This window comes from Hypanus sabinus, chromosome 5 (genome assembly GCF_030144855.1).
Source record: "Hypanus sabinus isolate sHypSab1 chromosome 5, sHypSab1.hap1, whole genome shotgun sequence".
NCBI classification, from domain to species: Eukaryota; Metazoa; Chordata; class Chondrichthyes; order Myliobatiformes; family Dasyatidae; genus Hypanus; species Hypanus sabinus.
This window is the reverse complement of record NC_082710.1, coordinates 64214577-64358755: the sequence shown is the minus strand read 5'-3', so window position 1 is coordinate 64358755 and position 144179 is coordinate 64214577. Positions and strand designations below refer to the sequence as shown.

Here is a 144179-nt window from a genome sequence, read left to right as displayed (position 1 = left end):
CAGTTCAAACAGCGGCTGTCTCCATTGTCGATCTCTCTTACAGCTGCTAGAACATAACCATCTGTTAACTGAGAATAACTTCAAATGGTTTGTGTACAGAGGAAAATAATTGAGCATTGCAGCAATTATACCCAGACAAATGGAAAATTCTGGAAACACGGGAACCTGAAACAAGAGCACAAATTGCTAGAAGCTCAGTTCAGGCTGGTCAGTTCTGACAAGGGTAGAGCGAAGACTAAAGGATGGTTCAGGGGCAGAATTCAGTGAATAATCTAGTCCCAATTTACTAATGATTATTATAAGGTAAGGCAGATTGCATATAAAACTTACTAAGAGGCAGAGAAAAAAGAGAAGAATGATGAATGGTTGTTTTTAACAATGAATAGAAGAATATGTGAGGGTTCTCTAACTGTTGTAGTTGGACGACTTTGATAGATATTAATGGTTGAACCTGGATACGCGGGGTATTGTTTGTAGATGATATCATAACACAAAAGGTGCCCATAAATGTAGAAATTCATCCTCAGTTCCAATTAGTGAATGATATTGAAGCAACTGCATAATGTCACCTTGTAAATAAATGCAATAGACCAAGCAGAGAAATATGATGCCCTAAAGCTTGTTACTGACACAAAACTAAGGATTGCGGTAAACTGAAAAGTGTAACAAAAATAGGAGGGAGAAGGCAGACTGACAAGATATGCAGGGAAGAGGGAGGAGAGGAAACACAAACTCAATTGTGTGGATTCAGTGGGACGTAGGAGCAGCATCTGAATGGCCACAAATCTTAGAGGGTGGCAGGAAAAGGTTGTTTAAATACTGTTGTCTTTGTTCACAGGGGAATAGAGTGTGAAAACAAGCTATTTATTTTAATAATTTATGGATTATTGGATTGGTTAGGCTTCAGCTAGAAAACTGTGATCAGCTCTCCACAGCACACTTTGAGCCTTGGGAAGGTGCGGAGAGAAGAGGGATGAATGTAGTTATGAAATGAGACTAGGCAAGCTGGGCTGTGTCATTTTCTGAAATGCATTGCAGTTACTTGCCCAGGCTGTTCCAATAGCAAATTCCAAACCCAAATCTCTACCACGAGGAAGTGTGCTTGTCAACACCACCATCTGCAGATCTCTTAATGCACTCCCCCACACCAACCACCAAAACACACATCATCCTGACTCGGAGTGAGCCAGTTCTACATTGTTGCTGGATCTAAGTCCAAGATTCCCCTGATCCAAGCTCTCGGAGAGTACCTGCACCAATAGGACTGTACTGATTGAAGAAGGTGGCTCACAACCTGAGCAGCAAGTGCCAACCGTGCCAGTGATGCCCAGATCCCAAATGCTAATGAAAACAAAGCCAACTTTCTTCTCGGAAACATCAGCATTTGTTTTTATAGAGCAAGCGTAAATGGGAGTACTGCAAACAGTGTCGGAAATGTAGAGGTGATGATCCAAATGCAGAGCGGCAGAGACGACTCGGCAGTGAGTGGTAGCTTTAATAATAGACTGCAAAAATAACAAGCCACAAATGGCCACAAGACAAGAGAGAACAGATACTAAACTCCACAGGCCACAGAGTAACTGAAGGCTAGGAGCAACTGACTGAGGCTGGCTGGTTCAATGGATGAACAAGTACTGTGGATGAGAGCTGGGTTTCAATAGGCTGCAGGTGATCATTTGGAAGTGACTAGCAGGTAACGTGACTGGGAGGTACCTGCCTGTGCAGGCCTGACAGGATCACCCACCACCCCCCCCATCCTACGGCTGGCACCCAATGATCCAGGACATTCCGCATGGGTCCAGTAGAATTCCTCTATGACAAATGAAACTGGACAACAATCTCAGGTCATACCCCTCCCAGTCAACCAGATACTGCACACTCCATCCATGATGATGTGAATCAAAGAACTGGTTCTTGGACAATGGGGTTGGGACAGGACACACAGAAGGCAGGTGTGATCCTGAGGGATAGTGGCCTGTGGAGACTGTAAGTGTTGGGATTAATGAGATGGGTAAACTTGAAGCGACCAATGAACCAAGGTGAGAGCTTGCGGGAGTCAGTGCAAAGGGGCAGATCTCAGGAGAACAGCCATGCATGGTCCCCAGGCTGGAGTAGTCTGGCTGAGCACTGTTAGCAACTGGCAGCCATGTTGACTCTTCTTGCCTTCTTCAAAGTGTTCCAGCTGGGGCAAACCAGGGCCGTGCAGGATGGGACCATATGAAGGCTTGGAAAATGGCTGAACTGTAGGAAAGTCCAAAAGGCATCACTTAGTATTTGTAGTGGCCAGTGGGTGTTATGAAGGCCACTCATCCTCCTGGATGATGGGTCAGGTTGTACATACTTGGTAGATCCAGTTGGGTGAAGATCTGGGCTCCACAGAGTGTTTTGAATGCACTATTTATCAAGGGGAGAGGATAGTGTTTTTTAATGGTGATTTTATTGAGTCCATGGTAGTCAATGCAGATCCCCATGTTTCTATTTGCTGAAGAAGAATCCTGTTGTGGCTGGGGACTGGAATAAAGCTGTGTTTCAGTAACTCATTCATTGCTTGGGTCTCAGGAGGGGAGAAGGAGAGCAGATAATGTCAGGGGGAAGTGGTGTCCGGGAGGTAGTCGCCTGGTCTGTGAAGTGGTAGGGTGCTGGCTTCCCTTTTACTGAAGGCAGTGGCGAAGTCATGGTATTCCTGCGGGAGTTTGGTGAGGCTGAGGGTTTCCTCCATCTTCATAGATTTACGGGGTGAAATCAACGGAGATTGCAGGCAGGTGGGTCCCGTCTCTGCAGTGAACCAGATGACCAGGCAAAGTGGGGAGCCAGGGATAATCCAAAAAGAAACGAGTGTCGGCTGAGCTGGTAAGAAGGAATCAGACGGACTCATGGTGCTCTTCGATGCTCATGAATGCATGTGTGCTCTGAACATCCCAGACACCATAGGACATCTGAAATCGACCTTGATGCAGGAAGCATGAGAGACTGGCTCAGCAGGGAGTCCAGGCGGCACACACAGAATTCAGTCTGGAAAGTCGCCTGCACCGGAGCCTCCCGTGCACGTGTGGAGGTGAAGAGAGAGATAGTGAATCAGGCTATGGTTCTGGAACAAAGGACCAGAGAGAGCTGACCAGGTAGAAGGCCTCTTGCCTCTAACTGCTGGTGCCAGTTTGCTGGATGCTTTGGGCACCTGATGTGAGGGTGCTCAACAGTTCAGCAGTAAGCACTCAAGTTGTTCCTCCACCGATGCTCACACCCTTTTTGCTGTTGTGGGAGCTCTTCCTAACTGCAAAGTGGTAATGAGCCGGAAATGGTCTGGGAATGGAACTGGGGTTCTGGCCGATGAGCTGGAGAGTTGTTCTGTAAGATGCTTGTCAATACGGAAGGCCAGAGTGGTGAGGCTTTTAGATCCAAAAAACCATAAAACATAGGGGCAGAAGCAGGCCATTCAGCCCATTGAGTCCACTCTGCCATTTCATCATGGCTGATCCCGGATCCCACTCAACCCCATATACCTGTCTTCTCGCCATATCCTTTGATGCCCTGACTGATCAGGAAACTATCAGCTTTCGCTTTAAGTATGCTCACGGTCTTGGCCTTCACAGCTGTCTATGGCAGAGCATTCCACAGATTCACTACTCTTTGGCTAATTCCTCTTCTAAAGGGTGTCCCTTAATTTTGAGGCCGTTCCCTCTAGTTCTGGATACCCCCACCACAGGAAACATTTTGTCCACATCCAGCTTTATCTAGTCCTTTCAACATTTGGTAGATTTCAATGAGATCCCCACGCATTCTTCTGAATTCTAGTGAGTACAGGCCCAAAGCTGCCAAATGCTCCTCATACGTTAACCCTTCATTCTCGGAATCATCCTCACGAACATCCTCTGGACTCTGTCCAATGACAACACATCCTTTCTGAGTTATGGAGCCCAAAACCATTGACAATACTCCAAGTGCTGCCTGGCTGGTGTCTTATAAAGATTCAGCATTATCTCCTTGCTTTTATATTCTATTCTCTTTGAGATGAATGCTAATATTGCATTTGTCTTCTTTACCACAGACTCAACTGGTAAATTAACCTTCTGGGATTCTTGCACGAAGGCTCCTAAATCCCTCTGCACCACTGATGTTTGAATTTTCTCCCCATTTAGATAATAGTCTGCTCTATTGTTCCTTTTACCAAAATGCATTATTGTAGCGGTGTGCTACACGCAGCGCTAAAATTATGACACGGAGTCGGTAACTGCAGTCGAAGGAAAAAACTTTATTCGAAATCCTCAGCCTCACTTTTAAGCCTCCCTCAACCTGCCCCCCGTGGCGCAGAGGCTCCAAAGCTCTGTGCTCGCAAACCCCCGTAGGCTGACTAATTGTGAGCCGGTTCGGATGTGCCAGGAAATGAGTCGCCACATAACCCGCCCCCCCCCCCCCCCCAGAACCGGCGATACACCCCCCCAATGTCCACAGTCTGGGCCAGAACCTGCTTGGGAGGTCGGCCTCTGCGCCGAGGTGCTGGAAACTCGGCCGGTTGTGCCAGGTCCACATGGGCCGGTTTGAGGCGGTCCACCGTGAAAACCTCCTCTTTCCCCCCAACGTCCAGCACGAACGTGGACCCGTTGTTCCGGAGCACCATAAACGGCCCATTGTATGGCTGCTGCAGCGGTGGCCGATGCCCGCCCCTTCGTACAAACACAAACTTACAGTTCTGCAGGTCTTTGGGTACGCAGGTCGGGTTCCGCCCGTGCCGTGAAGTGGGTGTGGGGGCCAGGTTACCAAGCTTCTCGCGTAGTCTGCCCAGGACTGCTGCGGGATCTTCCTCTTGCCCCCGTGGGGCTGGTAGGAACTCCCCAGGGACAACCAGGGGCGCGCCGTATACCAACTCGGCCGACGAGGCGTGCAGGTTGTCCTTGGGTGCTGTGCGGTTGCCGAGTAGGACCCAGGGAAGCTCGTCCGCCCAGTTGGCTCCTCGCAGGCGGGCCATGAGGGCTGACTTCAAGTGACAGTGGAAACGCTCCACTAGCCCGTTCGACTGTGGGCGGTAGGCAGTTGTGTGGTGCAGCTGAGTCCCCAAAAGGCTGGCCATAGCTGACCACAGGCTGGAGGTGAACTGGGCGCCTCTGTCGGAGGTAATGTGGGCCGGTACACCAAAGCAAGATATCCAGGTGGTGTTCAGGGCTCGGGTGCAAGATTCGGAGGTGGTGTCGGTGAGCGGGACCGCCTCTGGCCATCTTGTGAACCGGTCCACGATAGTCAGGAGGTGCCGCGCTCCGTGAGACACTGGCAGGGGGCCCACGATATCCACATGAATGTGGTCGAAACGCCGGTGGGATGGAACTGCTGCGGTGGGGCTTTGGTGTGCCGCTGCACCTTGGCTGTCTGGCAGTGCATGCACATTTTGGCCCATTCTCTGACCTGTTTGCGGAGACCTTGCCAAACGAACCTGCTGGAAACCATCCGGACAGTTGTCCGGATGGAGGGATGCGCCAAGTTATGAATGGAGTCGAAAACACGGCGCCACCAGGCTGTCGGGACGACGGGACGGGGCTGGCCGGTGGCGACGTCACAGAGTAGGGTCCTCTCACCCGGGCCTACGGGGAGGTCCTGGAGCTGCAGACCAGTGACTGCGGTCCTGTAACTCGGAATCTCCTCATCCGCCTGCTGTGCCTCTGCCAGCGCCTCAAAGTCTACCCCTTGGGAAAGGGCATGAACGGTAGGGCGAGAGAGCGCATCCACCACGACTTTGTCCTTACCCAAGACTTGCTGGATATCCGTCGTGTATTCAGAGATGTAGGACAGGTGGCGTTGCTGGCGGGACGACCAGGGGTCGGATGCTTTCATAAACGCAAAGGTAAACGCGTCCGTGAACGCGGTGAAGGGCCGACCTCCTAGGAAGTACCTGAAATGCCGGATTGCCAGGTAGAGCGCCAACAGTTCCCGGTCGAAAGCACTGTACTTGAGCTCGGGTGGCCGCAGGTGTTTGCTGAAAAATGCCAGGGGTTGCCAGCGACCTGCGATGAGTTGCTCCAGCACCCCACCGACTGCCGTGTTAGATGCATCCACTGTGAGGGCGGTAGGGGCGTCCATTCTGGGATGTACTAGCATTGCGGCGTCCGCCAAAGCTTCCTTCGTTTGAACGAAAGTGGCGGCGGACTCCTCGTCCCAGGTAATGTCCTTGCTCGGACCCGACATCAGGGGGAACAGGGGGCGCATGATCCGGGCAGCTGAAGGGAGGAAGCAGTGGTAGAAATTGACCATACCTACGAATTCCTGAAGACCTTTGATCGTGGTAGGTCGGGGGAAGTGGCAGACCGCATCTACCTTAGCGGGCAGAGGGGTTGCCCCGTCTTTAGTAATCCTGTGGCCCAGGATCAATGGTATCGAGTCCGAACTGGCATTTGGCGGGGTTGATTGTAAGACCGTACTCACTCAGTCGGGCGCAGAGTTGACGGAGGTGGGACAGATGCTCCTGACGACTGCTGCTGGCTATGAGGATGTCGTCCAAATAGATGAACGCGAAGTCCAGGTCCCGTCCCACCGCGTCCATTAACCGCTGGAACATCTGTGCGGCATTCTTCAGGCCAAACGGCATGCGGAGGAACTCGAAAAGGCCAAACGGGGTGATGAGAGCCGTTTTGGGGATGTCGTCAGGATGCATCGGGATTTGACGGTACCCTCAGACGAGGTCTACCTTGGAGAAGATCCGTGCGCTGTGCAGGTTTGCTGCAAAGCCCTGAATGTGCGGCACAGGGTAGCGGTCCGGTGTGGTAGCCTCGTTCAGCCTGCGGTAGTCGCTGCATGGTCTCCAGCCCCCCGTCGCTTTGGGCACCGTGTGCAGGGGGGAGGCCCATGGGCTGTCGGACCGCCGGATGATCCCCAATTCCTCCATCCTCTGGAACTCCTCCTTCGCCAGTCGGAGCTTGTCCAGGGGGAGCCGCCGAGCGCGGGCGTGGAGGGGTGGTCCCTGGGTCGGGATGTGGTGCTGTACGCCGTGTTGGGGCATGGCCGCTGTGAACTGCGGTGCCAGAACCGATGGGAAATCCGCCAGGACCCTGGTGAAGTCGTTGTCGGACAGCGTGATGGAGCCGAGGTGAGGGGCTGGCAACTGGGCTGCACCCAGGGAGAACGTCTGAAAGGTCTCGGCGTGTACCAGTCTCTTCCTGGGCAGGTCGACCAGTAGGCTGTGAGCCCACAAAAAATCCGCACCCAGAAGCGGTTGGGCTACGGCGGCTAGTGTAAAGTCCCACGTGAACTGGCTGGAGCCGAACTGTAGCCGCACCGTACGGGTGCCATAGGTCCTTACTGTGCTGCCGTTCACGGCCCTCAGGGGGGGACCCGGTGCCCTGCTGCGGGTGTCGTAACTTGTCGGAGGTAAAACGCTGATCTTGGCACCAGTATCGACCAAAAACTGGCGTCCCGACCTTCTGTCCCACACATACAGGAGGCTATCCCGATGGCCAGCCGCCATAGCCATCAGCGGCGGCTGACCCTGGCGTTTCCCGGGAACTTGCAGGGCGGGCGACAACGGCGGGCTTCTGCGCCCCACCGCTGGTGGTAGAAGCACCAGTGTTCCTTGGGCCGGGGGTTGGCGGGCTCTGTGGCCGGGCCTTGACTGGTTTGCTGCTGGGAGCGTGGCTGGGAGATCTGTGCGATGGACGCCCTGCTCACCTTTTTGGCGTTCCACAGCAAGTCCGCCCGGGCTGCCACCTTCCAGGGGGTCACTGAAATCCGCGTCAGACAGCAGCAGGCGTATGTCCTCGGGCAGCTGCTCCAGGAATGCCTGCTCAAACATGAGGCAGGGTGTGTGTCCGTCGGCTAGAGACAACATCTCATTCATTAAAGCCGATGGAGGTCTGTCGCCCAAGCCTTCCAGGTGCAGTAAACGGGCAGCCCGCTCGCGCTGTGAGAGTCCGAAAGTCCTGAGGAGCAGGGCTTTGAATTCCGTGTACTTGCTGTCTGCTGGGGACGACTGTACGAACTCCGCGATCTGGGCCGCTGTGTCCTGGTCGAGGGAGCTCGCCATGTAGTAGTAGCGGGTGTCTTCTGAGGTGATCTGGTGAACGTGGAATTGGGCTTCGGCTTGCTGGAACCATGGGTTCAGTCGCTGTGTCCAGAAACCCGGCAGTTTCAATGAAACCGCATGAACAGAGGCGGCATCGGTCATTTCTGGTCCAAAAATCGTTTGGACCGTTGGGGTCACCAATTGTAGCGGTGTGCTACACGCAGCGCTAAAATTACGACACGGAGTCGGTAACTGCAGTCGAAGGAAAAAACTTTATTCGAAATCCTCAGCCTCACTTTTAAGCCTCCCTCAACCTGCCCCCCGTGGCGCAGAGGCTCCAAAGCTCTGTGCTCGCAAACCCCAGTGGGCTATCTAATTGTGAGCCGGTTCGGATGTGCTAGGAAATGGGTCACCACATTATCATACATTTCCCAACATTGTATTCTAGCTACCACTTTTTTGCCCTTTCTCCCAATTTGTCTAAGTCCTGCTGCAATTGCATTGCTTCCTCAGCACTACCTACCAGTCCACCTATCTTCACATCATCTGCAAACTCACAAAGCCATCAATTCCATCATCTAAATCATTGACAAACAATGTGAAAAGAAGTGGACCCAATACTGACCTCTGAGGAATGCCACTTGTCACTGGCAGCCAACCAGAAAAGGCCCCTTTTATTCCCACTCACTGCCTCCTGCCTGTCAGCCATTCCTCTATCCATGCCATTATCTTTCTTGTAATGCAGTAGGATTTTATCTTGTTAAGCAGCCTCATGTGTGGCACCTTATCAAATGCTTTCTAAAAATCCAGTAAGTGACATTCATTGCCTCTCCTTTGTCCACCCTGCTTGTTACTTCCTCAAAGAACTCCACAGATTTGTCAGGCAAGAATTCCCTTTACAGAAACCATGCTGTCTTTAACTTACTTTATTATTGGTCTCCAAGTACCTCAAAACCTCATCCTTAATAATGGACTCCAACACTTGCCCAATCACTGAGGTTAGGCTAACTGGCCTATCATTTCCTTTCTTTTGCCTTCCTCCCTTCTTAATGAATGGAGTGACATTTGCTATTTTCCAGACGTCCAGAACCATTCCAGAATCAAGTGATTCTTGAAAGATCATAACTAATGCATCTGTTTTCTTTTCAGCAACCTCTCCCAGGACTCTGGGATGTAGTCCATCTGGTCCAGATGACTTGTCCACCTTAAGACCTTTGAGTTTGTCTGACACTTTTTCACCTTGAAATAGCACACTGCTAGTGTCTTCCACAATGAAGACTGATGCAAAGTACTTAATAAGTTCATCCACCATTTCTTTGTTCCCCATTACTACATAATCTACCAGTGGTCCAAAATCAACTCTCACCTCCCTTTTATTTTTCATATAACAAAAAAAACCTTGTATCCTGCTTTATATTATTAACTAGTTTGCTCTCATATTTAATCTTTTCCCTTCTTTTTAGTTGCCTTTTGTTGGATTTCAAAAACTTTTCAATCATTCAAATTCCCACTCACTTTTGCTACATTTTATACCCTTTCCTTGACTTTTGTACAGTCCTTAACTTCGCTTGTCAGCCACAGATGCCTACCCCTGGCATTTGAGAACAACTTCTTCTGTGTGGCATGTCTATCCTGTGTCTTGTGAAATGTTCCTAGAAACTTCAGCCACCTCTGCTGTGGCATCATTCCTGCCAGTATTCTCCTCCACTCCACATGGACACGCTCCTCTCTTATGCTTCTGCAATTCCCATTTTTCCATTGTAATACTGATACATGTGATTTACGCTTCTCCCTCTCAAACTGCAGTATCAATTCATTCATATTATGAGCACCCTCTCCTAAGAGTTCCTTTACCTTCAGCTCCCTAATAAAATCTGGATTATGACACAACACCCAGTGTAAGATACCCTTTCCCCAAGTAGACTCGAGCAAAAGCTGCTATAAAAAGCCATCTTATAGGCATTCAACAAATTCCCTCTCTTGCGATCAGATATCAACCTGTTTTTTTCCAATTTCCTTGCATATTGAAGTCCCCCATTACAATTACAACATTACTCTTATTACCCACCCTTTCCAGCTCCCTTTGCAACCTCAACCCCACATCTTGGCTACTATTTGGAGGCCCATATATGTAAGATCCCAATAATTTTTTTTACCCTTACAGTCTCTTAAATCTACCTACAAAGATTTGACATTCTCTGACCCTGTGTCAACTCTTTCAAAAGATGTAATTCCATCTCTTTCCAATGGAGCCACACCACTGCCTTTGCCTTCCTGCCTGTCCTTTTGATATAACGTACATCCTTTGATATGAAGCTCCCAACTATGACCCACCACTCCCTGGCCTTTAACATTATCATGGAAAAGGATAGAATCAGAGAGGATAGGAAAATTTTTAATTGGGGAAGGGCAAATTATGAGGCTATAAGGCTAGAACTTGCGGGTGTAAATTGGGATGATGTTTTTGCAGGGAAATGTACTATGGACACGTGGTCAATGTTTCTGGATCTCTTGCAGGATGTTAGGGATAAATCTGTCCCGGTGAGGAAGATAAAGAATGGTAGGGTGAAGGAACCATGGGTGACAAGTGAGGTGGAGAATCTAGTCAGGTGGAAGAAGGCAGCATGCGTGAGGTTTAGGAAGCAAGGATCAGATGAGTCTATTGAGGAATATAGGGTAGCAAGAAAGCTTAAGAAGGGACTGAGGAGAGCAAGAAGGGGGCATGAGAAGGCCTTGGTGTATAGGGTAAATGAAAACCCCAAGGCATTCTTCAGTTATGTGAAGAACAAAAGGTTGACAGGAATGAAGGTAGGACCAATTAGAGATAAAGGTGGAAAGATGTGCCTGGAGGCTGTGGAAGTGAGCAAGGTCCTCAATGAATACTTCTCTTCGGTATTCACCAATGAGAGGGAACTTGATGATGTGAGGACAATATGAGTGAGGTTGATGTTCTGGAGCATGTTGCTATTAAGGAAGAAGAGGTGTTGGAGTTGTTAAAATTCATTAGGATGGATAAGTCCCTGAGGCCTGATGGAATATTCCCAAGGCTGCTCGATAAGGCGAGGGAAGAAATTGCTGAGCCTCTGGCTAGGATCTTTATGTCCTTGTTGTCCACGGGAATGGTACCGGAGGATTGGAGGGAGGCGAATGTTGTCCCCTTGTTCAAAAAAGGTAGTAGGGATAGTCCAGGTAATTATAGACCAGTGAGCCTTACGTCTGTGGTGGGAAAGCTGTTGGAAAAAATTCTTAAAGATAGGATCTATGGGCATTTAGAGAATCATGGACAGTCAGCATGGCTTTGTGAAGGGCAGATCATGCCTAACAAGCCTGATAGAGTTCTTTGAGGAGGTGACCAGGCATATAGATGAATGTAGTGCACTGGATGTGATCTACATGGATTTTAGTAAGGCATTTGACAAGGTTCCACACGGTAGGCTTATTCAGAAAGTCAGAAGGCAAGGGATCCAGGGAAATTTGGCCAGGTGGATTCAGAATTGGCTTGCTACAGAAAGCAGAGGGTCATGGTGGAGGGAGTACATTCAGATTGGAGGGTTGTGACTAGTGGTGTCCCACAAGGACCGATTCTGGGACCTCTACTTTTTGTGATTTTTATTAACAACCAGGATGTGGGGGTAGAAGGGTGGGTTGACAAGTTTACAGATGACACAAAGGTTGGTGGTGTTGTGGATAGTGTTGAGGATTGTTGAAGATTGCAGAGAGACATTGATAGGATGCAGAAGTGGGCTGAGCAGTGGCAGATGGAGTTTAACCTGGAGAAGTGTGAGGTGGTACACTTTGGAAGGACAAACTCCAAGGCAGAGTACAAGGTAAATGGCAGGATACTTGGTAGTGTGGAGGAGCAGAGGGATCTGGGGGTACATGTCCACAGATCCCTGAAAGTTGCCTCACAGGTAGATAGGGTAGTTAAGAAAGCTTATGGGGTGTTAGCTTTCATAAGTCGAGGGATAGAGTTTAAGAGTTGCTGGATAATGATGCAGCTCTATAAAACTCTGGTTAGGCCACACTTGGAGCGTTGTGTCCAGTTCTGTTCACCTCACTATAGGAAGAATGTGGAAGCATTGGAAAAGGTGCAGAGGAGATTTACCAGGATGCTGCCTGGTTTAGAGAGTATACATTATGATCAGAGATTAAGGGAGCTAGGGCTTTACTCTCTGGAGAGAAGGAGGATGAGAGGAGACATGATAGACGTATACAAGATATTAAGAGGAATAGACAGAGTGGACAGCCAGTGCCTCTTCCCCAGGGCACCACTGCTCAGTACAAGAGGACATGGCTTTAAGGTAAGGGGAGGGAAGTTCAAGGGGGATATTAGAGGAAGGTTTTTTACTCAGAGAGTGGTTGGTGTGTGGAATGCACTGCCTGAGTCAGTGGTGGATGCAGATACACTAGTGAAATTTAAGAGACTGCTGGATAGGTATATAGAGGAATTCAAGGTGATTCTCCCAATGGAATCACATGGAAAACTCAAAGGAAAACCCTTTATCCAGAGAGTGGTGAGAATGTGGAGCTCTATCAATGTGTGACTTGGATGCACTGAGGGGAAGTATGAGGAGCGTTTGATAGTACTGGTAACTTAGGCTGACAGATTTGTATGTGAATGTATGAAACAAAGACAGGCTGGGGCACGATCAGTGGTTAGATAGAATAAGCTCATTCTGCAGTGTTTATTCCTAGTGATTGTAAGTATCTAGATACACCGCCATTCAAATAAATCATAATAAATCTGAGCCTGCCAGATTTCTATTCTATTCTATTCACACTTTCTATTTCCTGCTCTTCTCCTCTGGACAGAGTTGCCAATGGTACTTATCTTTGTATGCAGCAGCCTCTGCTTTCAACTGATCATTCTTTACAATTTCAACCAGTTTCAACAAGATACCACCACCAGACACATCTTCTCTTCCTCTCCTTATATTCTCGATGAAACTACAGGAGAAACAACATCTGCTCTTTCAGTTCTTCTCATCTCACTCATTCTGGGATCTGAACAATCCTCCCAGGTGAAGCAGAGACTCACTTGCACCTCTTCCAATCTATTCTACTGCTTTCAGTGTCGACAATCTGCTTCACTTATATTGGAAAGTATAAGTGAATTTTTGAGGCATGTCTGCAAGAACTTCTTGTTGCTTGTCACTTTAAGCTCACTATCCCTCTCCCACGCTGGCCTGTCTGTTTGTAGTCTCTGGTACTGTTACTGTGGGACTCAGTGGAAGCACCTCACCTTCTGGCGTCCATGTCAAGTCATATATATGTCGGTAACTTACTTTCTCTGATTCTATTAGAACTGTCATTCTTGGTGTCATTCATCCATGTGTGACATGAATCAATGAGTCATAGTCCTAGATTCCACATTCTAGAGAAACATCCTCTCAGCATCATGTGTATCAAACCTTTTAAGCACTTGGTAAATTTGATGAGATCTTCTCTCATTCTTGTAAGCTCCAAGGAAGCACAGTTCCAGTCTGATCATTCTTTCTTCATACAGCATACTTGTCATCCTAGGATTTAGTCTTTCCTCTGTACAAAAAACTGTACAAAATTCCAGGTATGACCATCACTAAGGCTACAAATGTTATCATCTGGTAAAAAGCCATGTGGACAAGTTACAAACTCCACACAGCCGGCAGGATTGAATCTAGGTCTCTGGAACAGCGAGGCAGTGACATTAACTACAACACTACCGCACCGCCTTGCTTAATAAATCGGAGTTCCATGCTTCCTCCTGACATATGCAGAACCATCAAAGGAAAGACATAAGCTGCACTTCTCAATACAAAGTGACAGGCAGAGTAAGGCAATCTAGACTTTCGAACCTTCCTTGTAAAATTGTAGCCAAAACATCATGGTTAAAATATGTGATATATTACCTAGGTGTTGAGTATGAGACAAGTTTCATTGGCAAGGGCTTCGAATCTTTTCTGCAAATCTCGGAGGCTGATGAGAAAATTACTCAGTGATGGAGGCACTTTCCTCTGGAAGGTCCTGCTGAGGGATGCTCCAGATAGTGGGTACATGAATGGAAAACCCAGGTGAGGAACCACTTGATTGGAAGCCCATGCATTCTTTTCTTTAGCCAGTGTATTGCAGATGATTAATTACCATAGCAACAAGAAGATCCAAGCTGACTGAAGGTGATTTAAAATGTTTTTTTCAATATTAGGCAGGAATCAAATTGGGCAGAGACGTAGTTTTTCTGCAGCTGACCTTCGCCTACTGCTCATTACTATCCTTATTGGCAACCTCACTCTTCGAACTTCCTGCCTCAGTCTGTCTTGTAGTAAACTGTCTTCATGGGGAAGTTGTCCTGCAAAACAACAGGGTCCATTGAAAAACATGAAGGCGTGAGGTAGTCTGATTGGGGAGAGAAGTTCAAGTTTGGTACCCGTATGATAAAATCAGCTGCTGCCAACTCCAGCCCTTCTGTTCTACTGTCTTCAGTGGAATTGGAAATGGGGAGTGGAGGACAAATTATAAACCACTGACTGGATAAATGAACCAATGTCCTCATTCTTTCCTAGGTAAATGGTAGGGTATTGAGGAATGCAGTAGAACAGAGTGATTTAGGAATAATAGTGCATAGTTCACTGAAGGTGGAACCTCATGTGGATAGGGTGGTGAAGAAAGCTTTTGGTTTGCTGGCCTTTATAAATCAGAGCATTGAGTATAGGAGTTGGGATGTAATGTTAAAATTGTACAAGGCATTGGTGAGGCCAAATTTGGAGTATTGTGTACAGTTCTGGTCAATGAATTATAGGAAAGATGTCAACAAAATGGAGAGTACAGAGAAGATTTACTAGAATATTACCTGGGTTTCAGCACCTAAGTTACAGAGAAAGGTTGAACAAGTTAGGTCTTTATTCTTTGGAGCGTAGAAGGTTGAGGGGGGACTTGATAGAGGTATTTAAATTATGAGGGGAATAGATCGAGTTGATGTAGATAGGCTTTTTCCATTGAGTGTAGGAGAGATTCAAACAAGAGGACATGAGTTGAGAGTTAAGGGGCAAAAGTTTAGGGGTAACATGAGGGGGAACTTCTTTTCTCAGAGAATGGTAGCTGTGTGGAACGAACTTCCAGTAGAAGTGGTAGAGGTAGGTTCGATTTTGTCATTTAAAAAAAATTTGGATATGGACAGGAAGGGAATGGAGGGTTATGGGCTGAGTGCAGGTCGGTGGGACTAGGTGAGAGTAAGCGTTTGGCACGGACAAGAAGGGCTGAGATGGCCTGTTTCCATGCTGTAATTGTTATATGGTTATATGGTAAACAACCAAACAAAGACTATGACCATACTCAACTAGCTCCAGTGGGCAGGCCACCTTGTCTGCACACCTGATGTGAGAGTCCTGAAGCAAGAACTCTGGGAAGTACTTGAGGGATGCCCTCTAAATCTGCATTGACATATGCACCATCATCATTGACTCAAGGAAATCCCTGGCCTTTGACCACTCAAAGTGACATTGAAGTGTCTTCACATCTTTTCATCAGGAGCAGATGGAGATCAGGCATAAATAGGACCAGGACCATACAATAATTCAGTTAACTTATCAAACTGCTCTTAGTCCGCCTGCATCAGAATCTGTGCACCCTTCATAGGACTCACTCATCTGAGAGTTCTCACATCTGGAGTGGAATCAAGCGATCCTTGACCCCAAGGGACTGCCCAAAAGGAAAACAACCAGCAGCCAATATTCTTGTAGGAGTTTTTAGTGTAAGTAACTATTAACAAGTTTGAGCTCTAAGGTTAATGTAGGTGGATCTTGGAATTAATTCTAGTTTTACATCTTAGAATTCAGAAGCTGGGGTATTGCTATTAAAACAATTCTAATTCATGCATAGTCCAAAAATGCTGTTTAAATTCTAATGGTAATTTTCTAGCATATTAATAATAAATGATATTCTTTTTTATAAAGCAAGGTTGATCTCTGCCTGTCCCCATTAGCAAATTATCCTTTGAATTATTTGAGGGTGTACCTGATGGGCGGACAGTAATGTGGCTGAGTCAATTGAGTTATTCCAGTCTCATTATGTAATGATAGTCTCCATCCATTTTGAGGATAGCAGGAGGTGGTTTTTAAAGATCCAGTTTGCATTTCAGGTAGGGAGAGCAGTAGTTAATTTTCAGACATGCAGTTTATTAACTTGCAAAAAGAGAAGAAGCCACACTTTTGTTGGGAACACAGTGAAATTGACAAAGAAGAAAAATAATATTAGTTGTTAACCAGAAGACTGAGATCATAGCAAAGAATCATTTAGAATTACATAGACTGTACAGTAAAGAATGAGTTCAGTTAGAGAACACATTCAAGTCAGTATCAATGCTCCACGTCTGTCCTCAATTAATTTTATCAATGTAACCCTTTAAAACCTTCTCCCTTACATATTTATCTAGGTTCTCTTTAAACTTATCTGTGGTTTCACTGTTTCATGTGAGAACAAAGTGTACATTATTAGTCCTGGAACAAAGATTTTTTTAATGAATTCCCAAGTTAACTACTTTAGATGACTTGCATTGATGGGTTCATGCTTTGCTGTTTCACATCTCTGTGTAATCAATCAAAACCTTTTACAGTTTGTTATCCTCCACCTCCATATTCTTCTAGAACCTTCTCATTCAACTAGGCTAAATCCAAACCTAACCAACTAACATCTTCCAGCTACATTCTCTCATTTTTATCCCAGCCTTCTCTTTTGAAGAGGAGGTACAGTTTTTGCATCTTCTTCTTATATTAACTTCAGAACATTTTCAAATGTCTTTCTACATCTTTTTTGTAATATGATGATGAAAACAGTCTACAGTAATCCAAATGTGGATGTGCCAAAGATCAATAAACTTGGCATTAGTTCTTAGAATCTATTTCTACTTTTGAAATAACCTGGTGAATTCTGGAAACCTGGAGTAAACATACCAAGGGCTAGAGATTCTCAGCAAGTCAAGGCAGCGTCTATGGAGAACGATGAAGCTGGTATTTGGACCCAGTCTATGTTTCTTTACTTGGATCAATTCACCTTTTGCTGTTTTCACAATTTTTTCATTTAATCTCCTGCAATTTATCTTTTCCCAAGGCTTCAATTTTGTTCTGTCCCTCCTTCCTCATTCTTCTTCTCTCTCTGCAACTTAAAACATGTATATTTTGAGTTCCGGTGACATCATCGTCGAAAATGGCAGCTTAAGTCACAAGCTCCTCCAGAAAAATGCTTATTAAGCCTCGTTAACCCATCAAATATAATATTTTTTGAAAAAATATTTGAACTGAAAAGAGGGGCAAGAATGGGGAGAAGGAATGGAAATAAAAAAAGTGACACTGTAGAGCCGGCATCCGAGAGGAGTGCAGCGAGCGGTTCTCCGACCCGACCATGTGCTAGCGAGGTGGCTGCTGGGCCTCGATCAGACGAAGCGGCGAATATCTTCGAAATCCTGAAAAAAATAATGGAGGTCCAGAAAGATGTAAAGCAGCAGCTCTGTGATATTAAGTCAGAGCTCACCAGCATCAATCAAAAAATAGCGGTGGGAGAGACTTGAATTAAGAAGGTGGAAGATCACGTTCAAAACGTGGAACGGATACTGAGCAAGACAATAAAAATATTATATCACCAAGAAGGTAAACTGCTTGATCTGGAGGGAAGATCACGGTAGAAAAGTATCAGAATCTACAACGTTCCCAAAGGAGCGGAGGGCCCGTCTATGACGGAGTTTGTCGGAAAGTTACTGCGGGATGCGCTGGATCTTTCCTCGGTTGTGGAGCTGAAAGTTGACAGAGCCCACCGCGCGTTCGTTCCGAAACCTACCCAGGATAGAAAGCCACACTCAATTATAATTAAATTCCTGCGGTACAGCACCAAGGCACAGACTCGACAAAGGGCCTAGGGTAAGAAGAGAGTGTTTTACGACGATAAGTTAATATACTTCGACCAAGATTACCCCCCCACCCCACGGTCCTGCAGAAACACAAAGAATTCTCTGAAGTAAAGTGAGTACTAAAGCAAAACAAGATTAGATTTCAAACTCCGTACCCTGCTAAACTTCGAGTGTTTTATGACAATGGGACATGGTTATACCAGACGTTGGAAGAGTCGACTACAGCCAGAGGGTTGCCCATTAGCGTCACCAAAACGAGGGAAAGCCTGACTGAGGAATTATCCTGCTCCGCTTGGGAAATAGTGTGAGAATCGAGAAGGCAGGAGACGGGAGGAGGCCGAGAGAAATATATCAGGAAGAGACCGGGAGTTTCCCAAAAACGGTCCTCACCCCCTTCAGAAGAGTCATAAGGTTTGGCTATCTTTAAAAATGTTGAGAAGCTAAACGGAAGCAAAAGTACACGGTGATATACCTATCTCGAGAAATACTTATTATAATGTGGATTTTATATTACTTAGTTATTCTTTATTCGCTCACTTACTCCTTTTTCTCCACCAAAATGAGATTATATATATGTGTATGTATGTATGTGTGTATGTGTGTGTGTGTGTGTGTGTGTGTGTGTGTGTGTGTGTGTGTGTGTGTGTGTGTGTGTGTGTGTGTGTGTGTGTGTGTGTGTGTGTGTGTATAGGAGGAGTACACAGGGAAATCTTTTCTGTGTAATGGATTTGTTCACTGACTATTATGACTACTGCAATGGGGGCCCTCAACTCACAAGTAGGAGGGGTTATCCCCCACAGCTAGACATTTCCTCTAGCTCAACGCAGGGTCATCTACCAGAGACCTCAGCCTTGGAATCACATGTTTGTTGCCATTTTTGTTATTATTTGTGTTTCTTGGTTCTTATTTGTTCAGAGAGTAGATCGATTAAGTTTTATTCCAATTTCATTGATACATTGACAGATAAATACAGATGGCTAAGGACAAGGTAGAATTCATTTCTTTTAATGTCAATGGGCTATTAAATCCAATCAAACGTAAGAGAATTTTATCCAATTTGGAACAATTTGATTCATACTGGGAAAAATGGCTTAACTCATAGGCCTGATTTTATTCTCACAAATCAATGAATCTGTTGTAAAAAAAAGATCACTCCCAACTTGTACATAGTTCTTTCCTTTTGCTTGTTTTTTCTTTCCACTCTTTTCTAAAAGTGTATACCTCAGGTAAATACTTCGTGGAGATTTGTGATATATATGATTATATGATATAAATGTACAATGTCTGAAATACATCTTATGGAAATGTTTGTTTGATGATGAACTTCAATAAAAAAATAAATTACAAAGAAAAGCATGTATATTTTGAAATGTTTCCGGTCCTGGTGGAAGTTCATTGACCCAGAAATGCTATCTCCATTTTCCTTCATGGTGGAGACGGTGGTGGTAGAGCTTGTCATTGTGGGCCCTCTTCTTTCTTCCACCTTTAGTCAGACAGAATAGAAACACAGGGAATAGGATCAGAATAGGCTCTTCAGTTCCTCCATCCTGTTCCATTATCAACATGATAATGGCTGATCATTTGATATGATTGATAATTTTTAATTCCTAACCTACTGAAATTGGGGTTTAAGATTGGCTTAATTGACTATTATATCATGTTTCAAAGATACTTAATCTTAACAGTGCCAGCGTTTGTGACAAAGTCATGATCTGTTGCTTCTCCTTTCAGCAACCGATAATTTTCTATCATTGCTGCAATAACATTTGCAATTTTTTTCCACAAGTGAGTATCATGAGATTATTGCTTTCACTGTATCAGCACCAGGCTGAGGCAATCTTACTACCACAATGGAATGCAGACCCCAGGTCCCCAGCTCAGACTTCTCTTCTCACCTGTCTAAAGGTTTGTTCACATCCACAACATTTAGGAGAGGGAGGGGAGCAGCCAGATGTCTTGTTACATATTGATACCAATGACATAGGAAGGAAAAGCAATGAGGTCTTGAAAAAAGAATTTAGAGAGCTAGGTAGAAAGCTGAGAAGTAGGTTCTCTCAGGTAGTAATGTCTGGATTGCTGCCTTTGCCACGCGCCAGTGAGGGTAGAAACAGAATGATTTGACAGATGAATGCTTGGCTGAGAAGCTGGCGCAGGGGGCAAGGCTTCAGATTTTTGAATAATTGGGATCACTTCTGGGGGAGTGTTCAAAAGTGACAGGTTGCACCTGAACCCGAGGGGGACCGATATTCTTGTGGGCAGGTTTGTTAGAGCTGTTGAGGAGGGTTTAAACTAATTTGGCAGGGGGGTGGGAACCAGAGTGAAGGGACTCAGGAAAGGACGGATGGTAAAAAGGTGAAGATAGTGTGTAGTCAGACTGTCAGGAAGGACAGGCAGGTGATGGGACTTAGTTGCAGCCAACAGGCTGAGTATCAAAACATTAGGGATGCAGAGTCAGAAAGGACAGCAAATACGGTACTCAAGGTGTTGTACCTAAATGCATGTAATATAAGAAATAATGTGGATGATTTTGTTGCACTATTGCAGATTGCCAGGTATGATGTTGTGGCCATCATTGAATCGTGGCTGAAGGATGTTTGTAGTTGGGAACTGAATGTCCAAGGTTACAGGTTATATCAGAGGGATATGAAGGTAGGCAGAGGGGGTGGTGTGGCTCTATTGGTAAAGAATGGCATCAAATCAGTAGAAAATGTGACATGGGATGGGAAGATTTTGAATCCTTGTGGGTTGAGTTAAGAAACTGCAAGGGTAAAAGGACCCTGATGGCAGTTATAATCAGGCCTCCAAACAGTGGCTGGGAGTTGTACCACAGGTTACAACAGGAAACAAAAAAGGTGAGTCAAAAGGGCAATGTCATGGTAGTCATGGGAGATTTTAACATGCAGGTCGATTGGGAAAATCAGGGTGGTAATTGATCCTAAGAGAGTGAGTTTGTTGAATGCCTAAGACTTGGCTTTTTAGAGCAGTTTGTGGTTGAGCCTCCTAGGGGATCAGCTATACTGGACTGGGTGTTACGTAGTGAACCAGGGGCGATTAGGGAGCTTAAGGTAAAAGAACCCTTAGGAACCCTTAGTGATCACAATATGATTGTGTTCAACTTGAAATTTGATAGGGAGAAAGTAAAGTCTGATGAAGCAGTATTTCAGTGGAGTAAAGGAAATTACAGTGGTATGAGAGAGGAATTGGCCAAAGTAAATTGGAAGGAGCTTCTTGCAGGGAGATCAGCAGAGCAGCAATGAGATATGTTTCTGGGAAAAATGAGGAAGGTGCAGGACATGTGTATTCCAAAAATGAAGAAATACCCAAATGGTAAATTAGTACAACTGTGGCTGACAAGGGAAGTCAAAGCTATTGTAAAAGCAAATGAAAGGGTATACAACAAAGCAAAAATTAGTGGGAAGATAGAGGATTGGGAAACTTTTAAAACCCTACAGAGGACAACTAAAAAAATCATCAGAAGGGAAAAGATGAAATATGAAAGCAAGCTAGTAAATAATATTAAAGTGAATAGTAAAAGTTTTTTCAAGAATGTTAAAAATAAAAGAGAAATGAGAGTGGATATAGGACTGCTAGAAAATGAGGCAGGAGAAATAATAATGGGGACAAGAAGATGGCTGATGAACTAAATTAGTAGCCTGAATCAGTCTTCACTGTGGAAGACACTGATGTTGTAGTGTGTGAAGGAAGAGAAGTGGGTGCTGTTACTGTTACAAGAGACAAGGTGCTCAAAAAGCTGAAAGACCTAAAGGTACATAAGTCACCCGGACCAGATGAACTGCACCCTAGGGTTCTGAAAGAGGCAGTGTTAGAGATTGTGGAGGCATTAGCAATGATCTTTCAAAAATCATTGGATTCTGTCATGGTGCTAGAGGATTGGAAAATTGCAAAAGTTACTCCACTCTTTAAGAAAGGAGGAAGGCAGCAGAAAGGAAATTATAGATTAGTTAGCCTGACCTCAGAGGTTGGGAAGATGTTAGAGTCAATTGTTGGAATGAGGTGATGGAGTACTTGGTGACACACAGGACAAAATGTGTCAGCATGGTTCCCTTCAGAGAAAATCCTGCTTGACGAACCTTTTGGAATTCTTTGAGAAGATTACAAGTAGGATAGATAAAGGGGATCTGGTGAATGTTGTATATTTGGACTTTCAGAAGGCTTTTGACAAGGTGCCACACATGAAGCTGCTTATCAAGTTAATAGCCATGGTATTACAGGGAAGTTACTAACACGGTTAGAGCATCGACTGATTGATAGGAGGCAGTGGGTGGCAACAAAAGGATCCTTTTCTGGTTGGCTGCCAGTGACTGATTGTGTTCCGCAGGGGTCAATGTTGTGATCACTTCTTTTTATGCTGTATATAAATGATTTAGATGATGAAATAGATGGCTTTGTTGCCAAGTTTGCAGATAATATGAAGATTGATGGAGGGGCAGGTGGTGTTGAGGAAACAGGTAGGATGCAAAGAAGGACTTAGACAGATTGGGAGAATGGGCAAGGAAGTGGCAAATGAAATATGCACTTTGGTAGTAGAAAACAAATGCGGACAATTTTCTACATGGAGAGAAAATCCAGGGAGATGCAGAGGGACTTGGGAGTCTTTGTGCAGAACACACTGAAGGTTAATTTGCAGGTTGAGTCGGTGGTGAGTAAGGCAAATGCCATGTTAGTATTCATTTCACGAGGTCTAGAATACAAGAGCAAGGATGTGACGCTGAGGCTTTAAGGCACTGGGGAGGCCTCACCTTGAGTAGTGTAAATAGTTTTGGGCCCCTCCACTTAGGAAAGATATGCTGGCATTGGAGAGGGTCCAGAGGAGGTTCACAAGGATGATTCCAGGAATGAAAGGGTTATCAAATGAGGAACGTTTGATGACTCTGGGTCTGTGATAGCTGGAATTCAGAAGGATGAGTGGGGATCTCACTGAAACCTTTTGAATGTTGAAATGCCAAGGCAGAGTAGATGTGGACAGGATGTTTCCCATGGTGGCAGAGTCTAGGACAAGGAAAAAGTAAGGCCCAACCATGATTGAAAGGTGGAGCAGACTCAGTCCGCCAAATGACCTAAATCTGCTCTTTATCTGGGAAAGAATCTCCAGCTGGCCCTAAATTTCTAACAGTATTATCTGCATGTAATTCATCAACTACATTGAAACAACTCAGCCGCAACCCATACTGCCAATGTTATCTACAACATTGCTGAAACCTTTGGTGACAACTGGATTAACCTGTGATTAACAAACTTTATATTGCCCCTGACTTTACCTGCCTAGTTTGACCCTCCCCTTTCTCAAAAGCACATGTAAGTAAAGAAATTTGAATTACAAATGTTACAGAGGCCAATGATCATGAAACTGGAGATCAATTTATGCTGCAATTTCCAGAAGTAATTTATAGACCATTTCCCTCAAATTAGGAAAGTATTATTGAATAAAAAATCTTCTCTCAGAGGACTCAACATCCCATCTCAACCTCCTTCAATTCATCAGAAGACGCATCTCTATTTTGGATTTGTGTTATAGATTGCCTTCTGTACTCCTGAAGGTGGTTAAATCATCACTGGCCCATGGAAACAGTTGCAATTGGTACTTTCCGATAAAATGTAGGAAAATTATGAATACCGGAGATATTTAGGCAATCATATTCATTTCATTCCAAGGACAGTATGCCACCTCTTTTCAAATACAGAACCAGGATCTCCAAATTTATACAAATGCACCAAGTTTGGGATGTTCAATAACTTATCATTGTTTACTTGTTTACTGAAATAAAGATAAAAATGTCTTTTGTCCGATGCTTTCTATCTTGCCAAACAGAAAATGAAGATGTTGAAGACTATAGCAAGAAGAATTCCTTGTGAATCGGTGAATAACTTTAGATCTAGCTGACATGGTTGGATGCCCTAGTTAGGGCATAGATTATGTTACTGTTATTATTCTATTGATTTGTTGAGCATGGCCACAAGAAAATGAATCTCAAGGTTGTATACGGTGACATATATACTGTATGCACTTTGATTATAAAATTTACTTTGAACTTTGAACATACAGCTTCTGTTGCAGCTTAACAATTTCTATGTTTCATTATTGTGACAGATTCTTCTGCCCTTTCTAAGACTCTATAATAGTTACCAAATGTTATTTCCAAGTGATCTCCCAAAGGTAAGCTCTTAATTATAGATATGCTGGCCATGCATTAACTAGCCAAATAAAACCATTGTTAAAAGATTACAAATTCAGGGATCCTTTGTGACCTCAATTAAAATTATAAGAAATAGAAGCAAACAGAGGTCACCCAGCCCCTTTTGCCGTTCTTTATTAAATCATTGTTAACTCAGGCAGTGAACACCTGCAGGAAGATCATGGTTGAAAGATCAACTTTGTGCCACTTTTCTACATTGACTTCTTATCTTTTGATCTCCTTTATCCAAAAATCAATCAGTTCTGGTCTTGAATATACTCTGAAGCTGTATCTCCACAGATATCTTGAAAAAGGAATTCCAAAGATGCACTGTCTTCGGGGTGAAGAACTTTCTTCCTAACTATGTCCTAAATGATTGATTTCTTATTTTGAGACTGTGACCACTGGTCCTGGACACCTCAGCCAAGAAAAGCACCAATCCCCATTTCCCCAGCCTTTGTCTGATATCATCTTTGTAAACATTTTTGTACCTTCTCTGTTACCTTTTTATTCTTTTTATAATCTGACAACCACTTGAAAATCATACATTTCATATTGCTCTAACAATCCAAACTATCATCAGGCAGACTGAAAAGCACTTTATGTGATGTGAGGCAATATGAATCATTAAGCTTCTTGTCTTTACAAATAGCTTAGATACATGCAACATATCAACTCCAAACAAGCTTCTTTTCTTAATTTCTATCTTTTAAAATGTGCTACTTATTCTGTGCCTTTAGTGTGATTGTTTTTTAGTAACAACATACAACATGCAAAAGCTGATGGTATGGTAAGAAAAACAGAATCATAATTTAATAGCAAAATCCTTTGCTAGTGCATGTAAGATTAAGCCATCTTCCACTTGAGGTTTGTTTGGATTCAGAACCATTATAAGTAATTTAATAAACATAATTTCAGGCAAACTGGGCTAATCTTGGGAATGCTATCTCAGATATTAACCTTAAGAAATACAATAGCTGTCTCCCAGATGAGTGTTGCATCTAAAATTATGTTGTCCATTACACCAGTTATATAAGGGACTGAATTTAATGAATAAACTCTTCATGGGCAACCAGCCAGGTATAGGTATCAACTTTAACAGATGTTTCAATGACAAACTCCTGCCATCTTCATCAGGGATAATGCCTAGGCATGTCTAGTGCAGTGGTATATATACCCCCTGACGTCTATCCCTCCTGATGGTTAGTCCTCAGCACAGTAGTTTTGTGCCATTGAAGTCAATCCCTTGGCCAGTACAAATGCAATGTTCTGCTACTGTCTATTTCCCCAAGTAACCCAAATAGATACACCTCATGTGCTTCTTGATGCAGGTTTCCACCGTGTGCCTCGTCTGGTGATATACGTTGCTCTGCATTCATAGGGAATCCTGTAAATGGAGAAATTGGCAGTAGCAGAACAGTGGCTTTGACTGCACAAAACTAATGTGCCATGCCAAAGGCTTTTGGGACCACCTGGTGAAGGAAACAATTGAAATAAAACTAGAGGGAAGGAATTTTAACGAAGATGAAGGTCTCACTCTAGGTAAGAACAGGAATTTGATTGTAAACAAGGTGGGACAGTGGAGACCTGATTGGTTGAGAACCAACCAATCAGGAGGAACAGACATTGGTGGCACATACACCACTGGACTAGACATGCGTAGGCATCATCCCCGATGAAGATGGCAGAGTTTGTCATTAAAACATCAGTTAAGATTGATACCTGTACCCTGGCTGGTACCCCGAGATGAGTTTATTCGTCATATGTGCCTGGAATGCACTATATCCTTTTTCAGTGTGAATATATGTACCAGTGTAGCATCTGAGTGTGCATCATTTTAATTTGCACATATATAAGAATCTTCTAGACAACACAGCAAGTCCAGTTGCCTTGATTTACTACTACTTGATACACAATGACCTGGATGACTGAGAACCTTCATAGTCATATCAGAATAGAACCTTGGTTAACACTCAGAATTAACAACAATTTGATCTTTTCCTGGATGTATCGGAGACTGATTATCATTCTGCTTTCTCCAATCATAATCGATGGCTGAGCATATTTGATGTGTTTGTGAAAAAGAGCAACAGACTATAAGAGATAGGAGCAGAATTAGGCCATCTGGCCCATTGAGTCTGCTCTGCCATTCAATCATGCCTGACCTTTTTTCTATCTCTTCCTCAATCCCAGTTCCCAGCTTTCTCCCTGTAACCTTTGATGCCATGTCCAATCAAGAACCTATCAATCTCTGCCTTAAATACACACAATGACCTGGCCTCCACAACTGCCTGTGGTAATAAATCCCACAAATTCACCACCCTCTGACTAAAGAAATTTCACTGCATCTCTGTTTTAAATGGGCGCCCCTTTATCCTGAGTCTGTGCCCTCTTGTTCTACACTCCCTCACCATGGGAAACACCCTTTCCATATTTACTCTGTCTCGGCCTTTCAACATTCAAAAGGTTTCAATGAGATCCCCTGGTATCCTTCTAAATTCCAGCAAGTACAGACCCAGAGCTCCAGATAACCCTTTCATTTCTGGAATCATCCTTGCGAGCCTCCTCTGAACCCTCTCCAAAGGCAGCACATCTTTTATTAGTTGAGGTTCCCAGAACTATTCACAATTCTCAAGGTAAGGCCTCACCAGTGCCTTATAAAACCTCGGCATCACGTCCCTGCTCTTATATTCTAGACCTCTTAAAATGAATGCGAGCATTGCATTTCCCTTCCCCACCATCGACTCACCCTGCAAGTTAACCTTTAGGGTGTTCTCCACAAGGACTCCCAAGACCCTCTGCATCTCAGATTTTTGGATTTTGTCCTCATTTAGAAAATAGTCTGCAAATTTATTTCTTCTACCAAAAGCATGACCATGCATTTTCCAACATTGTAGTTCATTTGCCACTTTCTTGTTCATTCACCTACGGTAATCTGTCTACATCCTACCTGTTTCCTCAACACTACATGACCTCCTACCAATCTTCGTATCATCTGCAAATTCGGCACCAAAGCCATCTATTCCATCATCTAAGTTATCGATAGACAGCATAAAAAGAAGTGGTCCCAACACCTGCCCCTGCAGAACACCACTAGTCACTGCCAGCCAACTAGAAAAGGATCCTTTAATTCCTACTCACTGCCTCCTACCAATTAGTCGATGCTCTAACCATGTTAGTAACTTTCCTGTAATACCATGGGCTCTTAACTTGGTAAGCAGCCTCATGTGTGGCACCTGGACAAAGGCCTTCTGAAAGTCCAAATATGCAACATCCGCTGCATCCCCTTTATCTATCCTACTTGTAATTTCCTCAAAGACAGGTTCATCAGGCAAGATCTTCCCTTAAGGAAATCATGAAACCAAAGTTCCCATATTGTATTTGAAATTGCATTCGATCGTTTACAACTCAGGTTTCTGCTAGATCTTATTTGCATTGTCATTGCAAAACCTTCCACAAACCGATTAGCATATGTTTATTTTCCCTTCCATTAAGAAGTATTTCTTTATGAATGGTAACCTGAACTATTTTTATTAGCAAAACTAAAAAGTAAGCATTTTCAAATGAAGTGTCCCTCATGAACATATAAATTCAGCGAAAATATTTTTGAAGTAACAATAAACAATTTAATAATTCTATTAGTGTGGTCATTTTTAGGCATATTAAATTTTTCATATGACAGGTATTTAAAATGTATTGATTAGTTTCTGCTCTTCAAATTAAATTAACCCAATCTGAAGTCTGCCCAAACTGGTGCAATAATGGATCATGACCAGTTTTGAAGGTGGGGACTGACGGAGGTAAATAAAATTCTGAACCGACAAAAAAATGCAATTTCTGAAACTGCAACTTGGCAAGGAATCACAACAGGAAAGAAAAAGCCTTACAGTTTTATTTGGTGCTACAGATAAGCCACCCAGCCTCTCCAGGGGAAGGGAGTGGTGAGGAACGATTGCGTACTCTGAATATTCAGAGGCTGAAGGGTGATTGCTATTTCTGGTTCATAATTTGAAACAAAAATTCAGGGATTTTCTTTTCTCTAACATTTCTTCACCTGCTTCAGGAGTATTTGAACACAAATATCTCAGACATTTTAATGACTAGTTCATCACTGTAAGTAGCATGCTAAAAGCAAAATTAATGGCTATTTCACCTGCAAAGTACTGATGATGTATGGTTATTACTCTCTCTGCAGAGGTTATCCTATTTGATGCAACTGAAAATTTGCACATAGAAATAATTAAGGAATTGAAGCAAGATTTCACCACTTGGCCCTTCATGCCTGCTTTAACATTTAATAACATCATATTTGCCTATACTAATCCCATATTTCTGTACTCCCTTGCTAGTCAAACATCCATTGATCTGTCTTGAATATACTCAACCACTGAGCTTCCACAACCTCCTTGGATAGAGAATTCCAAAGAATCACTACGTTCTGAATATTTTTATTATAGCTCTGAAATATCTGACCCCTCTGAGATAAAAGGAGAAAGTGATAGAAACATTCAGCACCTCAAGCTGTGGAAAGATTAAGAATTTTAGATAACAGATTCAAGAACTTTCATCAGAACCAAATAAAATCATTAATTTCACATGTTCAGCATATTCAGTTTTCATGATTTCAAGCTTTATTTTGAGACCTTGATCCCTGGTTCTACATACCAAGTTAAGCCTTTAATGAATTTTATTTGTGTCCTTGAGATCACCTCTTATTCTTTTAAGCTCGAGGACAAATCCCCTCCCCCATTCCAGGACTCAAAACACTGAAATTTTATTGCATTCTTTTGCAACATATTTTTTCTTGGTGGGTGTGGGGTGGGGAAGGCTTGGGAGGTGACCTGACCTGACTATAATAATTGAACAACTGTCTCACTAGGGCCATGCACTGTATAATCACAGTAAAATTACTTCTACATTTCTCTCAAATCTCATTGTAATTAAGGTCAACATAGCACAACATACCATTTTTATAATTCCTCATTTTACCTTGATGTTTAACCAAGACACACAGGTCTCCCTGAAGACTAATGTCTGACAGTCTCTCACCATTTACTAATATTCTGTCTTGTTATCTACTTCATCAGAATAATTTCACATATTCATATATTTTATTTAATTAAGTACTGCAGGTCCTTTTCCAATCTAGTTGTTTGTCAGTATCCCCCGGAAGCCTCTCTGTGTCCTCCTCATAACCCACTCTGCAATCTGGCTCAGTATCATCATCTACCTTTGAAATATTACCTGGTCCCCTTATCCAGTTCACTGGTATAGACTGAGAACAGCTGGGACCCTGGCACCATTCCCTGTGACAATCCACTAGTCATAGTCCCTCAAACTGAAAATGACCTATTTATTGTAACTCTGTCCATTAATGAATCCTTAATCCATACCAATATATTACTCTAAATACCAGGTGCCCCAATTTCTTTTAATAACCTCTTGTGTGTACTTTCTTGGAGGCCTTCCAAATGCAACATATCTATTTGTTGCCCCCATATATTCTGCAAGTTATAACCTCAAAAAAAAAACTCCATTGGATTGTCAAAAGTGATTTTCCTTTCATTAATTCATGTTGTCTTTATCTGGCATTATTTCCTAAATACCCTGCTAACATTGACAAGTTGCTACACATGATGCTGCCTAACAAGTTAAGAACCATGGTATTACAGAGAAAATACTAGCATGGATAAAGCCATGGCTAATTGGTAGGAGGCAAAGAGGGGGAATAAAGAGAGTATTTTCTGGTTGACTGCCGATGACTAGTGGCGTTCCACAGAGACTACTTCTTTTTACATTATATGTCAATGACTTGGATGTGGCAAAGTTTGCAAATTATATGAAGATAGGTGAAGGGGCAGGTACCTTTGAGGAAGTAGAGAGGCTTCAGAAGGACTTAGATTAGGAAACTGGGGGAAGAAATGGCAGATGGAACACAGTGTCGGGAAGTATATGGTCATGCACTTTGGTAGAAGAACTAAAAGGGTAGACTATTTTCTAAATGGAGAAAAAATTCAAAGATCGAAGGTGCAAAGGGACTTGAGAGTTCTTATGCAGGATTCCCTAAAGGTTAATTTGCTGGTTGTCTTGGTGGTGAGGAAGGCAAATGTGATGTTAGCATTTATTTCAAGAGGACTAGAATATTAGAACAAGGATGTAATTTTGAGGCTTTATAAAGCACTGGTGAGGCCTCACTTGGAGCAATGTGAGCAGTTTGGGCCCCTTATCTAAGAAAGGATGTTTTGAAACTGGAGAAAATTCAAAGGAGGTTCACAGAAATTAGTCCAGGTTTGAACAGCTTATCATTTGCTGGCTCTGGGCCTGTATTCACTGGAATTCAGAAGAATGAGGGGTGACCTCATTGAAACGTATTGACTGTTGAAAGTCCTTGATAGGGTGGATGTGGAGATGATGATTCCTATGATGAGGAAGTCTAAGACCAGAAGACACAGCCTCAGAATAGAAAGACGTGCTTTTAGAATGGAGATGAGGAGGAATTTCTTTCACCAGAGAGTGGGAAATCCGTGGAATTGGCTGGAATTCCACAGTTGGCTGTGGAAGTCAAGTCACGGGGTATATTTAAGGCAGAGGTTGATAGATTCCTGATCAGTTAGGGCATGAAGGAATACAGGGAGAAGGCAGGAGACTGGGGCTGAGAGGGAAAACGGATCAGCAATGATGAAATGGCAGAGCAGACATAATAGGCCAAATGACCTAACTCTGCTACTATATCTTATGATTTTATGCTCTTATTTAATACTTGATTCTAAATTTTTGATTTGTATTGATGCAAGACTGATTGTCTCCTGTACCTAACTTTCCCTCTTCCTCATGTTTTTATTTACACAATATGTTTAAGTTTACTACACCTTCAACAACTGTTCTAGATTCTATGGAAATATTGGAAGATAACAACCAGTCCGTTGACTATCTGCATGGTAAGGCTTTAGAACTTAAGGTCCAGGTCAGCAGATCCTGTGGTTTTGTTGGCTTTCTGTCCCGTTAATTTGTTGAATATTTTTAAGTTGATGCTAATTTCTTTCAGCATCTTGTTCACTTTAGACCTGGGCTCCAGCGTTTGTGGGAGGCTTTCTCTATTTTCTTCAATGAATATAGACACATAATATTTGCCACTTCTTTGCCTGTTCTCCTAATTTGTTCAAGTCCTTCTGCAGACTCCCTGCTTCCTCAGCACTACCTACTCCTCCACCTACTTTTGCATCTGTAAGCTTGGCCAGAAAGCCATCAATTCTGCATTCTGGATCATTAACGCTGTATAATATGAAAAGTTTTTATTTCTTAAATAATTCTTGTTGTATACCTATAGAAGGTTTTACTCTGTTTTCATGCTTTGTTTCTAGATTTCTCATGTAATGAACAGGTTCTGATTTTACTGATGTCCATAAGTCAAAAAAAGCACTGAGTATTGTAACTAAAGCTCCACAGTAATGTATTGAAAGACAAAAAACACATAAGATGGATGAGAAAGAACAATTACTAAAAGGAGAGAGAGAGAGAAAAATAGTGACAACATTTGTAGAAATGAATGTATGCATACATACGTCAGACTTCAGAATTTAATAATAATATATAAGATTAATAACATTATCATCAATCCTGCATATAATGATACATAAAATTTTACATATAATTATAAATGGTTGTCCATAAATTGGTCATTCATAAACTGGGGACTGTCTGTATCCTACTTTTTCTCTCCATATTAATTTTATGATTTTCCTGATTTTTTTTAATTTTGCAAGACAGGCTTCCTGCCCTTTTTTTTGATAGCATTATAAACCTTTTCCTTTGACCTCTCTCAGTTAGGTTACTTTTCCTCCTGAAGTTTTTTTTCTGTCTTATAGGGAGATATGTTGCAAACCATGAGTACTGTCCTATTCTTTATTATCAGAACCACCTGTTCCATTCTTTTCTAATGCACCAAAGATTAAATATCATGGAATATATCACATCTAACTCTGGTGATCTGCAACCACACCTCTATAATATTGTATTCAGTTATTTTGATTTGTGCCACTAACGTATTGGCCTTGCTGTTATGTGCACCAATGAAAAGCCTTCAGTATTGCCTTTCTATCATTTTCCCTGCTCTGACTCTGATCAGATATTCATTCACCTGGGTGCATGCACTGTCTCTTCCTGACTGCCTCTACTCAGTTTGGTATCCTAAACCATCACCTTGTTCTTCTGTTCAATTTTCCGCATTTTCCTTCATCAGAACACTTGTCTCCACTGTTCACTTTAAAGCCTTATCTGTAGCCTGGTTATCTGATTCTCCAGGAAATCAGTTCCAATGCAATTCAGGAAATCTTTCCCAACAGAACCTCTTTCCTAGTAGTTGTTCCAGTACTCCAATAAACAAAATCCATTTCTCCCATGTAGTCCTCGAAGCAGGTATTGTACTCTCATTCAATTCTGTCCATGTGTCAGTTTGTATATGGTTCAAATAGTAACCCATAGTTTGTTGCCTTTGTAATTTCAAGCCTTCCTTTAGCAGAAGCTCCATCTGTGTAGAGTTTACTCTCTGGTTTCCACATGGACCTTGACAGCCAACAACAAGTTCCAGTCCAGAGCCGATGTCCTCAGTCTTGCTCTCAGCTGATGGTGATGGCATTTGTTTTGCTAGTGAGTCTGTCCCTTATGACTGCTACATTCTTTCACACTTCCCCAGTTTGAATGCCCTTTTCCCCATCCCATAGTACATGATTGGTTTGCTTGTCCTCCTTGCAGACTATGCTCTCGTTTACATAGGGTACACAAGTGCCATGTCTGTTGGAGGAGTGCAAGGACTGCAGCTGCTCCCGTCATTATCTTTTGGGTTTCCACATCTGCCCCACTGCATCAAATGGATCACACTACTAAACACTCTTGTCCCTATTGTCTGATCAGTTCTGAAGAACTTTATCTAAGATATGTGACTGCCCTCTAAAGCAAAATGTGCAGGTAATTTTCCCTGCATCCTGGTGTTCCAATGTAAGATTTCAGTCCAGCAACTCTAATTCAAATCTTGGAAATACTCAACAGGTCAGGCTGCATATGTGAAAACAGAAACAGAATGAATATTTCAGGCTGAAGATCTGTCACCAGAAATTATTTTCAATTCTGATCCAAGGTTCCTCAAGGCAGACATTTATTGCAGATATGGCTGCTTCAGATCATAATTATTTCCACCTACTACAGTTGTACGTTGTCTTCAGCCTATTATTAGTCGGAATATTAATTTTGGTTATGTAGATAATTTAATTAATTTAATATTTTAATTATTATGCTGCTCCATTGCCTTTGCCTTACCTAAGTGCACATTCCAAAGATTTTGCACTTCACAACTGGTCTTGAGAAAATGCAGATATGCATTATTTAAAATAATTTAAATATTTAAAACAATATTTAAAATAAGAAGTTAGTACACTATACCAGCAAATATCTTGCACTAAGGTAGTACCATTAAAATCAGAAAACACCCAATGACTAGAAAGGTAAATGAGATAGTTTATGGAGACATGAAAACCAAGGCCAAACCCTTGCCAAAAAGATTGATTAAGCAGTGTTATGGAGACATATAGCACAAAAATGGGCCCTTTGCTGCATCATGTCCGTGTCAACCTTTCTGCCTATTCAAATGCCATTTTAAATGTAGTAATTGTGTCCAACTCCAACTCCTTCTCTGGCCCTATGTTCCAGATGTCAACCATTCTCTGTGTAAAACAAAAACATTCCCCTGAGATCCCTTTTAAATCTCACCTTAAACCCATGCAATCTCTATCATGGGAAAATGATTCTGACTACCTACCTTATTTATGTCTTTTATCAGCTGACCGCTCAGCCTTCCTTGCTTCAAGAAAAACAAGCCCAACCTATCTGATCTCTGCCCATAATTAAAGTCCTCCAATCCAGGCAACATCCTAGTGAATCTCCTCTGCACTCCCTCCATCACAACCACATCCTTTATATAGTGTTGCAGTAAACACTTCACTCTAAAATGTGTTTTTTAAAGTTGCTACATGATGTCCCAACACTTATACTTTATAACATGATCTACAAAGGCAAGAATGCCATGTTTTTTCCACCAACCTATCAACCCGTGTTCCCATTTTCAAGGAAGCATGTACTTGGACTCCTAAGTAGTGTCACCGAGTAACGTATGAGAGGCACTGAGAATTTTGTTCTTAGAATGCAGGATGAGGGGGAGCAGTTAGGAAGATGAGGAAGAGTAGCAATTTCTGGGAAATGAAGCAGTAGGGGTAAAGAACTACAATCAAATCGAAACAGAGGCAATTTATATGATCACCTTGTTCCAGGAGAGTGGTTATTCAACAGGCATTTTTAGTACAAAATAAAGGCAGAAATATCTGGGAGCACTCATCAAGTCAGACAGTACCCCTGGAAAGAGAAACAGTTCATGTTCCAAGTCTGGGATTCGATCAACAGAACATGCATGCACCTTCACAAATTCTCACAATCGCCAACGACCCTGTGATTTCAGTACCTGAGGCCAATATAAGAGCATCCTTCAGGAGGGTGAACCCACAGAAAGCATCTGACCAAGATGGTGTACCTGGCTGAGTGCTGAATACCCATGCTGATCAGCTGGTTAGAGTGTTTACTGACATCATTAACCTATTGATTTGGATGTCTTGGATTTTATTAATTGGTTTTGAGAGGATGAAAGTGTTGAATGATGGGGTGTAATCAATGAAAAACATGCCAATATGTGTATTGTCACTGTGCAGGGCTGAGTGAAAAGCCAAAAAAAAGGTATCTGTTGTTGACTTCTTGTGATGATAGGCAATTTGGAGCAGATCCTAAGTCACATAATAGGACTTACATCCACTGTGATGAATTGTTTTGAGACATATCAACTTCAGCCCCGCACAGTGAAGATGCATATATTGGCATTCTTTTCATTGACTACACCCCATCATTCAACACTTTCATCCTCTCAAAATGAATTATTAAAATCCAAGATCTATACTTTGATAGCTCCCTGTGCAACCGGATCCTTGATTTCCTCACTAGCAGAACCCACTCAGTTCAAACTAGCAACAACATCTCCTCCATGGTTACACTACAAGGCTGTGTGCTTTGTCCCCTGCTCTATTCATTTTACACTTATGACTGTGAGGCTAAGTACAACCCCAATGCCATATTTAAATTTGCTAACCTCACCACTGTTGTTGGCCAAATGAAAGGTGATGACGAATTGGCATATAGGAGAGAGATTGAAAACCTAGTTGAACAGTGCCACGACAACCACCTCTCAGCCAGTCCTTATTGGAGGATCAGTAAGTTTAAATTCCTTGGTGTTATCATTTCAGAGGATCTGTCCTAAGACCAGTACAAAAATGCCATTACAAAGAAGACAAGGCAGCACCTCTACTTACTTAGAAGTTTGCAAAGATTTGGTATGTCATTTAAAACTTTGATAAGCTTCTATAGATGCACAGTGGAGAGTATACTGACTGGTTACTTAATGACCTGGTATGGAAACACCAGTGTCCAAGAAGCCTACAAAAAGTGGCAAACACAGTTCAGTCCATCACAGGCAAACCCCCTCCCCCTCCATTAAGCACATCCACAGGGGGCACTGCCACAAGAAAGCAGCATCCATATCCAGATATTACCCTGCTGCCGACAGACTCCTGAACAAGTGTGGATAACTTCACTTACCTCAACATTGAACTGATTCCATAACCTATGGCGTCATTTTCATGGACTCTATAACAGTAGAGTCAGTATTATTTATTTACTATTTATTATTATTATTTTGTATTTGTACACTGTCTTCTTTTGCATTTTGGTTGTTTGTCAGTCTCTGTGCATAGTTTTTTATTGTTTCTATTGTAATCTTTGTTCTATTGTGAATGTCACAAGAAAATGAACCTCAGGGTAGTATATGGTGACACATACATATTTTGACAAGCTTACTTCAAACTTTGAGAGAAAGAAATTTAGCTTTATGTAGTTGAGAAAGTGGAGAAAGAAAGAGTTGGACAAAAGGAATCATGTCAGATAGGGCAAGACCAAATGAATTAATGTGGCTTTTAGAAGTACAGTTTGTTTCTTAGTCTGTTACATTTTCTTGTAGCAAGTATGAGGGACATACCCAGCATGCCAAGATATGTTAACTGAGAGGCAATCAGACGTTATGAGCAGAAATGGCCAGTTCTGATACAGAAAGAATGAAAGAAAGACCTCAAGTCAAATAATTCAAGGTTGAGTCTCGAATGTGTTCAGATGGAAATTAAGGGTGATTCCTAAAGCTTTCATAGGCCTCGAAATAGTGCAAGAGATTATAGACAGAAAGGTCAGAATGGGAGTGATAGGATGAATTAGTGTGATAGGCAGCAGGAAGCTCAGAGTCACTCCACCAGAATGAGGGCAGGTTCTTGGCAATAAGATTGCTCAAAGCATATTTGGTTTCTCCAGCATAGAGAATACACTGAACAGTGAATACAGCATCAATGATGTTACCCCCTTTAGTACAACTGTTTGCCATGTCCTACAGCCCTACTGTTAACAAAACACAAGGCAGGTAAAAAGGCGCAATTTGTTTGACACATTTAACTTATTTGGTCTTGCCTCTCAGAGATATTTGCTTGATTGTATCCATCCTATTTTGACCTTCCCTGCTACTGAATATTCATATGCTTTCTCTTTTTTGCAGTTCAGACGTAGAACTGAAACGACCGAAGCATAATGTACTTCTGTCATATTAACTCTTGGTCTTACCCTATCAGACATATTCCCTTTGAACTACTCATTCCTCCCCCACCTTCTCCATTCATAAAACTTCTCTCATCAACAAACAAGAAAAAATCTGCACATGCTGGAAATCCAAGCAACACATACACAGCATTTTGCATGTGTTACTTGACTTCTTTCATTCCCAGTTTTGATAAAGGGTCCCAGACCTAAAGCATTAACATTTCTCTTTCCCCAGATACTGCCTGTTTCGGCAGTTCTTGTTTTTATTTTCACTCTAGCCTTCTTATTTGACCCTTCATCACAGGAAGTATTTAATTAAATCCTTTCTGGATGCCTTCACATCCTTCCTATCCAGGTCAGGCTAGATCAATGTTTTATAAAGGTTCAGTATGACCTACCTGTTTTTATGCTCTCTGCTTCTACTTATAAAGCTCAGAAATTACTTGTGTTCTCTACAACATTATTATTCTCTATAGCTTCCCTTCATTCTTCCTACCAAAATACAACATCTCACATTTCTGTGAATTCATTTCAACTGCCCAATCTACCTTCGATTGCTATCTTCTTCATAGTTCACAATATTCTCAGGTTTATGCCAGTTACATTCAGGAATTTAGAAACGTTATTTATTCCTCTTTCCTTCCTGAATACTGCAGTTTTTCTGGCAAAGACACTCCCTCAATGATGAGTTCTATGATTTAGGCCCAGCGATGATAAAGGAATGTAATATATTCCCATGTCAGAATGGGGCGCAATACAGAGGAGAAAACTAATGTGAAGTTGTTCAATGTGCTTGCCCCCATTGTCCTTGGTGACTGAGGTCTCAGACTTGTCAGGTACGGTAGGGGTAGCCTAGGAGAGTAAAAAAGTAATTGTTCACATTATGCTGGCAGCAGATGTGATGCCAATAAAGTGAGCTGATTTGTAATGGACAATGTTGAGTTTCATGTATAGTTTTGGAGCTGTACTCAACCAGGTAAAATGAAAACATTCCATGGTTCTTCTTGTGTTCCTTGTAGTTAGTGGAATTACTGGTAAAAGGAAACCTCCAGGAGAATGTTAATAGAGTAAACATTACAATGGGAATGCTATTGAATATCAAGGATAGACAGTTGGATTTTCCCATTGCTTAGTACCTTCAGGGAACAAAATTTACCTCTCACTTACCAGACTATGCCTCAATGCTGTCTGAAATCTGGAAGCAAATGAAATATGTATGCAGCATTTGGAGGCAATGTCATTGATAAAACAGCTGAAAATGCTTGTAATATCTGAATGTTCAGGGAACTTGAGGAACTAAATTGGTAGCAGAGGTGGAATGGTCAATTGCCAATGTCCTTTGTGGTTGACTTCAACCACTAAAGTGCCTTGTTCTTGTTGCCTATTGAAATAAGTTTTAACAGGACTCTTCAAAGCCAGATGATCATATGTTGCTTTGATACAGCCATCCCGACCAAGAATTTTGCAACTTGGGCTATTTTTTTAAAATAATATTATAAGATATACAGCATGGAACAGGCCCTTCCAGACCAACAACCCACCAATTTAACCATAGCCTAATTACAGGACAATTTACAATGACCAATGAAGCTACTAACCAGGATGTCTTGGACTGTGGGAGGAAACTGGAGCATGTGGAAGAAACACACACATTCACAAGGAGAATGTACAAACTCCTTACAGATGGTGCTGGCATTGAACTCCAAGTGCGTAGACATATTGTGGAACTGCTTTGTACCATCGCAACCATTGACAAGATCTGGAATGTATGGTTCAAGAAAACCCAAAATAAATATCAGTGAATGGGTTATTGGTGGGCAAGTGCCATTTATCAGTACTGTGAACAACCTCTGCATTATTTTGCTTATGGCTGAGAATAGTTGAACTGGATAATAATTAGCCAAATTGGATTAGGCCTGCTGTTTATGAATAGAACATATTTGGCAATATTTCATAGTTAGGTGTTCAAAGTGAGTAAAAGCATTAAATTAGGAAATCAAATCACTTATCTTTTGAAGCTGGGCTAGTGAGGGTGATGAGGTCACCAAATTTTACTAAAATGCGTGGAGCTGAATGAAATGTATTGCCTTGGCAGTTGTAAAGCTGAAGTGCTAGACGTGAGCCATAACTAGCCACTTGACTTAGCATTATACAACATGTCTCTGGACTTTGATAATAGCAGGGCTGGGGGGAAAGATTGAGTGTACCAGTACTCATTCTTCAGCATATTCCATACTATAGTATGTAGGTAGAGAAGTCCAGACTGTATTGTCATATGCACTTCAGTCAGCCACCGTACAGAGCCACCACTCAACCAGTACTTCAGTTCAGCCTATCATTTTTCTACAAGATGACACCTTAACATTTTTTCCCTCTGGAGAAGCTGTAATTTCCCAGCGTCTCCCATTTGACTTTGTACTTGGACATGCCAGTACAAGTCAAGGAAGATGTTGAGAATTTACCATTTGGTTTCATATGGGGTGAAGCTTTCTTTTTGGATGATGTTGTTTCTAGACTACTGTCTTCATACACACAACTGGCTACAGAAGGACTCATCTCATCACACTGGTATCAGAAGGGAAGGCTTCACTGATGACTATGGTAAATTAGTACACAGCCGCACTGTTCTGGGCAAATTTAATATTTTTAAAAAGTCACTAACATTCAGATATTACAAAACTATTGAAATTTAGTAAGTGTTCCCTTTTGCTTTTCAACCCAGTGAAGAATCTCCATCAAAATCAATGGGATCACTGATCTTATACCAGGTTTGATCCCATTCCACATGGAATCCAGTGACAGATGCAGTAGTACTTGTGGTCAAGCAGGTCAGGTAACATGCTATCACTTCAGATGAGGTGGCCTGAAATGCTAACTGTTTGACCATCCATAAATGCTGCCTGAACAGCAGAGTATTTTGTTCCTATTGCTTAATTCCAGTATCCATAGAAATGCTCTTTAAGCTTTCTTTTAGCGTGAAAGAAAAGCAGAATAGCAATCTGTGAGAGCAGAATCACAAACAAGAGGAGATCTGTAGATGCTGGAAATCCAAACAACACACACAAAGCTGGAGGAACTCAGCACACCCGGTAGCATCTATGGAAAAAAGTACAGTTGACGTTTCAGGCCGAAACCCTTCAGCCAGACTTCAGGAAAAAAGCTGAGGAGTAGGTTTGAAAGGTGGGGGAGGGGAGAGAAAAACTCCAGGCAATAGGTGAAACTTGGAAGGGGAGGGATGAAGTAAAGAGCTAGGAAGTTGTTTGGTAAAATCACTACCATTCAGGGCCCCAAACAGACATTCCAGGTGAGGTGACACTTCACCTGAGTCTGTTGGGGTCATATACCATGTTTGGTGCACACGGTGGGCCTCTTGTATATTGGTGAGACCTGACACAGATTGGGAGACTGCTTTGCCGAGCATCTACACTCCATCCGCCAGAACAAATGGGAACTCCCAGTGGCCACCCATTTTAATTTCACTTTCCGTTCCCATTCCGATATGTCCATCCATGGCCTCCTTCACTGTCGGGATAAGGCCACACTTAGGTTGGAGGAACAACATCTTGTATTCCATTTGGGGAGCCTCCAACTGATGGCATGAACATCAATTTTTCTAACTTCCAGTAATGACCCCCCCCCACTTCACCACTTCCCATTCCCCTTTCCCTCTCTCATGTTACCCTCCTTGCCCACCCATCGCCTCCCTCTGGTGCTCCTACCCCACCCCCTTTTTTCTTTCTTCCATGGCCTTCTGACTTTTTCACCAATCAACTTCCTAGGTCTTTGCTCCATCCCTCGCTCTCCAAGCTTCACCTATCACCTGGCATTTCTCTCTCCCCTCCCCCCACCTTTCAAATCTGCTTCTCAGCATTTTTTCTTCAGTCCTGCTGAAGGGTTTCAGCCAGAAACATCGACTGTGCTTTCTTCCCCATAGATGCTGCCTGGTCTGCTGAGTTCTTCAAGCACTTGTGTGCAATAAAAGATGACAGATATTTATGGAATCAGAAAGAGGTTTTTTTTTAAAAACAATGTTTATGCCTTTTCATGTTTCCTCTTCAAAAATACAAAAATTACCCAAGGCACACTTCACTATTATCGAAATTTACTGAGAAAGATAAGGAGGTATAAAAATGGAGTCCAAGCACTTGGTTTAAGCAGTGAGTATCCTGAAAGGACAAATCTGATGTAGAAATAGAGTTTTAGGGTCTAAATTTGAGAATAACAAAGAGGCTAGAATCAGAAGAACATACTAGATTGTGGGAGATGAGGGATAAGGAGGGTGAGAATTTCAGAGATGGTACAATTTTTTTTTACAGAAGCAGGAATCATTAAGGTTAATTATATTTATATAAAAAAACACCAAGAAATTAACTAAATGAATATCTCTAATCGGCACACAGAGGTACAATATTGTAAAATGGCATTTAAAATCCCAGTGTATTTTCTTGAATTTTTATTTTAAAACTGTTGCTTTTCTCTACTTGGATGCCCACACATTGATACCAATTGGAACAGAAGTAAAGAAAAGAAACAAAAAAAGTTCAGTTAACAATTCATTTCATAAACAATGGATGCTAATTTCTTAACCAAGGCAGATTCAAAAAGAAAACAGCAGACCAAATTTGGACTGTATCTGTATAGGCAAAATGTGCAATTTTATCCTTGGGGAATGAATGCAAAATGAGGCAATATACTATAACCTCTATGAACTAAATATTCATAGTATCAGATATTCATACAACTGCTGAGAACTGTCAGACATTAAATGGCCTTGCACTACACGTTAAATATGTAAATTGGTATGCTCATTCATCACTTCGTTGATTGTCATAAAAATCAAATTTATCTTAACTTATAGTTCTACGATTAGCTGAAGTGTGGTTGAGCAATGTAAACAGATCTCAATACCGTAAATTTAATCAGACACTTTGATATTCCCTGCAATTGCTCAGAGACCTTTAACCATTAAGAATGGTACTTTTTTTTTGGCTGGTAAGTCAGTCAATTTATTGTATGCTGTTTAATCTAAACAAGCTGAATAATGTAAACCAGCAAAGGGAAACATTTAAGCAGGTAAAAAGGGATCATTGCAAATACTCTACAGGTAAAATGCACTCTCAACATTGTCACAGTACCCTTTAATAGTACTGTCACAAGTCACTGATAAGCTGGAATCAGCTTCCAGAGGCAATTTCCTTGTGTCATGTCAGTCCATTTTAGATCATTAGTTAGTAAATACAAAATTTCATTTAACATTCAGAAAGACAGGCAAGTTATTTAAATCAACTTAATTTTATGCAACATACTGAGTGTATAGTTCAACTGTGGTAACTGCAGCTGTGACTCTTTTAACGATCCCAATAAATCCTCTTTAAATCACAGACAGGAAGAGAATTATGCAAATGATATATTAAGCAATCTTTGACTGAATGCAGTGTTCTGTAAATGCTGGATTTTCAAAAAAATTGGAATAGTCACGACTGAAAATTAGAAAATTAACAATTAAGATTCAAAAATAAGATGGTATATTAAGACCAAATCTAAGAAAATTTACGTTTATTAAGGAATGACAGTATAACCAACTCACACAGATAAAAAATGCACTTTTTACAAATTACACATTACATGATCACAAAAAATAAACAGAAAATAAAATAGAAGTTGAATGTAACACTATTACAAAGCTATGTTGTGCAATTTAATCATGAGTTTCTTTATCTGCATTAATTATGCCTCAATTTTCACCAAGAGAGGTTTAACTTAACATTAGTAAAGCAATTTAAAATTGAATGGACCACTCCATTTCAAACTTCTTTGTTTGACCCTCCCATATATAAATATTTCTATTTCGGCATGCAAATGATTTTTAAAATTCACTCACTCAAGGCTAAATTTAAGTTAGGAAGATCACAATTTTATACAGCTTCTTAGGTTTACATAGCTAGGAACACAAACTTCTCAGTGCCTAGGGTAACATGCCGAGTACATCCATCCTCATCCTCATGTGTTTTAGGAACCTTCTCAGGTGATAGTGTCCTAATGTTGATGTAAAAGATATTAGAATTATTTATAAAAAGAATCACTAAAAAATACCCTCTACATGCACATGTTTCCAAAACTTTTTTTGTTATGGTCAGTGTATATTGATGCAGCTAGGTTACATTAAACTGAGAAATCAGTGAAGGCACAAGTAAAATAGTAAATGGTACACAATGCCACAACAACAAAATACTCCTTTCATTAATCAAAGAACTTAAATTTAATTTCTAATATAAGCACTAATTAGATGTTGGAACTGGATAAAATATCTTCGACTAAACGTTTATAAACCCAGGCATCACCCTTTAGTCGCTGTCTTCTGATACCAATCACTTCAGGCTTGCTGAGCTGACACATCTCCAATTTGAACTGCATGGTGACCTTTCCAAAGTCTGACCTCGTCCAGCATTTTAAAGTATAGCTGATGGAGAACAAGGTGATGATTGCACAGTATGAATATATAATCATAACATAGAATTTCTTCTAAAATTCTGTTATTTCAATGTTGTTCTAACTTGAGCAAATTGGCTTAATGCATCTAATGAATAAAGTATGAAAAAAATAGATTTATAAGCATACTTTAATCACCCATTGAGAGACTATCATTCCTTAAGTGCACACATATATGGAAGATTTTTATGTTAAGACCACAAAATTTAGTCAAAACAGATAGAAGTGAACTATTTAAAAGTTCAATCTCATCAATGTTCACACTGTATTTCAAATGGTACTGTGGCAAGTTTCAGGAGACTTTATTGCATTGCAATTGCTCCCAATTACCAGTTTTGATTTTACAAAATAATTACCAAAGGAAATTCTCCATATCTGTTATGCTAATTACCAAGCCATCAATTGATTTAAAGTAATTTTTAATAATAAAGACAAGATATTCTCTGAATGAAAAATAAAGCAGTGAGAATAATGAAGTAAAATGATATTTCTACTTTGAACAGAATTACTAATTTTGCTGCAAATTACACCCAAAGTTGCTTCCATTTCAAAGGATATATTTTCTTCACTGCCTCCCACCAGAGTTTCCACTCAAACATAAATGAGAACTAGCAAATGCAGTCTTCTATAAATATAGATGGTATTACCATATATAGTTGAAGTAAATGTCATAGAAGCATTTAAGATGAAGGTAAAACAGCATAAGAATAATGTGTTCACATAAAATTCTCAATCAGTGCTCATAAAAACACTATGAAGGAAGAATGACAATGCCTTTTTTTTTGCTAGGGGATTCATTCATCCAGATAGGAATGTTAAATGTTCTTCAAGACTTAACAGTCCTTGATAATATTTGGGAAATTGAAAAGCTTGCCGCACCATGCGATAAAAGTTAATCCAACTCCCAAGCAAAGGTTTATTTTGCAAAAGTATTCTTGGTGTATCAACCATGTCTAAATGTTGGAACATTGAGTAATTAATACAATAGCACCATCCAGAGGAAGCAATATAAACTGATTCTTGAAAACTGTGTATAGAAAGGAATTGTAACATTGACTAACAAAAACAATCACATGTTGGTCTACCAAAAAATGTTTTTCCCAAACAAGAGCAGGATTAACATAAAATAGTCAAATTTGCACTCCTATTGATTACTTTCTGGAATTTAGAATTCTGATATTTTCAGCATTTTCTGGGGTTCTGTCATTTATAGCACTGATTGACCAACAGCTATTTTCAGCAAAAAATTGGTTAAGAATCTAAGAGAGACAATGGCCAAGCTCATATTTCCAATGTAGTATGCTACAATTTAGATACAGATTAAGGAAAACAGATGCATCATGTTTTATCATTTTACAATAAAGAGAATACTAATTATTCTTCTGCCTGCATTTACTGTACATGCAAGAATATGTAGGTAATGTATTTCAATACGTCACAGTGAGTCAGCCTATTTACTCAGTACTTTTATATAAAGCGTTGCAAGTGAAATGCCTCCGAGTTTGGTATAAAAGCAAAAATTGCAGGTCATTAGCATTTGTGGAGTGAGGCGCAGTGAGGTTTCAGATTTATATTTGCATCTAACTGGGTCAATTTAGAAGGCAGGTATGTTTTAAAAGTTGCATAGAAGAGAAACGAATGGGAAGAACAAAGGTGATGTTTGTGACAAAGTGAAGACCAGGAGAAAAAAAGATAACAAATGAGTGTCAACAGAAATGATGTAAGCAGCTTGCTAATGACAACCAATCTATCTGGATAAAGAGAAAAGTCCCAGAAGCAAAAATAAAAAATCTTGCTTGAAATCAGAAATAAAGGAGAATATAGGCGAAGTCCAACCGGCCAGGCACATCAAACTCAGCTAGGGACTGAAAAGAGAAAAAAAACTACAGATAGAAATCTGAAACAAAAACTTAAAACTGGAAACAAGTCAGCATGACAGGTAGCATTTGCAGAGAGAGGGTACGGAGCCAGTGGCTTGTATACAATGACAACCTACTCCACTTCCTTAGAAGTTTGTGAAGATTCTGCATGTCATCTGAAACTTTGACAAATTTCTGCAGATGTGTGGTGGAGAGTATATTGACTGGTTGTATCACACTTGGCATGGAAACATCAATACCCTTGTATAAAAAGCCTAAAATGTAGTGAATACTGTCCAGTCCAACAAGGGTAAATCCCTCCTCACCGTTGAGCACATCTGCAAGGAGTGTTGCCGCAGATAAGCAGTATCCCCACCTCCAGGCCTTGCTCTCTCCTCTGCCATCAGGAAGAGGCTACATGGACCAACACTATCAGATTCAGAACGAACTATTACCTCTCAACCATCAGGCTCTTGAAACAAAGGGGATAACTTCATTCGACCTATTACTGAACTGTTCCTACAACCTAAGGGCTCACTTTCAAGAACTCATCATCTCATGTTTTCAATATTTATTGTTTATTTACTTACTTTCAGTTTGTTGTTTTTTTTTGTCTTGTTGGGTGTAATCTTTCATTGATTCTATTGTGTTTCTTGTATTTACTGTGATTGCCCGCAAGAAAATGAATCTCACGGCTGTATATGGTGACATATGCTGTATGTGCTTTGATATTAAACTTACTTTGAATTTTAAAATGTTTCCAACCACTAATGGGTTAGCAGAATGGAGTTACTTCATCCATTCATTTGCCAATTTTTGCATCCAATCTCCTTTATACAAGGCTAAATTACTTTGCTTCTAGGTTTGCATTTCTTGCTGGAAGCAAAATTATTCCTTGTGCTTTGTGTGATTAACGTCAGTATTGATAGAGTGAACTTCAATGTCAGAGTATCTTACAAGGATATAAAAAATATTGAGTTCATAAAATTAAATGGAGATGGCTTGAGAGGTTTAATGTGGCAAATCCCAGTAGAAGCACATTTTCTGTTTCAACCCCTGGGAATAGATAGCTTTACAAAAAAAGTCAGCTTATTTATTAAGATCTGGTGCAGCTAATATGCTGAGAGTTGTATTGTTTAGGAAACAAAGCCCTGAATGTGAAAAAATAATGTAAAGAAATTTTCAATTAAATTTTAGTCATTCTCCACCCCCCCGCGTAACTAATACTGATCCTTTCTTTAATGCATTTACTGCAAAGTGTCTTGTAATATAAGCAGTGGGATTACTTGCAATGTCAAAGAAAAAGCACTATAGGCTATATTACGGCACTTTCTGGATGAGGAGTATTTGAAGAGCTGCTCTTGCTTTACATTTAAACAGCCTTAGTACGTAAGTGTGACTTGTAGGGGGGGCAGTATTAGCTTGTGAAGGACGTTAATGAACATTTTTTTACCCATCCTGCATCATCTAACAAAATCAATACATTAAGTTTCAGATTTACAGGAAGCTGATGAAGTTGCTGATGGCAATGTTGTTCAACATGCTCCAGGAGGACAACTGATAGGATATCAGAGAGGATATCAGCATTGGGGTCACTGTACTTCCTAATGTTGTATCATTTGAAAGCTCAACTGATCTTTGTTATTTATTCATCCCTATGTAGGCCTACCATCTCCTTTTCCTCCTACATCATCCTGTGAAAGCTACCTACTCCCACCTCTAACTTTAGCGACCCAAAAACTGTACACCATCTCATCCCCACCTTTGCAATATTGCAGTGTAAAGATAGAATATGGAAAACAAAGAAGCAAACTGGCCACAAAGATCTCATGCTTTCCATTGGATGCACTCCCTTTTTCCTTTTGCTGTCCAGTGTTAAGTTAGACTCATTATGGCACAGGAGGCAATCTTGTAACCCAAATTAGCTTTTTGTTGAGTAATCTAATCAGTTCAATTCCCCTACACGCAGCCAGTAATCCTGCAAGTTTAAGGTGTTAATCCAATTTACTTTTGAAAATATTGATGGTCTCCTCCTTGCTTAAGAAAAAAATGTCCTTCCTTGTCCATGTGCATCTCTTCGTCATCATCTGAGATCCATAAGCCATAGCCACTATACCATCAACTAATAGGGACTGCTTTTATTTATCTACCTTTTCTAACCCAATTATCTCATACCTTTCAATCTCCTTTACACTAAGAACAACTCAAGTTTCTCTCTCCTAACAATGTAGTCAAATCTTCCATTACTGGGACTATTCAGATAATATCACTGCATTAGAACCTTCACATCCACCCCCAAATGTTGTGACCAAAACTGAATTCAATTCTCTACATGTGGTCTAATCAGAGTTATATAAAGGTTCGTCATACCTTTATTTTTTATATATTCAGTAGAGTATGTTGAAATTTGGACTTCATAGCCACTTACTTCTCTTTCATTTCTACAGGCAGTCCCCGAATTATGAATGTCCAACTTACGAACAACTCATAATTATGAATGGAGGGAGGAGAACGCCGTCTTCCAGTTTAAGTCAGATCATGACGCCATCCTCCATTTTAAGTCGTTGCTGTTAACACTGCGTTAAGTGTGCAACTTTGTATTTGGCTTAAATATTTGTTAGCAAGATTCACCCTGATCCCCTCCCTTTTTCCAGTCAGCTCTGCCCCCACTTGTCCCATCTAACCTGTGTAAAGGGGGTTTCTTCTTTTTCTTTGTTACTGGGTATGTTAATCAAAATGGCTTCTTTGTTTTGTTAAAAGTGGGAATGCTTCTTTGTTGCGAGAGAGTGCTGGAAGCTTGTTTGGATTAAAATTTACTGATAAAGAGAATTGTATTCCTTTGTTAACCAATTGGGATTAATGTTGTTCTTTCTTCTGTAAGCTATTGTTGGCGGGCTTCTGGGGAGATTGGCGCGAGGGGGTGAGAGAGGGAGGACGCGATGCTGTAAACTGGGCAAGGAACGGACCCCAATCAGGGGTTCTGAGGCCAGGAGGTACCCCGAGGAGAGGAAGATAGATGTGCTTGGCTGACCACTTCGGGTGGTGCCTTTTCCTTCATATATACTGTATCGTTATTAATCACTTATTACTACAACTAAGTGATTAATAACGATACAGTATATATGAAGGAAAAGAAAATAAAGAAAAGGCGCCAAACTTATGAAAGTCCAAACCACTTCGTGCACAACTGTCAGAGCTCAATTACTTAAGTCTTCTGGCCACCATTCGATCCCCTCCGAACTCCTTGACTCGCAGCTCAGGACCACCCAAAGTGGTCAACCAAGCACATCTATCTTTGTCTCCTCTCCTCAGGGTACCTCCTGGCCTTGGACACCCCGCTTGGGGTCTGTTCCTCGCCCAGTTTACAGCATCGCGTCCTCCCTCTCTCACCCCCTCGTGCCAACTCCCCCAAAATGACCGCCAACAATAGCTTACAGACTCAGAAGAAAGAACAACATTAATCCCAATTGGTTAATAAATGAATACATTTCTTGTTATCAGTAAATTTTAACCCAAACAAGCTTCCAGCACTCTCTCGCAACAAAGAAGCATTCCTACTTTTAACAAAACAAAGCAGCCATTTTGATTAACATACGCAGAAGAAACCCCCTTTACACCTGTCTCAGTGCGGGTGGATTTTAGGACCCAGGGGAGCAGAGGACCCGCAGCTGCTGCTGAATCCGCAGTTATCTGTTCCCTTGACGGAAAACGATCACGATTGAAAATGAAATGGAAATAATAAACTGATTGGAAAGCGGTGTAACACCGATCATTGGAAAAGTGTTAGGCTACAGTCGGTCAATGATCGGAACAATTTTAAAGGATAACGGATAAAGTGAGAATAATGCAGCATGTGAAAGGCCCTGCCCTGATGAAAGCTACAATTATTACTAAGCAATATAGTGGTTTAATTATTGAAATATATACATTTAAGTATTTTATATGCATAGAAAGGCAAAATATATACTTTATACAGTCGCCCCTCCTTATCTGCAGATTCAAACAACCGTGGATCACGAAAACGCAGGTTTTCTCTCCTGCACTTGTTGTTTGAGCATGTATAGGCTACATTTTCTTGTCATTATTCCCTAAACAATACAGTATAACAACTATTTACATAGCATTTACATTGTATTAGGCATTATAAGTAATCTAGAGATGATTTAGAAGTACAGGCAGTCCCCAGGTTATGAATGAGTTCTGTTCCTGAGTCCGCCTTTAAGTCAGATTTGAAGTCGGAACAGGTACATCCGGTATTATTTAGCGTCAGTTAGTCAAATGTTTGTCTTTGTATATAGTATATATTTTACCTTTCTATGCAAATAAAACACTTAAGAAACGTATGTATTTCAATAATTAAACCACTGCGTTGCTTAGTAATAATTGTAGCTTTCATTGGGGCAGGGGCTTTCACATGGTCCATTAAAATTGTTCCGATTGTTGACCGACTGTAGCCTAATGCTTTTCCAATGACTAACAGTGTTCCACCTCTTTCCAATCGCTTTATCGCTTCCACCTTCATTTTAATCATGATCATGATTATTTTCATGAACAGAAACACTGTGGATTCAGAGATCCGCTGGGTCCTAAAGACCACCGCACTAAGCCAGTTTAAATAAGGAACCTGAGCATCTGTGTTTTTTGTAACTACGGGGGGTGGGGGTGGGGTCCCGGAACCAATCACCCACGGATAAGGAGGGCCGACTGTACTAACTGACGCGAAATAATACTGTATGTACCTGTTCTGACTTATGTACAAACCAGACAGGAACAGAATTTGTTCGTAACCCGGGGACTGCCCGCATCATCTTCAAAGAATTCTGCACTTAACCCCTCCCCATTCCCCTCTGTTACTGCACATCTCAGAAGTATCTCACCAAACCTGTTGCCTTTTCCCATCCCAAACGCAAGAGGTTCTGCAGATACTGGAAATCCAGAGTAACACCCACAAAGTGCTAGAGGAAATCATGTCCTGATGCCCAAACATCACTTTATTCCTCTCCATAGATGCTGCCTGCCCTGTTGAGTTCCATCATCATTTTATGTTACTCTGTCTTTTCCCGTCCCTTCTGCCAAAATGCAACACTTCAAACTTGAGTATTAAATTCTATTTGCCACTTGCCTGTCTATTCTGCTAACCCATGTCCTATTGTACAGAGATGGCATAATGCCTCTCATTTGCCACCTGCTAAAGTTTAGCATCACTGCAGTTTTTGAAACTTTAGTCTGTTCTAGCACCAACCCTGTGTGCCATCTAAGCAACGCAAGCAACACTGCTGCGTGTCATCTTCCAGCTTGAAAAGAGTGAAAATCAAAAGAACTACAAATGCAAGAAAGCCAAGATAAAAATCAGAAGATACTAGAAGGAATCAGCAGATTAGGCGGCATCTATAGAAAGAAAAACAATGCTTCAGGTTTGAGACTTTTCATCAGAATAAGAAAGGAAGCAACTGTAGGTATCATTGAAGGTGAAGTAGAGCAATTGCTGGAGTAAATCAATTTGTTTCTGATTGGATTAAATAAAATGTCCATTAAGGCATTAAAAACAGCAAGACCTGTGTCTATGCAATATGTTGCTAATATTATAAAGTTTATGTAATGTTATATTGTCTAGTCTATTGGGCATATCCAGCAGATCAGACTGTATAAAGAAAAAGGGAATAAAAGAATGATGCCAGCGATGGCTGGATATGATGAAGACAAAAGTAGCCAGATTGTGACTCATTTTCAGTCCATAATCAAAAATGTTTGGAAATCTTGGTTATCTAGTATAAGGTGTCATCAAGCAGGCCAAGTAACCTAACAAAGTGAATGGTCAAATTCATAAGTCACCAAATTAAAATAAATTGACTGAACAATTTACAGAACTACAATTGGGACATTTTACAGTAGGAATTAAAATAATATTGAAATGTTCTAAACAATTATTTCAGTAAATAATCATCTGTATTCCATTTATATAATGGCTTGTGTGTGTATAAAAGATAACTGCATTTAAAAGAAGTTGTAAATAGAGAACTTTGCACTTATTCACTGCCACAGAAGTAAACACTAAAACAATAAATCTTGTGAGATGAAACTATTGAATGTGTTTTCAATTTTGTTGATGCATAGGTACCTCATTCCCATCAAACCTGCAATACTTTAACACTAATACCCATTACTTTCATTCAAATATTGGACTAATTTTAAAAACTTACCCCTTTTGCACAAAGTCTACACGTTTGGTTGGTAAAATCCGAATAATTTCATCCAAAGCTTGATCTGCATTCACCATGGTGGTTGTTGTCACATTATATTGTGCCTAAAAGAGCAAGCATGATTTTACTGCAGTTTCCATATTACAAATTCAAAGAGTTTTCGCTTGTTTAACCACAAGCATTGAATACAAAAGTGCAATTCCAATTTTGGAATAATTTCCTTTTTGTAATACTAAACAAATTAGAATTTTCTTCAAGGATCTATTTGCATATAATATATTGTCAGAGAAAATAAATATGATGATCCTTTAATGATTCAGTATTTAAAATAAGCCAGGTTGGGTTATTAGACCATCTAAAGTATTCCAAAATAATTTACTTTAAAAGATTTCTCAGGATGGTTTATGTGAATTACTGCATAACAGATGATAGTATCAGGCAAGCATAGCTACATTTCTGTGAGACTGCAGAGAAAGGACAAATACAAGCTGCATGTTAGATCAGCACTTTACTCTCTGGAGTGTAGGAGAATGAGGGGAGATTTGGTAGAGGTTTACAAAATTATAAGGTTTCAGATAGGGGAAATGCAACCGGGCTTTTTCCATTGAGGTTGGGTGAGACTATAACTAGAGGTCATAGGTTAAAAGTGAAAGTAAAATATTTAAGAGAACCTGAGGGGGAATCTTCACTCAGAGGGTGATGAGAGTGTGGAATGACCTGCCGGCACAAATGGTGCATGTGGTTTCGTTTTCAACATTTAAGAGAAATTTGGATTATTACATGGATGGGAAGGGTATGGAGAGCTACAGTATGATCTATACCTTGACTAATGGGACTATGCAGAATAATACATTGGTGCCAATCAAATGGGCCAAAAGGTCAGTTTCTATGCTGTAGTGTTTTGACTCTATTGCTCGAGGTCACACAAAGGCGGCTTTTAGTATGCTTGCCTGCACAGAGCTAGGCATTGGGTATAGGAGCTGAGAAATCAGACGCCATGTTACAGCCATATGAAATGTTGGTATTATTGCATTTGGAGTATTATGTGGTGCTCAGGTTTCTACTCTTCAGGAAGGTCATGGTAAAGAAGAGATTCACCAGGATGTTACTGAGAATGGAGAGCTGTAGTTATACAAGTGTGGATAGAATGAGTTTATTCTCATTGAAATGTTGGAGGCTGAGGGGTAATCTTGTATGGTTTATAAAATTATGAGACTTATAGATAGGGTAGGTAGTTATTCTTCCAGGGTAGGCTAGTTGAGAACTAGACGTCAGTGGTTTAAGGTGACGGAAAGAAATTTAAAGGAGATCCATAGTTATCTGGATATGATTACAACATTTAAAAGCACTTTGGGTAAATACTGAGATAGGAAAAGAGTAGGAAAGATATGGGCCTAATGTAGGTTAATGGGATCAGTGCCAATTATGCTTCATGCATGAGGTGGGCCTAAAAGGGACAGACAGGAATGATGGGCTGATATCCAAATTGGCAGGTTATGATTAGTCATGTTCCTTAAGGTTCACTGTCACTAACTTTAAAGTGTTCAGAAAGTACTGTTTTATCTTTTCTGTAGACAATTTATTAGTGACTTTGATAAGAGTTTCATGTTCCTAGGCTTCACTAATAGAGCTGTTCTGTGAATGGTAGCAGTCAGGTGTTTTGAAGTCAAGGAGGAACTGAAGTTAATGGGAGAGGGGCACCCTCTCCATGGCACACATCAGGTATGAGGTCTCTCAGTACTGATGTACATTGTGCAGGTGTGACTTGTATCTTGACCCTGCACTGAAAGTTAAGAGGTTCTGAAGATTTCATTATGAAAGCTTATTACCTCAAAATGCACCATAATTCAATCTAAAAATCAGTTTAAGAATTTTCTTCTTGCCATATCAAAATAAGAAAATTAGGAAAGTTGAGTTTTAGTAATGAGTCATATCCTTAAAAGCAAAAAGTTCATTCATCTACTCCACCTCTTAGTGTGACAAATTTAGCTGTCACTTTGGCATTTAATTTTCCATAGCTGACATGATTCACAGAATCCCAAAAGTGCTTTTAATGCAGAAAAAATATCCAATGGAAAAAAAATGTTAAGACAAAGATTAGGATGTAATGAAGAGGATAAAAAGAAGGCTTTAAAAATAAAAATAAATACAAATAAAAATTATAGACCAGTGAGCCTAACATCAATAGGCAGAAAGTCACTAAAAGGTATCCTAAGGGACCGGAATATGAGTATTTGGATAGACACGGACTGATTAAAGATAGTCAGTACGGCTTTTTGTGTGGTAGGTTGTATTTAACCAATTTAACCAGGGAGATAGTCACCCCTAGGAGTCAAGAGGCAGGTAGTTGGGTGACTGTCAAGAGAGGGAAGGGGAGTAGACGGGAAGAGCAGAGTACCCCTGTGGCCGTTCCCATCAACGATAAATATACAGTTTTGGATACTGTTGGTGGGGACGACCTAGAAGGGACAAGTTGCAGTGGTTGCGTCTCTGGCACCGAGACTGGACGCTCAGCTCAGAAGGGAAGGAGGGAAAAGAGGAGGGCAATAGTAATAGGGGATTTGATAGTTAGGGGGACAGATAGGAGTTCTGTGGAAGAGATTGAGAATCCCAGATGATCTGTTGCCTCCCTGGTGCCAGGGTCCATGATATCTCGGATTGAGTTCTCAGTATTCTCAAGAGGGAGGGTGAGCAGCCAGACGTCATGGTCCATGTAGGGACCAATGACGTGGGCAGGAAGAGTGAGGTGGTCCTGAAAGGTGAGTTTAGGGAGCTAGGTGCCAAGTTAAAGGACAGGACCTCGATAGCAATCTCAGGATTGCCACCAGTGCCACGTGCAGGTGGGTTTAGAAATAGTAAGATAGTGCAGATCAACATGTGGCTGAAGACATGGTGCAGGAGGGTGGCCTTCAGATTTATAGATAATTGGGCAGTTTTCCTGGGAAGGTGGGACCTGTTCTGGTGGGACATCTGGACTGGAGAGGGGCAAATATTCTTCCAGGTAGGTTTGCTAGAGAGGCTCCAGTGGATTTAAACTAGATATGAGGGGGGGAGGGGAACCAGAGTGTAGAAACAGATGTATGGGAGAAGGAAGAAAAAGAAGACAGTAAAGTTCTTTGTACTGTTAGAGATAAATAGAGAGGAAGAGGTAGAGAATTTCTTAAATGCATTTATTTTAATGCTATGAGCATTGTAAGAAAGGTGGATGAGCTTAGAGCATGGATTGATACCTGGAAATATGATGTTGTAGCTATTAGTGAAACATGGTTGCAGGAGGGGTGTGATTGGCAACTAAATATTCCTGGATTTCGTTGCTTCAGGTGTGATAGAATCAGAGGGACAAGAGGGGGAGGTGTTGCGTTGCTTGTCAGAGAAAATATTACAGCTGTGCTCTGGCAGGATAGATAAGAGGACTCGTCAAGGGAGGCTATTTCGGTGGAATTGAGAAATGGGAAAGGTGTAGTAACACTTACAGGGGTGTATTATATGTCACCTAATGGGGAGCACGAATTGGAGGAGCAAATTTGCAAGGAGATAGCAGATATTTGTAGTAAGCACAGGGTTGTGAATGTGGGAGATCTTAATTTTCCATTCATAGACTGGAAAGCCCATATTGTAAAAGGGATGGATGGTTTGGAGTTTGTAAAATGTGTGCAGGATCGTTTTTTGCAGCAATACATAGAGGTACCAACTAGAGAAAGGTCAGTGTTGGATCTCCTGTTAGGGAATGAAATAGGTCAGGTGACGGAGGCATGTGTTGGGGAGCACTTCGGGTCCAGTGATCACAATGCCAATAGTTTCAATAGAATTATGGAGAAGGAAAGGACTGGACCTAGGATTGAGATTTTTGATTGGAGAAAGGCTAACTTTGAGGAGATGCGAAAGGATTTGGAAGGAGTGGATTGGGACAATTTATTTTATGGGAAGGATGTAATAGAGAAATGGAGGTGATTTAAAGGTGAAATTTTGAGGGTACAGAATCTTTATGTTCCTGTTAGGTTGAAAGGAAAGGTTAAAAGTTTGAGGGAGCCATAGTTTTCAAGGGATATTGGAAACTTGGTTAGGAAAAAGAGAGACACCTACAATAAATATAGGCAGCCTGGAGTAAATGAGGTGCTTGAGGAATACAAAGAATGTAAGGAGAATCTTAAGAAAGAAATTAGAAAAGCTAAAAGAAGATACGAGGTTGCTTTGGCAAGTAAGGTGAAAATAAATCCAAAGGATTTCTACAGTTATATTAATAGCAAAAGGATAGTGACGGATAAAATTGGTCCCTTAGAGAATCAGAGTGGACAGCTATGTGTGGAGCTGAAAGAGATGGGGGAGATTTTGAACAATTTCTTTTCTTTGGTATTCACTAAGGAGAAGGATATTGAATTGCGTAAGGTAAGGGAAACAAATTGGGAAGTTATGGAGACAATGATGATTAAAGAGGAGGAAGTACTGGTGCTTTTAAGGAATATAAAAGTGGATAAATCTCTGGGTCCTGACAGGATATTCCCTAGGACCTTGAGGGAAGTTAGTGTGGAAATAGCAGGGGCTCTGACAGAAATATTTCAAATGTCATTAGAAACGGGGATGGTGCCGGAGGATTGGTGTATTGTTCATGTGGTTCCATTGTTTAAAAAGGGTTCTAAGAGTAAACCTAGCAATTATAGGCTTGTCAGTTTGACGTCAGTGGTGGGTAAATTAGAAAGTATTCTTAGAGATAGTAAATATAATTATCTGGATAGACAGGGTCTGATTAGGAACAGTCAACATGGATTTGTACGTGGAAGGTCATGTTTGACAAATTTTATTGAATTTTTTGAAGAGGTTACTAGGAAAGTTGATGAGGGTAAAGCAGTGGATGTTGTTTATATGGACTTCAGTAAGGCCCTACCTTCAGTAAGGGATTTTATTCCTTGGAATGTAGAAGATTGAGAGGAAATTTGAGAGAGGTATACAAAATTATGAGGGGTATAGATAGGGCAAATTAAACCTGGCTTTTTCCACTGAAATTGGGTGGGACTACAACTAGAGGTCATGAGTTAAGGATGAAAGATGAAAAGTTTAAGAGGAACATGAGGGAAAAGTTTACTCAGAGGGTCATGAGAGTGTGGAATGAACTGCCAGTGCAAGTGGTGCACGTGAGGTCGATTTCAAAGTTTAATAGAAGTTTGGATAGGTACAGTGTGGAGGACTATGGTCCCAGTGCAGGCCAATGGGAGAGGCAGTTTAAGTGGATCGGCATGGACTAGATGGGTCCAAGGGTCTGCTTTTGAGCTGTACTTTTCTATGACTCTATATGAGTCAGAAGTACAAGGCTCATATGAGCAATATGAAGTTGCTCATAGGCAATTTGCTAATAGATAAGTGATACTGCAACTAAAAAGTTAATAGTTTAAAATTTGCAGCAGAAGTTAAAGCACAAGTCTGAATTGTTTGTCATTTAAACATTTGGCTGCAGAAGTTGCTGCTCAGAGAGGCAGTGAAAAAGTTGAGAGCTGAGAATTGTGTCACAAATATGCATAACTTAAGGCCTACATTTGTGAATGGTGACAACAAAAAAAAAAGTCAAGAAGGTTCATTGAGTCGTTGCATTTTGATGGCCTATAGGTGGTAATTATTTCTGGCTACAACAGAATTTGAGGCAAAGCAAAGACTATGCTATGGAGCTTGCCAATAAAGTACAAATGGTGCAGGAAAACATCCAAGAGTCAAGATTTACAAAATTATCGATTACCAATATTTTTACCTTACATCAATTAACAGAAACAAATAAAATTAATAAATATCCCCCCTTGCAAAAGTAGAACCATAGAACATTACAGCACAGAAACAGGCCTTTTGGTCCTTCTTGGCTGTGCCGAACCATTTTTCTGCCTAGTCCCACTGACCTGCACCTGGGCCATATCCCTCCAAACCCCTCTCATCCATGTACCTGTCCAAGTTTTTCTTAAATGTCAAGAGTGAGCCCATATTCACCAGTTCATCTGGCAGCTCATTCCACATTCCCACCACTCTCTGTGTGAAGAAGCCCCCCATAATGTTCCCTTTAAGCTTTTCCCCCTTCACCCATGACCTCTGTTTTTTTTTTCTCTCCTAGCCTCAGTGGAAAAAGCCTGCTTGCATTCACTCTATCTATACCCATTATAATTTTATACACCTCTATCAAATCACCCCTCATTCTCCTACGCTCCAGGAAATAAAGTCCTAATCTATTCAACCTTTTTCTGTAACTCAATTTCTCAAGTCTCGGCAACATCCTTGTAAACCTTCTCTGCACTCTTTCAACCTTATTAATATCCTTCCTGTAATTAGGTGACCAAAACTGCACACAATACTCTAAATTCAGCCTCACCATTGTCTTAGACAACCTCATCATTACATTCCAACTCTTATACTCAATACTTTGAGTTATAAAGGCCAATGTACCAAAAGGTCTCTTTACAACTCTATCTGCTTGTGGCGCCACTTTTAGGGAATTATGTATCTGTACTCCCAGATCCCTCTGTTCTACTGCACTCCTCAGTGTCCTACCATTACTACTCCTAGTATGTTCAACTCCTCATACTACTCCTCAGTATGTTCAACATAACCGATTCCACAGTTTAACCATTCAATCTGATTTTTAACAATGGATCAATTGGTAAAGTTAACCTGAAAGACTAACCTTGATCTTCCTTGGTCCATCTTTAAAAGGTCTTTTCCGTTTGCTAGGAGTTAGCATTGTGATCATCTTGTCCAACCCCCGCTCCAAGCTTCCAAACATCTTGGTTCCCTTTTTCTTTTGGCTGCTTTCACCATCATTCTGATATAAATTAATGTCCAACGAACGAGTCCTATATGTTCCAACATTTAATAGGTTCTTTTATTTTAATATGAAAAGCCTAATCCACTCCTTATAAAGCAGAACCAAAAATGTGCAAATAATAAAACTACATAATTTTCATCATCACTGAGTGGATCTTTTGTTAATTTACAGTGTTCTTCACTTAACTGTTCAGGAGCCCTTAGACCTACCAGGATGAGAGTTGGTTTACGACTGACCTTGAATAATAACCATTTGTGAATATGCAGCAATATGCAAGCGCTCCACTGGGAGTCTGGTATCTTATGAGTGGTTTCATGAAGTATATGGTACAAAGAGAAATACCACTGGCAAAACTTTCAGATGATACAAACCTAATGAAAATGACAGATTTGAAAGCTGAATAAGATAAATTACTGGAAGAACTGATTAGGGAATTAGGCCAAGAAGAGAAAGAAGAAATTCAAAGATTAAAAATGCAAAGGTTTCAGAAATCAGACAGGACCTACTACATGTGTTTGTTAAAAGGGAAATCCAATCATCCAATGGTAATAAATGAAATCTTAATAATGAGCGAAGAGTTAAGAAAACAAAAAGAGGTTCAACTGAAATTTTTAATAATCCTGTAGAAAAATAATACTATAGTCCCGAAATACAGAAGACAGAAAGTAAAATCATTGGGTCATAGTTATACAGCACAGAAACAAAGGCCCTCCAGCCCACCTTGTCTATGCTGACAATCATACCCACCAATACCACTTGTATGCATAATTCTATGTTCTCCATTCCTTGCTCATTCAAGTACCTGAATAGATGCTTCTTAAATGCTGTTACCGTTCCACTTCCACCACCTCTTGCATCTCATTCCAGATGCCAACTAGCCTTTATGGTTTAAAAACAAAAACAGCTCCTCAGATCCCCTTTAAAGCTCTCCTCACTCATGTATACCCTCCAGTTTTAGACGACCCTACCATGAGAAATGAACAAACGACAGAAAATCTGCAGGTGCTGGAAATCCAAGCAACTCACATAAAATGCTGGAGGAACTCAATAGGCTAGGCAGCATTTATGGAAAAGAGTACAGCTGACATTTCAGGCTGAGATCCTTCAGCATGGGAAATGAACACTGACTATCTATAGTCTTTTGTCTACCAGGGCTCTAATAGTTTATGTACTTTTATCGTGTCACCTCTCACCTTCCTTCACTCCTGAGAAGACAGACCATGGATATTCAACCTCTCCTTAGAGCGCAGGCCATCCAAACCAGTCAATACTTTTGTGAATCCTTTCTGCACTTTTTCTATTTTAATCGCTTTCATCCTATAGCGGATGGCTGGATAGATTGCATTAAGAAACTTCTTACTGATTTTAAGGTACTTAAGAGAATCTTGATTGCAACCAACTGTTTCACTTGATGCAGAACAGAAACAGTCTTTGTTTAGAATACCAGAAGAGATACTGAGTGGGCTATTTGGAAAAGACATCAAGTGGAATGGTGTGCCCCACCCCCATCAAGTTTTATTCAAAGTAAAAAAAAATTATTTTCGAAAATAGTGATCTGGACTTCCATGAGAAATGCCATTAGTTTTTGTCAAACTCTTATCATTTCTCTCGAGGCAACCTCAGACTACCAAACAAGGGTGTGGAAATACTAAACTTCTTCAGAGTTGTTTTCCAGCTGTTTTCCAAATGCATTCTTGTATTAGATGTATTATGCATTACCAACTCCCTGCAGTTTCCCAGCAGTTATGTTGGGAAATCTGTTGTTTGCTGAAGTATAAGGTTAAATCATTCCACTAATTCAATGAACAACCTTTTGGATAATTGCTTTTTAGTGATTGATTTTAAAATACGTGCAAGTTAATAGTTTTATTTATTTTATTAATTACATTTTAGTAGTGTGATTTTTATAGTTTGCACATGAAAGACATTCAAATTGTTAGCTTTAGCAGCTGGGAGCTTGGCTTAACCAGCTATTAAAGGGCAAACACGAGGAAATACTGGAAATTCAAGCAACACACACAAAATGCTGATGGAACACAGCAGGTTAGGCAGCATCTATAGGGAGAAGTGCTGTCGGGGTCTCGGCCCAAAACGTTGACAGCGCTTCTCGCTATAGATACTGCCTGACCTGCTGCATTCCACCAACATTTTGTGTGTGTTGCCAGCTATTAAAGCATTTCTTTGGGCATGGTGTTATCAATTAATCAGAGCTGTTGGAAGAAGATGGTGTTTTAAGATCTGCATAAGTGTGAACTTATCAGAAGGGGATGAAGAAAATATCAGAAGCTTACTGTTTGGAAATTTCAGGAAAATAACATACTTGCGTGCATTAATATGCCTTCAAATGCCAATATATACTTTCAGGTTCAATTCCCAGATATGAATAAGTACTCTAATCAAGATACAGCTTGGACTTTGATAACAATTTCCAGCTCATGAGATAAAGGCCAACATTTAATAATTTTGTAATTGTATTTTTTACTTTTCTTTAAAAACTGATTTCTGTATTGGGGAACTTTTAAATTTAGTACTGAATTCATAAGTTCTTCTTATTTGGAAAATATCCAATGCCGGTAGTAGTTTAAGGAAAGGAAACTAGAACTGAAATGGGAGGAGCTATGTATATATGCTAATTCTATTGATGGCATTTCTTTTATTTATTGGGATACTGTGCAGAATAGGCTCTCCGAGCCACGCCGCCCAGCAACCCCCCAATGTAAACCTAGCAATGAACAATTAATCTACCAAATGGTACATCTTTTGGGAGGAAAAGATGGGAGGAAACTAGAGCACCCAGAGGAAATCCGTGTGGTCAAGGGGAGAACGTACAAACACCTCACAGGCAGTGGTGGTTACAGAAAATAATTGTATGTGCAGACAAAAAGAGTTTCCCCAATAATTAAATGCTCTACTGCTTACTTAGAATCATACAGTTGCTGTATGCACATACCGTCTTTCCGGACTAAATGCAGCAGCTGTATGTTCCTGTGGGACATCTTGGTTTGAATCCTGATTTAAAGATGTCTCTTTGACCACAGCTGACAGTTAAATAATGAGACAAAGAAATTAAAATGTAATACAAAATAAAAACCTTTCAATATTTGCTTTAAACTCAGCTCAACCATAAAATTTCCAGCAAAGTTTTGTAGCTATGCAAAAACAAATCAAAGTTTCAATACAAGTCAGTATGCAAGTACAAAAATGTATTTCCTGTCATTGATGGGTATTATTACCATTCAGTACAAGTAGCAAGATAACTTAGTGATATTTAAAATACTGACTTTCTTCAAAGTAAACACAATTTTTAAGAACGGATTAAAAAAATGTATTCTAACTTGGAAAAAGGCAAGTGAAAGCTAATCACAAACAAGAGAAAATCTGCACATGCTGGAAATCCGAGCAACTCACACAAAACACTGGAGGGACGTTTCAGGCTGAAACCCTTCAGCAGGACTGGAGAAAAAATGCTGAGGAGTAGATTTAAAAGGTGGGGGGGGGGAGGGAAACACAAGGTGATAAGTAAAACCTGATGGGGGAGGGATGAAATAAAGAGCTGGGAAGTTGATTGGCGAAAGAGACAGAAGACCATGGAAGAAAGAAAGGCGGGGGAAGGATCCCCAGAGGGAGACAATGGGCAGGGAGGGAGATAAAGTGAGAGAGGGAAAAGGGGATGGAAAATGGTGAAGTGGGGGGGTGGGAGATATTACCATATGTTTGAGAAATTGATTTTCATGCCATAGGCTGGAGGCTACCCAAACAGAATATAAGGTTGTTCCTCCAACCTGAGTGTGGCCTCATCATGACAGTGATGCAGGCCATAGATGGACATATCGCAATGGGAATGGGAAGTAGAATTAAAATGGGCCCCGAATGGTAATGAGTGAAGAGGTGTAGGGGCAGGTGTAGCACTTGTTCCTCTTGTAAGGATAAGTGCCAGGAGGGAGATCAGTAGGGAGAGACGAATGGACAAGGGAGTCGCATAGGGAGCAACCACTATGATAAGCAGAAAGTGGGTGGGAGGGAGAGGTGTGCTTGGAGATGGGATCCTGTTGGAGATGGTGGAAGTTTTGGAGAATTATGTGCTGGAAGTGGAGGCTGGTGGAGCAGCAGATGAGGACAAGAGGAACTCTATCCCTTGTAGGATGGCAGGAGGATGGGGTGAGAGCAGACATGCGTGAAATGGAAGAGATGTGGTTAAGGGCAGCTTTGAAGGTGGAGGAAGGGAAGCCCCTTCATTTGAGAAAGGACATCCTTCATTCTAGAATGAAAAGCCTCACCCTGAGAGCAATTGCAGCAGAGACAGAGGAATTGAGAGAAGAGGATGGCACTTTTACAAGTAACAGGCTGGTAAGAAGTATATTCCAGACAAATGTGAGAGCCCGTGGCTCTATAATAGAATCAGTGGATAAGCTGTCTCCAGAGATAGAGGCAGTGAGATTGAGAAAGGGGAGGGAAGTGTCAGAAATGGATCAGATAAATTTGAGGGCAAGGTGGAAGTTGGAGGTGAAGTGAAAACCAATGCAAGTTTTGTGTTTGAAAGATAATTTTGTTTGGAAAGAGTTAAGAAGGAAGCAGGATATTGGTTTTCTTTACATTTTCCTTTAAATCATAAAACGATGAAAAAGTTAATTCCTCTATATTAGAATTTAGTTTTAAATTATGCAATATCTAAAATGTTATTTATTCCATGTGAAGCAAAAATCAGCCAAAAAAGTTTATACTGTTTTATGAATACCTCCTATATTCACTAATCAGTTATATTGACGACTTCTCTGTCTTCTCTGTGGAATCACAACTATATGTCTTTGAACTACAGTTATGCCACAGGTCTCTCACTCTTCCAATGTTCTATGTAGCTTCTCTTCCAAAGTTCTAAATTCCTTGTATTCTAATGTGCTGGATAATTCTTTATTAACTGAAACTATATCTTCTGTTCCAAATAAAATATGCTTAAACCATAATTCCTCAAGAACTTAATTTCTGAAATCAACCACTATTTTATGCTGGAGTTAATGTTCATTTTGAACAAAAATAGTATCTTGCACATCAGTGTTAGGTGACCAGGTACAAAAATAGTGTTCCAAAACAGAGGTAAAAGATCATGTTTTGATCATTATTTGCGGTGTAATTGCAAGAATGCTTTACTATTTTGACATAAATAATAATCACTGGAAATTTAGTACACATCTGGTAATATATCATTAAATTATGTCTTAATTTATGATTTATAAATAATGTCTTAATTATGTCTTAACCCCACCACCACTCAAAGGATGGCAAATCTTTGGAATTCCCTCTGTGAAAACTCAGACATGTCACTAAAATTTGAGTAATACACTTTCGAAAAGCATGGGAATCAAAGGAAATGGAGATAGGACAAAAAAAATTGTGTTGAGGTGGTTGATTGGCAGTGATCTTGCTCCTTGGCAGAACTAGCTTGAGGGGCTGTTTAGCTTATTCCTGGTTTTATTTCTATGCTTTCATGAAGTATACTGATTTTCTGTAATGCAACATGTTTCATCTGTCTTGCTAGAAAATAGTGGTCACTATAAAGCAAATCAGTATTTCAAATACCAGAAAGAAATGTGGCAACAGTTTCATAGCTTGTACATACATCCCTACTGTTACACTCTATAGAACAAACAACTCTTTCTTAATCTATGACTGCCAGACTACATTGGCTGGAAACTGAACCATGTGGCTGGACCACTTACTGTTTCATAACAGACACAAAAACCTAAGATTTTAACAACTGAAGAGGTTACCTTTATTAGGAACATCTTCATTTTTTCTAGGAATAACTAGATTTTTCTTTTCACGGCTTTTCTGAATAACCGGTGTTCTGGTTTCAGGCTGCACAAAGTTATCGTTGACATTCATATTCACTTTTATTTGCTTTATATTTTCTTTGTTTCCAGATTTCATTGAAGCAAGCTTTTGTTGTTTATCGAAAGACTGTAAATTATCTTCTGAATGATCTTTAAGTGCTTGCTGTGTAATAAGATTAAAAAGTATTTTAAAGAAATCAATGAGTTAATCTCATGGAATTTCAAAAATACAACATGCCTGTGAATGATTATAAAGATTAGAAACATGAGCATCTTGACACAAAGACTGTTCCTACGAAAAACATACGAGCAGTTTTTCCAACAGTTTTAAGTAGACTCCATTTTATTGGCTGCACAAGATCCAACAATATAGAAGAAGCTTTCATATTGGGCATCGATCTGACCTCAAGTCAAAATTGAAGCAATTTGGTGCTTAATCACAAATGGAAGAAATGTTTTGTATAGTTTAAAACACTTCAAACGTACCAGTACAAATTGATTAAAGTTTGCAGTAATCAACATGTCAATTTGGTGGGTGCATGTGCGGGCGTGCACGTGCATAAAATGCAAATGTACCAAAGATACAAAGACAGATGTTACACACAGAAAAACAAATCTAGCAATCCATTGGGTCTTCCTCATTAATTCAATTATATGAATGCCAAATATCACTTAGTGATTTTTGGGGAATAACATGCTGAGCACGCAATATTGAAATGTTGACATGATGATTCATCTGGTAATTGATTCACAAGTTGTAGAACTTTATTTTGATAGGTTTAAATGGAGGTTAGCTAATTATTTAGTATTGACCTCAGTCAAGTTTATCAAGGAATGTTAACAGTAGAAAGCTTTTTCTTCTTCACAAGAATGACATACTAATGAACATTTAAATACAATAACATCAGCCATCAGTATCAATCTTCCAGAGGCATGTGCTATTCCTGATCAAGATGTCACTGTATTATGCAAACAAACACAGATTACTCCAAGTTTTGCTGTTTTGTATGCACTTGCCATTGGCTGAGAAGTTAAGATCCCCACAGTTTTAAGGATCCAGAAATGGCTGGAATCATGAGCAAAAATGCAGAGAACTTGATTCCTCCAAACACAAGAATTCATACAATTTGATATATTTTTATTTTTGGTAAAATGAAATACCAGATCATAAAGAAATCTATGAAAAATTATGCAGACCTCTGTAACTTGGGATGAGTTTGTAAAAGGAAATTTCTCTTTGAGGATGCACTTATCGATAAAGTCCAGTGATCCACGTATGCAGGCCTGATCATCTTCCAAATCTTCGAAGTTTATATTTCTCTTTGACTAATAAAAAATAGGAGATAAATTTGCTACAAAATACAAAGATTAAATAGTAATGTGACTGCAAAAAGTAAAAATACCTCATATCACCATAAATTTCAAAGAAAAACAGTTCTTCAAAGAACCTACATGATAAAATTTACATTACAAACACTAGTTTGGCACAGTCATAACATCAGTTATATAAACATCTATATTCAAAGGTACACCAATACTGATGCAAAAAGATGAAACAATTTCATAGGAAATAAACCACTTACAATCCATTTCACATTCTTTCACAAGATAATATCCTACTCTTTAAGAAAAAACAACCTACATGCCAATCCACTAATTATATCCTTCATTTATTTTCAAAAAGGCTTGTAATAAGAATCTTTCTTTTCTGGCGGCGGGGGGGGGGGGGGGGAGAGTAGAGTAGATAGAATACAAACAAGGATCAAATTTAGAATTTCTCATAATTCTATTGGGAGACCAGGTTTCTCCCAATAGAAGGGAAGGCAAGAAATACAACTAAAAACATCATTAAGAACACCTTTTCTGAGATAAATTGTGGTAAACTGTCACCACAAGCAATGAAGAGGTGAGCAAAGATGAAGCTGACTCGAAGTATGAACCATGCTGGTGCATTGCAAAGTCATAACAGAACATGTTTGAGATGGTTTCGGAGTCGGGGAAGCAGTTGCAGCGAGTGATTCAGAGACGAGTCAAGGCAGGGGAGTTTCGATGTCTGTCCACCTAAACCTGATGCAAGGTAGGATTGATCTGAGCAGCCAGCTGATATGGAAAGGTTGAGAATGGCTCTGGGCTGGGCGGCAAGGTCTAGGCTGAGAACTTATCACTGCAGCGGGGCCTGAGTGCTAGTGTGGGGGACGACCTGGTGTTTGGAGAATTTATATGCCAGCCTGATAGACTGGAAAGGTAGGATGTCGGAGCCAGAGGAGAGGTCAGGCTGATTGCACTTGCTCTATTGCGACATTCACTCCTATCTCTGTGGCACTCCTCTGGCTGCTATCCATTTTGTGTCTGCGAGTTTTGTGGCGATTTGCCCACTTTATAATGAACTTGAGACTGAGGCTTTGAGCCTACATCAGCTGCTCCAGGATATGGGTTTATGGACTCAATTTGGTTCAAAACTCTGTTGCTTGCTTCTATCATTAGCGTGATTTGTATTTTTTCCCTCTTTCTCTGTTCATCAGATGTTGGTCTTTTTTTTTTAAAAAAAAAGTTGGGTTCTTTCAGGTTTCCTGCTTTTTGCCTGTAAGCAGACAAACTGGTTTTGCTGTAGGCTAGGAAGCTGAAACTACAAGTCGCTCTTCTTCATGTTGTCCTTTTCAAAGACAAGCACTTACCAGTTTTTTAGCTATGGATTATATAGGGAGTGGTCCCAGACAACTCCAGATCATCATGAGCCTGAGGTTCTTTTAAATTGGGAGTGGGATATGAAGGGCATGAAAATAGGGCATTAAAAATAAAGGATTTGCACCTAAAATAGTGATTTATACATTTTCCTCATAAGTTGCATTTTTAAAAATTTTGGTTGTTGTAATATGCAATAAAAAATTAAGTTACTGTTAAGACATTTTAAAATTAAGTCTTAAACTAAACTCCTCACCTTCAGTTCTGTTAGAGGTGTTGACACCTGCTGCTTCTCAGCACAAGAGAATAAGCGGACTGACTTTCCATGGCTTTTCTTGTGTAACAGCAGTAGATATGCAGCAGTTATTCTATCATATTTCCACTAAAACAAAATAATAAAAAACTTGATCTACTGTGTAATAGGAAGCTGTATTTGAACTAATACACGTTTCCAATAACAATTATGATTTAATGACACTGGCCACACCACAAATCGCTACTTTGGCAGGTGGGGTAAACTAGGTGAGGGTAGCTGGTGGAGTTCATACCCTGGAGTGATAGGGACATGTCGGTCCTAGTATGCAAAGTTAGCTCCGGCGGACTGGACAGATGAGTTCAATAGTGAGATCCAACGATCAATACGGTAATATTTAGTGGAAAGCAAAGGGCATGACAAGGCACAAAAATAGTCATGGTCAACCAAGGAAAACCCAGTTGTGAAGACTACTTGTGCCACTGGAATCGGACTTCCAAGCTCAAGAGAGGGGAGCGGCCTCAGTGCAATGGCTTTTCTACTTTAAAAAAAATCTCCCGCACAGATTTACTGTCATTGTTGGATACAATGGACAACCAAAATTAATCAATGATTTAATGTTACTAGGATATTAGCATTACACTTAATTTATTTTGTAAGGCAAATATATTTTCCCCCATTATATAATACTCTTGTATGGTCTCAGAAGTTTTTAGCAAGACAAAGGAAGGGAGAAAATCTGGGAACTTCGGGCCAGTTGGACATTAAACATTAAGGAAGATGCTGAAAACTATTAATGGGAAATTAGTAACAGTGTGCTTAGATAATAACAATAGCTTTAGACAAAAGCAACACAAATTTATTAAAGGAAAGTTATGTTTGACAAATCTGTTAAGCTTTTTTGTGCTTTAACTAACAGTAAATAAGACTGAACCAGTTAATGCGGTGCTTATGAACTCAAAGAACATCCTCTACAACACTGCAAGAGACGATTAAGTAAAAGTGAAGGGCACAGTATTGGTGCCTCTCAAAGTTCAACCTTACATCCCCGTGGAGAGAGGTGGAAATGGGTAAGGCCCGCTAGCGGGGCTCTGATGAAGCTGTATAGGACAATCCCCTGTACAGTGTATGCAATGATTACAGAAACATTAATGAACTCCAACCGTACCATTGGCTTTGGATGATGGAGATGGGAGGTCGTCAAAGGCCTGTGTTCCACTGAGAGTTAAGGGCCCATGAAGAAGGTGCACAGTATTGGTAAAATACAGGCATGGATCAAGAATTGGTTAGCAAACAGAAACTGGAATAGGGAAGATGTGACCAATGGTGTTCAAGATGCTCAAAATTTTTAACACTGATTTTGTGAAGCCCTCAAGTGTAATTTATTTCTGCTTGCTGATACCAAAGTAGATCGCAGTGAGGACTTTTTAGAAGAGAGGCTTCGGGAGAGTATAGACAGGCTAAGTGATGAGCAAAGACAGCACATGAAATACAATGTGGAAAAATGTGGGATCATTCATTAAAAAATAGAAAGACTACTTTTATTTAAAATGGTTAAAGATTGGGAAGTGCTGGCGTTCAGAAAGATTTTGGTGTTGTACAGTCGGCCCTCCTTATCCGTGAGGGATTAGTTCCAGGAAACCCCATGGATGCCAAAAGTCACAAATGCTCAAGTCCCTTATTCAACCTGTCTCAATGTGGTGGAGCTTTGGACTCAGCGGAACTCCAGACCTTATTTAACCTGTCTCAGTCAGGTGGACATTAAGACCCGGCGGCAGAGATCTGAATCTGCAGTGTTTCTGTTTGTGAAAATAATCATGAAAACGATTGAAAATAAAGTGGAAATAATAAAGCGATCGGAAAGAGGTGAAACGCCATCGGTCATTGGAAAAGCGTTAGACTACATCAGTCAACGATCGGAACAATTTTAAAGGATAAAGTGAGAAAGGCTCTGCCCCAATGAAAACTACAATTATTACTAAGCAACGCTGTGGTTTAATTATTGGGTGGGGGGGGGGGTTTGGGTTTTTGATCCTCAACATCAATCTGACACAGTGGAAAGCACACTTGGGAGCAATCTGTCCCGAGTCCCAAGAACTTCCATTCCCAAGCTCGGTGCTGAAACATAGACTCTTAAGTGTTTTATATGCATAAAAAGGTAAAATATATACTATATACTAAGACAAACGTTTGACTAACTGACGCTAAATAATACCAGATGTACCTGTTCTCACTTCCTTAGTAAGAGAAGTTCCGATTTTTTTCAATCCCGATTCACGATAACCCATGTACATCCACCCGTATACTTTAAATCATCTCTAGATTACTTATAATACCTAATACAATGTTAATGCTATGTAAAATGGTTGTTACACTGCATTGTTTAGGGAATAATGACAAGAAAATAAAGTCTGTACACACTTGAACAACAAGTGCTGGAAGAGCACTTACGGGTTTTTGCGATTCGCGGTTGGTTGAATTCGCGCATTTGTGGAATTTGTGGATAAGGAGGGCTGACTGTACACAGATCATGAAAATTAACATTTCAACAAATAGTCTGTTGTACTGTAATGTTAGAAATGTCTTGCTCTAATTATATACAGCTCTTTTGAGACCACATCTGTAGCATTATTTTCAGGTTTGACTTTGTGATGGAGGGAGTATCATGAAATTTTATCAGATTGATTTCTGGAATGAGAGGGAAGGTCATCTGGCCTGCCCTATTCTTCCTGGAGGCAGGAGGATTGGAGTTTGACAAGGTAGATGCAGAAACGATGTTTCCCTTGCTGGATCTCAGAAAAGCCAGAGGTAATAGCCTTTTAGATATTAGGGAAGAAATTAAGGAATATGAAGTTTGTGCACGAATGTGACAAAACCACATTTCTATTACCAGATCCCTCATAATGGACTACTATTTCCCTTATTACTGATGTCAAACTAACTGGTCTACAAATCTTATTCTTTCTTTAATCACAAAATTTTAATGAATGAATGAAATTTTTATTTCAGTCAGTACAAACAAAAAGCATAATTTTCAATGATGATTTCATAAAACAAAATTAAATAATAAAAATCTTTAAAACAGACCAAAAGGGTGTAGGCTGAAGCTACTGATTATTATGCCTACTCCTGTTACTATACAAAAACATAGTTGGTGTCAATCATCACAACAAAAAATTTCTTAATCTTTTAACACAAAATCCAATTCCAAGTATCATTTATTTACATTACTCCCATTCATTTAAAATCATGTATTTTATATTTGTTCATTAAATTTTTAAATAATTTTTTTAAACTTGTTAAGCGTGGTGCATGTTTTTAAATTCTCACAACTGTTCCATAAATTCACCCCTCTGACTGAAATACAATGATTTTTTACATTAGTATTAGTTCCATTACATTAGTTCCAATGGTTTAGATGGGGCAGAATTTGTTAAGTGTGTCCAGGACGGATTCCAGTCACAGTGTGTTTACAGGCCGACTAGGGGGAATGCCATGCTAGATCTAGTATTAGGTAACAAACCAAGTCAAGTCACAGATCTCACAGTGGGTAAGTATCTGGGGGACAGTGATCACCACTCCCTGGCCTTTAGCGTTGTCATGGAAAAGGATAGAATCAGAGAGGACTGGAAAATTTTTAATTGGGGAAGGGCAAATTATGAAGCTGTATGGCTAGAACATGCGGGTGTGAATTGGGATGATGTTTTTGCAGGGAAATGTACAATATGGACATGTTGTTGATGTCTTGCAGGTTGTTAGGGATAAATTTGTCCTGGTGAGGAAGATGAAGAATGGTAGGACGAAGGAACCACGGGTGAAAAGTGAGGTGGACAATCTAGTCAGGTAGAAGAAGGCAGCATACATGAGGTTTAGGAAGCAAGGATCAGATGGGTCTATGGAGGAATATAGGGTAGCAAGAAAGGAGCTTAAGAAGGGGCTGAGGAGAGCAAGAAGGGGGCATGAAAAGGCCTCGGCGAGTAGGGTAAAGGAAAACCCCAAGGCATTCTTCAATTATGTGAAGAACAAAAGGATGACAGGAATGAAAGTAGGACTGATTAGAGATAACAGTGGGAAGATGTGCCTGGAGGCTGTGGAAGTGAGTGAGGTGCATTATGCTCAGAGATTAAGGGAGCTAGGGCTTTACTCTTTGGAGAGAAGGAGGATGAGAGAATACATGACAGAGGTATACAAGATATTAAGAGGAATAGACAGCATGGACAGCCAGCACCTCTGCCCCAGGACATGGCTTTAAGGTAAGGGGTGGGAAGTTCAAGGGGGATATTAGAAGAGGGTTATTTACTCAGAGAGTGGATGGTGCATGGATTGCACTGCCTGAGTCTGCAGTGAAGGTAGATAGCGAAATTTAAGAGAGTACTAAACAGGTCTATGGAGGAATTTAAGCTGGGGGGGAGGAATATATGGGAGGCAGGGTTTAAGGGTCAGCACAACATTGTGGGCCGAAGGGCCTGCATTGTGCTGTATTATTCTATGATCACATTTGTTCTTATCCTTTGTTTTTGAAATATACATGTTCCTCTCAAATCATGTTGACTTTCTCTCATTTTAAACAATCTTTGGATACTTTCTGGTAACTCTTCATTTTTTACTTTATATATAATTTGTATTATTTTAAAATCTATGAAATCTCTGAAATTTAAAGTATTTAGTTGAATAAATAGTGGTTTGGTTGGCTCATAATAACTTGTCTTATTTACAATAACTTTTCATTTCTTATATTGCATCTTGCAGGGATTATTCCAAAATACTGTAAATTTCAAAAGTAATCCCTTTATTAAAACTAGTTGGTTTTATTCCCAGCTTGGTTTTATTACCAAGTTTGTTAACCTGATGGCAAAAAAGACCAAACTAATTCATATTTAACAAGATGGGAACAAGTTGGTCAAGGCTGGTTCCTATTGGCTTTGAATAACCAATCACTATATCAGTTACCTTTCAACTTTAAAACAACTTAAAACACAGACACATAGAAACTGGTTCTCACAAAGGGCAGCAAATACTTGGGATTTTCTATTCCAGAGAGTTCTCAGGGGCAGATCATCAGAAGAATTTAAAGAGGAGGGGGATAGATTTTTGAAAGACTGTGAAATCAAGAACCACAGGGACCTGGCACAGGGTAGCCCACTCCTTCTACCATTTTCTTGTGTTCTTAGACACAACTATACCTCACCAATTACTTTTATAAGAAGTATTTGAACCAAGAAATTATGCCTTAAGTAACCAATGATATTTGATACAGAATCATCATTTCTCTAATATAGACATTCTGTCGTGCTTAAGTTACTGCTACTGAAACAGAACCCAAATGAACCTCCATTTGTGAATTAAATTGAACAATGCAATGGTTTTCATTTAAAGAAAAGACTGAAGACAGTGGGTCATTCAAATTAGAAAGTAGACTCCATTTAATAGCATCCAAATTGACTGTTAGCCTTTAATGGTTTAGTTATAGCAGGTGTACCTTCAATGCAATAAAATCAAATGCTCAAGCTAGAACCAGGGGTTCAATTTCAAACTAATTCTGATAACCAATGACTGCATTCAGGTAGTAGAAACATTTATTTGAAAATCAAAGATGCATTCGTGGATTAAAAATTGGTGGCATGTTGAAATTGATTCAATTGCGTGAAGTACTGTGGCTCCTTTGGAACTTGTGGGATGCTAGTGCAGAAATTGCAGGGGCCCCAGCAGCAGTATTTAAAATGTCCTTAGTCACTGGTGAACTGTCAGATAATTGGAGGATAGCTAATGATAAGTTGTTTAAGAAAGGCTCTAAGAATAAGCTGGGAAATTATTGACCTTTGAGCCTAATCTCAGTACTGGATAAATTATTGGAAGGTATTCTAAGAGACCAGATACTAACAAGGGACACTACTTTTCAAAGGGATCGCTTCCTCTGTGATTCCCTTGTCCATACCTCCCTCTCCACTAATCTCCCTCCCAGCACATGACCCTGCAAGTGAGAGAAATACTATAGCTGCCCATTCACCTTGAGTCAAGGTCTCAAACTGTCCTTCCAGGTGATGGACACTTTACCTGCACATCCTCTACATTGATGAGACCAGTCATAAATTGGGGACAAATTTGACAAACACCTCCACTCCATCTGCAAAAAGCAGAATTTCCAAGTGGCTAATTATTGTAATTGCTATTCCTATTCCCATTCCAACACGTTGGTTTGTAGCTTTGTTAACTTCCACTCTTAGGGTGGACTTCGTATTCCGTCTAGGTAGCCTCCAACCTGATTTCATCAACATTGACTTCTCCTTCCGGTAAGAATTTCCCTTCCCCTCTCCCCTTCTATTCAGCTCTCTGGCCTCTTACCTCTTTTCACCTGCCGTCACTTCCCACTTTGTTCCCTCCTCCTTCTCTTTCTCCTCTCCTCTCCTTCTAGATTCCTTCTCCTCCAGCCCTTTAGTTTCCCCACCCAACCTAGCTTCACCTATCTTCTTTCAGCTTGTCCTCCTCCCACTGTCCCCCCACAACTCTACTAAACTTTTAAGACAATAAGACAGAGTAGTAGAATTAGGCAATTTGGCCTGGTAATCATGGCTAATTTATCACCCCTCTCAACCCCATTCTTCTGCCTGTTACCTTTAACAACCTTATGAATCAAGAACATATCAACCTCCACTTTATATATATCCAATGATTTGGCCTCAGCAGCCATCTGTGGCAATGAATTCCCGCATATTCAACACCATCTGGTTAAATAAATTCCTCATCTCTGTTCTCAAGGGAAGTCCTTCTATTCTGAGGCCGTGCCCCCTGGTACTAGACACTCCCGCTTTCGGAAACATCCACTCTATCTAAGCCTTTCAATATTCGATGGGTTTCAATGAGATCCCCCCCCCCCCCCCACCCCCACCAATTCGTCTAAACCCTTGTAAGCACATGCCCAGAACCATCAAATTCTCCTTCTACATTAGACCTGTCATGTCTGGGATCATTCTTATGAATCTCTTCTAGACCCCCTCCAATGTCAGCATATCCATGTCCAAAACTGCTCACAATACTCCAAGTATGGTCTGACCAATGCCTTAAAAAGCCTAAGCATCACATTCTTGCTTTAATGTTCTAGTCCTCTCAAAATGAATGCTAGCGCTGCTTTTGCCTTCCTTACCACCGACCTAACCTGCAAGTTAACCTTTGGGAGTCCTTGTGCAGGATTCCCTAAGTTCCTTTACACCTCAGATTCCTGAATTTTCTCCCAGTTTAGAAAATAGCCTACTCCTTTATTCCTTCAAACGAAGTGCATCACCATACTCTTCCTGACTCTGTATTCTACCTGCCATTTCTTGACCCCTTCTCCTAATCTGTCCAAGTCCTTCTAGACTTCTTCTTTCCTCAACACCACCCTCCCCTCAACCTATCATCATATCAATGACAAACTTGGCTACAAGGCCGTCAATTCCACCAATCAAATCTGTCAATTTCTTTGTCCCACATTGCTATCTCTCTAATCTCATTTTCCAGTGGTCCAATATTCACCCTCACCCCTCTTTAATTATCTGTAAATGTTTTCGTTCAAATTTAATTATCATTTAAACATTCATGAATACATCCAAATGAAACAGTGCTCCTCCGGGGCCAAGGTGCAAAACACATATCAACAGTCATACACAACACAAGGCTCATACAAGATAGTAGTAAAACATAGAGTCACACTAAGTGAAATGCCCTGTAAATTGATGCTGCATGGCCATTACTGGCAAGAACAAGCAGATGAATGTACACATGCACACACACAATCCAGCTTGTCACTCCACTGATCAAACACGGGAGGGGCCAGACGCCAACCCAGCACAGATGGCCACACTACACCGACTCCAGCGTCTCCTCTCCCAGAATGCTGCAAAAAAAAAGAAAAAACAAGCCTGCAGCTTGAGGCCTAGACTTCGCTACAACCACAGCCACTCAGCTCCCTCGCCATCTGTCTCACCAATAAAGAGAAATGGACTTGCAACATTTTACATTAACAATATCTAACAAGATCCTGCACTTGCAAGAGAATCACCCAAGACAATCATTTGCATTTAAACTGCACATAGTGTTTGCACACCAACTCCAGTGCTGTCATCCCTGCTAGTGTCCCCTTCCAATCAATTTTGGCCAGCTCCTTTCTGATGTCTCTTTAGCTGCTTTTACTCCACTGTAATTTTGATACACCTGGTTTTATCATCTCCCTCTCAAACTGCAGGGTGAATTCTATTATGATCACTGCCTCTTAAGGGATCCTTTACTTTAAACTCCCTAATCAAATTTGAGAAAGTCTGCAGATGCTGGAAATCCAAGCAGCACACACACAAATTGCTGGAGGAACTCAGCAGGCCTGATGAAGGATCTCGGTCCAAAATGTTAAATGGACTCTTTTCCATAGGTGCCATAGGTGCCCATTCATTACCATTTTCCTAGTGAGCTCAATCACAAGCTGCTCCAAAAAGCCATCTTGTAGGGATTCTACAAATTCCTTCTCTTGGGATCTAGTACCAACCTGATTTTCCCAAGCTACCTGCATAATGAAATCCCCGATGACTATTGTAACATTGCCTTTTATACGTCTTTTCTATCTCCCATTGTAATTTGTACCCAATATCATGGCTACTGTTCAGAGGCCTGTGTAGAACTACCCTTATAGTTTCTTTACTCTTCACACCAGGATTCAACATCTTCTGATGCTATGTCATCTCTTTCTAAGGATTTAATTTCATTTTTTACCAATAGAGCCACCATCTGCCTGTTCTTTCAATACAAAGTGTATCCTTGGATGTTAAGCTCCCAATTGTGATCTTCTTTCAGCCACAACTTAGTGATGTCTACAACAATCATTCCTGCCAATCTCTAACTGTGCTACAAGGTCAGCCACCTTATTCTGTATACTAAATGCATTCTAATATAACACCTTCAGTCCTGTATTGGACACCATTTTAAAACTTGCCGTATGTACCTACTACTTAGTTTAAAAGGCACACTTCAACCCAATGCACTAACAGCAATTTTTCCCATTTATGCCAACTGCCCCATCTTTTGGTCTATCACTCGGGTTCCCATCCCCCTGCCAAATCAACTTAAACACTCTCCAAAAGTTCTAGCAAACCAGCCTACAAGAAAATTGATCCTCCCAATTTCAGGTGTAGCCCAACCTTTTTGTATGGGTCATACCTTAATAATACAGTAGTAAAGTTTCTGCAGTCGAGCCACAATAAGGGACGTAATAAAATTTTTGTTGTTAGACAGAGATTTAGCATTTTTATGAAGAGCTAATCATATGCTAGACCGTTTGCTAAAAGAAAATAAGAAGACTAACACTTAGATTTAGTTAAGCATCTATAACATTATAGCTGTTAAGATAAGTAAACCTGATCATTTTAAATTTTAATGGAGGTAGTAACGCTGCAATAAAAGGTGTTAAATTCCTTTAATACTGAAAACAACAATAAAAAAGACAAATGTAATTCAGGCTCTAGAATAGGATGAATTCATTTAATGAAGATCAAAAATAAACAACTTTGGAGGGAGATTCATACCTCTGATACCAAGCTGGACATGTGCTTTCTGGAGCATTTGAAAAACACTGACAGCTCTGTAATGCAGTCCTCATCAAGACGGTCAATCTAGAAATATAAACAGTCAAGAAAAAAAAAGTTAAGATATAACGTAGTTAGAATGTTGTTCAATGTCTTAAGTTTACATTGCATAAAATGCATTCTGTAACTTATATTTATGGTAGATTAACACATCAACACTGTTGCAATATTACAAAACTTAAAACTTGTTGTTTTGAAAGAATACATAGAAACATTAACGATCAGACATTACAAGTGGAAGTAATATTTTCTTTAGCTTCTTTATCTTAGGCTGTCACTTTTTAAAAAAAGTTACTTTAATACAACACAAATCTCTTGGTGCCCTTGTTTCATTGATGTCAAGGCGTAGAATATAGGAAAAAATGCATGTGATTTCAAGCCAGACTACAGAAAAATACCTATAGATGAGATGATTCAATTTTAATTAAATTATATAGATACAAGGGCTACTTGTATCAGAATCACACCTGCATTTGATTCTAATCAAGTTTGATCAATGTTATTGTTTTTTTTGTGTGCCATACTGGGCCAGAGCCTTGGCGACCACTTTTTTATTGAGTGGTTGTCTTGGAGGAAAGATTCTGTGAGTGGTCCCCCACGTCCTCCTCGCAACGCAGCTTGTTGTTGTTTTTTTACGAGGTTGAGTTGCAAGCTCAAACACTCAAGCTGGCAAGGATGGAAAGCGTGTCCGGGAGCAGCCCAACTGATGTCACTGTGCCACTGGCCAGCACTTTGTTTACTGACTTTATTTTATGAATAATTTAATTCCTGTAAAACCCATTGGATGATTTCAATGTGAATATCTAAATTAACCCATCAAAATAAACCTTGCAACATCTGCAACCTTTTTCAATTTTCTTTTTACTTAGGCCTCTAACAGTTTTAACTATCATTATATCTGTTTTACACAAAGGGGAAGGAATGTGGTATTCACTGTAAAATTGATCCAAATGGAAGAATGGACTTCTAGGTCACAGAATAATACTTTGCAACAGCTATAATTTTTGTAAACACAAAGTACACTGCAGATGCTGTGGTCAAATAGACATGTACAAACAAACTGGATGAACTCAGCAGGTCAGGCAGCATCCGTGGAAAGGAGCAGTCGACATTTTGGGCCGAGACCCTTTGTCAGGACTGAAGAAGGAGGGGGCAAGGTGGAATGTGCCAGGTGAAAAACCAATCAGAGGAAAGGTCAAGGGGTGGGGGAGGCGAAGCAGGGAGGGGATAGGCCGGAGAGGTGAAGAAGGAATATAAGGGGAAAGCACTATGGGTAGCAGAAAAAGGCAGAATCATGAGAGAGGTGATAGGCAGCTAGAAGAGGAGACAGTGAAGGTGGGATGGGGGAAGGGAGAGGAAGGGAATTACCAGAAGTTGGAGAATTCGATGTTCATACCAAGGGGCTGGAGACTACCCAGACAGTATATGAGGTGTTGCTCCTCCAACCAGAGTTTGGCCTCATCATGGCAGTAGAGGGGGCCATGTATGGATATATCCGAATGTGAATGTGAATGTGAAGCAGAGTTGAAGTGAGTGGCAACCTGGAGATCCTGTCTGCTATGGTGGACGGAGCGGAGGTGCTCGACGAAGCTGTCCCCCAATCTGTGTCGGGTCTCGCCGATGTAGCAGAGGCTGCACCGGGAGCACCGGATGCAATAGATTACCCCAACAGACTCACAAGTGAAGTGTTGCCTCACCTGGAAGGACTGTCTGGGGCCCTGAATGCTGGTAAGAGAGGAGGTGTAGGGACAGGTGTAGCACTTACACTTGCAGGGATAAGTGCCAGGTGGGAGATCTGTGGGGAGGGACGTGTGGACCAGGCAGTAGCAATAGCAATAGGATCTCAAGAAACAACCTGTCGGATTTTCTTAAAGGTGTTTGGAGAAACAGAATATATACTTTCTACATATTTTTTAATAAATGGTCACATTCAGATTAGAAGGTTTTAAAAAATTCTTAGATACACAAAACCCCAGAAGATGTAATCCCAAGCTTCAAACAAGATAAATCTGTAGATGCTGGAAATCCAAGCAACACACACAAAATGCTGGATGAACTCAGCAGGTCAGGCTGCATCTATGGAAAAAAGTACAGTCGACATTTAGGGCTGAAACCCTTCAGCAGGACTAGAGAAAAAATGCCGAGGAGTAGATTTGATAGGTTGGGTGGGGGGGAGGGGAGAGGGGGAGAGAGAAACACCAGGTGATAGGTGAAACTTGGAGGCAGGAGGGATGAAACTAAGAGCTAGGAGGTTGATTGGTGAAAGAGACAGAAGGCCATGAAGGAAAAAAAGGCTGTGGGGGGGGTGGGGTAGGAAGGAGCACCAGAGGGAGGTGATGGGAGGACAAGGAGATAACATGAGAAAGGGAAAAGGGGATGGGAAATGGTGAAGTGGAGGGGAGGCATTACTGCAAGTTAGAGAAATCGATGTTCATGCCATCAGGTTGGAGGCTACCCAAATGGAATATAAGATATTGATCCTCCAATTTAAGTGTGGCCTTATTGTGACAATGGACATATCAGAAAGAGAATGGGAAGTGGAATTAAAATGGGTGGTGACTGGGAGATCCACCTTGTTCTGGCAGATGGAACGTAGTTGCCCAGTGAAGCGGTCTCCCAATGTACAGGAGGCCACACCGAGAGCACCAAACAGAGTATATGACCCCAAGAGACTCACAGGTGAAGTGTCACCTTGCCTGGAAGGGCTGTTTGAGGCTCTAAATGGTAATGAGGGAGGAGATGTAACCTCAAGCTTACAACTGTTACAACGTAATGAATTTAATGTTTTAGAATGTGATTGTCATAGAGTAGCACATCACGGATACAGGAACTTTGGCCTAAACAGTCCATACTGACCGCGCTGCCATCATTAACAGGCGACTGCCTGATAAACAAACAAATCTCAAAGTTGAATAATTTGCAACTTGTATATTCTTTGATCAAAAAAATGCATGCTGAACCTTTCAATTATTACCAATTATAAACTTAGAAAGCAAATCATATGGTAGCAATCTCAATAATTAAGAATTGTACTTTTAACATTAAATATGAAAATCACATTTTATTTATGAACACTCACTGGATATCTGGTACGCCAGTCAACTGGGCAGCCGTAATCTTGCATTAACCAGGGATGGGTTAGAAGATGTTTTATAGTGATCCTCTTCTTTGGATCTACCTGTGAGAAGGAATTAGAGCTATAATGGCCTTCCAAATACCTTTGAAAATGCAAAATAAATCAAACAAAATTTAAAATCACTTATATGCCTTCAGATCCAACTTAGTTAGTAACTAAATTTTGAAAACTTAAATTTAATATAAATATTTATCATATTTTGAATTGCTGATGTTTGGCAACATAATTGTCCTTGCACTTCAGCAATGTTAAATTCAACTAATTGAAGGTGCTCCAGTGAAAGATTTGCACAAATCAATGCATAGTTTTCAAATTCTATGTTATAAATGTCCATGTGATAGAAATTTTTAGCCTTTGAAAATGTTGAGAGAAGAATAATTACATTTATTTTAAATAATCTATCCAATTTACCTTTATCTCAATCATAGATGCTCAATTGTATTAGATAAATTAACGTATGTCTCAAACTAGCCTTTGTCGAATCATAAATTAAGCTGTAGGCATCACTCATGAGACCACTTAAGCAGAGTTGCAGGATTATATTGATTCAGGTAAAATACTGACAGTTGATATTATGATAGTGGATTAGAGAACTCAGTGAATGCATGAATAATTAAATATTTTGTTCATAAATATTATCTATGTTTAAGAACACTGTGGATGGCTAAAGAAAAAACTGTGGAAGCCCTGGCATTATTGTTAGCCACAGATGATATTGCAGTAAACTGAAGGGTAGCAAATGTGTTTTTATTTATAAGGGCAACAGAGAAATACCTGGGAACTACAGACCAGTAAGTCTAATATCTGTAGTAGGTAAATTACTGGAGAGCATTCTGAGATATATGTACATCTGAAAAGATAGGGTTGATTAAAGATAGACAGCATGGTTTTGTGCATGGAAGAGCAAGAACTTGGTGAGCTTTTTGATAGTGTAAAGCATGAAGGCAGGGCAGCAGATGAGGTTTAAATGGAATTCAGTAGATCACATGGAATCCAGGGGCAGCTGGCTGCGTAGATACACAACTGGCTTGTTAAAAATCAGAGGATGATAGTAGAAGGTTGCTTCTAAGACTGGAGACTCCTGACTAGTGGGATGTTCAGGGGCTGGTGTTGGGCTCCATTTTTTTTTAAATCATGAATATCAACTACCGTAGATTCCGGGCTACAGAGCGCACCTGATTAAAAGCCGCACGCTCTAATTTTAGAAAGAAAATCAATTTTGTACTTGTACAGGCCACACCTGAATTTAAGCCGCAGGTGTCCCACGTTGTAATATGAGATATTTACACAGAAAGATATTACACGTGAGGATTTTTTAACTTTTAATTAAATCCGTATGGTAACATAAACAAATATATATTGCAAATGCTTTTTTTCGAACAGTGCCTGTAACACAGCTACTTTTAAATATACATACGTATTGGTAACACACAAATTACGTTGCGTATACTTTTTTACTGAACAGTGCACGAACAACATTCCAATATCTCCTAACGACTGGTAAAAAATATATATATACTGCAGTCTACTAGGAAAAGTTATTGATCGCCTTCTTCATCTTCCTCCTGCGCACTAAAACCATCAAAGTCCTCTTCTTCAGTGTCCGAATTGAATAAAACCTCAGGATCTCGTCACTCACTTCAGTCTCTTCGTTGTCGCTCTCACTTGAGCGCACGCGGTCCTCTTCATCACGCAGCAGTCCAGCCTTTCGAAACCCGCTGGTGATGGTGAATGTTGTGACACGGCTCCACGCATTTAGGATCCACTGGCAGACTTGAGTTAAAGATGCTCTTCGCATGCGTCCTGTTTTGGTAAAGGATTTCTCACCGCTCGTCATCCAAGCCTCAACGCGCAGCGCCACTTTAAATGCCCGGTTCACGCTGATGTCCAGTGGCTGCAATTACTTCGTGGTGCCCCCAGGAATCACAGCTGGAATTGAGTTTGTACTCTTGATGGCAGCTTTCACTGAACTTTCATTGTCAGCCACTTAAAAAATCACCATCGGTGGAAGCTTTAGTCCGGATGCTGTGCAGCTCAGAACACAAGTAAAATGAGTTCTCTCATGGCCACTTCTTTTCAGTGTGATGGACGAGTCACCTTTTTTATTAACAGTCCAAGTGAGAGGCAGGTCAAACGTCAAAGGTACTTCATCCATATTTATGATATCATCTGGCCCGATGGAATTCTCCGCTATCTTTGTTTGAGTGAATGTGTGGAAGTTAGCAAGCTTTTCCTCGTGGTCGGGAGGGAGCTGCTGACACAGAGTCGTGCGTACCCTGACGGACAGGCCTTTTCGTCTCATAAATCTAAAACACCACGATGGCCCACCTCTAAAATCTTCGATTTTCATTTTGGCGGCGATTGCTTTAGCCTTCAGTCTGATCTGCATGGTGGAAACACCGCGGCCGCCTGCTCTCTGTGTGTTAACCCAGTCTTCAAGAAAGTTTTCAAGTTTGGGCCATCTGCTATGATTACCTCTGAAAGCTTTTGTCGTCTTTTTGCATTGACTCAGTTCTTCACGCTGGCGTCTCCACCGTCTCAACATCGATTCATTTATGCCAATATTATGTGCGGCAGCTCGATTTCCTTCTTCAACCGCCAGATTGATCACCTTTAACTTAAAAGCTGCATCATATGCTTTTCTTCAAGTGTTTTCCATGTTGATGAGGGTGAGTACAAATGACTGATTTACAATAATTTAATTGTGAAAGTGCGCTTGATTTATCGTACAATTTTATTGGACCTCTGTGAACTACTCATCAATTTTATTGGTCTACTGTTACGAGGCAAAATGTTTTTGGCGGCATGAACAAAAAAACATGCATTAGCCGCACCATAGTATAGGCCGCAGTGTTCAAAGCGTGGGGAAAAAAGTAGCGGCTTATAGTCTGGAATTTACGGTATTTGTATGAGAATGTACAAATCATGGTTAGTAAGTTTGCAGATGATATGACAACGGTTGGGATAGTTGATAATGAAGGTTATCAAACAATTAAGGGAGGGGGACAATCTTGATCAACTGAATATGTAGGCCAACATAGGCAAATGGAGTTTAATTCAGATACATGTGAGGTATTGCACTTTGGAAAATTAAACCAGATAGGATTTTCACAGTGAATGGCAGAATCCTGAGGAATGTCATAGAACAGAGGGACTTTGGAGTACAAGTACATAATTCGCTGAATGTGGATTCACTGGTAGGCTGGTCAGTGAAGGCAGCTTTTTTATAGAACATAGAATAGTACAGCGCCTTTGGTCCACAATGTTGTGCCGAGCCTTAAACCCTGCCTCCCATATAACCCAAACACGAGGAAATCTGCAGATGCTGGAAATTCAAGCAACACACACAAAATGCTGGTGGAACGCAGCAGGCCAGGCAGCATCTATAGGAAGAAACACTATCGACGTTTCGGGCCCAAAACGTTGACAGTGCTTCTTCCTTTAGATGCTGCCTGGCCTGCTGTGTTCCACCAGCATTTTGTGTGAGTTGCTCCCATATAACCCCTCCACCTTAAATTTCTCCATATTCCTGTCAACCCATGTATGACATGGCCATGAGTATTAAAGTTAGATGGTGTTGGTGCAGTTGTATAGGACGTTGCTGAGGTCAAAGGTGGAATACTGTGTTCAATTTTGGTCACACTACTGTAAGAAAGATGCTATTAAACTGGAAGGAATGCAGAAAATAATTACAAGGATGTTACCAGAATTTGAGGGACTGAGTTATAGAGAAGGTTAGGCAGGTTAGGACATAATTCGTAGCATAAGACAGTAGTGATCTTATAAATAGAGGTCGGTTGTTAGTCAGGGTCTATCATTGATGTTGCCACCTAGTGGTCTACGTGTTGGTACACATACCATACACAAGCCAGGCAGTATGATATGGAGAGCAAGCTGTTGCCCATGCGGCATGCTCCCCCTACCCCCATGTAGCTGATGAATCCAGAGTAACGGCAAAGACCAATACAGTTCGGCTCCAGTGGCATCGCAACAATTGCCAATCAGCATTGAACTCAATGTGGCATTGCCTTAGGGACTCCAGAGGTGATCTTATAGATGTGCATAAAATCAATGGGAGCATCGATAGGCTGAATACACCAGTCTTCCCCCGCCCCTCCACCCCCAGTGCTGGGGAATCAACAAGTAGAGCAAACAGATTTAAAGTGAGAGGGGAAACATTTTTTAAAAATATATAAACACGAAGGGTGATATTAATGTGGAACGAGCTTCCAGAGGAAGTGACGGAAGAAGCTACAATAATGACTTCTAAGACAGTTGGACTGGTACATAGATTGGAAAGATTTTAAATGGGCCAAATGCTGACAAATGGGACCAGGGTGGATGGGGTATCTTAATTGGCATGGTCTAGTTGAGCCGAAGGGCCTGTTTCTATACTGTGTAACTCTGACTCCCCCCCCAACCCAAATTTCAATTATCCTGGATTATTTTCCCCGAAGCAAGTGCAAAATGATTTACAACTTGGGATGTTTTGGGAATTAAATCAGGATGGTTACTACATTTCATTATAACATATATGTGTATTTCAAATTTGAAGTGCTTTTGACATGAATGTTTCTCCCCCACTTCAATGCCTCATATCTACAACTTGTAATATTGCTCCAAACACACCATCTATGAAGATTTTCAACCTTTTCTGAATGAACCCCAATACAGCATAAGATTCGTAATATAACACAAGAAGAACTGACAGGGTAGATGGTACCAGGGCGTTTTTGGTGGTTAGAGAGTCTGCAATTAGTAGTGACTAAGTGATTATTCACTGCAAGAGGCCATTTACTTAAAAATCATGATGAAGCATTTTCTTCTCTCAAAAGCTAAGAATCTTTGGAACTCTAAACCAAAGTCAGCTGTGGATACTGAGAACTTAAATATTTTTAAGGATGTGAAAAAGGGTAAAATCAAGGCTTTTGGATCAGGTAGATAAATGGGGTACGTCGTCGCTGAAGATCAGAGCACCCATGAACTCACTGAACACTGCAGTAGGCTCAATGCCCTAAAATTAATTCCTAATCCTTATAAATTCATGAAATTCATAAACTAAAATTGTGAATTACCAATCATTTGAAGAACAGAAGTCTAACAAAATGTCATTTATTCATGATTTTCCTCAGCCCAAGAGATTCTGATCTACTGTCTTGGTAAACAACGAAATACAATTGAAGGAACACACACAAAATGCTGGTGGAATGCAGCAAGCCAGGCAGCATCTATAGGGAGAAGTACAGAAGGGTCTCGGACCGAAACATCGACTGTACTTCCTACAGAGAAGGGTCTTGGCCCGAAATGTTGACTGTACTTCCTATAGAGAAAGGTCTTGGCCCAAAACGTCGACTGCACTTCTTCCTATAGAGAAGTAGACTCGGCCTGAAACATTAACTGTACTTCTTCCTATAGAAAAGTAGTCTTGGCTCGAAATGTCGACTATACTTCACCCTACAGATGCTGCCTGGCCTGCTGCGTTCCACCAGCATTTTGCGTGTGTTGTTTGAATTTCCAGCATCTGTAGATTTCCTCATGTTTGTGTTCTTAAATACAATTGAAGTAAAGATTTCCTTCACTTGATGAAATAGCAAAGCAAGATGACTAAACAACGTTAAAATTATGTAGGGTCAAGTATCATAATAAATCTGTGGATTATTCTAATATTAAAACATCTCTGCTGTCAAAAAACAAAACATCTGTAGAATCAAATTCAAATAAATTTCAAAGATCAAGTCAAGTCAAGCCACTTTCATTGTCATTTTGACCATAACTGCTGGTATAATACATAGTAAAAATGAGATAACGTTTTTCAGGACCATGGTGTTACATGACACAGCACAAAAAATACACTGAACTACGTAAAAAAAAACAACACGGAGAAAGCTACGCTAGACCTCAGACCTACACAGGACTGTGTAAAGTGCACAAGAACAGTGCAGGCATTTACAATAAACAGGACAATAGGGCAAGGTGTCTGACCAGGCTCTGGGTATTGAGGAGTCTGATAGCTTGGGGGAAGAAACTGTTACATAGTTTGGTCATGAGAGCCCGAATGCTTCAGAGCCTTTTCCCAGATGGCAGGAGGGAGAAAAGATTGTATGAGGGGTGCATGGGGTCCTTCATAATGCTGTTTCCTTTGCGGATTTGCATGTAGTGTAAATGTCCATGATGGAGGGAAGAGGGACCCCGATGATCTTCTCAGCTGACCTCACTATCCGCTGCAGGGTCTTGCAATCCCAGATGGTGCAATTTCTGAACCAGGCAGTGATGCAGCTGCTCAGGATACTTTCAATACAACCCCTGTAGAATGTGATGAGGATGGGGGGGGTGGGGGGTGGGAGATGGACTTTCCTCAGCCTTCGCAGGAAGTAGAGACGCTGCTGGGCTTTCTTTGCTATGGAGCTGGTGTTGAGGGACCAGGTGAGATGCTCTGCCAGGTGAACACCAAGAAATTTAGTGCTCTTAACGATCTTTACCGAGGAGCCATCAATGTTCAGCAGGGAGTGGTCGTTCCGCGCCCTCCTGAAGTCAACAACCATCTCTTTTGTTTTGTTCACATTAATAGACAGGTTGTTGGCTCTGCACCAGTCTTTGATCTTGATCTTTGGCCTTTTTTTAAAATTCAAAAGGTATTAGAACAATCTATAGAATCAGGTGCCCAAAGGTGCTTTGATACACTTCAGTATCTTAGTTTCATAGCAAGTGGGATATTTAAACAGTGCTGTACCAAAATTCCAACTAGAAATAGGACAATCTAAATAGCAATAATCCCAAGAACAAGGTGGTCACTTTTCTCTCCTTTTTTGCTAGAGTACTGCCTGATCTTCATAGCTGTATAATATCTACATATAAATCAGGAAAAGTGGTCCATTATTGTTTTACACTACATTGTTATTGAATATAACTTAATTAAATAACTGTAGAATACACCTAGGAAAAGAATTAAGTTACCCATTTTTAGATTAAATTCTATTTTTAAAAGAAAACAAAAATGTAAAATGTATCAGTATTTTGGATTGATGCTGATTCTCATGAATGTTGATTTTCTGACATGACCGTTGTATTGCAGAGGCTATATTTGCCAAATGGCAGTCTCCGAGTTTTGGTGTTTTTACAGGTATCTTTATATCTGGGCTACCATACAGAGCCTATACCCTTACATACCCATTTGGGAAGCTCTAAAGTCATTTTTGTTGAAGAGATAAATTTTGCTGATGGTAAAGAATATTTGCAGCATTTAAAATATACAGTATTGAGTAATTTAAAAGTGCCCACTGCTAATCCTATCAAGACATACATGTAATTAAACACAATAAATATAACACCTTAGAGGAAATTAAATTGCACACTTTTCAAGTTTCTTAAAACACTTCAAAACAGATTTCAAGAAGTTCATGCAATAGAATTCTACCTGCAACATTTGATTCAAAATCAGTACACTTGCAGGCGAGAGCCATTTGGGTATGTTATATTTTCCCCTCTGCAAAAAAAAAAGTAAGTTGAAATGTTTGTTTTAAGTATGTTCAATATTCCTCAAACATCCAAAGGTTCAATATGCCAAAAGGAATAAGTTATCCAGCTGAAGGCACAATGGTAAAAATCTTTTCTGTTGTGTGCTTTAAAGGAATCAGATGATAATAAATCTGAGATAAGAAACTACAGTGCAAAAACTTGAGTCATATACATTAAAAGTTCAAGAAATTGAAGGATTGAAGGAGTGAAGGCATGATTAAACTGGTAGACTGCAAATCAATAATATTGAAGCTGTTGGGTATTAGATAAGGCCTAAAAAAAATTAAGGATTAAGAATGGAAAGAATATGACATTTGTACTGCATGCTTATTCATTGAGATATATTTGCTCCTATACCAAAAACAAATAGTTTTGCATACAGTACAAACAAGTACAAGACTAATTTCCTGTGTTTGTATTTTTGGATTCAATTTTCAACTGATTCTCAATTCTAAAAGGAAGTTATCAATTAAAATCCAAATCTTCTTAGAAGTGTTATGTATTTTCAATTAACATTCTAAAAACATCTTAAAGAACAAAATCTTATGCAATTCCCTGCACTTCACCTTCATTATACAATTTCTTGCATGGATAAAGTGCCTATTAGTTGCTTACACCTTATTCTTGAACATCCTTTATCAGAGTTAACAACTTTCTTGGTAGGTTATCTTTGGGATTGAGAGTGACCTGATCCCCCTCTGAATTTGTGCACCTCAGTGATAGTGAGGCCAAATATGGGAAACCCCACTACCTGATAGAGCAGGCAGATTATTATTTAGAAATGCAGCACAAAGAGCCCATGCCACCCGATTACACTTATGTGACCAATTAACTACTAACTCATACAGCTTTGGAACATGGGAGGGAACTGGAGCACCTGGAGGAAATCTGTACAGTCACAGGGAGAATGTTTGAACTTCTTACAGCCAACAATGGAATTGAATCTGGGTCACTGTAATTGCATTACATTAACTGCTATGCTATCCTGACATACCAGATGAGTAGTTTATGGAGTTTCCTTATGTAGGAAATTCAGGGCTTCAATGAACTCTTAAACAGACTCTAGGTTCTCAATATGGGCAGGGAGGATTGAGTTAGTGAGGATGTTGTAGTTTCTTACCCCCGACCACCCCCTCCCTTCTTAGGAGCTTTTAAGCACATTCTTGAATTGTTCCCTTTATCTATTGGATAATTTCTCACTCACTTGCGTTCATACAACTATTTTTTTTAAGTTATGAAATTGTGTGGATTATAGAACAGATCTTTAATTTGCACAAATTGTTCAAGTTGGTCCAAATTCTACTATAATTCTGTTCTGTCATTTACAGAAGATCAATTGACATGTTGTTGAGCAGCCCAAAAGATCTAGTTTATTGCACTGGCTAGAATAAAGAGAAGGCAGGGATGTGCTTATGCAAAATGTACAAATAATTCAAGGTAAAGAATTTACCATTATTTTTCTGTATAGAGTCACCATATTATCATCATCAAATGGGAGAAATCCACAAAGAAGTGCATACAAGAGGATCCCCATGCTCCAGATATCTGCCTGATTTTTTTTAAATTGAAAAAGGGAAATTATTGAGAGCATCTTCTTCATCTTAAACTTTCAGACATCATAACTGTGACACAGGTACAGTAATCATAATATCGTGTAATATCATCATTTACTAGCTTCATTCAAATAAGAAAACTTCATCAGATCATTTGAACATTCATTTTTCAAATCAATTTCCCTCAATACTACTGAGGAACATGTGACATGCTTAACAAAAGAGCCCAGACTTCACTTTTACCATTCCAGATATCATATTAAAATCTCAAATAATAAGGTTTTGAGCCAAAATGTTGACTATTTATTCCCTTCCACAGATGCTGCCTGAATTGCTGAGTTCCTCCAGCATTTTGTGTATTTTTACCAATATTTATTTGCTTTGAACAACTTAAATGTGGTTATTAATTCACCTACCTAGTGCAAACCCTCACATTATGCTCCATTTGGTACTTTGCTGTCCACTTGCTTAATCTATAGTTTATTGCACCTTCCTCAAACCTAACTTTTCTAGCTGACTTGGTATCATTAACTAATTTAGTTATATTATGACTTATATGAAGGAGATGTTAAGTGTGAATAGCTAAGTACCCAGGATTAATTTTGTAGCATCAATGAATAGGTGTTTGCCATCTTGAAAGTAGCTAGTTTATCCCTGAATCAATATTAAAAAATAATTTTAATTCTAACAAGCTAATATATTGCCCTACCAAATGGCTTTTGAAAATCCATAAATCCACTTGTTATTTTTCCTTCATGAAATTACATCATCCTTGCCACACCTAATAATAATGATTTTTTTAAAAAAGCATCTTCTTTCTAGATCTCACGAGCTAGAGGGTGAAAGAGAACCTGAGAAAATAGAAGATTCTGAGGAATCTTGACAAGGTGGGTGTGGATAGGATGTTTCCACTTGAGACAGAATCTCGAACTGGGGCGGGATCATAAAAATAAAGTGCTTGCAATTTAGGATACAGAGGTGGTTTTTGTTCTGAATAGCATGAGACTTTGTAACTATCTTCCTCGGAGGGTTATGGAAGAAACAGCTTTCAATATTTTAAAGAGAGAGCAAGATAGATTGTTAATAAAGAAGCAGATGAAACATGGAATAAGAATTGAAGAATTGTTAGATCAGCCATGACCTTATTGAATGGCAGAGCATCCCCAAGGGACAGAATAACCTCATCTTAAATTTGTATTATTGTGTGACTATAGATGAAACATTAAGAGGTCCAAAGATTTTTTTTAAAAACTTCTTCTCACTTCCACTTGAAACAAGGAGACACCATTTAAGGATTAGAAGGCAATCACTTAAAACTAAGATATGCAGGTTTTTCCTCGCAGTGGTTGACAAATCTAAAATATCCTAACCATTGTGGTTGTGAAGGCTTATTTTTAAAAAGTACGACAAATTTTTGAAAATGAAGGTTAGAGGAGATGAGTGAATTGTTGCTGCTTCTATTTTCTCGTGTTCTTAAATAAGAGTATTTTTAGTTTGCTACCTTGCACATCATTGGAAAACAAAGACATGTTTTTGGAAGAAAAGACAGAAAGCAGGACTTAAAACAAATTAAAAATTATCATTCATTGACTGGAAGATTTTACACTACATTGAACTTCTGCCATGACTGAGCATCCAATAGAGATTTCTGGGAGAGAATGGAATACATCAAAGAACGCACTAAAGGAGCAAAAGGATAACCAGTATGAGGAAAGACTGGAATAAAATACTACCTAAAATTATAGTACTTAAATAAAAAATACACTAATAAAATGCATAACTTACCTCAGAACCAATATAAGCTTTGCCTTGAATGAGTTCAGGAGCTGCATAGGCAGGGCTACCACAGCAAGTTGTTAACTGGTAATTCAAACCACCCTACAGCAAAGAGAATCTGTAAGTTAATGTCTGCATCCGCCCCAACAAAACATATTCTTCAAATCTTCATACAATTCAATACACATTTCCTTAATTTTATTCTCTATTGTTACTTTACTCCCCGACGTGGATTCTTTATAGTACAGCAAAACAAGAAGGTAAGCAATATAAAAACAAAATAATGGAAAGTCTCAGCAGGGCATGTGGTATCTGTAGAAAGTGAAAATGCTAATTGGCTTCAGATGATGGATCCTTCATTACACACAGGTAAGAACATTAATCTGCGTACCAGGAACACATTGATGAAACCAAGAGAATTTCTCCCATAGTGTGAACATATATGGCAGGCAGGCAGAAAATGCTATAGTTGTGTAATTTATTGAAGTGCCTTTGATATTCTGAGACACTTTCAGCAGGTCAACTGTGCACAGAGAAGCAAAGGAAAAGGGATAGTAGGTAAAAAAAAGTCCTTATATTGACAGGAAGAAATACATCAGCTGCCTTAGAAAAATAAATGATGAATGTTTAGAACTATAAAAGATTCTACATACCTTGGGCTTTGCACACAGGCCAAAATCAATCAGCTTCAAATTATGATCTTCATCAATTAGTAGATTTTCCTATGTTCAAGAATACTAGATAATGTCACAAATACAGAAATTGAAATGTTTATCTTACATCAAGGATTAGCTTTTAGAATCAGAAAACTCTGTTCATCTAAAACATGTAAAGTAGAATGCTTTGTTACAGCTACATGTTCTACTGTTGCAAATCACTGTCCCATCAAATTGATTTTAAGTTACTACATTTTGCTACATTTCACATAGGTACCACGTTATTCTAGAAATGTTCTGCTTTCATATTCCTATTTCAAAGTGGCAAAGTTAAGATGTCAAAAGAGAAAAAAAGAGGCACCCATAATATAACTGTTGACAAGCAGTCTGCTGGCAATCCATTTGAGTTTTCTGTCCAGAAAACAATTCCAGATCAATAGTCTTTAAGTGGTTTAGGAATTCAACTTAGTTATTTTTGACTACCCTCATTACTTAAATATTTGCAAAAACTTTTAAGAGACATCACCTACATTGTTCATGCCTTGGCAAAATCCTACTTCTTCCAAAGTCAAAATTACCCAAATGATAACCAGGGTCCTAACATACACAAAAAATAAGCACTGTGAGTTTGACAATATTATGAGAGTTCTATTGCTTGTGAGTGAAGCAAAATATACTAGTTTTGGTGTCCCTAGTTTAAAGAGACAGAATAGCAGCTAGGCTCTGTATTCCTGTCAACTTCACAATCTTAATAGAAAATAGAACTAATCCAATTTATGTCCAATCACACAAATCTATATCCTATTGCAGAATTACAATGTAGTCATTATAACATGCTCATCCACCCTTTTTGTACCATTGGCAAACTTTGAATCTTTCAGGTCATTACTGTGAATATTAAAGAACAGAGGGCCAATTGGGCTACATCCAGCCTGTAAATGGCAAACTTGTTTCCACTATTTTCAATCTGACAATCTGTTTTCAATACAAGCTAAAACACTTTTTCCAATACCTTGGACTCTTAACTTATGCAAAAGCCTCTTGTGACACATTGTTAAATGCCTTTTGGAAATATAGATACATTGCACCTGTAGGTTCCCCTTTAACAACTTTCCCTGTCAAACCTTGTTGCTTTCTTCTCAAGAACCATTTTCTAAAAAAACAATTATTTACCAATTTTTTCCTGATTCATAATTTGTTGAAAATTAAAGATAGTCTTTTATGTTGGTTTAAGAACATACTGTTGCAGAAAATTAGCAAATACATTGCAAAGAAAGTCCATTGCTTTTCAGTTTGGAGTTCTGTTTTCTCCAATATTTTAAAATCTCCAGTTATTGCAGGTACTGTATATTTGCAGACTTAATCTTTGCGTATCACAACACTTAATCAAAAGAAACATAGACCACATCACCTTTCCTCATCACTTTATGCCCCACTTGCAGCCTGAATTTGCTGCCGAATTCTTGAAATTCTTTTCTCTTCTACATTTTTGCCTTCAAAAAAATTTATACGGCCTGCTCACATCTGTTGGCATCTCCTTCCAACAAGTTATTTGCATCTCATTGTTTGACTTACATACCTTTTCAAAAAGTTTTGTAACTTGGATCTTTTGTAACCTAGCTATATTGTGTCTGTAGCTAGTTTTAGCACTATGTACTTCAAAAACACTTATAAGAAATGAAACAAGCTATATAAAAGTGATATTTTAACAAAAGATCGTTTTCTGCTTTTTGCCTGAAGTTTTCCAAACGTGTGAATTGCACAGTAATTATAATTTATTGAGATACAGCAGGGAATAGAGCCATTTAGCTCTTTGATCCGTGTCACCCAGCAATCCCTCAATTTAATCCTAGTTTAAACATGGGATGATTTACAATGACCAATTAACCTGCCAACCGGGACATCTTTGGACTGTAAGGAGGAAACCAGAGCACCCGGAGGAAACCCACACAGAGAACATGCAAACTTCTTACAGGAACCAGCGGGAGCTGAACCTGGGTTGTTGATACGGTAAAGCCTTGTGCTAATCACTATGCTACTGTGCATCATTTGTTCTAACTCTAAAGTTATTTGCTTATCTTAGGTTAGCAGAGCTGGGACTTTTCTCTTTGGAGTGTAGAAGAATGAGAGGGGACTTAATAGAGGTCTACAAGATTATGAAAGGCATAGATAAGGTGGATGGTCAGTACCAGTTTCCCAGGGCACCAATAGCAGAGGGCATACGTACAAAATTAAGGGAGGGAAGTTTAGGGGAGACATCAGGGGTAAGTGTTTTTTTTGTTGTGTTTTTATATATATATATAAAAAGCTATTTATTTATTTATCTATCCATCCATCTATTTATTTATTTATTTTTCACAGCGGGTTGTGAGTGTCTGGAATGACTTGCTAGGGATGGTGGTGGAGGCTAAAACATTAGAAGTACTTAAGAGCCTCTTGGACAGGCACATGGATGAAAGAAAAATAGAGGGTTATGGGGTAGTGTGGGTTTAGTACTTTCTTTAAGGATTATATGGGTCGGCACAACATGGAGGGCTGAAGGGCCTGTACTGTTCTGTAATGTTCCATAGTTCTATCTTTGTTTGACTAATGTAACACCTGTGTAGCACCAGTCTTATCGTGTGTGACTAGTCGTTGCACTCTTTAGAGAAAATCAAATTATACTTGGTACTAATAGGCCATCAGGAGAATTCAGGTATCAGAAGGAGGCAGTGAATAGAAACCACACATTTCTGGAAATAAGGTTTTGTTTATAAGGAAAAAACAATATGTACAAAATATCTACATGTGCAAGAACAATTCAAAATTCAAGCATTCTGTTCACTGACATCTTACTGCCCTATTGTCCTGTTTATTATTTATTGTAATGCCTGCACTGTTTTGTGCACTTTATACAGTCCTGGGTAGGTCTGTAGTCTAGTGTAGTTTTTTACGTAGTTCAGTCTAGATTTTGTACTGTGTCATGTAACACCATGGTCTTGAAAAAACACTGTCTCATTTTTACTAGTAGTTATGGTTGAAATGACAATAAAAGTGACTTGGCTACATTCCAAATCTTAGATATCAACAAAAGCCAAATAACTGTTTAGTTAGCATCAGTGATATTCATTAGACTAACCTTTGTTACTCCAATTTCTCAAACTAATTGGATCTAGTGTTATTCCGTATTTAAAAGTTTACAGACTAAACTTCTCTTTTTACTTATCCCTAGTTAGTTAGAAAACCAAATATAATTCCTATTCTCAAGTATTATAGTTAACTTCAGTTTTAGTTCCAGGCAGTATATCTACAAGTTTAAATTCAATTTCAAAAATTCTATATATACAGTTTAACTCCTTTCACAACATCACAACTGTTAAACAAAATTTCATTCAGTAACTTATCAAAGTCTGTACAAAAATAATCAGTTTTTGCAGAAAATCAAATTCAGATTCTTCGAATGAAAATATCTTATACATCCAACTGTATTAAATCTTCTGCGTCATTACACATTTCCTTCCTGTGCTGGTTCTTATCTGGGTGGCTGGCCATCTTGGTTCGTTGGATAAAATAGTTGATCATCCACAGCAAGTCAATTCACAAACTTGTACAAAACTTGACCAAATGCCTTGGTATGATTTTGCAGAACTAATTCACAACTACACCGTAGGGATTTTGGACACTGGTCTCTGCCGATATTGTCTCGTTAAAACTGCTGCGTTTTATAGCTGTAGCTTCAATAAATTGTTTATTGCTATTATCTCTCCTCCAGGGATTTCCTCCTGAGGATTTCAAGTTAGTAGGGTAAAGATACTCACTACTAATTCCACTCTTACCAGTTCATGTCTTCAGCTTCTAATCAATGCTGCATTTCTCTCCTTGTCCCTCCTGTGTCCAGCCCGCCCCCCCCCCCACATAGTGTTTTTATTTTAAAAAAATCAGTAAACCTCATTTTCATCCTTCTGCAGGTAGAACTTTCTAACATTACAATTTTGGGCTCAATTAACCTGGGTCACACTAAGTTCCATGAAGAGTCTACTGACAAATAGTTCAGTTATTTCTCCACATCACACAACCCTATTTAACCTTTTAGCAATCTATCTTATTCAGGTCAGGCTTGTTGATGCAGCTGCAATTCCTTCCTGTCCCAATTCTACAGGAAATACTTCATGAGAGAATCATTCCACACCATCTCCCTCCCTCCTGCAAAATCCTTTAGCTGTTACATTTCCTGTTCAGTTTGCCTAGTGCCAGCTTGCAAAGTTTGGTTAATAAGCCCAGCAACTTAATTTATTTAAGAATTCCAATTCTAGGCATTTCCTCACTAGGACCATCTTTTCCTTCCAAATACTGTTGCTCCTAACAACAACTGGATCTTTTCCCTTGTTGCAAACACAGTTAAATCTCTTACCCTAAAATGTAGGGAACAACATCGCTGTAACCATCAATTGTGTCTGCAAAGGATGTTTCGCAAGGAATGTCAATGATCAAGGTGAATGAATACACATAATATTGCAACATGAATGGACAAACTATAATCGTCATTTTCACCACTTTAAAAAGAGGCCAGAAAGGAATAGTAGAAAAGTCATTTTAAAAATGATTACTGTTGTTCGTAAACTAAATGATTTGGTTTAAACCTTGAGCCTAAATTTCCCCTGCTCTTTCTTAAATTCACTATCAAATTCTATTATATTGAAGTATGTATTGTTGAGATTTACACTGGTCAGTTAATTTACTACAGAGATGTCCATTTTAATACTAAAAGTATATTCTAAAAGGTATTTTAAACATCAGCATGAAAACTGCATGTGTATCTGACCTGAAAATGAGGATGAAAGGTGATGAAAAAATAATTATGCCACAGTGTATTCAAGTTAATATGACACTCAACCTTTCAGGAACTAACAAGGACAGCAGTTAAACTATTAGAATGATTATCCAGAGCCAACTGAGAAACATGGTTAAGTATCACCATGACAGCTAGGGTATTTACATTTTAGTTAATTAAATAAGATAAAATTGAAAGTGACGATGAAATGACTTGATCCTATAAGGTAACTCAAGGATTTTAGTGGATCAAGACATTGGTAAACATTGCATCATGTTCTCAAAGTGAATTAGTGTCTAATGTCAGCAATATGCCTCTATTCAGTAGTGTGCAATTTCTTCCAATGTGCTTGTGTGCACCTGAGTAAATGATCATTAAAGAAATAATCATTGTGGAGCTGGAGCTGTAACCCATTAGCCTGAGTTCCAATCCCACCATGCTGAAAAAATGATATCAGAAATTCTAATTTTGTTGTAAAAACAGAAAATGCTAGAAATTCTCAACACGTCAAGTCTGTTGACAAAGCCGTCCTGTTCCACAGTACCCCTTCAGTCTTCTATATTGGTGTTTCAGATATTGCTCCCTCTACAGATGCTACCTGACCTGCTGAGTATTAATAGCGCTTTTGTGTTTACTTCACTTTCTCAATGTCTGCAGTTTTTTGCTTTCTGATTATTACAAAAACTGTCTGATTGTTGCACTAACACAACCTTCATCTTACACCTTCAGTCAGGTGAATCATATTTAGCCATGCACAATTCTCCTTTCACAGTACATAGTTGACCTTCTGTCCATTAGTACTTCGAAACACAACTGCTAGCATTGCAGCTTTCCTTATAAGAAACTTGATGTATTAACTTCAATCAATTTGATTATTGGTGATTTATAAGGTAACTTATAAATACGTACCGGTTTAAGATCTCGATGAGCATAGCCCTGGCTGTGAACGTAAGCTACAGCCGATACAATCTGTCGGAAAAAAATTCGAGCTTCCTCTTCTGATAAACGGTCTTTTGCAATAATGTAGTCGAACAATTCTCCACCAGGGCAGTACTGGAATAAGGTGAAAGAATGTTGAGCACAAAGATTGTGTTTTTAAAAGTATGCAATTATTAATGCTCTAGAAGCATGATTTTGCAGCTTGATTCTTACAAATGTCTGTGGCAAGGTCATCTGATGAGTAGTGATCATTCCAGATCACCAGATTAATGCCATCAGGATAATGCAATTCCCTCCAACATGCTCCTATGAGCAATCAGAGAATAGGATTAGATTCCCAGCTTATTACCAAAGCCTTTCTGACCATTTGTGATTGGCTCTGCCCCAAACAGTCTTGATTGCAGTGAAGAACCACTCATAGTTCACTTGTAATTGGTGAGGTCAAATGGCTCAGAGAATAATGGGGGAAAAAATAATCTAGCAGAGCAGGACTCTTGAGATCAGGCCTATGATAGCCTAGGATCAGGTCTGGACACTTGGGATAAAGGATGGGACAGTCAAGTAAACAGAAAGCATGAGTGTGCCTCCATTCAATAGTCCAAATTCATCAGCTCATCTGATTTCCAGTGTCATTACCTAGCCTTTGATGCATGGATCAGGAAATTCTACAGGTCTGAGAAGCTATAGGAAGGTTCAGCATTACACCAGAAAGCAGCTGGATTTGCAGGTGACTGTTAAGAAAGTAATCAACTATATGCACTTGCCATTTGCCCATCTCCTAGTGAGGAACCTGTTAAATTCAAGCGGTTACAAATGTAACTGCCAGCAGGCTATTATAACATGTGCTCTGTGATAAACTGGACTTGCCTCAGGCAAAGGAATAATTTACATTTGAGCAATATCTTTAACAGAGAAGGTACTTCACAGGGAATGTTATCGAACAAAACTTGACAAGCCAATTAAAGTGATATTATGACACATAAAAGAGATAAAAGAGCTTTTTGGAAGAGTGGTTAAGGTTCATAAAAATTTAAAAAGGTATTTAAGAGGTGAAGGCAGCTGAAGGAACATACATCAATGCTGAGTGATTAAAATCAGGAATAAACAAAGCCAGAATCAGAAGAATGCATGAGTTGGAGATAACAGAAAAAAGAATGAAGTTATGTCCGAACTTGAAGGCACAAATGAAAATTATTAAAAATTTACAGTTTCAAGATGGAAGCCAAAATTCAGTCATTTAGCCTGGTGTTATGATGAAAAAAGTGTGACATGGGATACATGTTATTCCTTACAATAATAATAAAGAATATTTTGAGGAAGCCAGGCTGTCAATTTATTAAACTGATCTACAGCAAATGAAGTGATATTTGTTATGGTTTCAACTATACATAGGCATTGTTAAGCAATAACTTAGGCATTGAATATCAAATTTGAAAAAAAGGGCAACCTCTGCAGGGAATCCTGTCTGTATCTTCAATGGGATATGAGGTTAAAAACTGATTCATGCAACATATTCCTTACTAACTGCTTCCATTGAATTCAGTGCAATCAAATTTCAAATATAGAGGACTCTACATTCTACAGTTTCAGATATTTAATGGATTTGATTAAAGAATAAATTCTAGCCAGTCAAAACTTTAAAGGCACAAGTTAAATAATTTAAATTCAATGTTAAATCTCATTCAGAAAGTGAGACATTAAGCATCACAGGCAAAGACAAGGAAAATGACTTGCGATAATTAAAATCTGAAGGAATGGTAAATTACTAAGTTTGGTTCAAAACCTGCACTATAGCTTCACTGGTGGTGCCAAACTAAACTGCGCCACTCTTCTGATCAGGCTTCAGCAGAAATGCATCCCTTGCATAAACTCACCGATCCCAACAATCTGAATACACTTGAATACTTTGAATTGTTTTCTACTAAATATATTAGTACAATTTTCATCCCAAAATTAATTTTGCCAGGACAGATACACACAGATATCAAATGTAGAAATTGGAAATGCAAACTAGGGTTAGTTAAGAGAATTAGGAAGTCAATAAACAAGGACATGCTAGGAAAAGATGAAGGAACTGCATTTTTTCCACTTTTTTTTGTTTGTAACCAGCATGAATAATTTCACTGACCACATCTTTACTACAATCTAGACTCACGTTTAAGGACTTTTTTTACAACATACATTCTCAGTTTTTAAAAAAATATAACATCTGTCTTTCTTTGCACATTACTTGTTTGTCAGTCTTTGCTTATGCAAGGTTTTTCATATATTCTATTGTATTTATGTTTCCTGGAAATGTCTGCAAGAAAATGAGTCTCCAAGTAGTATATGTTAACGTGTATGCAACTTGATAATAAATTTCATTTGAACTTCAAAGCAAATGTTTATTCCCCATTCATCTAGGAAAGGAATGGAACTCAAATCACATCAATTTTTTAACATTTCCATCAATAAATCTAACTTAAAGCAAAGATTTGAGTTGAAACTACATGCATGCAGTTTCAGTTACTTTAATTCAGTGGTTCCCAACCTTTTCTATGCCCCACACCCCTAGGAAATGTTTGATTAATGTTCGCACCCCCTACAAAAGTAATATTACATTTGACGATGAAGAAGTCTAATTTCTAATTTTTGAACCACAGATTGAACCACATACGATACTGCAGGCGAACAAATTGAACTTAAAAAAATAAGCTTTTAATTCAGCGCATACAATGCAAATATAAACTGAGCAATTAGATTCTAATTTAGTCAGAAAAAATTGTAAACAGTAAAATCAATCCCAATTGTGAACATAAAATTGAATGACTTCTTTGCTCCTGCTTCTCATTCATGATTTGGTCAAAATGCGGAACTTCCTTGCTGACTGCAATCCGCAGGTCTGCCTGTGGATTCAGGTGATTCCTAGATTTTGTCTTGACTGACAAAAGAGAACTGAATCCAGGTTCACACAAGTATGTTGTTGCAAATGGAGTGAGGACACAGAGTGCTTTTCACCAAGTCTTGGGAACATATCCAGTGCTGCACACCAAAACTCCTCCAAAGCCTTGCTTTCAAATTGCATTTCAAGAGCTCGATTTGTCCACAAATCAATAAGATCTTCCTTCAGCTCTTCATCATCTGACATTTTCTCCAAATTGTAGGAATATGGACTCATGATCCATTCTTCTGAAATCTTCAGATCTCCAGCAGCAAAATATCCATCAAACGATTCTGACAGCATTTCTAAATGAGCCACAATTTCTTCATGCACAGTAGGAGTTATGGATCCAGCATCATAAACCATCTCTTCTAATGAAGGAAAATTTGAGAGACTGCCTCTTTCCATCCTTCGACGCCAAAGACGTAACTGTTCTTTGAAGGCATTCAACTTTTCACAAGCCTTCAATATGTTTATCCCTTTTCCTTGAAAAGAAACACTCAGGTCATTCATACGAGTGAAAATGTCCGCTAAGTAAGCCAGCATTTGGGCAAATTCCTGTGATTACATTGCCCCAACCAGATCACATTCATGCTCCTCTAGAAAAACTTTGATTTCTTCCCGCAGTTCAAAGAAGCGGGTTAAAGCCTTTCCTCGTGACAACCAACGGACTTCTGTGTGGAAAAGCAAAACTGAATGTTCACTTCCCAGATCCCCACAAAATGATTTGAAGATGCGATGGTTCAAAGCACGCCCCCAATCCAGTTGATGATCTTCACACAAGTATCAATGACTTTCTTCAAATTTGAAAGCAATGTTTTTGATGCCAAAGCATGCTGATGAAGAAAACAATTGGTAATTTGCAAGTCTGGAATCTCCTTTTTCATCAATGCAGAAAAGCCAGATTTATTTCCAAGCATTGCAGGTGCCCCATCAGTGCACACAGAACCAATGACTTTGATATCTAAATCATGTTTGGCAAAGACGTTTTTCACCAGCTGCATCACACCCTTTGCGGTTGTGTTTGTTTTCAGATCTTTACAAAACAGAAAATCTTCCTTCACAGCACCATCATTGACATACCTCACTAATATGATGAGTTGACTACAACTGGAGACATCAGTTGACTCATCCAACTGAGATTTTAAGAGGACTAGCTCTGACATCCGAGATGACTTGATCCAAAATACCGTCACTCTAATCGCTGATTCGGTTGTGAATGACATTATTTGATAGGGCCACCTGTTTGAATTTTTTTCTTGCTTCCTTGCCCAGGATAATTGTTGCCATTTTCAGTGCACACGGCTTGATGAGATCTTTCGCAATTGTATGGGGCTTCTTGGATTTGGCCACTTTATATGCCACTTGGTATGAAGCAAGAAGTAGTGGTTTTTCAACAGAAACAAAACCTAATTTTGGAAGAGTTCCTTGGGAATCAAAACGAGCTCTTTTGATTTTCAATGACCCAACATCATGTCCTTCAACATCAGCTCCGCCATGCTTGTTCTTGAAGTGCTTTTGAAGTTGGATGGCTTCAGATTTAAGTTGGATAACACAACGCTACAAAGAATGCACAGGGTTTTTTGCAAGACATTATTTCCTGTTGTGCAAGTGAAACCAAAGCACACATAGTCATCATTCCATTTCCTTCTTTTTGACATGATGAAGGGTTAATGAAGGGAAAAATATGAGCTAGTATGAGAAGAACTATCTGACTAAGTCAGGGATGACCACTTTACTCAACCAGACACGCCTATAGCAAAGTATCATGAGAAATACGCTTTCGAATATTATATAACGATATTATCTGCGGTTAAGCCAAGATAAATCGTCAGGTAGAAATGCTACGGGGACGCAACATGAATTATTAGACTACTCTCTATTGAATTTACACACCTATTTCCAATGATTACAGGAAATATGAACTCCCATCACACGATTCAAAATCCTCAGTGCTAACCATGATACCTCCTCAACTAACATAATTCAAAATTATCAATGATTCAAGAAAAAAACCTTTTAAGAGAAAAAAACCTTTGAAGTTCAAAAACTTCTTTAATGCATTGAGACAAATATGAATGAATGACTTCAGCTGCTTTTTAATCAAAATGCGGCTTTTTTAAATTTTAAAATTGAATAATTTACCTACTGTCTGTGGGTTTGGTTTTAACGTGAAGTCGTTACTTGATGGTTGATTTGGGATATATAAAGATTTTGGCATTATGAGATGATTTTTAACTCTGAGATGTAACCTTCTAGCTAACAATGATGAGACTCCTCAACTCTGAGGTGTAACTTCCCAGGTAACACTAATGAGAATCCTCAACGCTAACTTGGGCAGCGGGAGACTGGAGTGTGCTTGGTACAAATGTTACTACCACTTCTCAAGGCACATTGGCAGCTGGCTGAGTGATGACTCGTGACTCATCATTCTAGGACAAAAGCCACTCTTTGTCGCACCCCAGGTTGGGAACTCCTGCTTTAGGTAGATGGTTACCTCCATAATGATGAAGATCTTATGTGCAGTCTCAATAACATGATACAAACGACAAATGTGTTGGTGACTCAAATTCTTCATTGCTTCAATTTCTGTTTGAACACGAGGCAGGTCTTCCTATCAATCAAGGGAACACACAATTAATTGACTTATCTTGAATCCAGCCTAACTCTTTTAAGATAAAAATGAAAAAAAAATTCTAAGTAAAATAAGTACATAGTGTTAATTGATTCAAAATTTTGAAACAATGAATATCAGGCTTTCAGGCTTTAACCACAATATGTTTGATCAACCTTCTACAAACTTACCCCAAGTGATTCTTTGTCCATTATCTTTATAGCAACCTTTTCCCTTGTCAGTTTGTGAGAAGCCAGCTTTACTTTAGCAAAACCTCCTGGAGTACAAAAAAGTCTGTAAGATTTACTTGATAATTCTCCAAGACAAGAAAGAATTACATTGGGGTGTCCTCTACAAAACAGTAGTTTTAGGAAAACTGGATCATCGCACACTTTTCAGTTGCAAGATTTATTTTCTGAATCTCCTACATTGTAGCACATGGTTGAATTTGAAATACCATACCCTCCAGTTTAGAAGCTAAATGTGGGGAAAGAGAAATCCAGGGTGGGGGGAAATCAATTCACAGTGTTAAAGGGGAGAATGTAGAACAATGTTGTGCCAACCATCAAACCCTGCCTCCCATATAACCCCCCACCTTAAATTCCTCCATATTCCTGTCTAGTAGTCTCTTAAACTTCACTAGTGTATCTGCCTCCACCACTGACTCAAGCAGTGCATTCCACGCACCAACCACTCTGAGTGAAAAACCTTCCTCTAATATTCCCCCTTGAACTTCTCGCCTCACCTAAAGCCATGTTCTCTTGTACTGAGCAGTGGTGCCCTGGGGAAGAGGTGCTGGCTGTCCACTCTGTCTATTCCTCTTAATATCTTGTACACCTCTATCATGTCTCCTCTCATCCTCCTCCTCTCCAAAGAGTAAAGCCCTAGCTCCCTTAATCTCTGATCATAATCCATGCTCTCTAAGCCAGGCAGCATCCTGGTAAATCTCCTCTGTACCCTTTCCAAAGCTTCCACATCCTTCCTATAGTGAGGCAACCAGAACTGGACAGAGTACTCCAAATGTGGCCTAACTAGAGTTTTATAGAGCTGCATCATTACATCGCGTCTCTTAAACTCTATCCCTCGACTTATGAAAGCTAACACCCCATAAGCTTTCTTAACTACCCTATCTACCTGTGAGGCAACTTTCAGGGATCTGTGGACATGTACCCCCAGATCACTCTGCTCCTCCACACTACCAAGTATCCTGCCATTTACATTATACTCTGCCTTGGAGTTTGTCTTCCAAAGCGTAACACCTCACACTTCTCCATGTTGAACTCCATCTGCCACTTCTCAGCCCACTTCAGCATCCTATCAATGTCTCTCTGCAATCTTTGACAATCCTCTACACTATCTACAACACCACTAACCTTTGTGTCTTCTGCAAACTTGCCAACCCACCCTTCTAACCCCACATCCAGGTCGTTAATAAAAATCACAAAAAGTAGAGGTCCCAGAACAGATCCTTGTGGGACACCACTAGTCACAACCCTCCAATGTGAATGTACTCCCTCCGCCACGGCTCTCTGCCTTCTACAGGCAAGCCAATTCTGAATCCACCTGGACAAACTTCTCTGGATCCCTTGCCTTCTGACTTTCTGAATAAGCCTACAGTGTGGAACCTTGTCAAATGCCTTACTAAAATCCATGTAGATCACATCCACTGCACTACCCTCATCTATATGCCTGGTCACCTCCTCAAAGAACTCTATCAGGCTTGTTAGGCACGATCTGCCCTTCACAAAACCATGCTGACTGTCCCTGATAGACCATGATTCTCTAAATGCCCATAGATACTATCTCTAAGAATCTTTTCCAACAGCTTTCCCACCACAGACGTAAGGCTCACTGGTCTATAATTACCTTCTACCTTTTTCGAACAAGGGGACAACATTCGCCTTGCTCCAATCCTCCGGTACCATTCCCATGGACAACAAGGATATTAAGATCCTAGCCAGAGGTTCAGCAATCTCTTCCCTTGCCTCATGGAGCAGCCTGGGGAATAATCCATCAGGCCCCGGGGACTTATCCGTCCTAATGTATTTTAACATCTCTAACACCTCCTCTCTCTTAATATCAACATGCTCCAGAACATCAACCTCACTCATATTGTCCTCACCGTCATCAAGTTCCCTCTCAGTGGTGAATACTGAAAAGAAGTATTCATTGAGGACCTTGCTCACTTCCACAGCCTCCAGGTACATCTTTCCACTTTTATCTCTAATCGGTCCTACCTTCACTCCTGTCATCCTTTTGTTCTTCACATAATTGAAGAATGCCTTGGGGTTTTCCTTTACCCTACTCGCTGAGGCCATCTCATGCCCCCTTCTTGTTCTTCTCAGCCCCTTCTTAAGCTCCTTTCTTGCTACCCTATATTCCTCAATAGACCCATCTGATCCTTGCTTCCTAAACCCCATGTATGCTGTCTTCTTCCGCCTGACGAGATTTTCCACTTCACTTGTCACCCATGGTTCCTTCACCCTACCATTCTTTATCTTCCTCACCGGGACAGAATTATCCCTAACATCCTGCAAGAGATCCTTAAACATCGACCACATGTCTATAGTACATTTCCCTGCAAAAAACATCATCCCAATTTACACCTGCAAGTTCTAACCTTATAGCCTCATAATTTGCCCTTCCCCAATTAAAAATTTTCCTATCCTCTCTGATTCTATCCTTTTCCATAATAATGCTAAAGGCCAGGGAGTGGTGGTCACTGTCCCCTAGATGCTCACCCACTGAGAGATCTATGACCTGACCCAGTTCGTTAACTAATACTAGATTAAATATGGCATTCCCCCTAGTCAGTCTGTCAACATACTGTGACAGGAATCCATCCTGGACACACTTAACAAACTCTGACCCATCTAAACCCTTGGAACTAATCAAGTGCCAATCAATATTAGGAAAGTTAAAGTCACCCATGATAACAACCCTGTTATTTTTGCACCTTTCCAAAATCTGCCTCCCAATCTGCTCCTCGGTATCTCTGCTGCTACCAGGGGGCCTATAGAATACCCCCAGTAGAGTAACTCCTCCCTTCCTGTTCCTGACTTCCACCCATACTGACTCAAAAGGGGATCCTGCTACATTACCCACCTTTTCTGCAGCTGTAATAGTATCCCTGACCAGTAATGCCACCCCTCCTCCCCTTTCCCCCCCCCCCCCCAATCCCTTTAAAGCACATAGCCTCAGCATGGTTACAATTGTTTGGTTGTTATATGCCATGTAATATGACGTGGGCAACCATGGTCTTTCCATGGCCATGATTGCTCTTGGCAAATTTTTCTACAGAAGTAGTTTGCCATTGCCTTCTTCTGAGCAGTGTCTTTACAAGATGAGTGACCCCAGCCATTATCAGTACACTTCAGAAATTGTTTGCCTGGTGCCAGTAATCGCATGATCAGAACTTGTGTTATGCATTCCTGCTCATACGACCATCCATCATCTGCTCCCATGGCTTCATGTGACCCTGATTGGGGATGGCTAAGCAGGTGCTGCACCTTACCCAAGGGTGACCTCCAAGCTAGTGGAAGGAAGGAGCGCTTTATACCTCCTTTGGTAGAGAAGTATCTCCACCCTGCTACCCATATGGTTACAATAATCGAACCATAGAACCCATATAATCCTTTTAAAATAAGTGCTAAACTCACACTACCCCATAACCCTCTATTTTTCTTTCATCCATGGGACTGTGGAAACAATCAGTATATGTTGCTCTCATTTGGAGAGGAAAGATGAAATCTTGATAGTTCAAGAAGCAGAGAATGGGCTGGAAAGTAAAGGTAAGTTAGAGTAAGGGTTCTATCTTCAAGAATTAGAACCATAGAACATTACAGCACAGAAACAGGCCTTTTGGCCCTTCTTTGCTATGCCGAACCATTTTTCTCCCTAGTCCCACTGACCCGCACCTGGACCATATCCCTCGATACACCTCTCATCCATGTACCTGTCCAAGTTTTTCTTAAATGTTGAAACTGAGCCTTCACTTACCACTTCATCTGGCAACTCATTCCACACTCCCACCATTCTCTGTGTGAAAAAGCTCCCCCTAATGTTCCCTTTAAACTTTTTCCCCTTTACCCTTAACCCATGTCCTCTGTTTTTTTTTCTCCCCTAGCCTCAGTGGAAAAAGCCTGCTTGCACATACCCTATCTATATCCATCATAATTTTATATACCTTTAGCTTGCATAATTTCTGTTTACATGTATAAATTATGAATTTCTAACAATGTTTTCTTTTCTATACTGTGCAAAGATTACTCATAAACCTGGATTAACTGTTTCATTGTAATCAAAAACTGAATGTTGCTTTACAGTGAAAGCATCCATTTCAGCATTTTTTTTTAAATTGATGAACAGCACAGGTTCCCTCACTAGCTGCTATAATCAAGATACTGCAAATAAAGTAGTGTTGGGCTCAATCTTTGTAGAATTCCTTTATCTCAGCTGAACAATAATGAAGCTATTTCCATCTTTATCATTTCCTTTTTCCGAAACTGGAAGAAAGCAAGAAGGAAAGAGTCCAATTAAATCATCAGAAATCTACACACATGACTGAATTACACAATGTAGAATTATCAACCTGGAATTGTAGATCTGATACAGTATATGAAGAAACCATTTTGCACACTGAGTTAATGTCAATGAGCTAAGCTTAATTCAAAGAGAATGGCTAAACATCAAACTAGTAGAATGGTGCAGGCCAAAAAAAGAAATGACCATCTAAACATCAATGAAAAATTGCCCAGGAGGAAGGGTCAGTGTCGGATCTGCTCATTTTCGAGTTATACGTTAATGATTTGGATGACAGAATCAATGGCTTTGTGGACAAGTTTGTGGATAATACAAAGATAGGTGATGGGCCAAGTAGCGTTGAGGAAGCAAGGAGCCTGCAAAAAGACTAAAGGACAATGGGTGAAAAATAGGAATAAGAACAGGAGAATGGGCAAAGTAGTGACAAATGGCAGTAGCGTAGGGAAGTGTACAGTCATGCACTTTGGTAGAAGGAATAAAGGAACAGACTATTTTTTAAATGGGGAGAAAATTCAGAAATCAGAGGTACAAAGGGACTCGGAGTCCCAATACAGGATTCTCTAAGGTTAGCGTGTAAGTTGAGTTGGTTGTAAAAAAGAAGATTAATGCAATGCTTGCATTAATTTTAAGAGGACCAAAACATAAAAGCAAGGATGTATTGCTAAGGCTTTATAAGGCATTAGTCTGATTGCATTTCAAGTATTGTGAACAATTTTGGACCACATATCTAAGAAAGAATGTGTTGGCGTTGGAGAGGGCCAAGAGAAATGACAGGTATGAGGAGCTCTGTGCTTGTACTCACGGGAGTTTAAAAGACTACATTGGGACCTCATTGAAACCTACCGATTATTGAAAAGTCTAAACAGAGTAGATATGCAACGGAGGTTTCCAATTGCGGAAGAGTCTAGAACCGGAGGGAACAGCCTCAAATAGATGGATGTCCCTTTAGATATGCAGAGAAAGAATTCCTTCAGCTAAAGTGTGCTAAAATTCTTTGGAATTCCTTGTCACAGACGCTGGAAATGTTTTGAAACTACATTACCAGGGGCCCTAAAAATAAGTGCAAATGCAAAATTAATAATTATGACATCTGCAAGTAGTCACCCTCTAAAATCTGCTCAAGATTATACATATGGATGAAAACAGCCAAATTAGTAGATTTCAATTTTTTTTGTAGTTTGGTAAAGACACTTTTCAAAATCCTGGCAATTTTACAAGGATCATGGCCAATTCACTTCCAGTGGCAATAATTCACATCTATAACTGTGAATACATTAATAAAAACACTTTAGGAAGTTTGGATATCACTGACAACGTCCCAGTCACCCTCATGATCGGCAATTTTCCCCAGGTCTGCTGTTTATGCATTGTTTGAAAAATGTGTGGGCTGCCAGTGGTCAAGGAAGTGAACCTTTAGGGAAGGAGAATGAATGCAATGTATCCTTGCCAGTATCAAATTTCTTTCGAATTAACAGATTACAACAGGGGTGTCAAACTCATTTTAGGTCACGGGCCGGATTGAGAAAAATGCGACTTCATGCGGGCCGGATCAGTTGTGTGCGCGCGTGCTCCCACAGCTTTCGTTGTCTTCATTTTTTCAACCTGCTCTCATGTGTCTCAGTCTCTGCTATATCTAAAATTGTTTCACTTTACGAATTTCATTTTTTATGAAGCAGATTGCCTAGCAAGCATTCTTTTTATGATTGTTATTAACTTACAGACGTAGATGACAAGAAAGTAGGCAACGAGAAAGAAACAATGCTATTTCGGCTAAGATTGTTTTGGGAGCCATACCTTTTCCATTAATAAACCGTTTGAAATCAAGCATTAGCAAACACAAATGTAGACCTAAGGGTGTCAAACTCAAATACACAGTGGGCCAAAATTTAAAAATCGGTACAAGTCGAGGGCCGGAATGGTTCAGCGTTTATTGCAAAACTTATTGAAATTAATTTATTACACATATTAACCTGGAACTAACAAAGCTTAGGTTATTGCCTACAAAAACAACATTGAACATTAAATAAATAAAAAATCAGTTGCATTTATTTCTTATGGCTTTATCTGCAGCTTTTCCGGAGTAATTTCTAATGAAAACATTTTTCCACAGGTCAACACTCTGTGATTCACACTAGTCTAAGCCAAATACTTGGCATCTCATCTTGGATGTAAGTTCATCAATGTTTGGAGTCAGGCTCTGAGCTGAGGAAATCCTCAGAATTGAGTGAAGGTGTTCATCAGAAAGACGATTCCTGTGTGATGTTTTGTTTATCTTCATCAAAGAGAACAGTTGTTCACACAGATATGTGCTGCCAAACATAGAGAGCATTTGAGCAGCTTGGGTAAGCAGCTGGGGCATGGTGTTGGGAATGAAACGTAGAAACTGTGCAGCGCCCGAGTCATACTTTGCCTTGAGTGTGTCACTACATTGGAGTTCAATCAGCTCCATTTGTATGTTGGTTGGTGCGCTTTCCACGTCAGCTGCAAATGGATTACTGAGCAGTTCAAACCTGCTTTTTTGGGCTTCAAAGTCGGCAAATCGCCGTGTGAAGTCGGCACCAAGTATGGTAAGTTTTTCAGCAAACTTTGCATGTGGGAACACTGCGGTAGAAACCTGCTCTTTCATAGGTTGGCAACACGGAAAATGGCACAAGTTTTCTTGCTGCATCTGCATCTCCCACTGGCGCAGCTTGGTTTTAAAAGCCCTCACTGCAGCGTACATGTCTGTGATCACACGACCCCGCCCCTGAAGCTGCAGGTTGAGCGCATTGAGATGGCTCGTGATGTCACACAGAAACGCCATTTCACAAAGCAACTTTTTATCCCGGAGCTCTGTTGTGCCTTTCCCTTTGCTTTCCATGAACTGACAGATCTCCTCACGCAACTTGAAACATCTTTTCAGCACTTTTCCTTGGCTTAGCCATCACACCTCTGTGTGATAGGGCAAATCATTATATTCTGAACCCAAATCCTCCAGAAACGACTTGAACTCGCGGTGATTTAAACCTTTGGCTCTTATGAAGTTAACTGCTCGTGTTATGGTGCTCATTATATGTTCCATTTACAAGGCTTTGCCACACAACGATTCCTGGTGTATGATGCAGTGATAAGCTGTCAGCTCACCTGCGCCGTTTTCCTGCCGCATCTTCTCCCGGGTCCTGCCCACCAATCCACTCTTTTGACCACACATCGCAGGCCTCTGTTTCTTGTCCAGATGCTTGTATTTGTCGTGGTGTTTCGTTTCATAGTGTCGTCTTACGTTATATTCTTTAATTACAGCCACACAGTCTCCACACACAAGACAAACAGGTTTGCCCTTTATATCTACGAACATATACTCTGCCTCCCACCTGCCTTGAAAACCCCTGTTTTCAAAGTCCACCTTTCGTTCAGCCATTTTTGGGGTGAGGGATAGCTGAAAGTTGACCACACGTGACTAGCGCCATAAGGATGCTGATGAGAGAGTAAGGCAAGCACGAGCAATGCACTGGCAGTGCATTGTGGGATTTGTAGTATTAGTGGTGCATGCAATATACCCGCAGGCCAGCTCTAATAGAAAAAAAATATTCATTAATGATATTCAGGAAATAAACCAGGGAAACCGAATAAACACTAAAAACCCTGAAAACCTGGTACCTGAATAAACTCAGCATTAGCCATATCATACGCCATAGGCGCTTCGATTACTGGGGCCAGCTTTAATAGTAATTAGATATTATCTCGCGGGCCAAAGATAATTCCACCACGGGCCGGATTTGGCCTGCGGGCCTTGAGTTTGACATATATGGATTACACTCATGCTTGTAAAGTGAAAGGCACATGGTTGAAGATAGTCACTGGTTGTTACTTTTATGCCACAAATGTTGCTTGCCATTTATTCATACCCAAATATTGTTCCATTCTTCTTGCATGCTGATCCAGAGAAAGCATCGTTATTTGAAGAGTTTCTTATGTAACTGAACCCCATACATTTGGCAGTAAACATCTCCAACCCAACTTCTTCCCTATGAAGTAGCTGAAGGTGGTTGCACTGCACTGAGAATCCTTCAGCAATGTCCAGAGCTAAAAGGATCAACTTCTAACAACAATCATCTTACATTTGCTAAGTTTAGCTCAAACCATGGGGAAGAGTTATCCATTGACTCCAATACCAAGTAGGTCAACACTTAATAGACAAAATACTTGAAACTATTATTTGAGTTCCACTATTCTTATTTAAACATTGCATCCTGTTTTGGAAACTCGGCTGGAAAACTTTACTCAAAATGGCCATGGGAGGGAGCTGAATTAACAGGGTTCAAACATCACTTACTTTTCTGGCGACTTTGTATTTTCTGGAAATGCCCAGTGTTTACAGAGTGGGTAGACAACAAACATTAGAAAATAATTATTTTCTTCCCTCCCCTCAAACCACAGAAAAGTCCGTTCAAAGAGACAGCAATCATTTTCAGGTACAGAAAAATATAGTCACATCTCTTCGACCCTCACCAAGTTACAGTCAATACAGGTGGATGGGATGGCAACTGTTCTCCCCACAAACACCAAAATCTGCAAAGTGTTGTGGACACGGCTCAGCACATCATGGAAACCAGCCTCTCCTCCATAGATTCTGTGTACACTTCTTGCTGCCTTGGTAAACAGCTAACAAAGACATCACCAACCCCAGCCATTGTCCCCTCTCCATCTATTGGGAAGTTACAAAAGCCTGGAAGTGTGTACCACCAGGCTCAAGGAATCTTCAATCCTACTGTTATGACTATTGAACAGTCCTCCAGTATAATAAAATGGACTATTGTCCTCACAATCCACCTCGTTACGACTTCACTCCTTATCGTCTACTTGCACTTTCTCCAACTGTAACACCTTACTCGGCAATGTTATTGCTTTCCTTTTTACTATCTCAATGAAGTATTGTAATCAATTGATCTGTATGAAGGAAAAGCAAAACAAGTTACTTCACTGCACCTTGTACATGGAACAATAATAAGCCAATCTCTCAATATTTGCTTTTCCAGGAGATTATACCACAGAACCGCATATTTTATATATTTTTTAAAACTTATTATTTTACTTAGTCTTTTGATCTTAATTGTGTTTTGGAACTTTGTGACTTATACTTTAGAGTTCAATCAAGTGATCTAGTACTCTGCTCTCCTCAAGAGGATTCCATGAGGACCATAAGCATGAGTTGTACCGATCTGGAGACCAGAGATGGGGCACGGGGCCATGATCAACTCCATTTCTCAGCAAATGGAGCGTTGAGGAAGAGGATGAAAATGCAGAGGATGCAGAATGCAGAGGAGGCTGGGTCAGTAGTTGCTCTTCATGGGTCAGGCCGGAGGTTGGCAGTTGCTCCCCACAGAAAGACTGAAATTCCAAGACATGTGATCATTGGTGTAGAATGTAGGTTATATTGGTCTTCTTCAGTTTTTCAGTTCTCTTTCTTTCTGCTGATTGGCAGGTGGCAATATGTTACTTTTTGTGGGTGATGGAGGGATTGGGAATTTGAGATTTGAGGTCTGATGATCTTGTTAGTATTTTTTCATGTGAGCATGATGTGATTGTCACTGTTTTTTTTGCATGGGAGAAGCTTGTGGGTTAGGGGTTTGACGTATTAGCTGTCATGTCTAGGTAAGTAATCTGTTATTTTTTGTGTGAAGGAGGGGTTTGGGGTTTACAAGTTCTGTTTCTTTTTTGTTTGGTGGGGGAGGGGGGTTGATGTATTTTCTTTCAAATGACCTCCATGGTTTTTCTGTATTTCATGGCTATCTGGAGACGACAAATCTCAGTTGTATTCTGCGTACATACTTTGATAATAAAATGAAACTTTAAATATCCACAGGGGCTTTTTAAACCATCCCACTGAAAAGCTGGAGGCTACAAAGCTGTTGTAAATGTAAAATCAATCCCATATAAATGAAAGAAAGTGCAAGGGCAGATGGAAAACGGCACAGAAGTTCTAATCTAGAAGTATGTCATTACAGGCCCTTCATGCCACATTTAGTCTCCACATGAGCACAGGTACAAAGGTGAACTCCAGTAAAAGGAAAATAGTACCAGAAGTAGAAATTTGATAAACAAGCACTAAGTCCAAAACATTACTTCAGGCACAAAAAAGGGAAAATCTGCAGATGCTGGAAATCTGAACCCACACAGAATGCTGGAGGGACTCAGCAGACCAGGCAGTATCTATGGAGAAAAGTACAGTCGATGTTTCGGGCCGAATCCCTTCGGCCTTTCAGGTGGCGAGTTCTAGACTCCCATCAATCATTGTGAAAATAAACTTCCTCTCAAACCTGATCCATTTCTTCTATTAATTAATTACTTCAGGCAAGTCACTTGGGGCAGCCACATGATCTCAGAAATGAGTGACATAGAAGGAAGCCATTCAGCCCATCATTTTCAGGCTAGTCAAAATCAACTTTATAATGATCTTGCTTTCTATTTCTTGGTCAAGAGTGCTTCACTTTATGACTTGCCCTATATTTCAGATATTGCTTAAATGTAGTGCTAGCTTTTGCTTCCACCATCCCTTTCAGACCATGAGTTCCAGACTCCCATCAATCATTGCAAAAATGATCTTTCTCTCAACCCTGATCTATTTCTTCCATTAATTAACTTAAATCTATGCTTCCAGTTATTGACTTCTCTGCCAAGGGAAATAAATCATCTTTACTCAGTCTAGGCCTCTTCTTTTCATGAAACACCAGTTAAATTTTCTCAGTCATCTTTGCTCCACAAGATACAATTCCACATTAACCACTCCATGTAACTACATTTTACTAGCCTGATACAACTTTGTAAATGTCACATGCACATTCTATAGTGCTATTAAATCTTTCTTGTTGTGTGGTGGTCAGAACAGTACACCGTACTGCTTTCTGTGGATTCCAGCATTCCGCTGTGCAAGCTTCTTAATTTGCTGCTATTTGCCTTTCTCAAAAGCATTCTCACACTTCTCTAGATTGCATTCCTTTATAATCCTGAAGGATCTTGGGCTAAAACATCAACTATTTATTCATTTCCATAGAGCTGCATGACCTACTGAGTTCTTCCAGTATTTTGTATATTGCTTTGGATACCTTTAGCCATTTTTGTGGCTATCCAGCCTGTGTATTTCCAAAACTGAATATTCCTCCTCCTAAATATCAATGTCTATTTTCCCCATCTTTCACAAAGTCTGATATAAAGAATTTAGTAAATTTCTTTTTTCACTAAAATTCATTAAAAATGCCTCCATGCTAAAGTTGATGCTTATCTCAACAGGACCTTCTCCCTTCTATAGAAAACCTTAGCACATTCCTTACTTTTCCTTGTCAATATATTTTCTGTACATCCACTTTAACTTCCTAATTCCAGTTTAAATTTCCCCTGTACTTACCCAGCATGTCACTGAGCCCACTCATCGACTTCTAAATACACTTGATTTAGTAATGACAGAAGGATTAAATATTATTAATGTCTCTGTCTGATACCACTATCTCTGATCATTTGTGTACTTTTAGATGCCCTCCTGCCTGAAACCAATACCCCAAAATAAATTAGAGTTTAAAAACAGGTCTTGAAGCTGCAATGCAATTTAAATTCTTTGAGTTCACAAATCACCGTCTGTGAAAGAAAGTGCCATACTTCCATGCAGGGAAACTGTGAGAACATTCTTCCAAAGTTTTGCTTATACATTTCCAATTTTCTGATAAAAGTGGAGACTGCACTATTTGCTTGGATTAAATTGAAATTCTCACCCTGCAGTTTCATATTTAGAATGTTCATCTTGTCATACAGATCGGCTAGGTATGCTACATCGCCATGTAGAAGTTTAACCTTGCTTCCCAACCTCTTGTTGACTTTGAGCAAAATTTCAACCAGTGTCAAAAAAAAAAATCAAAGAAACACATTCAGTAGCAGCCTTTTGACAGCCAACACACTTGTGTGAAGAAGCAAGCATTCAAACTCTTCATCGTTATCTTGGCAAAACTGGTGAAATATTCTGCTATTTAATGGGTGAGCTTTAACTTTGTTGATGGCAGCTATTACAAGAGTCACGCTTGAAAAAAAAAGGTGCTGGCTGAGGTTTTTGGCTGCTAGGTGTTGATGATGAATTACACAATGGATTGCAAACAGACTTGGAATTTCTTTTTTTCATAAATGCCACTAAACCAGCATGGCAACCTGTCATATTTGGTGTTTCATCTGTTGCACAAGAAATCATGTTCCTAATTGGAATACTTTTATCCTCAATATACATTTTGAGCTCATCATAGATTGACTCTACATTGATAGATTTTTATGTTTATACAAAAGAGAATCACCATTTTTGTAAACTGTACATATCATTAGCAATGCCTCTTTGTATCGCATAGTTGACTTATCCAGTTGTACACCAAATTCTGTTTATTGTAGCTCTGTGCATAGATGATGCTTAATGTCTTCACTCATTGCATCAATAAAACAAGCCACAGAGTAAATATTGGTATCCATTTTGAGAAGAGTGGCGAGGAATTCTGATACAGCAGGCATTATTAGTCTTTCACCAATTGTATGAGGTTTTCCACAATGCTATCATTTTGGAAATGTTATAAGAAGCAATGAGACCACTATCAAGGACATTTTTAGCTTTCTTAGCAAATGTCTTGTGTGTCTAATACTTTTCAAATGCTTCTTTCATCTTCTGGAACTGATTAATACCATAAGTAGCCTTTTCAGGGTGTCTTTTGCAGAAGTGTTCCTGCAATCTTGATGGTTTCATGGTTTCATTAGACAGTACAGTATTACAAATAAGACCATAAGATATAGGAGCAGAATTAGGCCATTTGGCTCATACAGCCTGCTCCACAATTCAATCAGAGCTGATCCTATTTTTTCCTTCTTCTCAATCCTATTTCCCATCCTTCTCCCCGTAACCTTTGCTGCCATGTCCAATCAAAAACCTATCAATCTCTGCCTTAAATACACCAATGACCTGGCCTCCACAGCTGCACATGGCAACAAATTCCACATATTCCAACAAATAGTGATACATGGGGCACCACTGATCTGACAGGAATGGAATAAAACCATACCCTAGATCTGTAACATTGTATTGATGCACTTTCTGTAGTTTCTGATTCTTAGCAGGATTAGAATTCAAGGCTTCACAGCCTTCAGACTCAGAGATGGTGCCGTACGTATTTATGTACAAACATTACATTGACAAGGATTCACACTGGAATCTGAATGTTGGTCAAGATTGAGCTGGTGTTTGGCAAGCTACATTTATACTATTCCAGTTAGAGCAATTGACCAATCACACAAGATCTCATAATTATAGTGCCATACTTAAGGTGCTGCTTTCCGCCACCCCCGAGAATTTTAAACACCTTTCCCTATGACTTTTATTTCCCCTCATGCACCTCATGTAACTACCCACTTAGGGGCGGGGGTTGGTACCGGCCCCCTTGAGAATCACGGGCAAGATTCTTGATGAAGTCATTTTCAATCAACTCAATATCTTTCTGACTAAGAACAATATTCTGGAAAATTTTCTGTCAGGTTTTAGAGCAAGCCATAGCATGGAGACAGCCCTCACCAAACTTGCCTATGACCTTCGGCTCAGCAATGCCAACAGCATCCCAGTTCAAATTCTTCTAGATCCAAGTGCTGCCTTTGACACAATTGACCACAGCATTCTCCTAAGTCACCTTAGGAACTCGATTGGCCTCTCTGGTAATGTTCTTAACCGGTTTCAGTCATTTTTGTTTTTAAGGACAGAATTATTTGTCTGTCTTAGAGACCAATTTTCTAAGAGATACAATGTATCTTTTGGTGTTACTCAGGAAAGCTACTTTGGTCCCCTTCTCTTCTCCTTATATATGCCCCCTTTAGGAGACATCATTAGAAAGTATAACTTGATATCCACTATTATACAGATGACACATAATTATAGATCTCGGTGGAGTCGGATAATGATACCACCCTATCTTCTCTAACTTGTGGTCTGGCTGCAATAAACAACTGGGTGGGCAATAATTTCCTAAAACTAAATGAAGGTAAAACTGAAGTACTTTTGGTTGGTCCCAAAGCCAAAAGTGGTAAACTTAGGAACTTGGTTACCCTTGTAAAATCAGAAGCCTGGGTATTATTCCCAATTCAGATTTGAATTTTAAATGCCACATAAAGAAAATGACCAGAGCAGCATTTCTACACTTTAAAAATATTGCAAAGATACATTTGTTTGTCATGTAATGATAACAATTAATTCAGCCTTTATATCAAATAGACTAGATTACTGCAATGCACTTTTTATTGGCCTTCAAAAACTATCTACTGACAAACTTCAATTCATTCAGAATGCCACTGCTGGAGTTTTAACCAAAACCAGGATGAGGGAACATATCACTCCTGTACTAGCTACTCTGCATTGGCTTCCTACATATTTTAGAATTGATTTCAAAGTTCTCCTACTTGTTTTTAAAGCTGTCTATGGTCTGGGACCAGAGTACACCACAGAATCATTTTCATTTTATAAACCTGCTCAAGTTCTTCGGTCTTCTTCCATCTTTCTCTTAAATTTAAAGAATCACCCTCAAAAGAAAATTGGCAGGTCAACTTTTTCAAACTACACTCCTAAACTGTGGAATTCAATACCTAAACCTACAGGTATTGCAGACTCAATTGACACTTAAGCGCCAGCTCAAGCCTTATTTATTTAACTTTGCTTTTAACTAACATCTTGATGTCTTTTATTTTCATGTTTCTTTTTATCTTATTTTCATATTTGTATTTTTATCTCATTGTAAAGCTCTTTGAAGAACACTGTCTGTATGAAAAGTGCTCTATAAGTAAAGTTATAAATTATACTTTCTACACCACTTCAAGTCAACTTTCCCAAATACATTATCTCACACTTCTAGATCACATTCCTTTTACAACTTCTGTCCTAGTATATTTTGGTTATCAGTCATTGGCTTCTTTTCTTTTGCTTTTATCCTCCCTTGTATTCTCCATGTATCAGGCTAAGATGCAGAACTGGGCACTCCCATTGTTTTCCTAAATGGATGGACATTTCTTCTGAACACTTGCTACCATTTCCTTAAATGCTCCATTCAAACACTGATACTCCTACAGTGCTTCACTGATATACACTTAAGTAGCTACTTCACATCCACTTTTATAAACAAGGCCTTTTATAGAAGACTGAAAGCCAATAACATTAGAAATTTTAAAAAAAGAACACAGGCAAATCTATGTGCTGATCACTTTAAAGCAAAAATAAAATCACAATTTCTCATGCCAACTGAAGGATGATCTTTCTAAATGAAGGATAAATTCAAATATATAGATTGATGAAAAACAATTTTTTAAAAATTGAGAGTAAAAATAGCATACCAGCATATTTAACTTTAAAACCTTTCATGTAATACATGTATCAAGGGCAAACCTGCACAAAATTTCTCAAGGCACATTCCAGTGTAAGAAAGTGGTAGAATAATTTTAGAGGCAAATTTAAATAATAAGATATACCTGAACCAATAGTTTCCTGTAATTCATAGTGTTTAAGTAGCTCTTCATTATCAATAGCCATTGTAGACCTTCAAATCTGCACCTGAAATATTTAAAAAGCATTTTAGAATAGTTTCACATCTATATTCTACACCAAGGTATCTCGACCAGGATTCCATGGAACTGCCAAGGATTCTGCGAGAGACCATGATCAAAATGAAATAAACAGTTTTTTTGAACTTCGTGCAACGCACAATGCTAGCGCTCACAGTGGTAGTTAGTAATCGAGCAGTCTACTACTCTATTGGTGTAGTAAAAAAAAATTGGAGGGAAATTTTCATTCCAATGATGGTCTGGTGTGGCGATTTGTGAAGAGGTATGAGAAGGAAGAGGAGGTTAATGACAAAGAATTATAAAATTCTGAGTCACTTTACTGCACTAGTGCAGCAACGAAAACAAAAAGTCTTTTTCACAAAACTATACAAATCTGTTTACACAACAAATACACAATCTACAAACAAAGTAGTAGTCAAGCAGGCGCTAAATGGTGATTCCTTTGCTTGCATCTTTGGAAACAGTTCTATTTCCATCTTTAATATCTCTATTTTTCCCTTTCAGGGTTCTTTTGAAGACCCTGACCTGGAGTTACTTGCTGACTTCGGTTCTTTGTGGGATTGGCACCCGCTCTCGGGGTGTTATGACTGGCTGTTATCTGACGTGCCAAGGGTTCGGCCTAAGAGTTCAGTTCGCCTTTGGAGGCCTAGGATTTCGGGGCTCTGGAGACGGGCGGATCGAAGGTCAGTGTCCTGGACCGGTGTGTCATAGGAACTGGAAGATCTTTGGCTGTGTGCCCAGAGACCGGAGATCTTTGGGCACAGAGCTCAGAAAAAGTGATGCAACTGACCTTTGACATTGTGAACCAACAAGTTGTTTATTAGGTCTCTGCTCTTGCTGTGAAAGGAGACATCTCTTTCTCTCTTATTAGGGAGAGAGGGGGGAGGGGCAAAGACGAACGAGCCTGTGGTATGCCAAATGCAGGGTAAACACGTAATCTTTGGAGTACTGCAAGTTTGTGTCTTTGCTGTTGCTTTTGCTGCACACTTCAGTGCTCGATGGCGAGTGCCAATGCTTTTTTTGCCGGTGGGGAAGGGGGTTCATTGCTTACTGCCACTTATGGGCAGGAGGGGAGTTGGGGGGAGACTTTGGGGTTCTCACATTTAACTGTCATTCATTCTTTGAGGCACTCCTGTTTTCATGGATGGTTGCAAAGAAAAAGCTTTTCAGGATTTATATTGTATACATTTCTCTGACATTAAATGTACCTTCGAAGTATTTACAAGACAGTGAATACATTCAAATTAAAATGCAATTATTACTGTCTATATAACAGTCAATTCTCTTGAGGGGTGGCCACCACTCTCGGAGATCCCCCACGGTACCCACTGTGACCGCATACTCCCTTTCCAAGGACAGCCAGACATGAACATTTCTTCGGAAGAGGGGCAGGCAGTCGGGCCAGGGCAGAATCCTCGACTTTCCGCCACCTGAATGGCCATCTTGGCCAGGCCCACAGCAAGACCACCCGGAGATCTGCCTCGCGTGCTATCCAGAGGCCTGGGTCTGATGAGTATATCCATCCCATCGGGTGGTGGTGCAGCTGGAACCCTTCCACCTCCCTGAGCCCCATCGTCACTTAGGGTGATAGGATGGGGACCAGTCTCCTCGCAACTAGATCACCAGAAGCACTCTGTCTGGATAAGACTAACCCCATACCCTCAACAGCTCTTGGTAAAAGTGAGGCAGCACAACTGATGCTGTCTATTGGAAGCTGCACATCCTCCTGCAGGCAATGTCCCCAGTGGAGAAAGTGTGTCGCCAGTGCATGACATCTTGGGGGTGATCGCTACACAGGCATCTCTGCAGGGTCCTGAGGTGAAGAGACACCAGCTAGGTGCGCGCACACATCAATGACTGACTGCCTCCCACAGTCGGAGGACTGAGGACTGCAGCAAAGACCCAGTGCTTCCTGTTGTCATCCACCAGCCTCTTCTGGGACCCGGAGTCAAAATCGGTGGATGGGACTAATGTAATCAGCCGATACCATATCCTTACAATGAAGGACACTTATTAATGGTGATCCAAGTTGTCCTATTCCATTGTGTCTAGTCTGTGGCAAACAGCTTACTAATTGGAGCAAAGGTTCCAGCAAAATTGAAAAGACACAGAACTACAAATCAGTTATATGACAGCTGATTATTTTAAACAACTATTGGAATCTCAAAACAAACAGTTTAAAGCTTTTAAAAATAAAGTCAGTCAGTAAAAAGATTCAGAAAACAAGTGTACAATGTACTGTGTATGTTCATCAAAATGGCTTCTTTGGTTTGCTAGAGTAGGAATGCTTTTATGTTTGATAAGTGTTTTCTCTCGCAGTTGTTTAAGCTTTGGACTTACTGATATGGGGATTGTATTCATTTGTTAACCAATGGGGAATGTTATTTTGTCCTGTGAGGCTGGGAGCTTGGGGGGGTTTTGCGATCTTTTCAGGGGAGGTGGGAAGGAGATGCCAAGGAAGGTGGACGTGCGCTGCACTGCCTGGTCGACCACCAGGGTGTTCCCAGGTGCGAGGACGTGGAGGTCGGAGGAAAGTGACGAGGGGTCGAATGGTTCGATGGTTGAGCTCCAACAATGTGCACTAAACTGACTGAACTTTGATAAGTTGGCGCCTTTTACTTTATTTTCTTTTCCTTCATATATACTGTATTGCATAGTACTCTTTTAGTTTTAGTAAAATCTTTAAAGTGTATTCTATAACGCTATCTGGTGTGAGTTTGATATGGTGTGTGTGTGTGCGGCATAAACTTGATTCTCACAGCCCCTGCGTGTACGGGAGGTGGGTTGGTGAGAGGCTGGATCTCCTTTTCCCTTAGACATGTACCAGCCTGTTGGGTAAGTGTTACACAAGTTATTTAGTAGCTTCAAGACCAGTTCACTTGAGAATGTTTTAAAAAATTATGTGAAAACCGGAACAAAGAACACACCAGTCTCCTGCTACATACAGAAATCGGACGGCTTTTCAGAGGAAGAGTTCTCAAAGGGTGTTTGAGCTGACAGGTGAATTGCAGGAGTGCTTCCAGGAAAACAGTAGGTGAGATTTTGCTAAGTGCTCTGAAGATGAAGAATGGCTGCAGAAACCAGCCTACTAAACAGACATTTTTCATCATATGAACCAGCTGAACAAGTCTCTGCAAGGCCCTGGAGATAAAGTTTTGACGTCAAGTGACAAGATTCTTGGATTTAAAAGGAAACTGAATCTTTGGAAAAATAATGGTGCAAAAGGAAATCTTGAAATGTTTCCATTGCTGCTCAGGCTTGAGCATGAGGAAGGATATTAAAAAGTCTTGAGTCTTATTGAAAACCACCTAGAAGAACTGCAGAACAAAATTGGACAGTATTTTTCCTCCTTTTCAACACAAGTCTATGACTGGGTGAGGGACCTCTGACTCTACTGCTCAGCCCAAGAACTTGACTTTGAGAGGAGGAAGAACTTTGTGAGGTGCACTCTGATCATGGACTCAAGACCGGATTTACTGACCTATCCCTGAACAAGTTCTGGATTTCTGTGAAAGAGTACCATGCCAATCATAGGAAAGCAATAAATATTTTGCTGCAGTTCTCGACTCTTAAATGTGTGAGCAAGCTTTTTCTTGTTTAACAAGCATCAACAGCAAGGATAGAAGTTGTCTCATTTCAGTTGAAGGTGAAATCTGTGTGTGCTTATCTCAAGTTTGACCTAGAATTGATAAATTTATTATGTTTGCCTTATGAGATTTTAAAATTTATGAAAGGAGGAAATAGTAATTGCAAGAAAAGTAAGTCAAGCTTAACTACCTGATACCCCTGCCCCAAGGCAGGCTGGCTAAAAATTCATTCTCTGCTCAAAAGAACATTGACAATTATTCTTGGATTATTATATCTGCAACTTACCAACCATATTAGTGCACCGTGAGCTCTAGATATAATAATTTTTATTATTCAGGACTCCCCGAGATCTGAAATTATTTCAAAGGTTCCTTCAGGGGAAAAAGGTTGCGAAAGGCTGTTCTACACTTTACAGGTTGTCAATATCTAAAGGAAAATTACAGGAAAAATGGACAAAATCTTTTAGAAGCTACTTTATTTTTCACGATAAGAGATTAATCACATAATTAACATTTAATTGATTTTAAATAAATGTTTTATCTGCTCTGAATGCAGTTTGCACCCATATTCTCTCAGATGAAACTATTAATGCAAAATGAACACAAATAAATGATAACTGAAGAATTAGTGTTATTACAATAAATACTAATGTTTTAATGTACTATATCATGTTAAAAGGAGCATTAGAGATAGAAATGCAAAATTTTCAGAATCAGGTTTAATATCATTGGCATAATTATGAAATTTGTCTTTTTGTGGCAGCATTACAGTGTAATACATAATAAAAATCTACAAATTTCTATAAGAAGTACATAAAACTTAAAGAAGTAGTGTAAAAGGGAAGGAAAAGTAGTGAGGTAGTTTACATGGAACTATTGTCCCTTCAGAAATGTGATAGTAGAGTGCAGAAGCAGTTTCTAAAACATTGAATGAGTTTTCCATCTTGTGTACTTCCTTCTTGATGGTAGCAATGAGAAGAGGGCATGGCCTGGTTGATGGGGGTCCTTAATGATGGATACCAGAATTTTGAGGCATCGCCTTTTGAAGATGTTCTCAATGCTGGGGAGGACAATGCCCATGATGGAGCTGGCTGAGTTTGCAACTTGTTGTGTCTTTTTCCGATCAGTTTTAGTGGCCCCTCCAGACAGTGATGCAACCAGTTAGAATGCTCTGTAGGAATTTTTGAGAGTGTGGTGACATACTAAATCTTCTCAAACTCCTAATGAAACAGAGCTGTTGTGCCTTCTTTGCAAGTACATCAATATATTGGACCCAGAATAAATCCTCAGAGATGCAGACACCCAGGAACTTGAAACAGCTCACCCTTTGCCCTACTGATCTCTCAAAGAGGATTGGTGTTTTTCCTCAATTTTCCCTTCCTAAAGTTCACAATCAATCCCCTGGTCTTACTGACATTGAGTGTCAGTTAACCCATCTTATCTTTGCATTCCTCCCCCCCTCACTATCTGAAATTCTGCCAAAAATAGTTGCATCATGGACAAATTTATAGATGGTACTTGAGCTGTGCCTAGCCACTCAGTCATGAATGTAGAGAGATTAGCGCAATGGGCTAAGCACGCAACCTTGAGGTGCACCAGTGTTGCCTGACAATAAGGAGGAGATGTTACTTCTGATCTGCACTGACTGTGTTCTCCTGATGAGGAATTCAAGGATCCATTTTCAAAGGGAAAGGTACAGAGGTCTAGAGGATGTAGCCAGGGTCAGAGATTTTAGTTTTTCCAGAATGATTAGCCAAGCTGGAGTTGTTTATTCTTGAAACAAATAAAATTCTGAGAAAGATAGCCACAAGGGGAACAGTATCTTGCAAATTCCATAGTTCACATGGCTTCCTTCCATGCTATAATGATTCAATGACAGACAGTCCCTTCGGATGTGTACCATTCCCCTCAGTGATGTACTTGGAGGTCATCCTTAACGTCTGTAAAATTGAACACAAGTTAGTAGAAACTCTAATGGATTTATTCCTCAGCAACTTGACAATGAACCTGCAAGAATCCCTTCAAAAAGCCATTACTCCCTGTTTTTGGCATGATATTCCAGATAATGTAATCGAGATCAGAATGAAAATCCTGGGTGTAATAGGAAGAGAATAGCAGACAGGAGAAATTTCTTTGCGATTAGAATTACAAGGATTTAGAATTCTCTTTCCAGGTTTCCTAGACAGGCCAAAAATTATATTAATATTCAAAATCAGTTTGTATTAAGGAACATTACTGAAAATATACAAGAATAAGGTAAGCAAATGTATTTTAAACTATTTCATTGAATTTGGGTGACTGTTGTACTGTATGGACCAAGCAATGCATTTCTGTATTATGAGAGAAGTGTATTTATCCTGGAATTCAGAAAATACAGATTAAACAGAAGATCTGGGAAAGGACAGCTATGACAATAGATTTACTAGATACTGTGGAGGAAGTGCAGGTCGTATTCAAAATCAGAGGATGAAAAATGCCAACTGTATAGCAAATACTTAGTGCAAATAATAAAAATGATTACCAGGTACAAATGTATTGACTAATTATATTCAACAAATAAAAGACTGACCATTTATGCAACGGCAAAAGCAGAGGGATTTGGGAAGCACATAGAGAGCAGGCGGGAAAAAATTACAGAACAAACGTTGTATCAGGTCCTCCTTCCATGATCCACTCTCCTCGATCAAATTCCTTCTTCTTCAGCCCTTTACCTTTCTCACCCGTCAGGCTTCAACTATCACCTTCAAGCTTGTCCTCATTTCCCCTCCCCCCACCTCTTATCCTGCATCTTCCACCTTCCTTTCCAGTCCTAATGAAAGGATTAGCCTAAAATGTTGATTGCTTATTCACTTTCATAGATGATGCCTGATGTGTTGAGCTCCTCCAGCATTTTGTGGATGTTGCTCTGGCATCAGCCCATGTTTCATTTCACCTGTTTCATTATTAGCAAAACATACAAAATAGAGACTTCCCCAGCCTTTCACATTATACTTTTGGAACTTCAAGCCCCACTTTACCTCCACCCTTTCCTTATCTACACAGCAGCCTTCAATTATGTTATCTACAGATATGGAATTGGCTTCTGCACACAGTTGATCATGTTCTATCATCCTTCAATACTCTACAGCCATTTGCTAATTTTATGCATAATCTTAGGAACAATACAACTTATCCAATTCCAAATTGTGACTGCTTTCCTTGTGTCAGACATGAAACCTTCATTCCTCTTGTCACTTCCAAATATAAATATTTTGATGTTTGCTGTGGTTCATTTTGTTGTGCATCTTTCATAAATTATAAATTGCATTGAGATGTTGGAGAGAGAATTTCTCACAATAACTTTGGGAGAATACAATTATTTGTATCTTATTGTTGGAGACATTTCAGAGCTGCGTCAGGGATGAACTTCTGGCAGTATTTCCAATCAAGTTCTGTGGAGAGGTGGACAGAGATTTAGGAAAGAATGGCACATTCAGGGCATTAAATTATAATCACTCAGAGATTCTAATGCTTCCACTAACAGAATACCAGCATTTGACTTCCTGAAAATCTCTGCTGTCGGAGTTGTTTCAACACTCAAATCTCTACAATGGGGTTCACTGATCACTAGACAAACAATGTTTTGTAAGGCAAGTATAATGATGCTTTATACAAGCGTTCAAGTGGTTGTTGCAGCCAGAGGAGGTAGCAGGGATAATCTCCCACTACCTATGAAATGCGCCCAATAGCGTGTGTCTCAAGTAGCCACTGACAACTAAGTCAAGCTTCTGATCTTCATGTGGGGTTTAGTTACTGAGCCCAGCAGAAATGTTTCTACTGAAGGAGAAGATGCAAAGGCAGGTTACTGGAGCCTTAAAACCAGTTGCTTTGAACAAATGGGGCTCATCAGCTTCGACTGACAGCTCACTTAGAAGGGAAACTCTGATCTCAAACCTCTGCTGCTTTTCAGCTACACACACTCATGGGGAAGGCTTCAGGAGTAAACCCCGAGGAAATATCTGAAGCTGGAGTCCCTAAGTCAGTCCTATATTGAATTCAACATCGACTAGCAACTCCTGCAACACCAATGGTTCCAAACTGTATTAGTTTCTGCCATTCCTTTGGATTTATCAGCTCCATGGAGAGCGTGAGTTTGCTTCATGGGCAACAACTTGCTCTACGTACCATACGGTCCTGGCTTGCGTACTGGTATGCATGTCATGTAGACAGCTGGGATGCAACATCTCATGGTCAACCCCAACCAGAGGGTCTCAGTCTCAAGTGACTAGTGCGACAAAAATTGTGCAAAGATTCACTGCTGTGTTCGCAAGCTATGTTGATGTGTGAACAGACCCTTTCATGGGCAAGAACTGCCACACCAAATTTCAAATCATGTCGGTATTATGATCATGTGCATGCAAGAGTCTGCACCGCTGAATTCAAAACAAAACCCTGATACATTGTCACTTAACTTGCGAGAAGCAAGCACATAAATCTCACCAAAGTTTTCAGAGAATGACTCTTCCAAGTTTGTTAATGTTCATTTGGTAAAATATTTGGATACCTCAGGATAGAGCATTGCTGCAGTTTGAAGTAATTACACATTTTCAAAGAAGGCCCAGTGAAACCACATCCATTGCTGTAAATCTTGAACAACATAATCTCCATATTTAAGAAAAGGTGGAGGCTCAAGGAGTGAACTTCAAAACAAAAAAAACCCCACAAAATCCTTGGCTTTGCAACAAGGCAGAGAAAATGGGAAGCAACAAAAGAACTGGAGAAAATTTTGCCTACACTCTGGCTCCTTTCATTACCTGAAGATATCTAATATGAATAGATTACTTTCAAATCAAAATGTAATCATATCCTACATCACTGTGATTTTGCATGGCAAGATAACACATGGCTAGATTATGTTTTGGCAATCCAATACCGTGAAATATTTTGAACACAGGAAAGTAGAAGCCTTGAAGTCTGCCCCACTAATCAGTACATTTACAGCTGATCTACTCCTTTTCCATATCAGAATTCCATAGTGTAAATCTTCCTTACCTCCACATTAAACAGTTCTAATGATCTAGTCTTCACAATTCTTTGGGTCAAAGAATGGCAGAGATTCAATTCTCTACTTGTGGTGAACTACATATACCTGTCTGGACACGCCCCCTGCTGACTGCTCCTGTGGCTCCTCCCACAGACCCCTGGATAAAGGTGATTGTGCCACTGCTCCTCCCACAGTCCAGGGTAGTCATCCGGCATGGGCGTGCTCTGTTTTACTGCTCATAAAAGCCTTTCAGTATTTATTCTGCTTCCAGTCTTTTGGAGTTATTGGTAGTGCATCACACCTATTCCCTCCCTGCTTCTTACTTTGTCAGCCCTCCTCCACCACACTCACACACACTTCCCCCTACCTGCCCTCTCTGCTCTGGCACATACACTTGGAAAAATCCTACAGCCTGCTCCAGTGTACAAGTTTGCCAGGGTATAATAATTTTTTTTTCAAAAAAGCCAATCCAAACCTAACCCAAACCCATAGTTTTATTGATAATTTGACATGTAGGACCAATTAAATTTGGTCAACAGCCAGGCTCATATCAGAACTAGAACCTGATTGCAAGCAACCATTTCCCTCAATTCGTGCCTATTCATTTAAAGAAGCTTATCCAATATTCTACATACTGTTCAAGTTAGATTCATTCAGTCAGACTCTTTAACTCTGGTCCTGTTGGTCCTACCAGTCACATTGCAACATATTCAGAATAGTCCAAATCATGCACAATATTAATTACACTGACCCCACACTTCTGGTCAACTCAGATCACATCTTATTTTTATATCTGTGCTGGTGGCTTGCTGCACAACATACGGATTAGGGAAAGAACCACCCCAGTTCGGTAGTTTTCACAGCACTTCACTACAAGTTTTATCTTCAGGCAGGGCCTTCATTTCCCAGCTGTCACTCTGTGTTCCTTCCACGCTTGTCAGTGCACGAAGCCACCATCCTGTGTCTGGCATACTCAAATCAGTATTCAGAATGCACTAACATGGCACATTCAGATTCATGGGTGTCTGGAGCAGCATCAGTAATTATTGATTTTAGTCTCATGTTCTTCATTAGGAAACTATGGAAACTGGCCATCTTTAACTCATTCATGTTCACCCTACCCTCGCTGCTTTCAGTCTACATCAGCTTGCCCACTCTTGATCCTCAGCCTAGTAGACCAACAGGCGAGCAGTAGCAGGTCCTGTTCCTAGATATCAAAAAAGGTACTGATGCAAGTCTCCCCTAGCATTCTCCACACCTGAAAAGATCACAGCAGATCTTCTAATGATCTCAACTTTATTTACAATAAGACTTAAACTGGTCCAGATCAGAACCAAACCTGGAGATAATACATGCCTCACCCCAAAAACCAACCTGACATGACTGAGTACATATAGTGAAGTCCTGTCTCAAGGGGCAAGACCCCACTCCAGGTTAGACTGGTGCAAGATTTACAACACCACTCACATTAATGGAAAATTGACATTGTAAGTAAGTTCTTTCAAAAATCTTTTGTCTCATGTTCAATCATTTGAATAAGTGTTAAAGTTTTTCCTTTCATTGTTAAAGTAATAACCACAGGTAAATTGGTTTATTCTTGTCACAAGTATTGAAGTATACTGTAGTGAAAAGCTTGTCTTGCATACAGATCAATTCATTATGGAGTGTGTTGGCATGACATAGTACAAGGTAAAATAACAGCACACAGGATAAAATTCAAAGTAAATTTATTAGTGAAATACTTATACGTCACCATAAACAACCCTGAGATTCGTTTTCTTGGGGGCATACGCAATAAAGTCAAGAAATACAATAGAATCAATGAAAGATCACATGAAAGACAAGCAACTAATGTACAAAAGACAACTAACTATGCAAATATAACAAATGATAATAAATAAGCAAATAAGTAAGAACCTTCAAGGGTCCTTGAAAGTGAGTGGGGGGGGGGTGTTGGGGAAGAACTGAGAGTGTGCAGAGTCTTTGGCTGCTTTACACGGGCAGCAAGAAGAGTACATGATGTCAATGGAAGGGAGATTGGTTTCCATGATGCATCCACAACTCTGCACTTTCTTGTAGTCACAGCCATGTTTTAATCATTTCCTTTTCAATATTTAAATTTTCTAAACATTCTAATTGAATGTTTTATACTCAAGTTTGTTTTAAATGGGAAAATAAGTTGTGAAGAGATTAAAGATCAACATGAAAGACAGGAAATAAAGTTGAAATACAATTAGGAAAGCAAATGGAATTATAGCCTTTATTGTAAAGAGAATGCTACATGAAGTACCAAAAGACCGTATCAGTGTTCTGTGTACCCTTATGGATAATAAAAGGATTACATGCAGGAGGGAGTTCAGAGAAATTTCACTATATTAGATTCTTGAAATGAAGGGCCAAGCAGGAAAGTCTTTTCATCATTGGTATTTCAAAGAGTAACAGATAACCTTATGGAAAAGCAGCTGATCATTCAGTATAGAGTTTATGGGGGAATTGCAAGCTGCAGGAGCGAATGATAAGCTCGTTCAGCAAAATCTGGGCCATCAGACCAGCATTTTACCCATCCTCCTCTTTACGTCACAACGTTAGGAGTGAAAATTCCTGGTATTTTATCACCAATTAATCGCTATAACGAACGAAAGTCACTATAAAGACTAGAGTGACAACACTCCAAAGAAACCAATTGACTGTTAAGTTACTTCAAGGAAAGCTGTTACATAATTGGAAGCTGTTTTTCAGACACCATCTCCAAATAATAAATGTTTCCTTCGGCCAGTTTGGGTGAGAGCAAGCCAAATACAGTAATCGAAAATACAAAAAAAACTACGTGTTGAAAATTTGAAGTAAAAAGTACTTAAAAAATTCAAGTCAAGCCAAAAATCTACGGGGGGAACGGGGTTAATGTTTTCGATCAACGGCCGTTTTTATTGGAAATGTGTCCCAGTCCCCAAAAGAACCGAGAGACAAGATAGGTCTAAGTTCTCCCTACCTTGTCTTGGCAGAACTCTGATCTCCCGTCCCGTCCTGAGCTGAGACTCGGCTTTATTTTTAAAATCGCTCGAGCCCAACGATCAAATTTCCCTCCTTCAAACACAACTTCCTGTCCAAGCCAGACGGGCCAATCAGATGCACACTGGACGGACGGGCGTTGCTAGAGGGCTCGGCTCGGCCCGGCTCGGCTCGGCTCGGCTCGGCTCGGCTCGGCTCGGCTCGGCCATGCTCGGCTCGGCTCGGCTCGGCCAGGCTCGGCTCGGCTCGGCCAGGCTCGGCTCGGTCTTTGGTGGGTCGGGTCGCAAAGTCATTTACCAGATGCGAGCCCCAGTCGAAGGTGAAGTAGAGGCACAATATCCTTCCTTCCTCCTTCTCATTTCCGCTTCCCTGTTCTCTTTCACGTAGAAACAGTTTAGCTGATTGCAATGCAGTTTTTACTTCGCATTTCATAATTTACCGAAAATGGAAGAGAAAGATTAGGGGTAAGAGAGTAACAGTCAGAGAACTCTACACCGCTTCAGGCAATATTGCCGAACTATTAATCTGCTTAATCCCAACGGGTTGCACCCGGATCAAAGCCCTCCCATACATATACTGTTCCAAGCTTCTCTGAAATGTTGAAATCGAACCCGCGTCCATCTCTTAACTCTGGGCAGCTTGTTCAACCCTCTCACTACCCTCCAATTGAAGTTCCCTCTCGTGTTCCCCTTAAACTTTTCAACTCTTATTATGAAACTCCAGAAATTAATCGAAAGATAAACACGGGTGCCAGGATGACATGTCTACTCCGTTTTTACTTGAGTGAGGCGCTGACTACAGTAAATGAATGGCGTAAGACATACGCCATTCACGTACCTTTAAGGTACATATAACCTGCAATAAATAATATACACAACAAATTATGTATTTACAATATTACTGAACTATTACTGACGTATTAAATACAAAACACTCCTCCCTGCTTAGCTAGAAACTCCAATTCAATATAGAATGCATCTCAATTTATGTACTATACAATACAACTACTGTTATACATCACAACAGTTCTGAATCCAAACAGCCAATTCGCTGCAGACCTCTTGCACCCTGATCTTCTGAGTTAGCGCCCTGTGAGGGACTTCGTCAAATGCCTTACTAAAATCCATGTGGACGCCAATTGCTTCCATCATTCTCTCTCATTCCCTTCTCAAAAAACTCAGGAATGACCTACCATGCACAAACTCATGCTAGCTCTCCCTAATTATGCCCTGGATTTCCAATTGCTCAAAATAGCCTATCCTTAAGGATTTTCTCCAGCAAGTGCCCTACAACTGAGGTGAGACTCACTGGTCTATAGTTCTCAGGATTTTACCTTGCTCCCTTCTTAAGTAGAGGTGCAGCATCAGCCATTTGTCAGTCCTCTGAGACCTTGCCTGTGCCCAGAGAGGACATGAAGATATTCTTCAAGGTCGCAGCAATCTCGTCTTTTGCCTCCCTCAATAACCGAGGGTATATCCCATCAGACCCTGGGGACCTATCCACCTTAATACTCATTACGAGACCCAACGCTTCCTCCTCCTTGACCTCTAAACACCACAGACTCTGAGTGTATATGACTCAGAGTGTATATGTCAGCACTGATCTCCTGCTCCTCCAAATCTTTTTTCTTGGTAAATACTGAAACAAAGTACTGTACTCATTAAGTACTTCACGCATATTCTCCACATCCAAGTGAACGTTCTCCTCTTTATCCCTGAGTAGTCCTACCATAGCTATCTTCCTACTCTTGATGTACATATAGAATTTCTTGAGGTTCGCTTTAATCCTACTTACCAAGGACTTCTCATGGCCTTTTGCAGCTTTCCTACTTCCCTGCTTTAGTTCTTTTCTGGTTTCTTTATAATCTTCATATGCTCCATTTCCATTTCCAATCCTACTCCACATTTCCATTGTGCATTTCCCTGAGTGCATCTTTCCAATGCACGCTGTCAGGTTTCAGCCTAATAGCATCATAATATGCCCTACACGAATTCAGTACTTTCCTATCCTGTCAGCTCCTATCCCTGTCTCCAAAGTAAAGGTCAAAGTGTTGTGGTCGCTGTCTCCAAAATGCTCACCTACCAAGAGATGTGCCACCTAACCTGATTCATTGCCTAGCACCAGTGTGGTCTCTCCTCTGGTCAGCCTGTTTCATATTGTGTCAGGAATCCTTTCTGAACATGCCTAACAGATTCTACCCTATCTAAACCTTTTGCACTGAGAAGCTGACAAACATTATTAGGGAAAATGAAGTCATCCATGAACAACAGCCTGGTTATTTTTGCACTTTTCCAAAATCTTATCGATAACAATATGCTCTGGCTGCTCACCCTCCCCCTTTAAAATGCTACGGACCCAAATGAGACAGCTTTGACCATGGCACTTGGGAAACAACATACCGTCCAGGAATCTTGTACACGTGTTTGTTCCCTAACAATTGAATCCCATATTACCAACTCTCTCCTCTTCTCTCCCCTTGTATTCAGATCCACAGAGCCAGACTCATTGTTGAGGTTTCCTCTGATACGTCTTCCCCACAACAGTATCCAAAGCTCTGTACTTGTTATTGAGGAAAGTGGCCACAGGGCTATTTTACACTTTTTGTCTGTTCCCTTTCCCTCTCTAGACAGACACCCAGCTATCTTCCTCCAGCAATTTTGGTGTTACAACCTCCCTGAACTCCTAGCTAACACCTCCTCATTCTCCCAAATGAGCTGTAGGTCATCCAGCTCCAGTTCCAGTTTCCTTCCATCATACACCAGGGTGCGCTCTTCAGCTACTTGATGAAATAACCATAGCCTTTGGCCAGAGGCAGATGTTATCAGGCGGTGCCCAACCTTCATAGAGTGAGTGTTTCAACCCTTAACCAATACACTCCAGTTGGCAGGTCAACAGTGATGGCCAAGTCACTGCCCATCTGCTCCTGATTTCCAGCTCAGCTCTTCTCTCCTGCTCCATATCCAGGAAGAGGCTGTTTCTGCTTCCACTTCCATCCTGCGAGCTGCTTGGTTCCTGCTCTTTTCATCAAGGCCCAGTGCAGACCGCAACCTCCATGCCAACCTTGCTAGGAACCCTCCACAGCTGATCTCTGTGGGGAATAGCCACGTCTGCCAACCTTTGTCCCTGCACTCCTGGACTAAGGACTGATACTTCAGGGCCTTCCTCTCATGAGCCTCCTCATACCCTTTCTCCCATGGTACTTTAAACTCTTTGGTGGACTTTAGTATGATGCCTGATCGAAGTGTGGTTTGCACCACCTCTGGGAACTGCAGCTTCTTCACCACATTGACTGTCATTTCCCATGATTGGGCAGTTTACAGCAGATTGGATTTAGGTCTCTTTGAAATGACTGGCATGGTCCCCTCCTTGATGAAAATGACTGCCCTGATTGCATTTCTGCCACCTGGTCCCTTTTTTCATCTCTCCCGCTTGAGTGTGTCAGCAAAGGACATCAGGACCTTGCCGTGGTGCCACCTATACTGTCCTCGTGTTAAAGCTGGTTTGCATCCTGACAGTATGTGAGTCAGCAAACCCTGCTGACCACAAAGCTTGCAGTTAGGGTCCTCTCTCAGCCCCCATGGGTGCAGCTGTGATGGTGTAGGGAGAGTATCATAGACAGAGTGCAGGAGGAAAGAAATGCAGAAGGGCTCCAGTCTCCAAAGCTCTGCCCAAGTGATGTTGCTCTTGGGAAGATTCCATTTCTTCCAGGCGCCCTGTGACCCAAAGTCCACTGCCTTTCATCCTCAATGGTTCTGTTCCTCTGCCTGGACCACGTCACATGCCTATCTTTTGCACTTGCACTCCTCCATGTTGGAAGCATGCAGAGCTGAGGCCTTGCCTTCCCAGTAATGGGTTGCTAATGATGTCCCTCAATTGCAGGGAGCTCACTGTCTGGTCTCTGGCTGAGTTGGCAGCCCATTTCTGGCCCAACCTCGATGTGACACCTCCTTGATTCATTAGCTTGTCATTGGATCCCCTCAGTGTTAACACAACTCTACAGTTTGCCACCTTGAGCTCCATCACCATCGGTGACAACAGGTGCTGTAGCTGGCCTGATCTAATGTAGAGCCCCACTGGGAGGATCCCCAGCCACCCCCACAGCTGCTTGTTGGCTTTCCTCTTGATGCCTTCTACAGTGGTCATGGGGAACTCGTACACCACAAAAAGCCAAAGTAGCCTTGGTAGAAGACCATGGTGGTACAGCCATGTCTAAATTTGACAGGGCATGCAGCTGATCTTTTTCAGCCACTCTTCAGTCTGCTTTACAGCATTGGTGATGTTGGCGCTGTCTGTCATTGCTGCATTAAATCACTTTCCAATGTATTTTATTGGGTCGGCCTCTATGACCATAAGACCATAAGATATAGGAGCTGAAGTAGGCCATTGAGCCCATCGAGTCTGTTCCACCATTCAAGCATGGGCTGATCCCTATTCCCCTGCCTTCTCCCCATACCCTTTGGTGCCCTGGCTAATCAAGAACATGTCTAACTCTGCCTTAAATGCACCCAATGACTTGGCATCCACAGCCGCTCGTGACAACAAATTCCACAGATTCACCACCATTGTGCCCTCTTGTCCTAGACTCCTCTACCATGGGAAATAACATTGCCATATCTAATCTGTTCAGGGTTTTTTTAATATTTGGAATGCTTCTGTGAGATCCCTGTACGCTCTCCTGAACTCCAGGGAATACTGCCCAAGAGCTGCCAGACGTTCCTGATATGCTAACTCTTTCATTCCTGGGATCATTCTCGTGAATCTTCTCTGAACCCTCTCCAATGTCAGTATATCCTTTCTAAAATGAGGAGCCCAAAACTGCACACAATACTCCAAATGTGGTCTCACGAGTGCCTTATAGAGCCTCAACATCACATCCCTGCTCTTATATTCTATACCTCTAGAAATGAATGCCAACATTGCATTCGCCTTCTTCACCACTGACTCAGCCTTGAGGTTAACCTTCAGGGTATCCTGCACAAGGACTCTCAAGTCCCTTTGCATCTCTACACTTTGAATTCTCTCCACATCTAAATAATAGTCTGCCCGTTTATTTCTTCCACCAAAGTGCATGACGATACACTTTCCCACATTTTATTTAATTTTGCCATTTCTTTTCCCATTCCTCTAAACTATCTAAGTCTCTCTGTAGGCTCTCTGTTTCCTCAACAATACCTACTCCTCCAGCTAACATTGTGAATTGGCAAATCTAGCCACAAATCCATTAATCCCATAGTTCAAATCATTGCCATACATCATAAAAAGCAATGGTCCCAACACCGACCCCTGTGAAACTCCACTGGTAACCGGCAGCCAGCTAGAATAGGATTCTTTTATTCCCACTCTCTGTTTTCTGCCAACCAGCTAATGCTCCACCCAGGCTAGAAACTTCCATGAGTCTTATCTTGCTAAACAGCCTGATGTACAGCACCATGTCAAAGGCCTTCTGAAAATCCAAGTACACCATATCTACTGCATCTCCTTTGTCTGCTCTGCTTGTAATTTCCTCAAAAAATTGCAGTAGGTTAGTCAGGCAGGATTTTTCTTTCAGGAAACTATGCTGGCTTTGGCCTATCTTGTCATGTGCTTCCAGGTACTCCGTAATCCGTAATCTCATCCCTAATAATTGATTTCAACAACTTCCCAACCACTGATGTCAGGCACTGATTGTTTCCTTTCTGCTGTCTCCCACCCTTCTTAAATAGCAGAGTAACATTTGCAATTTTCCAGTCATCCAGTACAATGCCAGAATCTATCGAATCTTGAAAGACTATAGTTAATGCCTCCACAATCTCTCTAGCTACTTCCTTCAGAACCTGAAGGTACATTCCATCAGGTCCAGGATATTTATCCACCCTCAGACCATTAAGCTTCCTGAGCACCTTCTCAGTCATAATTTTCACTGCACAAACTTCACTTCCCTGACACTCTCGAATGTCTAGTATACTGCAGATGTCTTCCACTGTGAAAACTGATGCAAAATACACATTCAGTTCCTCTGCCATCTCTATGTGTCTCATTACAATATCTTCAGCATCATTTTCTATTGGTACTATATCTACCCTCAACTCTCTTTTACCCTTTATATACTATGAATGGAAAGACTTCTCCATGTTTTTACTAGTAACCTTGTCCTTTTTGATCATCGTGCATCTGGACTTCCTAGCCTTGAAGGTCATCCTAGCCCAAGTAACTACACTGTCCAGGGCTTCCAATACCATCTTGCCTGGATATGGGTTACGGTGGTTACTGTGATGCCATCCATGAACCCCCATATTACAGGTTTTCAGATGCCAAGCCTCAACACTGGGCCTCAGGCTACTGATATGAGGGGGGTTCGTACCCATGACAAGCAAAATGGGGGAGATGATACAGCCGGTTGGAATCCCTTTTTGGAGGCTTTTCAACCTACTTGTAAAGTGGGCTGAAGTGAAACAGCTTGGTTTCTCCTAAGTGGCTGGTGATCATGTCTTGCGTTACTAGCGAGATATGGCAGTGGACCAAACCAACCTGGATGAGGATGTGTGGAATTGATCTGTAGGCTTCGGCTAGGTCTAACCAGGCAACTGTTAGGTCATTTTTCTTCTGCTTGTCCTCTAGGATCCATTGGCTGATTGTTGAGATGTGTTCAAGACACTCAGAGAAACCTGGGATGTCACCTTTCTGGATGGATAAGTTGATGTAGTGGTTCTCCATTAAGTAAAAGGTCAGCCTTCTCACAAACACCGAGAACAATATCTTGCACTTAATGCTAAGGAGGAAGATGGTACTAAACTAGGTGATTGTAGAGAAGTCTTCCTTGAGAACAAAACATCCTTTAGCTATTTTCCAGCTTGGTGGGATAGAGCCTTTGGTCCTAATCTTTCTCATTATCTTTCACAACCTCTGGAGGAGTTTTGGATATTTCTATATACCTTGTAGGCTACACCAATTGGTTGAGGGGCGGCAGATGGTATCCTGGACCTTCTGCCAAGTGGGCTCTGCCACGTTCAACTCGGTGCAGGGTTCTTGGTTGGAAGACTTTTGGATTGAATTCTAGTCCCTGATTCCTACAGGGATTGCTGTGTGATTTCCACAGAAATTCTTCCACCTTCTGCTCTGTGCTGGTTAGGGTGCCAGATGTTTGCTGGCTGAGGAGAGTCCTGGTGAACCTGAATGGGGTTTTAACAAACTGGGTTCTCCTTCTCTTTCTCATTTCTTTACTTTTGTTGCTGCTCCACCATCCTGAGCCTGCACAGCTGCCCCGCAGTTTGCTGGTTAGATCTTTGACACCTTTTTTGTCAAATAAAATGTTTTTAAATTGTTTATTCAGGGTCTTTATCTCACTCTCAGGTGGTGAATCTCCCTTTCCCTCCTGTTTGGTTGCTGTGATGGTTGGAGATCCCCTTTCTTCTCCATTGGGCCAAATTGCTCTTTAGCAAAGTTGATCACAATGGTTGTGAGGGAGTTGATTTTCCTGTAGACAGCTCCTGCCATTGTAGCTTCCAAGATGCAATCCAGGTCAATCATCAGACTGCTTCCAAGATACATTGTCTGATGATCTGGGCCATCTGATCCTCTCTTTCCTTGATTTAATGGATTAGCTGTCAGACGAGTGCTCACTCGGTCTATTCTTTGGCTCTGGGGTGGCTCAGGTGCAGAAAGGTCTTCAGCTCTGTGGGGTGCCTCCTGCCTGGAGTTCTCCATCGTCTCTCTGGATGTGAGTCTGTGTGTTGCATGTGAGTCACCTTTGTACCACAGCTGGACCTGTGCTTCAGTGTGTCTTGAGACCTTTGATGTTTTTGCAGATTTTGCCATAGTGGCACTTTGCAATGATTGCCTCCCAGGTCAACGTTGTTTGTTTGGACCTTCACATTATCATATTTTCAGTCCTGGCCATTGCTGTTATGTCCATCCTAACATGGTCTGTAAGAAGTTGCAGCCAGATGCAGTTCATGCAAATATAAAAATCAGGTAAACCAGATGTCTCCCAGATCTCTCACATCTTGCACGAGGAGTACACCAATGACCTGGGATCCATTCACATTACTCTAACTGGTTACTCATAAAAAATGAAATAAGAAATGACAGAAACCTCAAGCTAGCTTCCACCTCTCCTTGCCGAAGCCTCAGTTCCCCACTCTAACTCTGTCCACCCATGGAGTGGCTGCTCCACTTAAACCTAACTTTTTATTGGCCCTTGCCAAGTGCCTAATAATCTAAGCCATCTCAAGCTCCACAAAAAGTCCTGACAGGCCCTACTCATTTTTAAAATCTGATGACACTCTCCACAAATAACTGTCCCTTGTAACAGTGTCTTGGGTGGCAAGGCAGTGCAGTGGTTAGCGTAATGCCAGGTTGTTCCTCCACTGTCTGTAAAGAGTTTATACATCCCCCTGATGACCACAGGGGTTTCCTCCCACATACCAAAGACACCTACTGTACTGCGCAAAAGTCTTAGGCACATTTATATAGCAAGGGTGCCTAGGACTTTTACACAATACTGTAGTAATTTGATGTATTGCACTGTACTACTGCTACAAAAACAAAACAAGTTTCTAGACATATGCGGGTGATGATAAACCTGATTCTGATATGGTCTCTATTATGGACTAAGAGTGGGAAGAGGGCAAGGAAAGAGGAATAGGGGAAGGGCGAGGGGAGGGTGTAGAAAGTACCAGAGAGACATTCTGTAACAATCAATAAACCATTTGTTTGAAATCAAGTGACCTTACCTGATGTCTGCATCACAACAACTCCTGCCCTGGCACTCCTCTGCCATCTATTCTACAACTCCCTCATGGTACTCCACTCTCGCCTTTCCCAACATCCTTTGCTTCTGCCAAATTTACAAACTTGGTCTCTGCTCCACATTGACAAATACAGTACTGTGCAAAAGTCTTAGGCATATATATATATTTCTCAACATTCGCTAGTTCCTTATATTTTACTGTGCATGTCCTACCTCTATTTGATTGAACAAAATCCACCACTTCACACTTGTTGGAATTACATTCCATTTGCCAATATTTTGCACACTTTCCATTTGAACTATATCCTGCTGTACACCCTTATATTCCCTGGAGAGAAAGAAGTTGAAAGGCATAGATATAGTAGTTCATCAAAATCTTTTTCCCATAGTAGGAATATCAAAAACAAGAGGACTTAGTTTTAGGGTGAGATGGAAGGGGTTTAAAGGAAATCTGGGGGGAAAGATTTTTACACAGAGTGTAGTTGTTATCTGGAATATATATAATCACAATGTTTAAGAGACAGTTAGACAAACATAAGGTACAGATGTAATGTGGGCTAATGGTATTAGGGGGCAAAAAGAGCAGCATGGAGATTGCAGGACAAAATTCTGCTGTCCGTCCTGTATAACTCTATGATACCATTGTTAACCTAGCTTCAGAAAACTTTACAGATTTTACCGTGTTTTCAACAATGAAGAAAGACAGCTGGATAGAAATTACTAGATGATAAAGAAAAATATTCCATTGGTACAAAAGCACTCCAGGAAATTTGATGCATTATATGCTCTCAAATTGCACATCATACATCCAGCTTGCAGAAGCACGACTCAGGGCAAAAATAAATATATCAAAGCAAAGTATTAAAAGTTGATGGACTTAATTTGAGAATTAGAATTTTTATTTGGCGAAACAAAAGCATTTGGGGTGAACGTGTGTGAACTTTGAAATCAAATTACACAATTACTGATCAGAGTGGTCTGCTGACCTGAACATTAAAAAGACATCATATTGCCATATACAAAAATGACAGATACTGGAGTAACCTACAAGAAGGTTCTGATGAAATATGCATTTCAATTCTGAATTTGATATATAATTTAGTATGTTGTGAATGTTGACTATCGTTTTCTGGAGAGAAACATTCAAAACAATCTTTTATGCATATTCCTGGGTAATATTATGCAACGTAAATCTTTATTCTGTTTAATATTCATATATTTATTTCCAGTAGTTGTGTTTGGCTTTTCTGAAATTGAAGATCCCTTTGAGTGATTTGAGCTTGCCATTATCAAAGGCAAAAGAAATTTAGAATATGTAAATTGGATTTAGATTTTTAAATAGAGTCTGTTCAACTTGATCCCTTAATGAGCAGCATAATGTCATGATTACCAGGCCCAGAAATTAATATTTCAGCAATTTATTGCTGATATTCAGTTCTGTAAATTGAGCATTTCAGACCTTGGAACCCATATGAATTTTAATTGTCACCTGAATTCATAACATCTCAATTTAAAATCCTATTTTCAACAGTTTAGTACAGATATAGTGCCACACAGCAGTGTTAATGTAATTTATTTGCTCAAATCTCTGCAGTATGGGGAAAGAACATGGACTTTCTGACTTGGTGAGTGTTATCACTGAATCAAGTCTAATGTTGGAGTGACTGATACTGCAGTTATTTCTATAGAGATGGTGACCAGGTTCCAGAGAGATTTGTTGATTCTCTTGTTGTGAAAGCAGTATTTATTGTGAAGTGCTTAGGCGGGGAACATGACTTTTTGTAATAGATTTCCCTTTGGAATTAGAATTTTAAAAACAAATAGAACTTATCATAAAGACTTAGTACAATGAATCACCTTGTTTAAAAGAGCAGTTAACCTGTTATGAATTATTCTGGTGTATTTACAGTTCTTTAATTGTCAATTATTACTGTTTGTAATAGTGAATTATTTATATTGAGATTACTATTTATATATTGATTACTATTATGTTCCTACAATTCAGCTACATGCTTGATCTAGCTGAAGGTATTTCATTTTGCCCTGATATCTAAAAGGGATCCCTGTAGAATCATTTTCATTTACTGAATGTAGAATCTGCCCCTTTATCTCCCAATAATCTACACAATAAAAGTAGATTTTCTTTCTATCCAAGATAGAGGTAGGTTGTAGTGATCTTAAAGACTATTGATGCCTTGGTCAGTATTTACGATTTATGTTTTTGTTGATCTTTCCAAGGGTATAATGCTGATTGTGCCTTTAATATTCAGACCTGGATATCCAACTGAGACAGAGGATGTTGAGAATGGGTCGCAAATGCCCCCTTCATGTCATTTGCTTACATCTTATGCATTCTATCATTTGCTCCAAGACATGTTTCGCAGTGTGCCTTTGTGAATAAATTGATGCTGAGTTGCAAAATTCTCTGCAGTGTAAACTGAATTTGTAATTGAAACTGTAGTAAACTACGGTCATTTTCTAATATGGCCAAAAGTCTAGGAAAGCTAGAGGTAGCAATTATCATTCAGTTTAACAGCGATGGATGTTTAATAATTTAACTCCAGTGTCCAGTAGCTAACCGAAAAAAATTGTATTCAGTCTGATTTATTTCAGAATCCAGGATTTTAATTTTCTCTCTGGAAATGACTTGAAGTACATTTAAAAAGTAATAGATTATAAAAACGGAATAATTGCAGAACTATTTTGTTCTTACTTTTTCTTCAGTTCCCCCAGTGGCCTATCATAGCTTCTTGGTTATTCTTCGGCTGTCTTGACCTGGTTGACATGAGGTAAATCAGTATGCCAGGGTTCATCAACCAAAATATTGGTAACTATTTGACCGATGTGCCAACTAATACTAAATTTAGAATTTTCTTCTGGTAACTTCCAGTAAGTTTCTAGGCTCTAATTCCTGTGAATTATTCTGTTTCCAGTAAATTTTGGTAAATTACTGAGGCCCTGTTTCCTGTGCTCCTACTAAACTTACTGGGGCCATATATTCTGTGCCCACTTTAAATTCATTGGTGCTCTATGTTTCCCATACTCTATTTAACCTCATCAGAACCTAGTTTCCCAGACTCCCTTTAACTTCACTGGTGCCCTTTTTCCTATTAGGAAGTAAGTTCTACCTCAGCTTCCGGATAGAATAGATTCTTCCAGTTTACGTTGACTGATGTACTCACTTTGATTTTGAGTGTTAGAGGGCTATTGTTTTATCCTTCCCGAGGTCCAAGATGGAATTAATGGTACCCACACAATTTGCCAGGCACCTATGGGCAATCCTTCCTTTCTTTCTTTCTTTCTTTCTTTCTTTCTTTCTTTCTTTCTTTCTTTCTTTCTTTCTTTCTTTCTTTCTTTCTTTCTTTCTTTCTTTCTTTCTTTCTTTCTTTCTTTCTTTCTTTCTTTCTTTCTTTCTTTCTTTCTTTCTTTCTTTCTTTCTTTCTTTCAGTTAGATAAAAAAAAGTATGTGTGTGTGTGTGTGTGTGTGTGTGTTTTTATATATAAATAAACTAGAGGAGTAGAGGAGAATAGTCTCAAAAATCTGTATCAGTAATAATTCAAATAAAAGGAAAAATACAAATTATCATGATCATACATAAATTAGTCTAATAGTATATAATAAAAATTATAATTGATTCTCCTTATCCATAACAAGAAGAAAAAAGATAAAGAAACTTTTATAATTGAAATGTACATTGAAAAAAAAACCCAAAACACAAAAAAAATACAAAAAAAGAAAAAAAAATGGGCAGTTCATCTTGAAAGTAAAAGCAGGAAAAAAGGAAAAATTTTCTGATCAAATCCAAAACTTCAAAAAGGTAACTGGACGGGCCATAAGTCAGAGCCTATGAAAATAATGAATGAAGGGTTGCCAAGTTTCCTCAAATTTAAAGGATGTATCCAATGTCCGACTTCTTATTTTCTCTAAACTTAAACAGGACATAATGGAGGAAAGCCAAAAAAAGACAGTAGGTGGATTAGAATCCTTCTGTTTAAGCAAAATGGCTCTCCTAGCCAATAAAGTTGTAAGAGCTATCATACGCTGAGTGGAAACAGGAATATATCCTGCTTCTGATGGAATAATCCCAAAAATTGCTGTTAATAGTTTCGGTTGTAAATCCAAATTCAAGACTTTGGATGAAGTTTTAAAGACTTCCTTCCAAAAATCATTTAACTTGATACAAGACCAGAACATATGTGTTAAAGTAGCCACCTCAATATTACATCTATCACAAATAGGATTAATATTGGAAAAAATATAGGCTAGTTTATCTTTTGACATATGCACCCGATGCACTACCTTGAACTGTATCAGGGAATGATGGGCGCAAATAGGAGAAGTATTTACCAAATAAAAAAATTTATTCCATTGATTATCTGAAAGAGATTTCTGAAACTCCAATTTCCACACAGCTTTAATTTTATCATTAGCTAACATACAGAAATTCAATAGCCATTTATAAATTATAGCTATCAGTTCCTTTTGAAATGGTTTGACCTGAAAAAGAGTATCAATAATATTAGGTGAATAAGCCAAAGGAAAACCTGGAAGCAAACTACGTGAAAAATTCCTAATTTGTAAATATCTAAAAAAGTGTACATTACATAGATCATATTTATCCACTAACTGAGTAAAAGACATTCAACAGTTGTCCATGAACAAATCTAAAAAAGTTACTATTCCTTTGGATTTCCAAATTGAAAAGGTCTGATCAAAAATTAAAGGTTTAAAAAAAGTTAAGATGAATTTTACTAAAAAGAACAAAATTATTAAAGTCAAAGGATCCACAACACTGAAACCAAATTCTTAATGTATGTTTAATAATAGGGTTAAGGTCTCGACTACCAATCTTAGAAAGCAAAAAAGGAAGAGGAGCTCCCAATAAAGAGCCAAAGAGTACCCTTTCACCGAGTTTTTCTACAGATCTACTCATAAGGGACTGTTATGTATATCCAAAAAATAAATCCAAAAAGAAATATAACAAATATTAATTGCCTAGTAGTACATTCTAAAGTTTGGCAAGGCCATACCACCAAATTTGTTTAATTTCTGCAATAAAGGTTTACTCAATGTAGGATTTTTATTATTTCAAATAAAAGATAAAATTTCAGAGTCTAATCTATCTTTAAACAGTTTAGAAACAAAGGAGGGGATTGCTTGAAATACATATAAAAACTTTGGTAAGACTATCATTTTAATTGCATTAATATGGCCAATTAATGATAATGTCATAGAAGACCATTTAGAAATTACTTGTTGCTTGTACTCAATTAATGGAAGAAAGTTATATT

General features: G+C 40.1%; 1 protein-coding gene across 1 annotated transcript; it reads right to left on the bottom strand.

Annotated features, from left to right (window-relative positions):
• Positions 1-42427: 42427 nt before the first annotated feature.
• On the bottom strand, positions 42428-130190 carry melk (maternal embryonic leucine zipper kinase). Its single transcript, XM_059969113.1, has 18 exons — positions 130140-130190; positions 118448-118529; positions 102598-102683; positions 102290-102406; positions 96843-96986; positions 91121-91189; positions 90477-90569; positions 88589-88687; positions 87038-87106; positions 79567-79665; positions 76428-76514; positions 66886-67011; positions 65145-65273; positions 63885-64110; positions 61070-61157; positions 57979-58147; positions 51324-51427; positions 42428-43235 (listed from the first exon to the last, which is right to left on the bottom strand). The coding sequence occupies exons 2-18, from the start codon at positions 118506-118508 to the stop codon at positions 43058-43060; spliced, it is 1944 nt and encodes a 647-aa protein (XP_059825096.1). The 5' UTR covers positions 118509-118529; positions 130140-130190; the 3' UTR covers positions 42428-43057.
• Positions 130191-144179: the final 13989 nt, after the last annotated feature.

Bases quoted from the DNA above. Each gene is read 5' to 3' on its own strand.
- melk (XM_059969113.1), bottom strand. From the start codon at position 118,508: ATGGCTATTGATAATGAAGAGCTACTTAAACACTATGAATTACAGGAA. The intron at 90,570-91,120 runs GTATGTAGAATC...TCTTTGCTGTAG, and splicing joins GCCTGTGTGCAAAGCCCAAG to GGTGGTTTGAATTACCAGTT. The intron at 76,515-79,566 runs GTGAGTGTTCAT...TTATATTTCTAG, and splicing joins ACTGGCGTACCAGATATCCA to ATTGACCGTCTTGATGAGGA.